General features: G+C 45.9%; 6 protein-coding genes across 8 annotated transcripts in view; 3 read left to right on the top strand and 3 right to left on the bottom strand.

Annotated features, from left to right (window-relative positions):
* The window catches only part of LOC106612152 (serine/threonine-protein phosphatase 2A 55 kDa regulatory subunit B beta isoform), a 22,676-nt gene extending 21,471 nt beyond the window's left edge, over positions 1-1,205 (top strand). Inside the window, exon 10 of the mRNA XM_014213078.3 lies at positions 1-1,205. This exon is cut by the window's left edge and continues 1,291 nt beyond it. The gene's annotated coding sequence lies outside the window, so the exon portion shown is untranslated.
* A 2,135-nt stretch (positions 1,206-3,340) lies between these two features.
* Positions 3,341-5,199, top strand: LOC106612165 (G-protein coupled receptor 151-like). The gene has a single exon (XM_014213102.3). The coding sequence runs from the start codon at positions 3,346-3,348 to the stop codon at positions 4,693-4,695; it is 1,350 nt and encodes a 449-aa protein (XP_014068577.1). The 5' UTR covers positions 3,341-3,345; the 3' UTR covers positions 4,696-5,199.
* Positions 5,200-25,099: 19,900 nt separating this feature from the next.
* Positions 25,100-95,152, bottom strand: LOC106612150 (disintegrin and metalloproteinase domain-containing protein 19-like). Of its 2 annotated transcripts, none has more exons than XM_045724169.2 (22): positions 94,510-95,152; positions 90,703-90,824; positions 85,040-85,113; positions 55,690-55,768; positions 55,410-55,486; positions 53,786-53,993; positions 53,437-53,502; positions 42,911-42,982; positions 36,266-36,432; positions 36,052-36,136; positions 35,694-35,833; positions 33,996-34,173; positions 32,706-32,795; positions 29,405-29,600; positions 28,993-29,101; positions 28,633-28,846; positions 28,155-28,232; positions 27,786-27,894; positions 27,454-27,592; positions 27,142-27,310; positions 26,462-26,985; positions 25,100-26,254 (listed from the first exon to the last, which is right to left on the bottom strand). In XM_045724169.2, the coding sequence occupies exons 1-22, from the start codon at positions 94,637-94,639 to the stop codon at positions 26,194-26,196; spliced, it is 3,087 nt and encodes a 1,028-aa protein (XP_045580125.2). In that variant the 5' UTR covers positions 94,640-95,152; the 3' UTR covers positions 25,100-26,193. The 2 variants fall into 2 exon arrangements, with proteins under 2 accessions (XP_045580125.2, XP_045580126.2); XM_045724170.2 differs by having other exon boundaries at positions 85,040-85,110.
* A 7,551-nt stretch (positions 95,153-102,703) lies between these two features.
* Positions 102,704-111,928, bottom strand: thg1l (tRNA-histidine guanylyltransferase 1-like). Its single transcript, NM_001140634.1, is given in 7 exon segments — positions 102,704-103,198; positions 103,675-103,782; positions 104,045-104,133; positions 104,264-104,433; positions 105,390-105,566; positions 110,743-110,943; positions 111,802-111,928. Coding segments are annotated over 6 exon segments (900 nt in total). The 5' UTR covers positions 110,937-110,943; positions 111,802-111,928; the 3' UTR covers positions 102,704-103,036.
* Positions 111,929-112,261: 333 nt separating this feature from the next.
* On the top strand, positions 112,262-118,823 carry LOC106612149 (U7 snRNA-associated Sm-like protein LSm11). Its single transcript, XM_082956072.1, is given in 6 exon segments — positions 112,262-112,627; positions 112,630-112,801; positions 113,050-113,070; positions 113,073-113,188; positions 113,389-113,456; positions 113,673-118,823. Coding segments are annotated over 6 exon segments (675 nt in total). The 5' UTR covers positions 112,262-112,339; the 3' UTR covers positions 113,683-118,823.
* A 2,163-nt stretch (positions 118,824-120,986) lies between these two features.
* Positions 120,987-135,000, bottom strand: part of clint1a (clathrin interactor 1a) — a 23,170-nt gene continuing 9,156 nt past the window's right edge. Inside the window, exons 4-12 of one of the 2 annotated variants that reach the window (XM_082956070.1) lie at positions 134,129-134,237; positions 133,402-133,572; positions 129,899-130,103; positions 128,587-128,806; positions 128,368-128,461; positions 125,455-125,502; positions 125,049-125,320; positions 124,365-124,560; positions 120,987-123,458 (exon numbers count right to left, since the gene is read on the bottom strand). In XM_082956070.1, coding sequence (XP_082812196.1) covers positions 123,133-123,458; positions 124,365-124,560; positions 125,049-125,320; positions 125,455-125,502; positions 128,368-128,461; positions 128,587-128,806; positions 129,899-130,103; positions 133,402-133,572; positions 134,129-134,237 — 1,641 coding nt within the window. In that variant the 3' untranslated portion in view covers positions 120,987-123,132. The remainder of the gene's footprint in view (positions 123,459-124,364; positions 124,561-125,048; positions 125,321-125,454; positions 125,503-128,367; positions 128,462-128,586; positions 128,807-129,898; positions 130,104-133,401; positions 133,573-134,128; positions 134,238-135,000) is intronic. The other variant, XM_082956071.1, reaches the window with a different exon arrangement.

The raw sequence follows: 135,000 nt of genomic DNA, 5'->3' as shown, positions 1-135,000 counted from the left end.
CAGTCTGGGAGTACGGATGTTTTGGCCTGTTTCTGACATGATAATAGCGTGAAGGATGTGATGAGGCCTCTTTGACATTCAGGTGTTTATTTTATGTGATGGTGTCTCTTTTTCTTGTCAATGATTCTGTTTTTGAAGCTGTGGTGCCTTTTTTTTGGTATGTGGGGTTGATGAGGGAGGAGGAGGAGGATGGGGAGGATGAAGAGGGAGGTGAAAACAATGCAAGTGTGAATGTATTTACTCAACAATATAAGGGGAAAAAGCTAAGCAAATTTAAGTTACCATTGAGAAGTATTTGAATTCATTGAGTTTACTTTATAATTTCATTTTAGCAACTGACTGCACATTTATAATTTATGGGATGTTCATGCATATCCCTGTTTTGACCACTCCGCAGTAGTCTCACCATGCAGTGTATTAATATAACCAGCTAAAAGACAAGGCACAACAGTCAAATCAAATCAAATCAAATGTATTTATATAGCCCTTCGTACATCAGCTGATATCTCAAAGTGCTGTACAGAAACCCAGCCTAAAACTCCAAACAGCAAGCAATGCAGTCCTATTATAGCTCAGTAAAAGACAGGGGGTTCTGTGTCTCATAACCAGCACCCAGAGTTTTCCCTAGTCAGGTCACACAGTGAGGAACACCTCTGGGCCCTACTCCGAATACATCCATAGAAGTTCTCCATGGCTGTGTTTCTCTTCTGTTCTTTGGGTTGAAGTTGACCCCACACATGCTGATCTTAGGTCAGTTTTGTATTTTCCCCTCTAAGGTAAGGTTAGAATTGGGGAAGGGAAAGCTGATCCTAGATATGTGCCTACAGACAACTTCTAGCTGCAGTGTCCAACCAGAGAGGATGGTATCATGACTTCCAGCTTAACAACCAGTGATGAGGGCTCAATGATATCAGTGACTTTTAGCTATGAATGCATTGCAAATTACACCCCATTCCCTTTATAGTGCACTACTTCTGACCAGGGCCCATAGGGCTCCGGTCAAAAGTAGTGCACTTTATAGGGTATAGGGTGTAATTTGGGAGGTACACTATGATTCCTTTACAAAGTAATGTCTTCTAAACAAATTCAGTTGTGTAACTTGGAAACCGTTTGTATTGCTCAGAATGTAATGAAATGCAATTCATTTACCATGCAGTCTTCACGCTTACTGGAATTATTTTGAATAAAAAAGTTTAAGCACGCGGTTTCTGTCCTTTTTGTAGTTCTAATAGATCTTTCGGGAAATGTTTAGGTGCATTTGTTATTGTGTTCTCTGTTCATCGAACTTTTCACAGTGGAAGTTAGTGAAGTGCCACTTTTATAGTCCTCGTTTGAAAAATCAAGAGCGCCCTCATCTGGAGAAAGGCATAAAAATGTCCTGCTGGTCTTCTTCATGTGATCTCCTATCCCATAATGTAAATAATAATCATAATGATTAACATACATTTAGACTAAGTTATCCTTTTGTTTTTGCATAAGGGCACATATAACTCATTTAGGGGACACAAATCTTTATTTTTAGGCTATTCCCAAAGTATAAATTATTATTCTGAGTTGACTAATTAAGGCATTTTGAAGCAATAATAACTTGTTGCTGGATATTAAATAAGCCATAGCCTTAGACAGAGTAAAGGCCTAGACATGGATATTTTTATATATATATTTTTTTCTTTAACCTTTATTTAACTAGGCAAGTCAGTTAACCACTTCTTTCATGTCGGTTACATGTCACTTCATTGAAGATTTTTCGATGTGTAGCTGTCTTCTGGACTGCTTTGAGTTCAGCGACAGACACACCTCAGAGAACTTGGCAGAGGAACTGTTGTGAGTGGCCAGAGAATGGCAAGTAGATGGAAAAGTGGTCTGTTGTGTTAGCGACAATGCAGCTAACATAACCAAATCCATTAACATTTTAAAATGGACCCATCATCCATGTCTTGCCCACACAATCAACCTGATTGTTAGGGATGCTCTGAAGTTGATGAAGCCCACTGTGGACAAAGTGAAAGCAGCTGTGGAATACTTCCACAGGAGCACAGTAGGTGCTGAAAAACTAAAGTCTACACAACGCCAGATGGGGATGCCTGAGCTGAGGCCTAAACAAGACTGCACTACAAGGTGGAATTCAACATTTTATATGTTGAAGAGGTTTCTTGAGTCAAAGGATGCCATCATCTCTACCCTGGCCATTGTCATTGCACCTGTTGATGCTCTGAGCCAAGAGGAATGGGAGGGGGTGGAGGAGGAGCAGAGTCCTGGAACCCTTTGAGCAGGTCACTGTGGAGATCAGTGGAGAGAGGTACAGTAAGCAGTTATTACTACATCATTATTTAATCCAGTATAATTACTGAGAGAAAAAACTGCATCAGTCCCTCGGAAGTGAGGCAGCTTGCATTTCTGAATGCAAATCTCTCATAAAAGCTAAATATGGCCAGCATTGCTGCGTGCTGCTGGTTATAACATGGCAATAAAGAAGAGAGAAAAGAAGGACCAGTTTAATGTTTTAAGTGGGATGCTGCAGTTTTGCACATTGTTATTTATTTTTCTTTGATATGGTGCAATATTCTATTATGATGTTCAGATTGTATTCGTTTTGAATGGTTAGATTTATAGGCACTTAATACTTTAAAAAGTTATACTTCAAATGCAAATGTTTAATAGCTTTCTATTTTATAACAAACCAATGCATTTTTAAATACATTGTGGTTAAGGTAAAGCATGATTTCATTTAATAATTTAATTAGAATTGTTTAACACCAATCATTGTCAAACTGTTTGTCTTGAAAAAATACAAAACATATTTTTTTTAAAGAGCCGTTTGGGAGCCAAAAGAGACGTCTCTTTTTGGTGAGCTGAGCCGAACGAGCCGGAATTCCCATCACTGAACATCGTACAGCGCAGCGCCTGTTGAGGATGGTTAGAACAAGGACAGCGCTGTAATTGGCCCCGGGAGTCTCGCGCAGTTTAGCTGGGGCTGTCAATCAAACTGTCGCCTATATAAGGGCGGATAAACCCGGCAGGAGACAGGCAGACAGGAGTGCAACTCTCTGGGAGCAGATTGATTATGATAAACAGATTAGGCTACAATCAGGAGTTGAGTTTTAGATTGAGATTGATCCATTCAACTGTTTGTTGACACATTTTTTAGAATATTTTTCTCTCAATACTTTTTTTTCCTAGTCAGTCTTCTCATTAGTTTATTCTTTCACCAGTTTACCTTTCCACCAGTCTAGACTTCTTGTGTTAAGTTGGCTTTCAATATACTTTTTAAATATTTCTTTACTCTATATAAAAAGATAAGTCTAAGTAGTTTTCTCTTTTCTCTCACCACCTGTTTCTTCTGAGATGGATAAACTGCCAGGGGTGAACATAACGGTTGCTAACAGCTCGACTGTGGACCGGCTACATCCTTCCTTCATCGAGCATGGTTCCTACCAGCACCTGTGTGTCCTCGTGCCTGTCATCCTCGGGGTGATCTGTGTCCTTGGGCTGGCCAGTACCCTCACAGCCATGGGCATCCTGATCTCAAACGCCCACCGTGGGAAACTATCCCTTATCAACGCTCTCATCCTCAACCTGATGTTTGCCGACAGCCTTGTACTGGCATTCGCCCTCCCATTCCGCGCTGCTGCCTTTTCCAAACCCAGTTGGACGCTTGGTTGGACGGTGTGCAAGACCTGTGATTGGTTCCTGCAGAGCTGCATGGCTGCGAAGAGTTTTACCGTAGCGGTGATGGCTAAGGCTTGTTACCGTTACGTCTCTAACCCGACTAAACAGGTCAGCATCAGTCTACGCTCCATCCTTTTGGTGATGTGGTTCCTCTGGCTGTCTGCCTGCTCCGCTCCCATCCCTACCTGGCTGTTCTCCTCACTGCAGAGAGAGACCCGGAGGCTGGTGTGTGTGCAGGTGGTTCCCCCTGAAGCGCAGGACTTCATGTCGGTCTACGTCAAGGCGTACCCCCTGGGTGTGTTCTGCGCCCCTTTGAGTTTTGCCCTGCTGTATTTCTGGCGGGTGTATGGGCAGTGCCAGCGGCGCTGTAGTAAGACCCAGAACCTCCGAACGCAGATCAGATCCAGGAAGCTCACTCTGATGCTATTCAGTCTGACGGTAGCCATGACAACGCTGTGGCTGCCGCAGTGGGTGGTCTGGGTGTGGGAGCGGCACGCCGCGGAGCGAGAGGCACAGGGACCGGGAGAGGGAGGACCCTTTGTCGTCTTCTCTCCCCCTCTCCTCCTCTCCCTCTCCGCCCTGCTCCTCACTTTCTTTCTCTCCCTGGTGAACCCCCTCATCGTCCTCTCTCTGTCAGAGGAGTTCAGAGAGGGTTACAGAGGTCTGTGGAGGCGCCTTACTCTTCGTAAACACACCCTGTCCAACCCCAAACCTGGCCCCCATGCACCCACTGCCCCCCAGTCCCCCTGCCCACGACCGGAGACCTCAGGCCAGCCGCAGGGAGGAGACGGAGGCCTAGGCTCCATCCCTTGCCAGGGGCCGAGAGTTGATCCCCAAACCCAGATGGAGCAGGGCGGAGTGGGAGAGGCGGAGGATGAGGCAGAGGGAGAGAGCCCCCGGGATGGGATCGTGCTGCTAGACGTGGAGCAGTTTTGGCATGAGAGAGAGACTGGCTCGATGACAGAGGAGAATGATCCCATACCCTGGGAGCACCAGGAGGGAGCACCAGCCGAGGGGAGGAAGTGAAGGAAGTGAGGAGAAGATATACACACAGACGAACAGGACTGGTTCTAAGAGGCTACTCAATACTCAGCTACATCTGTCCTTGTCTTTGTCTTTGTCTATCTTGTGTGGTTTTTGTGAACAAATTGTGTTACCCACCACAACCAGTGATTTTTAAGCAAAAGGTTGTTTGAGAGTATTTGGATACTGCCTCAACGATGCCTGATACACTATTTAGCATCGAGACCAGCCAGTAAGCCTCCCCTCTCTCTTCCTCTCAGTTAGCGCCACAGCGTTCAAACAACCTTCAAACAACACACACTGACAGACTATATCAGCAGCTGTAACGGACTGACATTTGACTAGGAGACGGAGACAGGAGACGATACAGGAGACAATACAGGAGACAATACAGGAGACGACACAGGAGACGATACAGGAGACAATACAGGAGACAATACAGGAGACGACACAGGAGACGATACAGGAGACAACACGGGAGACGACACGGGAGACGATACGGGAGACGACACGGGAGACGACACGGGAGACGACACGGGAGACGACACGGGAGACGACACGGGAGACGACACGGGAGACGACACGGGAGACGACACGGGAGACGACACGGGAGACGACACGGGAGACGACACGGGAGACGACACGGGAGACGACACGGGAGACGACACAGGAGACGACACAGGAGACGACACAGGAGACGACACAGGAGACGACACAGGAGACGACACAGGAGACGATACAGGAGACAATACAGGAGACAACACAGGAGACAATACAGGAGACAACACAGGAGACAACACAGGAGACAACAGGAGACAATACAGGAGACAACACAGGAGACAACACAGGAATCAACACAGGAGACAACACAGGAGACAACACAGGAGACAACACAGGAAACAACACAGGAGTCAATGGTTGGTATTCATTCAACTGTGTCTATGATATTGTTTGATGGGAATTACATTGGTTTGTCAACTGTTTGATTGGTTATTGTTATGGTGAATATACATAAAGTGTTATATTTCACTGTAGATGTGTGTGTGTATATATATATATATATATACACACACACACACACACACACAGAGTATATATATTGGAGGTGTTCTACTTATCCTTGAAGAAATGACCAACAGTAATGTATGTTGTAAATACCAACAAGAGTTACAAAATATAAACTGTACATAAGTTTCAAATGATTTGATACAACAACAAGGCAGAATAAATAGCCTTTAGAAATCAGTAAGAGCATTTCTGTATGCTATTGAACAGTATTTGATGTTACTGTTACATGTATCAGTGTTTGATTCTCCTATTTGAGGTGGTTTTGTAATGATATGTGCTTGTAAAAAAGGTTGTTTATAATAAAGTGATATATAATATTGATCCTGTGCTCTATTTGATTTCATCTTTATTACTATAATACCATAATAAATTCAATTTACATAGCAGACGCTTTTATCTAAAGTGGAAACAGTGAGCCCACATATTTTCATATGTGACCCTAGTGGGAATCAAACAAAACTCTGATGTTTCAAGGCATTTTCTTGCCTGCCCCCCGTCTAATTTCCTTAATTTTGTGGCTAGACTCAAATATTTTCTGTGGCACAACACTACTGGTCAACATGAGCTACCAAAATGATTATGAAGTGTGCCAGGCCTTGCAGTCCCAAGATAGAAGGAGGGGTGAGCTGCTTTCACTTTGTCCACAGTGGGCTTCATCACCTTCAGAGCATCTCTTACAATCAGGTTGATTGTGTGGGCAAGACATGGATGATGGGTCCATTTTAAAATGTTAATGGCTTTGGTTATGTTAGCTGCATCACTAGAGTCAAATAATTTCTGTGGCACACATCAGAGTCAAATACTTTCTATAGAACAAACTTCATGTCAGGATAGGCAACCGCAATTAATAATTAATGTATGTGTGTTACATTAAACATAGAGGGTGTAAAATGTAGGCAAATAATAAACATTTCAGAACAACTACTAGTCGAATAAGACATGGGAGAGATGATGAATTTTGGCATAGAGATTTATTTATAGACTAATACACTTGAAACAAATAGCCAAACCGAAAACTGCAGACATTACGAGTGCCACGATCAATCCGCCATAAAAAAAATGGAAGCTCACTCTAACGTGATCATTGACAGCTGCCTTGAAGGACACAAATAAAAAATGCTTTCAGCTACTAAGATCAGTGAAATGTAGGCTAAACTGACAACGGAGTGAAGAGCAGAAATCTCAACTAGCAAGCAAGCCACAGCAAAGAAGAATTGAGTGTGTGCGCGTTCACACACCGGCTCCAAGCATAAGTGACACAAGTGGTCATGCACGTATACGCATACACACACAAAACACACACACACACACACACACACACACACACACACACACATATATATATATATATATATATATATATATAATATATATAAGAATAGTAGAATACACCTGAGGGGTATACAAAGATTTAAGCTACATCTACTCAGTGTTTTCTAAAACTAGCCAGCTTCAGTTAGCTTCACATTCCACATCAGGCTTCATTCGTACGATTATTGCTTGTCCACCTACCGCAAACTCTAGCAGGTTGTAACCTGTCGCATCTGGCCAGTCCAACACCGAACATTTCGTTGAGACAATGCTGATACATCAAACCTGATTTCCTTGTGCCGAAATCAAAATGAAACAACAGTTATCATGCAAATTTAGCAGTCTGTGGTGTGAAATAGGCTTCTTGATGTGACGTATTTATAAAATGATGTATCGTTAATGCTGTCTTTGGTGTGCTTATCAATGCACAATCAGTTTTTCCACACTCCTATCGATACAATAATTGTATTGTCATCCAAACGTTTTACTGTGTGTGAAGTTTCAAATACATTCTGTCATTACTAAATGTGCTCTGTGACAGGTATTTTAACATGCCATTTTTTTTGGCACAAAAACAAACAAACATTTCATTTGTAAAATATTTCATCAGTCGTCTTCCTCAAATGAATGGGATGATAATTTCATTGGTCCTCAACTCGCGGCTCAGACACGTCTTTCAGGATAAACGTAGTTAGCCCTGAGTCAGCCTGCCCCGAAGCAGGTTAGTTCCGAAAGATTCGTTGGCACCTGACTTAAAGGTGAGTCACTTTCGTGGTACTGAGTTGAGCTCGTTATCACGTTATCCCGAGTTGAACTCAGAGTTGGTCAAATTTTCCGCAGCAACCTCCTCAAACAACGTACGTGGTATAGTGCTCAAGTGCAATTTCGAAATGTGGTTGTGCTGCCCAGCTATGTAATGGGGACCCAGCTACCCAGCTATGTAATGGGGACCCAGCTACCCAGCTATGTAATGGGGACCCAGCTATGTAATGGGGACATAGCTACCCTGCTATGTAATGGAGACCTAGCTACCTAGCTATGTAGTGGGTCCCAGCTATGTAGTGGTGACCCAGCATTGTAGTGGGGACCTAGCTATCCAGCTATGTAGTGGGGACCCAGCTACCCTGCTTGGTTGTGGGGACCTAGCTTCCCAGCTATGTAATGGAGACCGAGCTACCCAGCTATGTAATGGGGACCCAGCTATGTTGTGGGGACCTAGCTTCCCAGCTATGTTGTGGGGACCTAGCTACCCAGCTATGTAGTGGGGACCTAGCTACCCAGCTATGTAATTATGACACAGCTACCCAGCTATGTAATGGGGACCCAGCTATGTTGTGGGGACCTAGCTTCCCAGCTATGTAGTGGGGACCTAGCTACCCAGCTATGTAATTATGACACAGCTACCCACCTATGTAATGGGGACCCAGCTATGTTGTGGGGACCTAGCTTCCCAGCTATGTAGTGGGGACCTAGCTACCCAGCTATGTAATTATGACACAGCTACCCACCTATGTAATGGGGACCCAGCTATGTTGTGGGGACCTAGCTTCCCAGCTATGTAGTCCGGACCTAGCTACCCAGCTATGTAATTATGACACAGCTACCCAGCTATGTAATGGGGACCCAGCTACCCAGCTATGTAGTGGGGACCTAGCTACCCAGCTATGTAATTATGACACAGCTACCCAGCTATATAATGGGGACCCAGCTACCCAGCTATGTAGTGGGGACCCAGCTACCCAGCTATGTTGTGGGGACCTAGCTTCCCAGCTATGTTGTGGGGACCTAGCTTCCCAGCTATGTAGTGGGGACCTAGCTACCCAGCTATGTTGTGGGGACCCAGCTACCCAGCTATGTAGTGGGGACCCAGCTACCCAGCTATGTTGTGGGGACCCAGCTACCCAGCTATGTAGTGGGGGCCCAGCTACCCAGCTATGTAGTGGGGACCTAGCTTCCCAGCTATGTTGTGGGGACCTAGCTACCCAGCTATGTTGTGGGGACCCAGCTACCCAGCTATGTTGTGGGGACCTAGCTTCCCAGCTATGTTGTGGGGACCTAGCTTCCCAGCTATGTAGTGGGGACCTAGCTACCCAGCTATGTAGTGGGGACCTAGCTACCCAGCTATGTAGTGGGGACCTAGCTACCCAGCTATGTTGTGGGGACCCAGCTACCCAGCTATGTAGTGGGGACCCAGCTACCCAGCTATGTTGTGGGGACCTAGCTTCCCAGCTATGCTGTGGGGACCCAGCTATGTTGTGGGGACCTAGCTATGTTGTGGGGACCTAGCTTCCCAGCTATGTTGTGGGGACCCAGCTATGTTGTGGGGACCTAGCTATGTTGTGGGGACCTAGCTTCCCATCTATATAATGGGGACCCAGCTATGTTGTGGGGACCTAGCTTCCCAGCTATGTAGTGGGGACCTAGCTACCCAGCTATGTTGTGGGGACCCAGCTATGTAATGGGGACCTAGCTTCCCAGCTATGTAATGGAGACCCAGCTACCCAGCTATGTAGTGGGGACCTAGCTACCCAGCTTTGTAATGGGGACCTAGCTACCCAGCTATGTAGTGGGGACCTAGCTACCCAGCTATGTAATGGGGACCCAACTACCCAGCTATGAAATGGGGACCTAGCTACCCAGCTATGTAATGGGGACCCAGCTACCCAGCTATGTAATGGGGACCCAAATACCCAGCTATGTAATGGGGACCCAGCTACCCAGCTATGTAATGTGGACCCAACTACCCAGCTATGTAATGTGGACCCAGCTACCCAGCTATGTAATGGGGACCCAACTACCCAGCTATGTAATGGGGACCCAACTACCCAGCTATGTAATGGGGACCCAACTACCCAGCTATGAAATGGGGACCCAACTACCCAGCTATGAAATGGGGACCCAGCTACCCAGCTATGTAATGGGGACCCAGCTACCCAGCTATGAAATGGGGACCCAGCTACCCAGCTATGTAATGTGGACTTAGCTACCCAGCTATGTAATGTGGACCCAGCTACCCAGGAGGGAGAGGGTTAAGGGAATAGGAGAGAAGTAGGAAGAGGGGAGTAGAGGGAGGAGATGCGTTGAGAGGGAGGGTGGAGGCAGAGGAGTTGGTGGTCTCACTTCCAGCCTCCCCCCTCTCTATTCCTCCCTCCCTTTCCTCCTCCCTCACTCCCTTTCTCCCATCCTCACGGACGACATTTCTCTCTCATTAATCATTGATGGTGACCTTTCTCTACCAGAGGCACCAACCTCAATCACAGGAACACTTAACAAATCTAACCCTCCATTCCAACTAGCCCCTGGGCTAACACTAGGCTAACACACTTAACCCTTAATTCCACTAGCCCCTGGGCTATCGCTAGGCTAGGTCCAATACCATTCCTTTGGCCCCTGGGCTAATGCTAAGCTAACCCTCCATCCCACTAGGGCTCTGGGCTGGGTCCTGCATGGACCTGTACTCTATGATTGAAGCCCCTGAGAGAAGTATAGCACTAAACTAAAGTGTGATGTTGGCTCTGTCTTGTATAACATTAGAGGCAGTGACTAATGGCCATCCTTTAGTTAAAATAGCAAAAATCCAACAGTCATTTATGTTGACCTGGAGGTTGTCATCTGAAATGGCTGATTGATTGGCCTAGCACCTGGAATAGCAGACCATGAGATGGAGAGAGGTTTTCTAATATAGAGAAAGGCAGGGACAGCGACAGAAAGACGTAAGAGAGGGAGAGAGTTTTAGACAGAAGGAAAATAAAAATTTGCATTTACAGGAGAAACAAACCCAGACTTAATTTGCTTATTATACCACAGGGATCATGCTGGTAGAGGTGTCAGCAGGTGAGTTCATCACTGTGCCCCTCACCCTTATTCCATGCCTTCCCCTTCTCCCCCTCCCTCTCTATCTCCCCCACTGTGTGCGGGAAGTCGGGGGTGTCACTGGCGTGCGTTTCATCCCAGAGCCAATCATCTCTAATGGATGATGCGCCACAGGGTTCGCAGTGCAGCTCACAACATGCTAACGTTAATTAGCTCACAGTGCAGGAGGGGGGTAATTAAGATAAACAAACATCTCCCCCTGCTCCACTACCTCACCCTTAAGTCACCCATACCCCCCTTCACCTCAAACCTCCCTACCTCACCCTTACGTCACCCATACATCCCCCTTCACCTCAAACCTCCCTACCTCACCCTTACATCACCCATACATCCCCCTTCACCTCAAACCTCCCTACCTCACCCTTACGTCACCCATACATCCCCCTTCACCTCAAACCTCCCTACCTCACCCTTACGTCACCCATACCCCCCTTCACCTCAAATCTCCCTACCTCACCCTTACACCCACCCATACATCCCCCTTCACCTCAAATCTCCCTACCTCACCCTTACATCACCCATACATCCCCCTTCACCTCAAATCTCCCTACCTCACCCTTACATCACCCATACATCCCCCTTCACCTCAAACCTCCCTACCTCACCCTTACGTCACCCATACCCCCCTTCACCTCAAATCTCCCTACCTCACCCTTACGTCACCCATACATCCCCCTTCACCTCAAATCTCCCTACCTCACCCTTAGGTCACCCATACATCCCCCTTCACCTCAAATCTCCCTACCTCACCCTTACGTCACCCATACCCCCCTTCACCTCAAATCTCCCTACCTCACCCTTACATCACCCATACCCCCCTTCACCTCAAACCTCCCTACCTCACCCTTACGTCACCCATACCCCCTTCACCTCAAATCTCCCTACCTCACCCTTACATCACCCATACATCCCCCTTCACCTCAAATCTCCCTACCTCACCCTTACATCACCCATACATCCCCCTTCACCTCAAATCTCCCTACCTCACCCTTACGTCACCCATACCCCACTTCACCTCAAATCTCCCTACCTCACCCTTACATCACCCATACATCCCCCTTCACCTCAAATCTCCCTACCTCACCCTTACGTCACCCATACCCCCCCTTTCACTTCAAACCTCCCTACCTCACCCTTACGTCACCCAGTAGTAGTGACGGTCTTTGAGGATTATGGAGCTTGATACTATCTCCATAAACTTATGATCCTCAGCTGACATCTCACTTTTCTCTTCATACTCTCTCTCAGGGAAGTCATGGTTGTATTGATTTACAAGAAGAACCCCCAGATGGCCAATCATATCTCAATGGCCGACCTGGGGAGTCTTGCTAAGATTTCGGCAAGAGCACATTGCCATGATGGCAGACATCGAAGGAATGTTCCATCAAGTACGTGTCCATGAAGATGACTTAGACTTCCTGCGATTCCTATGGTGGCCGGATGGTGACACTAACAAAAGATTGGAGGAGTACAGAATGACAGTACATCTTTTCGGTGCTATATCCTCTCCAAGTTGAGCAAATTTTGCACTACGAAAGACTGCAGAAGACAACTGTGAGAGGTACGATGAAGAGGTAATTCAAACAGTGAAGTCCAACTTCTACGTTGATGACTGCCTCAAGTCAGTGGCCACAGAAGAACAAGCCATAGCTCTCACAAAAAACCTCAGGGATGTGTGCTCTCAGGGTGGGTTCAAATTGACCAAGTGGGTCGGCAACAGCCATGCTGTGCTGGCTTCTATCCCTGATGAACACAAAGCCAAGCAGATAAAAGAACTGGACCTGGACAGAGAAAAGCTGCCTGTTGAAAGAGCACTTGGAATCCGATGGAACATTGAAAGAGATGCGTTTACCTTTCGAGTCATTGTCAAGAACAGACCCCTTACAAGAAGAGGTATTCTCTCTACTGTCAGCTCTGTTTATGATCCATTAGGTTTCCTCGCCCCATTCGTATTAAAGGCAAAGCAAATTCTTCAAGTGCTCTGCAAGCTAAAGTGTGGAAGGACGAAGTCATCCCCGAAGAACACTCTATTTCATGGAAGAGATGGCTCTCAGAGCTAGACCAGCTTTCCAGATTCCAGATAGACAGGTGTATGATGCCTGAGAACTTTGGTCAAGTCAAGACCGCACAGCTGCATCACTTCGGTGACGCAAGTGAGCAAGGTTATGGCACGGCAAGCTACCTTAGGTTCACAAACGGTATGGGAAAGGTCCACATTGCATTCATACTGGGGAAATCAAGGGTCACTCCACTCAAGCAGATGACGATCCCCAGACTGGAACTTGTTGCAGCAACATTGGCAGTGAGAGTGGACAGGATGTTAAGGTTGGAGCTCCAGATTGAACTTGAGGAGTCAACTTTCTGGACAGACAGCCAGTCTGTGCTAAAATACATCCGCAACGATACCAAGAGATTCCATACCTTTGTGGCTAATAGGGTTGCTATGATCCGTGACCTATCGAAAGCAAAACAATGGAGGTATTTGAACTCCAAACACAACCCAGCCGATGATGCTTCAAGAGGATTACATGTTGAAATTTTCCTGAACTCAAAGAGATGGCGCAAAGGACCAGAATTCCTGGAGAAAACAGAAACACAATGGCCAAAAGTCCCCGAGGAGCTTGGCTCCATCCCTTCAGATGATCCAGAGGTGAGAAAAGACGTCATCGTAAACAGTACATGTGTGGAAGAAAAGAGTCCGACCAGCAAACTGATCGAGTACTATTCAACATGGAACAGCTTGAAGAAAGCAGTTGCCTGGATGCTGAAACTGAAGAGACTTCTTCTACAGTTAAGCCAGAAAAGGAAAGTTCTCACACAAACTGATCCAGGTTCAGATCAGAGTCTGACAAACTCACTGAAGGAACAAATTGACAAGTTCAAACTGACATTTGGAAAAGAAAGTCTGTCTGTGGATGACCTAGATGAAGCAGAAAATGCCATCATTCAATTTGAGCAACGACAGCACTTTAAACAAGAAATTGCACTAGTTGTGAAAGGAAAACAATGTGCCAAGAGAAATGGCTCAATCTGTAAGCTTGATCCAATTGTTGACAATGGCATTCTGAGAGTGGGAGGAAGGTTAAGCAAAGCTGCTATGCCTACGGAAGTAAAGAATCCTATGATCCTACCCAAAGACTCCTACATCTCCAGACTGATCTTACTCCACATCAATGAGCAGGTTGGCCACTCTGGGAGAGGTCACATGCTTTCTAGACTTCGCCAGCAATATTGGATACCCTGTGCCAACTCCTTAGCAAGGAAGATCCTTAAGAGCTGTGTCTTCTGCAGGCGGATGCAAGCTAGAGCTGGAGAACAGAAGATGGCCGACCTTCCACAAGATCGGGTGTCACCTGATTTTCCGCCTTTCACCCATGTGGGCATAGATTACTTCGGCCCCATAGAGGTGAAGCGAGGCCGCGTTCATGTGAAGCGGTATGGTGTGATCTTTACTTGCCTTGTGAGTCGAGCTGTCCATCTAGAAGTTGCTAGTTATCTGGATACTGATTCCTGCATCAATGCCCTGCGCAGGTTCATCTGTCGAAGGGGCCCAGTCACAAGTATCAGAACAGACAATGGCACCAACTTTGTTGGAACACACAGAGAGCTAGGAGAAGCTCTGAAAGAGCTGGATCACAACAAGATTCAAAATGAATTACTGAAGGAAGGAGTGACATGGTCATTCAATCCTCCCTCTGGAGCCCACCATGGGGGTATGGGAGAGGTTGATCCGACTAGTAAAAAAGATCCTCTATTCAGTCCTTAAAGAGCAAGTACTGGATGATGAGGCTTTGCAGACAGCCTTGTGTGAAGTTGAGGCAATCATGAACGACAGACCAATCACAACTGTAACAAATGACCCTAATGATCTAGAACCCCTGACTCCGAACCATCTGCTTCATCTGAAAGCAAAGCCAGTCCTGCCACCAGGACTATTCCAGAGAAGCGACCTATACTCACGAAGGAGATGGAAGCAAGTACAATATATTACTGACCTCTTCTGGAAGAGATGGATCAGGGAGTATCTTCCACTTATGCAGGAGCGGAACAAGTGGAACAAAACTAAGAGAAACTTCAGTCCTGGTGACCTTGTGGTCATCGTCGACGACACCGCCCCTAGGAACTCTTGGCTAATGGGGCGTGTGGTGGAGGCTTTGCCAGAGGCCAAAGGTCTTGTCCGGAGCGTCTTAGTTAAGACCAAGACCAATATCTTACAGAGACCTATCAATAAACTCTCTCTGCTCCTGGAGGCGGCGGAGTGAGACACACACACACAGTGCTCCATCTTTGAATCAAATGCACCTCTGATTCGTTGATGTTGTACTCTTACATTCTTTGATGTCGTAGTCATACATTTTTTGGACGTCATACTCTTGACATTTTTGGAAGTTGAACACCTGAACACTTCAACTCAGACTGAGATCTACGGACTATTTTCCTATATGGCACCTTGTATATTTGTATATAGCTATGAACTGTAATAGTGCTCTGGTATAGAATGTTTTGTGTATTGGCTCTACGTTTGAATATTAAGTAATTGTTGTCCATTCAGTGCAGTCAACAATTAGGGGCCGGTATGTTAGAGCCTATTTGGACATATTTGTATAAAAGACAGAACATTCAGAGCTCCATGTATATTTGTGTAAATATGAATGTATATGATGAAATATTAGGTACGTACCTTTATGATTTATATTTACCTGATTGAGATGTATTCGTTTGTTGTTAGTGTAACTTAGTTTTGTCCCCCCCTCTTGCCCATTCATTGTACTGCAGTAAGTGTGTTAGGATAAAAGCAGGAAGTTGGGCCTTTGGGGGGAGGAGTCCTTGCTAGACGCGGGAGCGGTATAGTTTTTTGACCATACAGACATACAGACATACAGACAGGTCATATTGTGTATTTTCCATATCAAGTAACCTATGTTTTAAGTTGATTGGATATACATTTTCCTGTTAGATATAAGAAGAATAAACATTTTTGTTGCACCATATCCCTGGATCACATTGAATGTTTGGCTTTTTGGAAACCTTGAGTGTGGACTGTATGCGTACCAAACAACCCCGCTTCAGGCTTGGGCAGTGGCTATGGTAAAGAGGAAAGGAAGCCACTACACCCCCCCTTTCACTTCAAACCTCCCTACCTCACCCTTACGTCACCCATACCCCCCTTCACCTCAAATCTCCCTACCTCACCCTTACATCACCCATACATCCCCCTTCACCTCAAGCCTCCCTACCTCACCCTTACGTCACCCATACCCCCCCTTTCACTTCAAACCTCCCTAACTCACCCTTACGTCACCCATACCCCCCTTCACCTCAAATCTCCCTACCTCACCCTTACATCACCCATACCCCCCCTTCACCTCAAATCTCCCTACCTCACCCTTACTTCACCCATACCCCCCCTTCACCTCAAATCTCCCTACCTCACCCTTACTTCACCCATACCCCCCCAAACCTGCCTCTCTGAAGACCTCTACAACCTCATAGAGAGTGTGTGTATATGTATGCATTTGTGTGTGTGTGTGTGTGTGTGTGTGTGTGTGGAGGGGGTTATGGGGGCCTTGATGTTTGTGGTCTTTTGATTGGAGTAAATCTGTCTTTCATCTCAGTGAAGATCCAAAGGACAGGAACCTTTCAGGCCCTCCGTGTGAACTTATAGGGGGGTCTCTTTTTAACTCTGCTTTATCCACCGATATGAAATCAATCATTAAAAGCAAATAAACATTTGCGAAAAACATTTGTTTTGTTTATCTCAAACCACTGAATTAGGCTGGGATTCATTCTGATCTCGGGTTGTCAACAATGCAGCTTTTAAAGACAATTTCTGATTGAGCCGACATCTGCAGTGACTACTGTGAATGCGATCTCCGCAAACACGGGAACATTGCCTTTAAAAGCCACATTGTTGAGAACCTGCGATCAAATGTAATCCCTTCAAGTATATAGCTCTTACAGGGAAGTTTTTGTAACGTTGCCCAGTTGCTAATTAAGACCGTGAAGCAACAAGACAATCACTAGATTTGAGGGGCGTCGGCTGCTTCTGACAGAGAGGATGGAAAAAAGAAGAAGAAGAGGGAAGAGTTTGGAAAGAGAGGAAGATGGAGGGTGGAACAGGGAGGAGGTGGGAGAGGGAGGATGAGCTGTCTGTATATTCGGCTGGTATATTCTAGTAGTCAACAACAACAGCAGCTGGTAGTCATGACATGTCTTCTGAACTGATCCAGTCATACAGACAGAGACATAGGCCTACTTAGGGCTAGAGTGGAGGCTGCTGAGGGGAGGATGGCTCATAATAATGGCTGGAACGGAGCGAATGGAATGGCATCAAACACATGGAAACCGTTTGATGTATTTAATACCATTCCACTTATACTGCTCCAGCCATTACAACGAGCCTGTCCTCCCCAATCAAGGTGCAACCAACCTCCTGTGCTAGATTCAATCCGTAGCGAGGAAGATGCTGCGTTATAGCGTGATTCAAATGTAAAGATAATTTTGATTGAGTCGATGTAAGCATACTGTATACATTTACACTAGGCTACCTACACAGGGCGGTAGGTAGCCTAGTGGTTAGAGCGTTGGACTAGTAACTGTAAAGGTTGAAAGATTGAATCCCCGAGCTGACAAGGTAAAAAACTTGTCGTTCTGCCCCTGAACAAGGCACTGTTCCTAGACCGTCATTGAAAATGCGTTTTTTTTCTTAACTAACCTGCCTAGTTAAATAAAGGTTAAAAAAACATAGGTTTACCGTGAATGCAGTCTCTGCAAGAGCGGGAACATTGACCTTAAATGTTTATCGCGCAATAGTGTGAATCTTCTGCTCTACGGATTGAATCTAGGCCTTCAAGCTACTACCACCACCAGAACAATATTTATTATATTTTGAATGTAATGCCAATTCATGCCAGTAGAGAGAAGTGATCTGATGACACTAAAGGCAGTTAGTTTATGTACGACAGTACTGCCATCTGTAAATCATTCTATGACAGTACTGCCATCTGTAGATCATTCTATGACAGTACTGCCATCTGTAGATCATTCTAGGATGGTACTGCCATCTGTAGATCATTCTAGGATGGTACTGCCATCTGTAGGTCATTCTAGGACGGTACTGCCATCTGTAGATCATTCTAGGATGGTACTGCCATCTGTAGATCATTCTAGGACAGTACTGCCATCTGTAGATCATTCTAGGACGGTACTGCCATCTGTAGATCATTCTAGGATGGTACTGCCATCTGTAGATCCTTCTAGGATGGTACTGCCATCTGTAGATCATTCTAGGACAGTACTGCCATCTGTAGATCATTCTAGGACAGTACTGCCATCTGTAGATCAAGCTTATTTCTCTCAAATGTTGTGCACAATTTTTTTTACATCCCTGTTAGTGAGCATTTCTCCTTTGCCAAGATAACCCATCCACCTGACAGGTGTGGCATATCGAGAAGCTGATTAAACAGAACGATCAATACACCGGCGCACCTTGTGCTGGGGACAATAAAAGGCTGCTCTAAAATGTGCCGTTTTGTCACACAACAATGCCACAGATGTCTAAAGTTTTGAGGGATCGTGCAATTAGCATGCTGACTGCAGGAATGTCCACCAGAGCTCTTGCCAGAGAAATGAATGTTAATTTCTCTACCCTAAGGCGCCTCCAACATCATTTTAGAGAATTTGTCAGTACGTCCAACCGGTCTCACAACCGCAGACCACGCCAGCCCAGGACCTCCACATCTGGCTTATTCACCTGTGGGATCATCTGAGACCAGCCAACCAGACAGCTGATGAAACTGTGGGTTTGCATAACCAAATAATTTCTTCACAAACTGTCAGAAACCGTCTCAGGGAAGGTCATCTGCGTTCTCGTCGTCCTCACCAGGGTCTTAACCTTAATGCAGTTCAGCGTCGTAAACGACTTCTGTGGGCAAATGCTCATATTCGATGGCCCCTGGCACGCTGGAAAGGTGTGCTCTTCACGGATGAATCCCGGTTTCAACTGTACCGGGCAGATGGCAGACAGTGTTATGGCGTCGTGTTGGCAAACGGTTTGCTGATTCAACGTTGTGAGCAGAGTGCCCCATGGTGGCAGTGGGGTTATGATATGGGCAGGCATAAGCTACGGACAACAAACACAATTTGCATTTTATCAATGGCACAGAGATACCATGACGAGATCCTGAGGCCCATTGTTGTGCCATTCATCCGCCACCACCTCATGTTTCAGCATGTTAATGCACGGCCCATGTCACAAGGATCTGTACACAATTCCTGGAAGTTGAAAATGTCCCAGTTCTTCCATGGCCTGCATATTGCCAGACATGTCACCCATTGAGCATGTTTGGAATGCTCTGGAACGATGTGTATGACAGCATGTTCCAGTTCCCGCCAATATCCTGCAACTTCGCACAGCCATTGGGACAACATTCCACAGGTCACAATCAACAGCCTGATCACTTCTATGCGACGGAGTTGTGTCGCGCTGTATGAGGCAAATGGTGGTCACACTAGATACTGACTGGTTTTCTGATCTATGCCCCTACTTTTTTTAAAGGTATCTATGACCAAGCGATACATATCTGTTTTTCCAGTCATGTGAAATTCATAAATTAGGGCCTAATTTATTTATTTAAATTGACTGATTTCCTTATATGAACTGTGACTCAGTAAAGTCTTAGAAATAGTTGCATGTTGCATTTCTATTTTCGTTCTGTGTAGTCTCTCATCAAGTGGAAAAGGCAACATGCAGAGATAGTGTAGATCGGAATTATTTTCTAAGCACTTTATTTAAAATCAAACTGAACGACGTAGTTCTGTTTCTAAACACTTTATTTAAAATCAAAATGAACGACGTAGTTCTGTTTTTAAACACTTTATTTAAAATCAAACTGAACGACGTAGTCCTGTTTTTAAACACTTTATTTAAAATCAAACTGAACGACGTAGTCCTGTTTTTAAACACTTTATTTAAAATCAAACTGAACGAAGTAGTTCTGTTTCTAAACACTATTTAAAATCTGTCACGATTCCCACCGACGGTGGCGCCTCCTCCTGCTCGGGTGGTGCTCGGCGGTCGTCGTCACCGGCCTATTAGCTACCACTGATTCCCTTTTTGGTTTTCCCTTTTTGGTTTTGTGCACCTGTGTTTAGTTTGGTTAATTAGCGGGGCTATTTATGTTAGCTGGTCCGCTTCCGTGTTGTGCGGGATTATTTCAATTGTGACGGTTCATGTTCGTGTCGGCGCTATTTTACGCCGTGTGTACTTTCTCCCCTGTGTTTGGGAATATTTTGTTTGATGAGTGAGTGTACATTAAATACGCCACTACCCTGTACTCGCTGCTTCCTGTGCCTCATTCCTTCACCACGACTGCCAATCCGTTACAGAAGCCCGCACCACGAAAAGGCATGGAATCAGCAGGAGCAGCGGCCACCCCTGTCCCCTCGATGGAGGAATGCGTCCTCCACCACACTACGGTCCTCCACCGCATAGGAAGCGCGATGGACCAGATGATGGAGAGGATGGACAGATGGGAGAGAAGTGGTCTCCTCTCTCCACCTCCGGCTCCTCCGATACAGCCACCTCCTCCTCCCACTACGTCTGGCTCAGGCGCGCTTCGTTTGGCGCTCCCGAGGGAGTATGATGGGGCGGCGGCTGGGTGCCAGGGATTTCTGCTCCAGCTCGAGCTGTACCTGGCCACCGTCAGACCTGCTCCCTCAGGAGAGGAGAGCGTGAGTGCCCTCGTTTCCTGCCTGACGGGCCGAGCTCTGGAGTGGGCTAATGCGGTCTGGAATGGCCCAGACTCGGCGAGGGACCATTATCCAGAGTTCACCCGCCGCTTTCGGGCCGTGTTCGACCACCCTCCGGAAGGAAGAGCGGCGGGTGAACGGCTGTTCCACCTCAGGCAGGAGACGAGGAGCGCTCAGGACTTCGCGTTGGAGTTCAGGACCTTGGCTGCTGGGGCGGGGTGGAACGACAGGGCCCTCATAGACCACTATAGATGCAGTCTCCGGGCGGACGTCCGCAGGGAGCTGGCCTGTCGAGATGCAGCTCTATCCCTGGACGAGCTCATCGACATGTCCATTCGTTTGGACAATCTGCTGGCTGCCCGCGGGCGTTCGGAGAGGGTCCTGCCCATTCCACCACCGTGCACCCCCGCCCCTACCCCTATGGAGGTGGGGGGGGCCGTGCCAAGGGGCACCGGAGGAGCTGGCTCCTCCTGCACCAGCTGTGGTTGGAGAGGACACACGGCCGACCGGTGCCGGAGGATCCAGTCTGGGAGTCGAGAGGGCAGGCAGAACACTTCTCGGTCACCCCAGGTGAGTCAGCACCAGATTCACCCAGAACCCCCTGTTGGTCACGTGTTCTTACCTGTTTTGTTTTCTAAATTTTTCCCCTCTTCCCAGCATAGGGCGCTAGTCGATTCAGGCGCAGCTGGGAACTTTATGGATCGTGGACTTGCCATTAAGCTGGGCATTCCGCGGGTGCCGTTAGATTCCACCTTCCCCGTGCACTCCCTAGATAGCCGACCATTAGGGTCAGGGCTAGTCAGGGAGTCTACGGTGCCACTGGACATGGTAACGCAGGGGAATCATAAGGAACGCATTAGTTTTTTCCTTATTGATTCGCCTGCGTTTCCGGTGGTGCTGGGGGTCCCTGGCTGGCTGGTCACAATCCCCGTATTTCGTGGAAACAGGGGGTTCTCCAGGGTGGTCAGAGGAGTGTTCAGGGAGGTGTCTAGGAGTTTCCATAGGTGCCACGTCGGTGGAGAGTCCAGACCATGTGTCCCCCGTGCGCATTCCCCCTGAGTACGCCGATTTGGCGATCGCCTTCTGTAAAAAGAGGGCGACTAAATTACCACCCCATCGACAGGGGGATTGTGCGATAGACCTCCAGGTTAACGCTGCGCTTCCCAAGAGTCACGTGTACCGCTTGTCACAGGAGGAGACAGCGGCTATGGAGACATATGTCACTGAATCCCTGGGACAGGGGTACATTCGGCCCTCCATCTCACCCGCCTCCTCGAGTTTCTTTTTTGTGAAGAAAAAGGAGGGAGGTCTGCATCCGTGCATTGATTACAGAGGTCTAAACGCTATCACGGTGGGGTTTAGTTACCCACTACCTCTCATCGCTACGGCGGTGGAATCATTTCACGGAGCAAAGTTCTTCACGAAACTGGGTCTCAGGAGCGCGTATAACCTGGTGCGTATCAAGAAGGGAGACGAGTGGAAAACCGCCTTTAGTACCACATCGGGCCATTATGAGTACCTCGTCATGCCGTATGGGTTGAAAAATGCTCCAGCCGTCTTTCAATCCTTTGTTGACGAGATTCTCAGGGACCTGCACGGGCAGGGCGTGATTGTCTATATCGATGACATTCTGATATATTCCGCCACCCGCTCCGCGCATGTGTCCCTGGTGCGCAAGGTGCTTGGTAGACTGCTGGAGCATCACCTATACGTTAAGGCTGAGAAATGTGTGTTTTCCAAACGAGCCGTTTCCTTTCTGGGTTATCGCATTTCCACCACGGGGGTGGTGATGGAGTGTGACCGCGTTAAGGCCGTGCGTAATTGGCCGACTCCAACCACGGTGAAGGAGGTGCAGCGGTTCTTAGGCTTTGCCAATTACTACCGGAGTTTTATCCGGGGTTTTGGCCAGGTAGCGGCTCCCATTACCTCACTGCTGAAGGGGGGGCCGGTGCGTTTGCAATGGTCGACGGAGGCGGAGGGAGCCTTCAAGAATTTGAAGACCCTGTTCACCGACGCACCCGTGTTGGCGCACCCGGACCCGTCTCTAGCATTCATAGTGGAGGTGGACGCATCCGAGGCTGGGGTGGGTGCCGTGCTATCACAGCGGCTCGGGTACGCCATCGAAACTCCGCCCCTGCGCTTTCTTTTCGAAGAAGCTCAGTTCGGCGGAGCGTAACTATGATGTGGGGGACAGGGAGTTGCTAGCGGTGGTAAAAGCTTTGAGGGTGTGGCGGCACTGGCTTGAGGGGGCTAAACACCCCTTTCTCATCTGGACCGACCACCGAAACCTGGAGTACATCCGGGCAGCGAGGAGACTGAATCCGCGTCAGGCAAGGTGGGCCATGTTCTTCGCCCGGTTTAGGTTCACTATCTCCTATAGACCGGGTTCCCTTAACACTAGGGCCGACGCACTGTCCCGTCTCTATGACACGGAGGACCGGCCCATCGATCCAACTCCCATCATTCCAGCGTCTAAGCTGGTGGCACCGGTGGTATGGGAGGTGGACGCGGACATCGAGCGGGCATTAGTGTTGGAACCTGCGCCTGCGCAGGTTCCCGTGGGTCGCATGTATGTGCCGCTCGGTGTTCGTGATCGTTTGATTCGATGGGCGCACACGCTACCTACGGTGGGTCATCCTGGTGTGGCGAGGACAGTGCGGAGTCTCAGGGGGAAGTACTGGTGGCCCACCTTGGCTAAGGACGTGAGGTCCTATGTCTCTTCCTGTTCGGTGTGCGCTCAGAGTAAGGCTCTTAGGCATCTACCGAGAAGGAAGTTACAGCCCCTCCCCGTTCCACAACGGCCATGGTCGCACCTGTCTATAGATTTCTTGACAGATCTTCCCCCCTCTCAGGGGAACACTGCGATTCTGGTGGTTGTGGATCGGTTCTCTAAGTCCTGCCGTCTCCTCCCATTGCCCGGTCTCCCTACGGCCCTGCAGACTGCGGAGGCCCTATTTACCCACGTCTTCCGGCACTACGGTGTGCCGGAGGACATTGTCTCTGATCGAGGTTCCCAGTTCACATCCAGGGTCTGGAGGGCGTTTATGGAGCGGCTGGGGGTCTCGGTCAGTTTGACCTCCGGTTTTCACCCCGAGAGCAATGGGCAAGCGGAGAGGGTGAACCAGGAGGTGGGCAGGTTTCTGAGGTCGTATTGCCAGGACCGGCCAGGGGAGTGGGCGAGGTACATTCCCTGGGCTGAGTTAGCCCAGAACTCACTTCGCCACTCCTCTACTAACATGTCACCCTTTCAGTGTGTTTTGGGTTACCAGCCGGTCCTGGCACCGGAGTCAGACCGAGGCTCCTGCGGTGGAGGACTGGGTACAGCACTCCAAGGAGACCTGGAGAGCCGTCCAGGACTCACTAAAGGAGGCCAGTGCGCGGCAGAAGAGGAGTGCTGACCGCCACCGCAGTGAGGCGCCCGTGTTCGCACCGGGAGACAGGGTCTGGCTCTCGACCCGGAACCTGCCCCTCCGCGTGCCCTGCCGGAAGCTGGGGCCGCAGTGTGTGGGGCCCTTTAATGTCCTGAGGAGGATAAACGAGGTGTGTTATCGGTTACAACTCCCTTCCTATTACCGTATTAACCCCTCGTTTCATGTGTCTCTCCTCAGGCCGGTGGTAGCTGGTCCCCTGCAGGAAGGTGAGGTGCTGGAGGTCCCTCCACCCCCTCTGGACATCGGGGGGTCCCCGGCGTACAGCGTACGGGCCATTCTGGACTCGAGATGCCGGGCGAGGGGCCTGCAGTACCTCGTGGACTGGGAGGGGTACGGCCCGGAGGAGAGGTGCTGGGTGCCGGCGGAGGACGTCTTGGACCCATCCATGTTGAAGGATTTCCATCGCCTCCGTCCGGATCGCCCTGCTCCTCGCCCCCCGGGTCGTCCTCGAGGCCGGTGTCGGCGCGCTGCGGGAGCCGCGCGTCAGGAGGGGGGTACTGTCACGATTCCCACCGACGGTGGCGCCTCCTCCTGCTCGGGTGGTGCTCGGCGGTCGTCGTCACCGGCCTATTAGCTACCACTGATTCCCTTTTTGGTTTTCCCTTTTTGGTTTTGTGCACCTGTGTTTAGTTTGGTTAATTAGCGGGGCTATTTATGTTAGCTGGTCCGCTTCCGTGTTGTGCGGGATTATTTCAATTGTGACGGTTCATGTTCGTGTCGGCGCTATTTTACGCCGTGTGTACTTTCTCCCCCGTGTTTAGGAATATTTTGTTTGATGAGTGAGTGTACATTAAATACGCCACTACCCTGTACTCGCTGCTTCCTGTGCCTCATTCCTTCACCACGACTGCCAATCCGTTACAAAATCAAACTGAATGACGTAATTCTCTTTCTAAACACTTTATTTAAAATCAAACTGAATGACGTAATTCTCTTTCTAAACACTTTATTTAAAATCAAACTGAACGACGTAATTCTCTTTCTAAACACTTTATTTAAAATCAAACTGAAGGCACACTGTTTGCATAGGTCTCATGGTGGATGGTGAATTTCAACAATCAAGGAAAACCAGATTATTTTATATAAATACATTTTATGGGCCTGACTATAATTGTGTTGACTCTGCTGTCCTGTGCATCACATTTCAAAATATAACATACTGTATGTAGTTACACAGGAACAAAAACCTTCCAGGTGTTCAAATATCCATGCATCCATTCAGTCAGAAGACCTGAATTTAAAACCCAACACAACAAGAACAGTACAATATACAGAAGAAAAAAAAACAGTCATAACAAAACAATGTCATTTTCAAATAGTTATTGCTACATTTGAGATGTCCCTCATTTTAGGCATACACATGTAGTAATAATAACATGCATGTTTGTGTCCTTATAATTCCAGTCTATCGTTTATTCACATACTAGAAGCATTAAGCATCATTCAATACATGGCGTTTTCTTAACATAAGATGTTCCCTTAAGACTCATGCTCTTGTAGAAACAATATACAGTACATCCACTTTAAACACTAATCTCTTTGCTCTGAAGCTTTGCAAATAAATAGACCTGAAACAGCATATCAACACATGATACTGTTAACCCATGGTACCATCTACAAGAACTAAATCAGTCGATAAAGTCCAGTCTTAAATATTGCAAATGTACAGGACGCCTGGTTTCAAGTGGTAAGGCAAGACATAGCCTGGCAGCTAGCCTAGTAGCCAGAGATGTTTGTTAATCAGGCAACTCCTTTGTCTTTGTTGTTGGAATGAAATAAAAATACTGAGATGGGCCAACAGAGGCTACCAGGCTAGCATTAGTATAATTCTATAGTAATGGCATCCCTGGACAGATCTGAAACGGAACCCTATTCCCTATATAGTGCACTACTTTTAGGGTGCCATTTTGGACTGAGTCCCTGTGTGTCCTGCCATGGCCCTCCTCTCTCCTTTCCCAGTGTCATTTTCTTCATAAAGGCTGACAGTGATGTTCCTCTTTGATCAACCTTGGGAAAAGACACAGCTCACAGAGAGAGAAGAGATTTCCAGTTAGATGTCTCAGTAATCTCACTGAGCTCCGTTGTCCAGTGTTGGTCCTCGTCTCCTCCCTGAGATGTTGTTTTGGGATCTAGAAAAGAAAGTGGAACGTCATGAAATTGAGTGAAAATAACAGATATTTTTGTAATTAACTTTTCTGTTGCTTTGGAATCTAGAACAGAACAGATGAGTCAAAACTAGTGCACTATATAGGAAAAAGGGTGCCATTTGGGACATAGCGTAGCAAACACTTTGTGATGTTCTTGAGGTTCTGCGCTGCAGTATATTCTGTTCTTACCTGCTGGGTTTCTTCTGTCCACTAGGTGGCACCAGATTGGACTTTCCTCTTTGTAACACGTCTGATGATATTTTGGGTTTGGTGAGCAGGCAGGGGGGTGGGGGTCTGTTGGGGGGGTCAGGTCTGTGTGTGTGAGGTGTTGAGTGGGGGTTGGGTGGCAGGATGGTTGGAGGAAGGGGAAGAAGGGGTCCTTTCTGCTGGGCTAGGTAGCTGGGGATGGGAGGTTTAGGCTTGGGCTGTGGCAGGGGCTGGAGAGAGGGTTGGGGCTTGGGCTGGAAGGAGGGTTGGGGCTTGGGCTGGAGGGAGGGTTGAGGCTGGGGCTGGGATTGAGCCTGGGGCTGGGGTTGAGGCTGGGGCTGGGATTGAGACTGGGGCTGGGACTGAGCCTGGGCTTGAGGCTGGGGCTGGGATACAGCCTGTCTCTGCTGGGCTGCGTAAGCAGGTATAGGAGGGGGTTTCACAGTCGGACGGAAGATAGCGTGCCTGGTCCTGGTGGAGGGGCTGGGGCGAGGACTGGACTGACTCTGTGGAGGACAAACACAAGCACTCACAGCATTACTGTCAAAACAGTTTTTTTATTATTATTTTGTTATATACCTGTCAAGAGTAAGCTTTTTAGCATTGACTTTACTGTACATACAATGTACTGTGGTGTAAGGTGAATGAACAGATCCCCTCACCAGTCTGTCTGAGCCCTGTCTCTTCAGTAGGAAGGCAGGGTTGGCATGGCCGTTGGCATAGCTGTTGTCAAGGTGACAGTTGGCAAGACTGTTCACAAGGTGACCGTTTTCAAGACTGTTGGCTTGTAGATGTTTGGCTTCAGCAGGGACTGGCCAACTGACTGGACAACTAAGGAGTCAAAACACAGTGTTTTTCATTCTAGAAGTTAAATCTGAGATGTTGATTACTGTGTTGCATATTTTCCTTTAATAAAATAAGATAAATTCAAACAGTTAAAGATGTAAAAACAACTGAAATACTGAGTTACACACATTGTCTTGGGTGGTGGGACCGAGGTCTTCAGAGGAAGGTTTTTATGTAGTTTATGGCTGTAGCAGCACCACAGTCCCACAGCAGCCAATAGGACAAAGAGAACCATGGGGACGAGCAACAGTACAGGAAGTAGACTGCCTAGAAACACAAACAACATCAACAACAAAGGTCAGATCAAACATTAACCTGGAAGATATGACTTGAAAACCAACAATCAAATATATGTGGTTTAACCTAGTAGTCTTTTGCAACACCACATCAGTTATTAGATTTAATCAGTTATTAGACTGACTGAATCATTATTTGAGTGACTGGTTGGTTGATAACATACTGTGGTTGATGACAGGTCCACTGTCGACACTCCCTCCTGTCCCCTCCTGGTCGCACAGGGGAGGGGCCCAGCCTGAGTCACAGTGGCAGTGGTGGTTGTTGTTACACAGCTAGAGAGAGAGAGAGAGAGAGAGAGAGAGAGAGAGAGAGAGAGAGAGAGAGAGAGAGAGAGAGAGACGGTTTCAACACTGACAACCTGTCAATATTCCTCCTACTCCATATTATGTGTTATAACAGCTTTATTAAACCCCTGAGTCCATGACCTCAGACCCAGCACCTTCCCTTATTCCACAGTAGCCCATACGCCTACCTACCCCTCCCCCATCACTCCCATGCCCTTCCCCTATCAGACACCCAGCCCCTCCCATACCCCATGGCCGTGGCACTTGGCATTGCACTCATCCGCTCTCAGGAAAGACGCGTTGCGGCACTCTCCACCAAAACAGATCTGTCACAGAGAGTGAGAGAGAAAGAGAAGAAGGGATGGAGAGAGAGGGTGAGAGAGAGAAAGGAGAAGGATGAGAGAGAAATGAGAGGGATGAGAGAGCGAGAGAGAGAGAGAGAGAATGAGCGAGAAAGAGAGAGAGAGAGCGAAAGGCGAGGGATAAGAGAGCAAGAGAGTGAGTGAGCGAGAAAGAGAGTCATTATCATAAGTAGATAGTCCAGTAAATGGCATCCTGCCACAACAGAGAGCTCATAGAGTACTAAAAGATACACAGCGCTCACGCACACACACACACACACACACACACACACACACACACACACACACACACACACACACACACACACACACACACACACACACACACTACCCCCACTCCTCCCTCCTCCTCTCCCCTTTTCACCGAGTCCTCTCCACACTTGGTCCCGGTCATGACCAGTCCTGGGTCCAGTGTGTCCCCCTGTTCCTCATCCCCCTGGACTGGTCGGTAAACGTGTGTCCCCCTACAGAGGACCTTCTTGATTCCCACCCGGACCGTGGTGTCGATGGGAACAGCGTTAGTATCCAGGGGCTTGGAGGCTGAACTCACACACTGGATCTTACCACACCTAGCATCCCTAAAGCAACAGAACGGTCACATGGATTCAGACATGTAGGGATTGTTTTGTAGGTGTGAAAGAAGTGTTAAATGGTAGTTCAAGGAAGAGACACTTCTATACTTGCAAAGGATCACACATTTGGTGTCGACTGTGTGACTCCTCACCTGTCCCTGCATCCTTTGTATTTCCCCAACAGGTCTTTGCCACAGTTCCCAAAGGTGTCTCCTGCCTCGTTCACCTTCTTAAAGCACAGGTCTAGAGCAGGACGGCCATCTAGAGAGGACAGAACACACACAGTGTTATATGACTTCCTGCAAGCACACAAATGTTCCTGTGGTCAGGTAAAGCCTGTCCTGTGAAGATCTCTGATAGTGAAAACAGAAATAACACACGAACAGAGCCCAGTCCAGTAACAAGCCCTTGGAGCCAATCTGAAGGACCCAGATAGGTGTGAGCAATATTGTCGAAGCCGCAGACCAACAATGGATTTCAATAGGGGAGAGCTACATTGAAAAGTGCTATAAAAGCAATCCATTACTTTATAACTCCGCCCCGGAATGATTGATAGGTACTAACCCCACCCCCAGAGTGATTGACACTGCTGCTCCAGGGTGAGACACATGCCGGTGTAGCAGTAGGCCTGCCCCCCGTCACAGGAAGTACCATCCACCAGGTATAAGTTAGCAGGACAAGTCTCCGCCTTCCCATCACAGTACTCAGGTAGGTCACATGACCCGGATGGAGTACGACACAACACACCTGGACTCTTCAACTAGAGAGAGAGAGACAGAGAGGGAGAGAGAGGAAGGAGACTATTAAACGATCCATGGCCGTGGTTGTAGGCTAACTGTATAGCTTAGCATTGAAGGCTAAGTTCTGTACTCAGAATATTGAACAATGTGCTTTTTCCGTAAAGTTATTTTGAAATCTGACAAAGTGGTTGCATAAAGGAGTAGATTATCTCGAATTCTTTAAATAATTGTTATACATTTTGTCAACGTTTATGAGTTCTTCTGTAAATTAATGTGCCCATTCACAGGAAGTTATGGGGAGAAAACATTTTCTGAACGTCACGCGCCAATGTAAAAATTGGGTTTTTGGATATAAATATGAACTTGATCAAACAAAAAATGCATGTATTGTCTAACATGATGTCCTAGGAGTGTCATCTGATGAAGATTGTCAAAGGTTAGTGCTTAATTTTAGCTGTATATCTGGTTTTGTGACGGCTATCCGTGCTTGGAAAATTGCTTTTTTTTTTGCTGAGGTGCTATCCTAAAATAATCTAATGTTTTGCTTTCACCGTAAAGCCTTTTTGAAATCGGACAATGTGATTGGATTAACCTGTTAGGGCTAGGGGGCAGTATTGACACGGCTGGATAAAAAACGTACCCGATTTAATCTGGTTACTACTCCTGCCCAGTAACTAGAATATGCATATAATTGTTTGCTTTGGATAGAAAACACCCTAAAGTTTCTAAAACTGTTTGAATGGTGTCTGTGAGTATAACAGAACTCAAATGGCAGGTCAAAACCTGAGAAGATTCTGTACAGGAAGTACCCTGTCTGACCATTTCTTGAACTTCTTTCCCATCTCTATCAATTACAAAGGATCTCTGCTATAACGTGACACTTCCTACGGCTCACATGGTCTCTCAGAAGGCGGCAAAAAGCTGAATCGTGGCTTTGCAGGCTCTGGCTGAAACAAAGTAGCGCGTTTGGGTAGTGGCTGGTTACAGTACTGTGAGACTCAGGTTCGTGCCCGCGTCGACCGAAAGCTTTCTTTTCCTTTGTCTGTTTACCTAAAAGGATATTCCCGGTCGGAATATTATCGCTTTTTTACGAGAAAAATGGCATAAAAATTGATTTTAAACAGCGGTTGACATGCTTCGAAGTACGGTAATGGAATATTTCGATTTTTTTTGTCACGAATTGCGCCATGCTCGTAACCCTGATTTACAATTTCGGATAGTTTCTGGAACGCACGAACAAAACGCCGCTATTCGGATATAACGATGGATTATTTGGGACCAAACCAACATTTGTTATTGAAGTAGCAGTCCTGGGAGTGCATTCTGACGAAGACAACAAAAGGTAATCAAACTTTTGTAATAGTAAATCTGATTTTGGTCAGGGATAAACTTGGTCGGTGTCTGAATAGCTAGCCCGTGATGGCTGGGCTATGTACTTACAATATTGCAAAATGTGCTTTCACCAAAAAGCTATTTTAAAATCGGACATATCGAGTGCATAGAGGAGTTCTGTATCTATAATTCTTAAAATAATTGTTATGCTTTTTGTGAACGTTTATCGTGAGTAATTTAGTAAATTGTTAGTAAATTCCCCGGAAGTTTGCGGGGGTATGCTAGTTCTGAACGTCACATGCCAATGTAAAAAGCAGTTTTTTGATATAAATATGAACTTGATTGAACAAAACATGCATGTATTGTATAACATAATGTCCTAGGCTTGTCATCTGATGAAGATCATCAAAGGTTAGTGCTGCATTTAGCTGTCTTCTGGGTTTTTGTGACATTATATGCTAGCTTGAAAAATGGGTGTCTGATTATTTGGGTGTCTGATTATTCTGGCTGGGTACTCTGCTGACATAATCTAATGTTTTGCTTTCGTTGTAAAGCCTTTTTGAAATCGGACAGTGTGGTTAGATTAACGAGAGTCTTGTCTTTAAATAGCTGTAAAATAGTCATATGTTTGAGAAAGTGAAGTAATAGCATTTCTAAGGTATTTGAAAATCGCGCCACTGGATTAGACTGGCTGTTGCGTAGGTGGGACGAATTCGTCCCGCCTAGCCCAGAGAGGTTAACGAGTAGAGTATCTTTAAAATGCCGTATAATACTTGAATTTTAATTTAGAGATTATAATTTTTTTAATTTCGCGCCGTGCTAGCTCACTGGTTGTTGTCCAACCAATCCCGTTAACGGGATTTTATCTCGAAGGGGTCCTCAAGAGGTTTTAAACGATCCAACACACCTGGACTCTTCAACTAGAGAGAGAGCGAGAGAGGGGAGGGGGGATAGCGAGAGAGAGAGAGAGAGAGAGAGAGAAGGGGACTATTAAACGATCCAACACACCTGGACTCTTCAACTAAAGAGAGAGAGAGAGAGAGAGAGGAAGGGAGGGGGGGGAGGAGGAAGGATAGAGCGAGAGAGAGAGAGAGAGAGAGAGAAGGGGACTATTAAACGATCCAACACACCTCGACTCTTCAACTAAAGAGAGAGAGAGAGAGAGGAAGGATAGAGAGAGAGAGAGAGAGAGAGAGAGAGAGAGAGAGTGGAAGGGAGGGGGAAGGAGGAAGGATAGAGAGAGAGAGGGAAGGAGAGAGAGAGAGGAAGGAGGAAGGATAGAGAGAGAGAGAGGGAGGGAGGAAGGAAGGATAGAGAGAGAGAGAGAGAGAGAGAGAGAGAGGGAGGAAGGAAGGATAGAGAGAGAGCGAGAGAGAGGGAGAGAGAGAGAGGAAGGAGACTATTAAACGATCCAACACACATGGACTCTTCAACTAGAGAGAGAGAGAGAGGAAGGGAGGGGGGGAAGGAGGAAGGATAGAGCGAGAGAGAGAGAAGGAGGAAGGATAGCGAGAGAGAGAGAGAGAAGGGGACGATTAAACGATCCAACACACCTGGACTCTTCAACTAGAGAGAGAGAGAGGGAGGAAGGGAGGGAGGGAGGGAGGGAAGGAGGAAGGATAGAGAGAGAGAGAGAGAGAGAGAGGGAGGAAGAGACAGAGAGAGAGAGAGAGAGAGAGAGGGTGGGTGGGGGATAGAGAGAGAGCGAGAGAGAGAGAGAGATAGAGAGAAAGATAGAAAGAGAGAGAAAGGACAACCAGAAAGAGAGAGAGAAAGAGGACAGTGTACAGTACCTTACAGTTGTGACAGCAGACTCCGTGGGCACATTCTGCTCCAGCCTTCAGAGTACAGTTGTTGGCATTACAGCAGGGACTGGAACACTCCTGCAGAGAGAGGATGAATAATCAGTATACACACACACACACACACACACACACACACACACACACACACACACACACACACCAGCGGAGACTCTTCAGAGAAGGAAGGGGAGGACCCTCCTCCTCAGTGAATTTCATTTTTTTTTAAATTGTAAAACATTGAAAAAGTTATCATTTTTAGATAAAACTGTACTAAATATATTCATGTCACCAAATAATTGATTAAAACACACTGTTTTGCTTCATTTTTTTCACTTTCAGTTTCACTTATTTAGCTAGCAAATGCAGCTGGCTAGTTTAGTTACTCAAACACCTGGCTCAAACAGAGGGATGCTATGCTAGCTAGCTGGCTATGACTATCCAACACAACACTGGAACTCTTCCAATTCAAGGTAAGATTTTGGTTTTATTAATGTATTGCCACTGTGGCCCACGGGTGTAACTGCTTACTGACTGTACACTGTAACGTTACTGCATGATTGTAGCCGGTTTACTAATGCATTAGTTATATTAGCTATGTTGACTAGGAAGTTACTTTAGCTAATATGGTGACAACGATGTAGGCTGTGTGTAGCGGTTATGACATGGTTTGGCTTGGAAAGGTTTTTCGCCTGGTCACATACAGCTGATGTGTTGTTCATTGAAGTCCACAAACAAAGGGAAACGGTGAGAGGAGGAGAGTGCATAGAGGCAAGAAGGAATACAACGTGGCTGCTATGAAAGTGAACTGTGTTTATGCGTGATCACGGGTGTATTGATTCCGCCGATTCTGTTGAAAAACCTTTCTTAAACGGAAGCTAGAGATAAAAATACCTGAATTTGTCAAATAGAAACTCTCGTTTGCAACTGTTGGACTAATGATTACACCGTAGATAAGCTACATGCAGTTAAGAGTGTGCAAGGCGGTATTGAATGTGTCACTGTCTGTCATCTCTCATTGTCTTTCTCTCGACCTAAGTGCACCTACGTTGTAAACTTTCATTCATAGGCTAGGTTTTAGCAACCTCATGGTGGGTATAGGGAAAATGTGAATATCATGTAGTAGTCTAAACCTATTGATGTTATATTGAACTGGGTGAATGGAATATGAATGACAGTCATCCAACATGCTGTAATAGAAGTAAGGCCATGTCAATGGTGGCACTGACCATCACTGACACACACACACACCCCACACACACGCACACTTCCCCCCCTCACCTTCTCGTCTCCACAGTCACACTCCTCTCCGTCCTCCAGGTACCCGTTCCCACAGCGCTGTCCACCGTACATGGCTCTGGTGTTGGGGAGGTTGAACAGACACTTTCCCCCTCCGGAGCTCAGGTACCTGCTCAGCTCCCGCTGGTTACAGCCGTTAAACACACGCGGGAACGGGTGGCTGCGACACACACACCAGGGGTCTATTCAGTAAGGTGCAACGCGTTGCAGATAGAAATGCAATCAATAGACTTTACATTATTCCTTCTACTCTACGTGTCAGAGAAGAAAGTCTGTTCTAAGTAATATATTTCTATTCAGACTATTAATATTCCACTACATTTTGCTCAGCTGAACGTGTCCCAGGAATGTCTTTTACAAAGCAGGATCAATCATTGTATCATTATTTAACCTTTATTTATACAGGTTTATTCTCATTAAGATAACATCTCTTTAATAAGAGAGACCTGGGCATCTCCGGCGCGGCCCACGCTTGGATTGCGTCCTACCTGACAGGTCGCTCCTACCAGGTGGCGTGGCGAGAATCTGTCTCCGCACCACGTGCTCTCACCACTGGTGTCCCCCAGGGCACTGTTCTAGGCCCTCTCCTATTCTCGCTATACACCAAGTCACTTGGCTCTGTCATATCCTCACATGGTCTCTCATATCATTGCTATGCTGATGACACACAATTAATCTTCTCCTTTCCCCCTTCTGACAACCAGGTGGCGAATCGCATCTCTGCATGTCTGGCAGACATATCAGTGTGGATGACGGATCACCACCTCAAGCTGAACCTCGGCAAGACGGAGCTGCTCTTCCTCCCGGGGAAGGACTGCCCGTTCCATGATCTCGCCATCACGGTTGACAACTCCCTTGTGTCCTCCTCCTAGAGTGCTAAGAGCCTCGGCGTGACCCTGGACAACACCCTGTCGTTCTCCACTAACATCAAGGCGGTGACCCGATCCTGTAGGTTCATGCTCTACAACATTCGCAGAGTACGACCCTGCCTCACACAGGAAGCGGCGCAGGTCCTAATCCAGGCACTTGTCATCTCCCGTCTGGATTACTGCAACTCGTTGTTGGCTGGGCTCCCTGCTTGTGCCATTAAACCCCTACAACTCATCCAGAACGCCGCAGCCCGTCTGGTGTTCAACCTTCCCAAGTTCTCTCACGTCACCCTGCTCCTCCGCTCTCTCCACTGGCTTCCAGTCGAAGCTCGCATCCGCTACAAGACCATGGTGCTTGCCTATGGAGCTGTGAGGGGAACGGCACCTCTGTACCTTCAGGCTCTGATCAGGCCCTACACCCAAACAAGGGCACTGCGTTCATCCACCTCTGGCCTGCTCGCCTCCCTACCTCTGAGGAAGCACAGTTCCCGCTCAGCCCAGTCAAAACTGTTCGCTGCTCTGGCACCCCAATGGTGGAACAAGCTCACTCACGACGCCAGGACAGCGGAGTCAATCACCACCTTCCGGAGACACCTGAAACCCCACCTCTTTAAGGAATACCTGGGATAGGATAAAGTAATCCTTCTAACCCCCCCTTAAAAGATTTAGATGCACTATTGTAAAGTGGTTGTTCCACTGGATATTATAAGGTGAATGCACCAATTTGTAAGTCGCTCTGGATAAGAGCGTCTGCTAAATGACTTAAATGTAAAAATGTAAATGTAAATCTATTCAACATAGATTCTCTCACCCAGTGGCAGCAGCCATGATGCAGCCTCCATCATCAGCCTGGGCCTGGCAGCACCCAGGGCTGTCATGGCTCATGCCAAAGTTATGCCCCATCTCGTGAGCCATGGTTGCTGCCACGCCCACAGCACTGTCAGAGTGGTCCTGCAGGGGGGTAGAGGTCAGGGAGTAAAGGTCAATGGTTAGGGGTAGATTCCCATATTGAAAGTCAAAGGGACATACATCTCATGTTAGCTTGGTTCTAGATCTATGTGTGCTATTACAAATACATCACAACTTTATTACAACTTTAGAGAAATCTTTAGTGGGCTGCTATTGGCTATGGTCAAATCTCAAACGACAGAGTTCTGTTGTAGTCTTACCGAGTTGATTCCCCCTGACTGGTACTCTGAGCACATGGCTCTGAGAGGGGCCAGCCCAATGGTGGTGCCCTGAAATGCCACGCCCCTGGGGAAACAAAAAACACAGCAGTGTAGTTCAACTGAATGGTCTTAATTGAAGGAAAGAAAGATGGATTGAGGATGGATGGATTAAAGAGATCTAGAGTACAGTAAGGAGTGTGTGTGTCACACTAACGTGATGAGTTGAGCGTTGTCGTTTGGTAGTGTGTGTAGCTGTTTGCGTCTCCAGGCCAGGAACGCTCCCAAGGTACTGTAGGGGTTACCAGACACACTGATCCTGTCCTGATCAGACCACACCTCCAGACCGATCACTGCCACACGAATACTTAGAGACTTGTAGTACTGCACAAACACACACACACACAAACACACACACACAGATTATTTGACAAACATGTTTTATTTTATTTCAACTTTAATTAACCAGGTAGGCAAGTTGAGAACAAGTTCTCATTTACCAAGATAAAGCAAAGCAGTGCGACAAAAACAACAACACAGAGTTACACATGAACAAACGCACAGTCAATAACACAATAGAAAAATCTACAGTGGGGGAAAAAAGTATTTGATCCCTTGCTGATTTTGTACGTTTGCCCACTGACAAAGAAAGGATCCGTCTATAATTTTAATGGTAGGTTTATTTGAACAGTGAGAGACAGAATAACAACAAAAATATCCAGAAAAACGCATGTGAAAAATTGTATTAATTGATTTGCATTTTAATGAGGGAAATAAGTATTTGACCCCCTCTCAATCAGAAAGATTTCTGGCTCCCAGGTGTCTTTTATACAGGTAACGAGCTGAGATTAGGAGCACACTCTTAAAGGGAGTGCTCCTAACCGCAGCTTGTTACCTGTAAAAGAGACACCTGTCCACAGAAGCAATCAATCAATCAGATTCCAAACTCTCCACCATGGCCAAGACCAAAGAGCTCTCCAAGGATGTCAGGGACAAGATTGTAGACCTACACAAGGCTGGATTGGGCTACAAGACCATCGCCAAGCAGCTTGGTGAGAAGGTGACAACATTTGGTGTGATTATTCGCAAATGGAAGAAACACAAAAGAACTGTCAATATCACTCGGCCTGGGGCTCCATGCAAGATCTCACCTCGTGGAGTTGCAATGATCATAAGAACGGTGAGGAATCAGCCCAGAACTACACGGGAGGATCTTGTCAATGATCTCATGGCAGCTGGGACCATAGTCACCAAGAAAACAATTGGTAACACACTACGCCGTGAAGGACTGAAATCCTGCAGCACCCGCAAGGTCCGCCTGCTCAATAATACATATACATGCCCGTCTGAAGTTTGCCAATGAACATCTGAATGACTCAGAGGACAACTGGTGAAAGTGTTGTGGTCAGATGAGACCAAAATGGAGCTCTTTGGCATCAACTCAACTCGCCGTGTTTGGAGGAGGAGGAATGCTGCCTATGACCCCAAGAACACCATCTCCACCGTCAAACATGGAGGTGGAAACATTATTCTTTGGGGGTGTTTTTCTGCTAAGGGGACAGGACAACTTCACCGCATCAAAGGGACGATGGACGGGGCCATGTACCGTCAAATCTTGGGTGAGAACCTCCTTCCCTCAGCCAGGGCATTGAAAATGGGTCGTGGATGGGTATTCCAGCATGACAATGACCCAAAACACACGGCCAAGGCAACAAAGGAGTGACTCAAGAAGAAGCACATTAAGGTCCTGGAGTGGCCTAGCCAGTCTCCAGACCTTAATCCCATAGAAAATCTGTGGAGGGAGTTGAAGGTTCGAGTTGCCAAACGTCAGCCTCGAAACCTTAATGACTTGGAGAAGATCTGCAAAGAGGAGTGGGACAAAATCCCTCCTGAGATGTGTGCAAACCTGGTGGCCAACTACAAGAAACGTCTGACCTCTGTGATTGCCAACAAGGGTTTTGCCACCAAGTACTAAGTCATGTTTTGCAGAGGGGTCAAATACTTATTTCCCTCATTAAAATGCTAATCATTTTATAAAATTTTTGACATGCGTTTTTCTGGATTTTTTTTATTGTTATTCTGTCTCTCACTGTTCAAATAAACCTACCATTAAAATTACAGACTGATCATGTCACGTCCTGACCAGTAAAGGGGTCTATTTGTTATTGTAGTTTGGTCAGGACGTGGCAGAGGGTATTTGTTTTCATGGTTTTGTGTATGTGTTTAGATAGAGGGATATTTTGTGTAGAGTGTTTCTGGGGTTTATTGGTGTAGTGTCGATGTAGAGGGGGTAGTTGATTTAGGTGCTTCGGGGTGTGGTTCGGGGTGTGGTCCCGTGTGGCTCAGTTGGTAGAGCATGGTGTTTGCAACACCAGGGGTGTGGGTTTGATTCCCACGGGGGACCAGTATGGAAAAGAATATATGAAATGTATGCATTCACTACTGTAAGTCACTCTGGATAAGAGCGTCTGCTAAAAATGACTAATATGTGTATTGTAGAGGGGTATTTGATTTATGTGTTGGGTATGTTCTTGTGTTTGTATTTCTAAGGGGCTGTTCTAGTTTTGTATTTCTGTGTTGGCCTGGTATGACTCTCAATCAGGAACAACTGTACATCGTTGTTGCTGATTGAGAGTCATACTTAGGGAGCCTGTTTTCACCTGTCACTATGTGGGAGGTTATTTCCGTGTTTAGCTTTATGCCTTACAGGACTGTTTATCGTCGTCGTTGTGTTTTTGTATACGTTTTGGTTTCCCTTCTTTGTCCTAATAAAAGAAGATGAGTGTACATATACCCGCTGCGTTTTGGTCCTCCACACACGACATCCGTGACAGATCATTTCTTTGTAAGTGGGCAGGGGATCAGTAGGGGATCAAATACTTTTTTACAATTTAGCATTAACACTGGAGTGATAGATGTACAGATGATGATGTGCAAGTAGAGATACTGGGGTGCAAAAGAGCAAAAAAATAACAATATAGGGATGAGGTAGTTGGGTGGGCTATTTACAGATGGGCTGTGTACAGGTGCAGTGATCGGTAAGCTACTCTGACAGCTGGTGCTTAAAGTTAGTGAGGGAGATATAAGTCTCCAGCTTCAGTGATTTTTGCAATTCGTTCCAGCCATTGGCAGCAGAGAACTGGAAGAAAAGGCAGTCAAAGGAGGTGTTGGCTTTGGGGTGACCAGTGAAATATACCTGCGGTAGTGCGTGCTACGGGTGGGTGTTGCTATGGTGACCAGTGAGCTGAGATAAGGCAGAGCTTTACCTAGCAAAGACTTAAAGATGACCTGGAGCCAGTGGGTTTGGCAACGAATTTGTAGCGAGAGCCAGCCACAGTGGTGGGTAGTATATGGGGCTTTGGTGACAAAATGGATGGCACTGTGATAGACTGCATCCAATTTGCTGAGTAGAGTGTTGGAGGCTATTTTGTAAATGACATCGCCGAAGTCAAGGATCGATAGGATAGTCAGTTTTACCAGGGTATGTTTGGCAGCATGAGTGAAGGAGGCTTTGTTGCGAAAAAGGAAGCCGATTCTAGATTTCATTTTGGATTGGAGATGCTTAATGTGAGTCTGGAAGGAGAATTTACAGTCTAACCAGACACCTAGGTATTTGTAGTTGTCCACATATTCTAAGTCAGAACCATCCAGAGTAGTGATGCTAGATGCGGGCAGCGATCGGTTAAAGAGCATGCATTTAGTTTTACTAGCATTTAAGAGCAGTTGGAGGCCACAGAAGAAGTGTTATATGGCATTGAAGCTCGTTTGGAGGTTTGTTAACACAGTGTCCAAAAAAGGTCCAGATGTATACAGAATGGTGTCGTCTGCGTAGAGGTGGATCAGAGAATCACCAGCAGCAAGAGTGACATCATTGATATATACAGAGAAAAGAGTCGTCCCGAGAATTGAACCCTGTGGCACCCCCATAGAGACTGCCAGAGGTCCGGACAACAGGCCCTCCGATTTGACACACTGAACTCTATCTGAGAGGTAGTTGGTGAACCAGGTGAGGCAGTCATTTGAGAAACCAAGGCTATTGAGTTTGCCAATAAGAATGTGGTGATTGACAGAGTTGAAAGCCTTGGCCGGGTCGATGAAGACGGCTGCACAGTACTGTCTTTTATCGATGGCGGTTATGATATCATTTAGGACCTTGAGCGTAGCTGAGGTGCACCCATGACCAGCTCTGAAACCAGATTGCATAGTGGAGAAGGTACGGTGGGATTCGAAATGGTCGGTGATCTGTTTGTTAACTTGTCTTTCGAAGACTTTAGAAAGGCAGGGCAGGATGGACATAGGTCTGTAACAGTTTGGGTCTAGAGTGTCACCCCCTTTGAAGAGGGGGATGACCGCGGCAGCTTTCCAATCTTTAGGGATCTCAGACAATACGAAAGAGAGGTTGAACAGGCTAGTAATAGGGGTTGCAACAATTGCGGCAGATAATTTTTGAAAGAGAGGGTCCAGATTGTCTAGCCCAGCTGATTTGTAGGGGTCCAGATTTTGCAGCTCTTTCAGAACATCAGCTGTCTGGATTTGGGTGAAGGGAAGGGGGGGGGGGGGGGGCTTGGGCAAGTTGCTGCGGGGAGCATAGCTGTTGGCCGGGGTAGGGGTGGCCAGGTGGAAAGCATGGCCAGCTGTAGAAAAATGCTTATTGAAATTCTCGATTATCATAGATTTATCGGTGGTGACAGTGTTTCCTAGCCTCAGTGCAGTGGGCAGCTGGGAGCAGGTGCTGTTACTCTCCATGGACTTTACAGTGTCCCAAAACGTTTTGGAATTATTGCTACAGGATGCAAATTTCTGTTTGAAAAAGCTAGTCCTTGCTTTCCTAACTGACTGTGTATATTGGTTCCTGACTTCCCTGAAAAGTTGCATATCGCGGGGGCTATTCGATGCTAGTGCAGTACGCCACAGGATGTTTTTCTGCTGGTCGAGGGCAGTCAAGTCTGGAGTGAACCAAGGGCTATATCTGTTTTTAGTTCTACATTTTTGAATGGGGCATGCTTATTTAAGATGGTGAGGAAAGCACTTTTAAAGAACAACCAGGCATCCTCTACTGATGGGATGAGGTCAATATCCTTCCAGGATACCCGGGCCAGGTCGATTAGAAAGGCCTGCTCGCTGAAGTGTTTTAGGGGGCGTTTGACAGTGATGAGAGGTGGTCGTTTGACCCCGGACCCATTACGGATGCAGACACTGAGGCACTGATTGCTGAGATCCTGGTTGAAGACAGCAGAGGTGTATTTGGAGGGCAGGTTGGTTAGGATGATATCTATGAGGGTGCCCATGTTTACGGATTTAAGGTTGTACTTGGTAGGTTCCTTGATAATTTGTGTGAGATTGAGGGCATCTAGCTTAGATTGTAGGACGGCTGGGGTGTTTAGCATATCCCAGTTTAGGTCACCTAACAGTACGAACTCTGAAGATAGACGGGGGGGCAATCAATTCACATATGGTGTCCAGGGCACAACTGGGGGCTGAGGGGGGTCTATAACAAGCGGCAACAGTGAGAGACTTGTTTCTGGAAAGGTGTGTGTGTGTGTGTGTGTGTGTGTGTGTGTGTGTGTGTGTGTGTGTGTGTGTGTGTGTGTGTGTGTGTGTGTGTGTGTGTGTGTGTGTGTGTGTGTCGGAGGCTGAGCAGTTGCCGTGCCAGGCAGTGATGGGTACGAGACCCAGCACCTATGATCCAAATGAGAGCCAAACGGAGCTGAGACCCGGTACCTTTGGTTATTTGAATTATCTAATGAAAAATTGTTGTCCACATTTAATTTTCCACAGCCAACCACATGAGTAAACAATGACAAAATCAGACAACTCCATAGTAGAATAGTTGACCTATTAAATTGTTCAACCTGTCGCATTCTATGAGAGAAAAGAATATTCCTCTTGAGGTCCATTCAAATTGCAAGAGAAAGGAAGAGATATGAATGCTCAGTCATTGTACAACATTCTTAATGCAAGGAGAGAGATATGCATGCTCAGTCATTGTACAACATTCTTAATGCAAGGAGAGAGATATGCATGCTCAGTCATTGTACAACATTCTTAATGCTAGGAGAGAGATATGCATGCTCAGTCATTGTACAACATTCTTAATGCAGTCCAGAGGAAAATACATATTTTAAATCATTTTTGATGGCCACTGTTAAAAGAGGAGGATAACTGAGCTTTTTGGAGTTACCAGGCTGTACTTAATTCTCAAATCCAAGAAATGAGCAGGTCTAAACTGCACCATTTTAGAACCAGAGTGTTCAGCAGTGGTATTGGTTTATGTGAGTTAGCACTGGCCAATGGCGTTGAATGCATAGGGAAGACTGGAGCTAAATGTAACACGGGTCAGGTGTAACTAGGCCTACATTATATTCACAGTACAGGATCCTTGGTTGGCTGAGTGCCAGTGGAACAGTTTTTTTTTTTTGGGGGGGGGGGGGAGACAATCAAGTCATCAATATGTTTCTAACTAGCAACATTAGAGCCTTATGTTTACACTTTAAAGTGTGTGATATAACCTGCCTGATCATATGGACCTATACGTTATTGGGCTCATTTCTGGAGGGGGAAATTATATTTTCATTCAGTTTGCAGTAGAATGTTTTTATGAAAAGTCACCAGAACTGGCCTTCTCACAGTCCTTCTCCCCCACCATATTGTAGGCCCCTCCACCACCTGTAGTATGCTGTGATATGTGCCTTTTGTCAGTATTATATTGTTTAGGTTAGTGTCTTATCCCCCCCCCCCCCCCCCCCCCCGCACTAAATGCATAGTTAAATAAAGGTTAAATAAACAAAAAATACAAAACTAGGGACCCACAATCTCCCAAATCCCAAATTAACCACAATGTTCATTTGTGTGGTTTTCTCACCTTGTCTACGTAGTTAGCTGCCTCCAGCAGTTTTGTCTTCGTCCTATTTAAGTCCCCGCCGTGCTTCTGAAACTACACAGACACACACAGTTACTGCCATGCTTGAAGAATTTCACCCGGAAGAGTAAGGACAGCAGGATGACCTCAACCAATCAGACACGTCAGACAGCAATAAAGGATATTAGAACAGACCCTGTTAGGTCTCATTAGAACAGACCCTGTTAGGTCTCATTAGAACAGACCCTGTTAGGTCTCATTAGAACAGACCCTGTTAGGTCTCATTAGAACAGACCCTGTTAGGTCTCATTAGAACAGACCCTGTTAGGTCTCATTAGAACAGACCCTGTTAGGTCTCATTAGAACAGACCCTGTTAGGTCTCATTAGAACAGACCCTGTTAGGTCTCATTAGAACAGACCCTGTTAGGTCTCATTAGAACAGACCCTGTTAGGTCTCATTAGAACAGACCCTGTTAGGTCTCATTAGAACAGACCCTGTTAGGTCTCATTAGAACAGACCCTGTTAGGTCTCATTAGAACAGACCCTGTTAGGTCTCATTAGAACAGACCCTGTTAGGTCTCATTAGAACAGACCCTGTTAGGTCTCATTAAAACAGACCCTGTTAGGTCTCATTAGAACAGACCCTGTTAGGTCTCATTAGAACAGACCCTGTTAGGTCTCATTAGAACAGACCCTGTTAGGTCTCATTAGAACAGACCCTGTTAGGTCTCATTAGAACAGACCCTGTTAGGTCTCATTAGAACAGACCCTGTTAGGTCTCATTAGAACAGACCCTGTTAGGTCTCATTAAAAACAGACCCTGTTAGGTCTCATTAGAACAGACCCTGTTAGGTCTCATTAGAACAGACCCTGTTAGGTCTCATTAGAACAGACCCAGTTAGGTCTCATTAGAACAGACCCAGTTAGGTCTCATTAAAAACAGACCCTGTTAGGTCTCATTAGAACAGACCCTGTTAGGTCTCATTAGAACAGACCCTGTTAGGTCTCATTAGAACAGACCCTGTTAGGTCTCATTAGAACAGACCCTGTTAGGTCTCATTAGAACAGACCCAGTTAGGTCTCATTAAAAACAGACCCTGTTAGGTCTCATTAGAACAGACCCTGTTAGGTCTCATTAGAACAGACCCTGTTAGGTCTCATTAGAACAGACCCTGTTAGGTCTCATTAAAACAGACCCTGTTAGGTCTCATTAGAACAGACCCTGTTAGGTCTCATTAGAACAGACCCTGTTAGGTCTCATTAGAACAGACCCTGTTAGGTCTCATTAGAACAGACCCAGTTAGGTCTCATTAAAAACAGACCCTGTTAGGTCTCATTAGAACAGACCCTGTTAGGTCTCATTAGAACAGACCCTGTTAGGTCTCATTAGAACAGACCCTGTTAGGTCTCATTAAAACAGACCCTGTTAGGTCTCATTAGAACAGACCCTGTTAGGTCTCATTAGAACAGACCCTGTTAGGTCTCATTAGAACAGACCCTGTTAGGTCTCATTAGAACAGACCCTGTTAGGTCTCATTAGAACAGACCCTGTTAGGTCTCATTAGAACAGACCCTGTTAGGTCTCATTAGAACAGACCCTGTTAGGTCTCATTAGAACAGACCCAGTTAGGTCTCATTAAAAACAGACCCTGTTAGGTCTCATTAGAACAGACCCTGTTAGGTCTCATTAGAACAGACCCTGTTAGGTCTCATTAGAACAGACCCTGTTAGGTCTCATTAGAACAGACCCTGTTAGGTCTCATTAGAACAGACCCTGTTAGGTCTCATTAGAACAGACCCTGTTAGGTCTCATTAAAACAGACCCTGTTAGGTCTCATTAGAACAGACCCTGTTAGGTCTCATTAGAACAGACCCTGTTAGGTCTCATTAAAACAGACCCTGTTAGGTCTCATTAGAACAGACCCTGTTAGGTCTCATTAGAACAGACCCTGTTAGGTCTCATTAGAACAGACCCAGTTAGGTCTCATTAAAAACAGACCCTGTTAGGTCTCATTAGAACAGACCCTGTTAGGTCTCATTAGAACAGACCCTGTTAGGTCTCATTAGAACAGACCCTGTTAGGTCTCATTAGAACAGACCATGTTAGGTCTCATTAGAACAGACCCTGTTAGGTCTCATTAGAACAGACCCTGTTAGGTCTCATTAGAACAGACCCTGTTAGGTCTCATTAGAACAGACCCTGTTAGGTCTCATTAGAACAGACCCAGTTAGGTCTCATTAGAACAGACCCTGTTAGGTCTCATTAGAACAGACCCTGTTAGGTCTCATTAGAACGGACCCTGTTAGGTCTCATTAAAAACAGACCCTGTTAGGTCTCATTAGAACAGACCCTGTTAGGTCTCATTAAAAACAGACCCTGTTAGATCTCATTAGAACAGACCCTGTTAGGTCTCATTAGAACAGACCCTGTTAGGTCTCATTAAAAACAGACCCTGTTAGGTCTCATTAGAACAGACCCTGTTAGGTCTCATTAAAAACAGACCCTGTTAGGTCTCATTAGAACAGACCCTGTTAGGTCTCATTAGAACAGACCCTGTTAGGTCTCATTAGAACAGACCCTGTTAGGTCTCATTAGAACAGACCCTGTTAGGTCTCATTAGAACAGACCCTGTTAGGTCTCATTAGAACAGACCCTGTTAGGTCTCATTAGAACAGACCCTGTTAGGTCTCATTAGAACAGACCCTGTTAGGTCTCATTAGAACAGACCCTGTTAGATCTCATTAGAACAGACCCTGTTAGGTCTCATTAGAACAGACCCTGTTAGGTCTCATTAGAACAGACCCTGTTAGGTCTCATTAAAACAGACCCTGTTAGGTCTCATTAGAACAGACCCTGTTAGGTCTCATTAGAACAGACCCTGTTAGGTCTCATTAGAACAGACCCTGTTAGGTCTCATTAGAACAGACCCTGTTAGGTCTCATTAGAACAGACCCTGTTAGATCTCATTAGAACAGACCCTGTTAGGTCTCATTAGAACAGACCCTGTTAGGTCTCATTAAAAACAGACCCTGTTAGGTCTCATTAAAAACAGACCCTGTTAGGTCTCATTAGAACAGACCCTGTTAGGTCTCATTAGAACAGACCCTGTTAGGTCTCATTAGAACAGACCCTGTTAGGTCTCATTAGAACAGACCCTGTTAGGTCTCATTAAAACAGACCCTGTTAGGTCTCATTAGAACAGACCCTGTTAGGTCTCATTAGAACAGACCCTGTTAGGTCTCATTAGAACAGACCCTGTTAGGTCTCATTAGAACAGACCCTGTTAGGTCTCATTAGAACAGACCCTGTTAGGTCTCATTAGAACAGACCCTGTTAGGTCTCATTAGAACAGACCCTGTTAGGTCTCATTAGAACAGACCCTGTTAGGTCTCATTAGAACAGACCCTGTTAGGTCTCATTAGAACAGACCCTGTTAGGTCTCATTAGAACAGACCCTGTTAGGTCTCATTAGAACAGACCCTGTTAGGTCTCATTAGAACAGACCCTGTTAGATCTCATTAGAACAGACCCTGTTAGGTCTCATTAGAACAGACCCTGTTAGGTCTCATTAGAACAGACCCTGTTAGGTCTCATTAGAACAGACCCTGTTAGGTCTCATTAGAACAGACCCTGTTAGGTCTCATTAGAACAGACCCTGTTAGGTCTCATTAGAACAGACCCTGTTAGGTCTCATTAGAACAGACCCTGTTAGGTCTCATTAAAAACAGACCCTGTTAGGTCTCATTAGAACAGACCCTGTTAGGTCTCATTAGAACAGACCCTGTTAGGTCTCATTAGAACAGACCCTGTTAGGTCTCATTAGAACAGACCCTGTTAGGTCTCATTAGAACAGACCCTGTTAGGTCTCATTAAAAACAGACCCTGTTAGGTCTCATTAGAACAGACCCTGTTAGGTCTCATTAGAACAGACCCTGTTAGGTCTCATTAGAACAGACCCTGTTAGGTCTCATTAGAACAGACCCTGTTAGGTCTCATTAGAACAGACCCTGTTAGGTCTCATTAGAACAGACCCTGTTAGGTCTCATTAGAACAGACCCTGTTAGGTCTCATTAGAACAGACCCTGTTAGGTCTCATTAGAACAGACCCAGTTAGGTCTCATTAAAACAGACCCTGTTAGGTCTCATTAGAACAGACCCTGTTAGGTCTCATTAAAACAGACCCTGTTAGGTCTCATTAGAACAGACCCTGTTAGGTCTCATTAGAACAGACCCTGTTAGGTCTCATTAGAACAGACCCTGTTAGGTCTCATTAGAACAGACCCTGTTAGGTCTCATTAGAACAGACCCTGTTAGGTCTCATTAGAACAGACCCTGTTAGGTCTCATTAGAACAGACCCTGTTAGGTCTCATTAGAACAGACCCTGTTAGGTCTCATTAGAACAGACCCTGTTAGGTCTCATTAGAACAGACCCAGTTAGGTCTCATTAAAAACAGACCCTGTTAGGTCTCATTAGAACAGACCCTGTTAGGTCTCATTAGAACAGACCCTGTTAGGTCTCATTAGAACAGACCCTGTTAGGTCTCATTAGAACAGACCATGTTAGGTCTCATTAGAACAGACCCTGTTAGGTCTCATTAGAACAGACCCTGTTAGGTCTCATTAGAACAGACCCTGTTAGGTCTCATTAGAACAGACCCTGTTAGGTCTCATTAGAACAGACCCAGTTAGGTCTCATTAGAACAGACCCTGTTAGGTCTCATTAGAACAGACCCTGTTAGGTCTCATTAGAACGGACCCTGTTAGGTCTCATTAAAAACAGACCCTGTTAGGTCTCATTAGAACAGACCCTGTTAGGTCTCATTAAAAACAGACCCTGTTAGATCTCATTAGAACAGACCCTGTTAGGTCTCATTAGAACAGACCCTGTTAGGTCTCATTAAAAACAGACCCTGTTAGGTCTCATTAGAACAGACCCTGTTAGGTCTCATTAAAAACAGACCCTGTTAGGTCTCATTAGAACAGACCCTGTTAGGTCTCATTAGAACAGACCCTGTTAGGTCTCATTAGAACAGACCCTGTTAGGTCTCATTAGAACAGACCCTGTTAGGTCTCATTAGAACAGACCCTGTTAGGTCTCATTAGAACAGACCCTGTTAGGTCTCATTAGAACAGACCCTGTTAGGTCTCATTAGAACAGACCCTGTTAGGTCTCATTAGAACAGACCCTGTTAGATCTCATTAGAACAGACCCTGTTAGGTCTCATTAGAACAGACCCTGTTAGGTCTCATTAGAACAGACCCTGTTAGGTCTCATTAAAACAGACCCTGTTAGGTCTCATTAGAACAGACCCTGTTAGGTCTCATTAGAACAGACCCTGTTAGGTCTCATTAGAACAGACCCTGTTAGGTCTCATTAGAACAGACCCTGTTAGGTCTCATTAGAACAGACCCTGTTAGATCTCATTAGAACAGACCCTGTTAGGTCTCATTAGAACAGACCCTGTTAGGTCTCATTAAAAACAGACCCTGTTAGGTCTCATTAAAAACAGACCCTGTTAGGTCTCATTAGAACAGACCCTGTTAGGTCTCATTAGAACAGACCCTGTTAGGTCTCATTAGAACAGACCCTGTTAGGTCTCATTAGAACAGACCCTGTTAGGTCTCATTAGAACGGACCCTGTTAGGTCTCATTAAAAACAGACCCTGTTAGGTCTCATTAGAACAGACCCTGTTAGGTCTCATTAAAAACAGACCCTGTTAGATCTCATTAGAACAGACCCTGTTAGGTCTCATTAGAACAGACCCTGTTAGGTCTCATTAAAAACAGACCCTGTTAGGTCTCATTAGAACAGACCCTGTTAGGTCTCATTAAAAACAGACCCTGTTAGGTCTCATTAGAACAGACCCTGTTAGGTCTCATTAGAACAGACCCTGTTAGGTCTCATTAGAACAGACCCTGTTAGGTCTCATTAGAACAGACCCTGTTAGGTCTCATTAGAACAGACCCTGTTAGGTCTCATTAGAACAGACCCTGTTAGGTCTCATTAGAACAGACCCTGTTAGGTCTCATTAGAACAGACCCTGTTAGGTCTCATTAGAACAGACCCTGTTAGATCTCATTAGAACAGACCCTGTTAGGTCTCATTAGAACAGACCCTGTTAGGTCTCATTAGAACAGACCCTGTTAGGTCTCATTAAAACAGACCCTGTTAGGTCTCATTAGAACAGACCCTGTTAGGTCTCATTAGAACAGACCCTGTTAGGTCTCATTAGAACAGACCCTGTTAGGTCTCATTAGAACAGACCCTGTTAGGTCTCATTAGAACAGACCCTGTTAGATCTCATTAGAACAGACCCTGTTAGGTCTCATTAGAACAGACCCTGTTAGGTCTCATTAAAAACAGACCCTGTTAGGTCTCATTAAAAACAGACCCTGTTAGGTCTCATTAGAACAGACCCTGTTAGGTCTCATTAGAACAGACCCTGTTAGGTCTCATTAGAACAGACCCTGTTAGGTCTCATTAGAACAGACCCTGTTAGGTCTCATTAAAACAGACCCTGTTAGGTCTCATTAGAACAGACCCTGTTAGGTCTCATTAGAACAGACCCTGTTAGGTCTCATTAGAACAGACCCTGTTAGGTCTCATTAGAACAGACCCTGTTAGGTCTCATTAGAACAGACCCTGTTAGGTCTCATTAGAACAGACCCTGTTAGGTCTCATTAGAACAGACCCTGTTAGGTCTCATTAGAACAGACCCTGTTAGGTCTCATTAGAACAGACCCTGTTAGGTCTCATTAGAACAGACCCTGTTAGGTCTCATTAGAACAGACCCTGTTAGGTCTCATTAGAACAGACCCTGTTAGGTCTCATTAGAACAGACCCTGTTAGATCTCATTAGAACAGACCCTGTTAGGTCTCATTAGAACAGACCCTGTTAGGTCTCATTAGAACAGACCCTGTTAGGTCTCATTAGAACAGACCCTGTTAGGTCTCATTAGAACAGACCCTGTTAGGTCTCATTAGAACAGACCCTGTTAGGTCTCATTAGAACAGACCCTGTTAGGTCTCATTAGAACAGACCCTGTTAGGTCTCATTAAAAACAGACCCTGTTAGGTCTCATTAGAACAGACCCTGTTAGGTCTCATTAGAACAGACCCTGTTAGGTCTCATTAGAACAGACCCTGTTAGGTCTCATTAGAACAGACCCTGTTAGGTCTCATTAGAACAGACCCTGTTAGGTCTCATTAAAAACAGACCCTGTTAGGTCTCATTAGAACAGACCCTGTTAGGTCTCATTAGAACAGACCCTGTTAGGTCTCATTAGAACAGACCCTGTTAGGTCTCATTAGAACAGACCCTGTTAGGTCTCATTAGAACAGACCCTGTTAGGTCTCATTAGAACAGACCCTGTTAGGTCTCATTAGAACAGACCCTGTTAGGTCTCATTAGAACAGACCCTGTTAGGTCTCATTAGAACAGACCCAGTTAGGTCTCATTAAAACAGACCCTGTTAGGTCTCATTAGAACAGACCCTGTTAGGTCTCATTAAAACAGACCCTGTTAGGTCTCATTAGAACAGACCCTGTTAGGTCTCATTAGAACAGACCCTGTTAGGTCTCATTAGAACAGACCCTGTTAGGTCTCATTAGAACAGACCCTGTTAGGTCTCATTAGAACAGACCCTGTTAGGTCTCATTAGAACAGACCCTGTTAGGTCTCATTAGAACAGACCCTGTTAGGTCTCATTAGAACAGACCCTGTTAGGTCTCATTAGAACAGACCCTGTTAGGTCTCATTAGAACAGACCCAGTTAGGTCTCATTAAAAACAGACCCTGTTAGGTCTCATTAGAACAGACCCTGTTAGGTCTCATTAGAACAGACCCTGTTAGGTCTCATTAGAACAGACCCTGTTAGGTCTCATTAGAACAGACCATGTTAGGTCTCATTAGAACAGACCCTGTTAGGTCTCATTAGAACAGACCCTGTTAGGTCTCATTAGAACAGACCCTGTTAGGTCTCATTAGAACAGACCCTGTTAGGTCTCATTAGAACAGACCCAGTTAGGTCTCATTAGAACAGACCCTGTTAGGTCTCATTAGAACAGACCCTGTTAGGTCTCATTAGAACGGACCCTGTTAGGTCTCATTAAAAACAGACCCTGTTAGGTCTCATTAGAACAGACCCTGTTAGGTCTCATTAAAAACAGACCCTGTTAGATCTCATTAGAACAGACCCTGTTAGGTCTCATTAGAACAGACCCTGTTAGGTCTCATTAAAAACAGACCCTGTTAGGTCTCATTAGAACAGACCCTGTTAGGTCTCATTAAAAACAGACCCTGTTAGGTCTCATTAGAACAGACCCTGTTAGGTCTCATTAGAACAGACCCTGTTAGGTCTCATTAGAACAGACCCTGTTAGGTCTCATTAGAACAGACCCTGTTAGGTCTCATTAGAACAGACCCTGTTAGGTCTCATTAGAACAGACCCTGTTAGGTCTCATTAGAACAGACCCTGTTAGGTCTCATTAGAACAGACCCTGTTAGATCTCATTAGAACAGACCCTGTTAGGTCTCATTAGAACAGACCCTGTTAGGTCTCATTAGAACAGACCCTGTTAGGTCTCATTAAAACAGACCCTGTTAGGTCTCATTAGAACAGACCCTGTTAGGTCTCATTAGAACAGACCCTGTTAGGTCTCATTAGAACAGACCCTGTTAGGTCTCATTAGAACAGACCCTGTTAGGTCTCATTAGAACAGACCCTGTTAGATCTCATTAGAACAGACCCTGTTAGGTCTCATTAGAACAGACCCTATTAGGTCTCATTAAAAACAGACCCTGTTAGGTCTCATTAAAAACAGACCCTGTTAGGTCTCATTAGAACAGACCCTGTTAGGTCTCATTAGAACAGACCCTGTTAGGTCTCATTAGAACAGACCCTGTTAGGTCTCATTAGAACAGACCCTGTTAGGTCTCATTAAAACAGACCCTGTTAGGTCTCATTAGAACAGACCCTGTTAGGTCTCATTAGAACAGACCCTGTTAGGTCTCATTAGAACAGACCCTGTTAGGTCTCATTAGAACAGACCCTGTTAGGTCTCATTAGAACAGACCCTGTTAGGTCTCATTAGAACAGACCCTGTTAGGTCTCATTAGAACAGACCCTGTTAGGTCTCATTAGAACAGACCCTGTTAGGTCTCATTAGAACAGACCCTGTTAGGTCTCATTAGAACAGACCCTGTTAGGTCTCATTAGAACAGACCCTGTTAGGTCTCATTAGAACAGACCCTGTTAGATCTCATTAGAACAGACCCTGTTAGGTCTCATTAGAACAGACCCTGTTAGGTCTCATTAGAACAGACCCTGTTAGGTCTCATTAGAACAGACCCTGTTAGGTCTCATTAGAACAGACCCTGTTAGGTCTCATTAGAACAGACCCTGTTAGGTCTCATTAGAACAGACCCTGTTAGGTCTCATTAGAACAGACCCTGTTAGGTCTCATTAAAAACAGACCCTGTTAGGTCTCATTAGAACAGACCCTGTTAGGTCTCATTAGAACAGACCCTGTTAGGTCTCATTAGAACAGACCCTGTTAGGTCTCATTAGAACAGACCCTGTTAGGTCTCATTAGAACAGACCCTGTTAGGTCTCATTAAAAACAGACCCTGTTAGGTCTCATTAGAACAGACCCTGTTAGGTCTCATTAGAACAGACCCTGTTAGGTCTCATTAGAACAGACCCTGTTAGGTCTCATTAGAACAGACCCTGTTAGGTCTCATTAGAACAGACCCTGTTAGGTCTCATTAGAACAGACCCTGTTAGGTCTCATTAGAACAGACCCTGTTAGGTCTCATTAGAACAGACCCTGTTAGGTCTCATTAGAACAGACCCAGTTAGGTCTCATTAAAACAGACCCTGTTAGGTCTCATTAGAACAGACCCTGTTAGGTCTCATTAAAACAGACCCTGTTAGGTCTCATTAGAACAGACCCTGTTAGGTCTCATTAGAACAGACCCTGTTAGGTCTCATTAGAACAGACCCTGTTAGGTCTCATTAGAACAGACCCTGTTAGGTCTCATTAGAACAGACCCTGTTAGGTCTCATTAGAACAGACCCTGTTAGGTCTCATTAGAACAGACCCTGTTAGGTCTCATTAGAACAGACCCAGTTAGGTCTCATTAGAACAGACCCTGTTAGGTCTCATTAGAACAGACCCTGTTAGGTCTCATTAGAACAGACCATGTTAGGTCTCATTAAAACAGACCCTGTTAGGTCTCATTAGAACAGACCCTGTTAGATCTCATTAGAACAGACCCTGTTAGGTCTCATTAGAACAGACCCTGTTAGATCTCATTAGGGGGAGTGGGGAGGATGTGGTTGAAGTATGACGATAGAGAGATGAAGGGATGGGGGAGATGTAACAGAGTGATGGATGCTCTCTAGTTCAGTATGAGGCACAGGTCAGAAGAGGAGATGGAGGTCATGCATCCTTTTACCTTCTCAACTGACTAACTGGAATAAATGGCCATGTAAAATGGACTAAGGTGTCTGGCCTCTTACCTCAGCATGGTCAGCTACCAGCAGCAGCTCTACATACTTCATACTCTGGCCCACGTCTCTACGCTCCTGGAGAAAATCAGGACATATTAGAGAACTTTACAGCCAACTTTTACAGTGCATTATTACTTGTTATAAGTATGAGCGCGCACCACACACATATACCCCCCCCCCCCCTTCCATAATGGTTTATTATCAACTCATCGTATGTTTTGCATCTATTTTTCATCAGTCTTAAAATGCCTGACATTTCTTGGATATTTCACTGATTCAAAGCAGCCCTCTATTCACTGGAGAAGATAGTGGTTGTTTTCATATCAGATACCAGTCTAACCATTCCTGCTCCACTCACCCTTCCACCCCGCGCCTTCATCATTCCCTGGATGAGGTCATCCAGACCTTCCCCCTGGCCCTGGTTGCTATGGCGATGCCCGCAAGTTCCGTTAGGCAGACGGAGGTTCTTGGCTCGGAACACAGCGTGAGGAGGCTGTGTATCCATGGTGGCGGTGGGCAGGGGTTCTATCAGGTAGCTGACGCTGGTGTTCACCGTAATCAGTCCCCTAGGGAAACAGAGATCTGAATCACAACAGTTCCAGGCTAGAAAACAAAGGAAAACTATTATAGCTGGGGAAAACGTAGTGGTTCTTCAGTCTCTGGTTTAAGAGAGAATCCATCAAATAATTATTGAGAGAAGTTAGATATGGCAGAATGTAAAACTAGAAACCGCTGGGATTTACATGTCAGGTCTGAGACAACTAAATCCTGGCTGAACTGTATGTTGAACTGTGTATATAAATCCTGATACCGGATGGGTATCAGGTGTAGAGAGAAAGAGAGAGACAGATAGAGAAAGAAGGAGGAGGGAGAGAGAGAGAGAGAGTTAGAAAGAGAGAGAGAGAAGGAAGAGTAGAAAAATAGAGATTAAATTGGATCAGGGAGACACCCAGCACATATCAGGTTCTGACTCAGTGGGGATTGGATCAGGGAGACACCCAGCAAATAGCACCCTTCTCCAGATGCTTCTACAGCCCTGTGTGTGTGTGTGTGTGTGTGTGTGTGTGTGTGTGTGTGTGTGTGTGTGTGTGTGTGTGTGTGTGTGTGTGTGTGTGTGTGTGTGTGTGTGTGTGTGTGTGTGTGTGTGTGTGTGTGTGTGTGTGTGTGAGCACTCCTCCTCCTGCAGATGTTCTGTCAATGTATGTGTCTGTTATTCTCCTACAACCGTCGCCTCTGTGAACCCAGAAAGGAAACAACAGCACGGCTGGATCCCTGGAGCTTCAGTGACTTAACATGGAACCCAAATGACCTAGAAACACACTGGCCTGCATATCTCAACAGTCAGTGCATGGCCAATAAATAAACCATCTTTTGACCTGCTCTCCTATTGTGCTGGTTTGAGAATGACCGTGTGACAAATATATGTCTGAATTGTCATTAAAATAAAATGTATAAATATTTAGGAGGCATGTCTTTGTCACAACGTCGACTGAAGGTGGCGCCTCTCCTCGTTCGGGCGGCGCTCGGCGGTCGTCGTCGCCGGCCTACTAGCTGCCACCGATCCTCTTTTCATATTCTTTTGGTGAGGTCTGGTTTATGTGTGCACCTGTATTGTGTTAGATCGTTAGTGGGGGGGTATTTAGTCTGTCTGTTTAGGTTTGGGGATTGTGCGGGATTGTTTTTGTCTGGTTAGGTTAGGTTGGGGTTTAGGCATTCCCTCTGCATTTTGTGTGTTAAGGCATACGAGTTTTTCTGGGCTGCGACCCTACTCTGTTTTTGGGCTCTTACTGTTATTGTATTTTCGCCCTGCCTTACATGTTGTTGGCAGTTTTGGACTGTTGCCTATTAAAATGTGTGTTCATGGACCTTAGTCTCCTGCGCCTGACTTCACCCCTCCAGCTGCTTTGAGTTCCTGACAGTCTTATTCAATGGCATTAGTGATCACCACTTCCACCAGAAATGTTACCTGTGGTAACTCTTACCTGAGACCTGAGCAGGTGCTGAGTGCTGCACTGGACCCCTCCACACCACGGACGTCACCATGGTAGAAACAGTGGCCCTGCAACATGAGAGGAGAGTTAAACAAACTCACATCATGTATTTTTCTTTTTGCGATGATGTCACCTAAGATTTAAGAGCTTGGTCAGCCTGTCTCTGATTCAGCCGACTCTTTTGCCATTTGACATCCACAAATCAGAAATAGGCTGGTTACATGATTACCCCCCTATTGTGAGATGCTTTAGAACACCCCATTGAACTCACAGTGCTGGGTGGATTGGAGGTCTGGCGGGAACCACTGGGACTGTACCATATCTCCTGATATCCGGGGGCCAATAACTGCCTGGAGAGAGAGAGAACATTACCCCACTGAAAACAGTGCTGGTGAATAGAATACACTGTCACCATCAAACAAAGGGGAGCGGGGTGCTTCTGTCAGAGAGAACAGAGAGAGGGAAAGGGAAAGAGAACATGACAGGAGTGTGATAGAGTGAGTGAGAGAGGAAGAGAGAGAATGAAAGTGAGCGATGAAAAGTGAGAAAAGAAGAGAGAGAGAAATACTGTGTTCCTCTCCAGGGGCACACAGCTCATGAAACATTAATTGTGACATTCTGAGTTACAAAGGTAAAGAGAGTACCTCAAAGCATTACAGAGAGATACAGATACAGAGAGATACACAGAGAGATACAGATACAGAGAGATACAGAGAGGTACAGAGAGAGATACAGATACAGAGAGACACAGATACAGAGAGATACAGATATAGAGAGATACAAAATATGATGTAAATACAACCCATATTTATGCTTATTTATTTTCCCTTTTGTACTTTAACCATTTGTACATCATTACAACACTGTATATATACATACATAATATGACATTTGTATTGTCTTTATTCTTTTGGAACTTGTAATGTTTACTGTTAATTTTTATTGTTTATTTCACTTTTGTATATTATCTACCTCACTTGCTTTTGCCAATAAAGCCCCTTGAATTGAATTGAATTGATACACAGAGAAATACAGATACAGAGAGATACAGAGAGATACACAAAGAGATACACAGAGAGATACAGATACAGGGATGCACAGAGAGATACAGATACAGAGAGATACACAGAGAGATACACAGAGAGATAGAGATACAGAGAGATATAGAGAGACAGAGAGATACACAGAGAGATATAGAGACACAGAGAGATACACAGAGAGATAGAGATACAGAGAGATACACAGAGAGATGCACAGAGAGATACAGATACAGAGAGATACAGATACAAAGAGATACAGAGAGATAGACAGAGAGATACACATAGAGAGAGATATAGAGAGATACACAGATAGATAGAGATACAGAGAGATATAGAGAGACAGAGAGATACACATAGAGATACAGAGAGATATAGAGAGATACACAGAGAGACACACAGAGAGATATAGATACAGAGAGATACATAGAGCGATACAGATACAGAGCGATACAGAGAGATACACAGAGAGATAGAGATACAGAGAGATACATAGCGTGATACAGATACAGAGCGATACAGAGAGATACACAGAGAGATAGAGATATAGAGAGACAGAGAGATACACAGAGAGATGCACAGGGAGATACACAGAGAGATACACATAGAGATAGAGATATAGAGAGCCAGAGATACACATAGAGATAGAGATACAGAGATATAGAGAGACAGAGAGATACACAGAGAGACAGATGTAAAAAGAGACAGAAAGATACACAGAGAGATAGAGATACAGAGAAATACATAGAGAGATACAGAAACAGAGCGATACAGAGAGATACACAGAGAGATACACAGAGAGACAGATATAAAGAGAGATAAAAAGAGATACACAGATACACAGAGAGACAGAGATAAAGCCCTTTGAATTTAATTTCATTGATAGAGATACACAGAGAGAAAGATATAGGGAGAGATACAGAGAGACAGATATATAGAGAGATACACAGAGAGAGACAGAGATTGATATACACAGAGAGACAGAGATAAAGAGCAACCCAGACTCAACCCTATTAAAGAAACAATCCTATCTACAACATATACAATCCCAAACCTTTCTGTCTGGTCAGAAAAGCTATTTTTCCCTCCCAGACATTTGGATAATAACTATGTCTACATCAATAGAGTGACTGTTTGTTTGTCCAACGACACTATGACAGGGCTTTCAGTCAACTCTTACTTCTGGACTTTTCTAACGCCCTTACTGAATGGGTTCATGCTGAATTTGGAGTGTCACCCTGGGTAAACTCATAGTTAGGATGTGAGAGCCTGGTCAAACACACACAGATGCTCTATAGACAGACCAACAAACATTCAGGGGTCTTGTGCAGATGTTTATTTTGTTGCTCTGATTGGTTCCAAGTCTGTCTCAATCCACTCTTCCTGTTTTCATTCAAATACTAAACCACACTACCAGCTGTTATAGGTCTCTCTCTTTCTCTAGCACTCACTCTCTCTCTCTCTCTCTCTCAGATCCATCAAACTAAGGAATGCAGTTGGACCATGCTGAACACACACACACACACACACACACACACACACACACACACACACACACACACACACACACACACACACACACACACACACACACACACACACACACACACACACACACACACACACACACACACACACACACACTTGGGATAGATCTTTCTTCATCACTGGGTTTGGCTGAGGGCTCACACGAATAGCTAGAACAAACTCAAGATTATCTATACCTCCACCCATCTCTCTATCATCCATCTCTTCTATACCTCCACCCATCTCTCTATCATCCATCTCTTCTATACCTCCACCCCTGACCTATTCACTGGACGTGCTACCTGTCCCAGACCTGCTGTTTTCAACTCTCTAGAGACAGCAGGAGCGGTAGAGATACTCTCAAAGATCGGCTATGAAAAAGCCAACTGACACTTACTCTTGTGTTACTGACTTGTTGCACCCTCGACAACTACTATGATTATTATTATTTGACCATGCTGGTCATTTATGAACATTTGAACATCTAGTCCATGTTCTGTTATAATCTCCACCCGGCACAGCCAGAAGAGGACTGGCCACCCCTCATAGCCTGGTTCCTCTCTAGGTTTCTTCCTAGGTTTTGGCCTTTCTAGGGAGTTTTTCCTAGCCACCGTGCTTCTACACCTGCATTGCTTGCTGTTTGGGGTTTTAGGCTGGGTTTCTGTACAGCACTTTGAGATATCAGCTGATGTAAGAAGGGCAATATAAATAAATTTGATTTGATTTGATTTGATCTCTCTATCATCCATCTCTTCTATACCTCCACCCATCTCTCTATCATCCATCTCTTCTATATCTCCACCCATCTCTCTATCATCCATCTTTTCTATACCTCCACCCATCTCTCTTTCATCCATCGTTTCTATACCTCCACCCATCTCTCCATCCATCCATCTTTTCTATACCTCCACCCATCTCTCTATCATCCATCCATCTTTTCTATACCTCCACCCATCTCTCTATCCATCCATCTCTTCTATACCTCCACCCATCTCTCTATCATCTATCTCTTCTATATCTCCATCCATCCATCTCTTCTATACCTCCACCCATCTCTCTATCATCCATCTTTTCTATACCTCCACCCATCTCCCCTTCCATCCATCTTTTCTATACCTCCACCCATCTCTCCATCCATCCATCTTTTCTATACCTCCACCCATCTCTCTATCCATCCATCTCTTCTATACCTCCATCCATCTCTATCATCTATCTCTATATCTCCATCCATCCATCTCTTCTATACCTCCATCCATCTCTCTATCCATCCATCTCTTCTATACCTCCATCCATCCATCTCTTCTATCCCTCTATCTTGGTCAGATGGTAGTTTCTCCTGAGGGCTAGTTTCAGTTTCAAACACAGAGCCATCAGCAACAATCAACTGTCATCATTATCTAGCATCAAATCTATATAATCAAATCTATATAATCAAATCTATATCATCAAATCTATATAATCAAATCAATATAATCAAATCTATATAATCAAGTCTATATCATCAAATCTATATAATCAATTCAATACTCATCTTTAAAACCAAAACGATTTAGGGCAAAAGAGTTCATCTTAAGAAAGGAAATAGAGGAACTAACAGTACAGATAGATAGCAATAAAAACTCTAACGTAGAGGAACTAACAGTACAGATAGATAGCAATAAAAACTCTAACATAGAGGCACAGAATAAGTTAGAGGAAAACTAAAAGAAATGGAAAACTACAAGACTTATTTAAGAAAGATCAAGATGAATATATTATAAAAATAAAGCAAACTGGATGGAATATGGGTAAAAATGCACAAAATATATTTTTTTTTATCTTCAACATAGAAATTCTAACAAAAAGAATGTATAGAAATGTGTTATCCATGATTTACCAAAGTATATTTTGAAAGAGGATGTCACGACTTCCGCCGAAGTCCGTCCCTCTCCTTGTTCGGGCGATGTTCGGCGGTCGACGTCACCGACCTTCTAGCCATCAATGATCCATTTTTCATTTTCCATTGGTTTTGTCTTGTCTTCCTTCACACCTGGTTCCAATCCCATCAATTACATGTTGTGTATTTAACCCTCTGTTTCCCCTCATGTCCTTGTCGGAGATTGTTTATTGTAAGTGTTTGTGTACGTCTGTACTGGTGTGTGTCGGGTTATGTGTACCCATTGATTTTTATATTTATGTTTTCCGGTGGGTTTTTTGTATTAAACTGCGCCGTTGGAAACACAGTTATTTCTCTCCTGCGTCTGACTTCTCTGCCGCCAGTTAAACACCCTTACAGAATCTCCGACTGTACTATGGAGTCAGCAGGAAACGTTACCCCGGCCATAGGAGTGGAGGAGCGCGTCCAGGAGCATGCAGCAATACTACACCATCTTGGCACCACCATGGATCACGTTGTCCAGACAATGGACCACTGGGAGAGACAGGGAGTTTTTCCAGCGCCTCCACCAGCACAACCGGGGTCTCCCCTGAGCGCCCCTTTCCCGCTTGAACCCAGTGGGATTCGTCTCTCCTTGCCCCAGGAGTACGACGGGAGGGCTGCGAACTGCCAGGGGTTCCTGTTACAATTAAACCTCTACCTAGCCACCGTCAACCCAAATCCATCGGGTCGTGAGAGGTTGTCCACCCTCGTCTCGTGCCTCACTGGGAAAGCCCTGGAGTGGGCCAACGCCGTGTGGAGAGAGGGAGATGCGGTGTTGGACCAGTTTGAGGAGTTCACCCGCCGTTTTCGGGCAGTCTTCGACCACCCGCCCAAGGGTAGAGCGGTGGGTGAACACCTCTACCATCTGAGGCAGGAGATGAGGAGCGTCCAGGAGTTCACCCTGGAGTTTAGGACCCTGGCTGCCGGCGCGGGATGGAACAACAGGGCCCTGATTGACCATTACCACTGCAGTCTGCGCGAGGATGTCCGTCGGGAGCTGGTCTGCAGAGACACCACCCTCCCGTTCAACCAGCTGGTGGACCTGTCCATCTGGCTGGACAACCTGCTGGCTACTCACGGCTGTCCAGATCAGGGTCTGGTGGTTCCATCCCCCCGCACCCCCTCTCCGATACCCATGGAGCTGGGAGGGGCGGTATGCAGGGAGACCGGAGGGGGTTCCCGCTCGTGCACCATCTGTGGCCGCAGAGGTCACACTGCCGGTTGGTGCCGGGTTGGTTCCTCTGGGAATCGAGGCAGCAGGCAGGGCGCTCTGGCGTCACCCCAGGTGAGCCGGCACCATTCTCACCCAGAGCCCTCTGTTGCACATATGTTTGTGTCTGTCACTTTTCCTGAGTTTTTCCTGCATTCCCAGCATAAGGCGCTCGTAGATTCAGGTGTGGCTGGGAATTTCATTTATAGAGCGTTAGCTCATAGTTTAGGGACCCCCCATTGTTCCCATGGTTGTGCCCTTCCCCGTTCACGCCTTAGATAGTCGACCATTAGGGTCAGGGTTGATTAGGGAGGTCACCGAGCCTTTGGGCATGGTGACGCAGGGGGGTCATATGGAGAGAATTAGTCTCTTCCTCATTGACTCTCCTGCGTTTCCCGTGGTGCTGGGCCTACCCTGGTTAGCTTGTCATAACCCCACTGTTTCTTGGCCACAGAGGGCTCTCACGGGGTGGTCGCAAGAGTGCTCAGGTAGGTGTTTAGGGGTTTCCGTTGGTGCTACAACGGTGGAGAGTCCAGACCAGGTCTCCACCGTGCGCATTCCCCCTCAATATGCCGATTTGGCTCTCGCCTTCTCCAAAAAGAAGGCGACTCAATTACCACCTCATCGACGGGGCGATTGTGCGATAGACCTCCTGGTAGACGCTGCACTTCCCAGGAGTCACGTGTATCCCCTCTCACAGGCAGAGACGGAGGCTAGGGAAACATATGTCTCCGAATCCCTGCGTCAGGGGTACATTCGGTCCTCCACTTCACCCGCCTCCTTGAGTTTATGTTTTGTGAAGAAGAAGGAGGGGGGTCTGTGTCCGACTATCGGGGTCTGAATCAGATCACTGTGAGGTATAGTTACCTGCTACCTCTCATAGCCACAGCGATAGAGTCAATGCACGGGGCGCGCTTCTTCACTAAACTAGATCTCAGGAGCGCTTACAACCTGGTGCGTATCCGAGAGGGAGACGAGTGGAAGACGGCTTTCAGTACCACCTCTGGGCACTATGAGTACCTCGTCATGCCGTACGGGTTGATGAATGCGCCATCAGTCTTCCAAGCCTTTGTAGATGAGATTTTCAGGGACCTGCATGGGCAGGGTGTAGTGGTGTATATTGTTGACATTTTGATATACTACGCTACACGCACTGAGCATGTGTCCCTGGTGCGCAGAGTGCTTGGTCGCCTGCTGGAGCATGACCTGTATGTCAAGGCTGAGAGATGCCTGTTCTTCCAACAGTCTGTCTACTTCCTAAGGTATCGCATTTCCACTTCAGGGGTGGAGATGGAGAGTGACCGCATTGCAACCGTGCGTAATTGGTGGACTCCCGCCACGGTAAAGGAGGTGCAGCGGTTCTTAGGGTTTGCCAACTACTACCGGAGGTTTATCCAGGGTTTTGGTCAGGTGGCGGCTCCCATTACCTCACTGCTGAAGGGGGGCCGAGTGCGCTTGCAGTGGTCAGCTGAGGCGGACAGGGCTTTTAGTCACCTGAGGGCTCTGTTTACCTCGGCTCCCATGTTGGCCCATCCAGATCCCTCTTTGGCGTTCATAGTGGAGGTGGACGCGTCCGAGGCTGGGATAGGAGCGGTGATCTCTCAACGCTAGGGTACGCCACCGAAGCTCCGCCCCTGTGCCTTCTTCTCGAAGAAGCTCAGCCCGGCGGAGCGAAACTATGATGTGGGGGACCGGGAGCTGTTGGCTGTCGTCAAGGCCTTGAAGGTGTGGAGACATTGGCTTGAGGGGGCTAAACACCCTTTTCTCATCTGGACTGACCACCGCAATCTGGAGTGTATCCGGGCGGCGAGGAGACTGAACCCTCGCCAGGCAAGGTGGGCCATGTTTTTCACCCGTTTTTGTATTTACCCTCTCATACAGACCAGGCTCTCAGAACGTTAAGGCAGATGCATTGTCCCGGCTGTATGACACAGAGGAGCATGGATCCCACTCCCATACTCCCGGCCTCTTGCCTGGTGGCACCGGTGGTGTGGGAGCTGGACGCGGACATTGAGCAGGCCTTGCGTACAGAGCCCGCTCCCCTTCAGTGTCCGGTTGGGCGTCTGTACATACCATCTGCTGTCCGCGATCGGCTAATCTATTGGGCCCATACGTCATCTTCCTCTAGTCATCCGGGTATCGGTCGGATGGTGCGCTGTCTTAGTGGAAAGTACTGGTGGCCCACTTTAGCTAAGGACGTGAGGGTTTATGTTCCCTCCTGCTTGGTGTGCGCCCAGTGCAAGGCTCCTAGACACCTGCCCAGAGCTAAGTTACAACCCTTACCTGTTCCACAACGGCCATGGTCGCACCTGTCGGTGGATTTCCTGACTGATCTTCCTCGTTCACAGGGTAACACCATAATCCTGGTTGTTGTGGATAATTTGTCTAAGTCCTGTCGTCTCCTCCCTTTGCCCGGTCTCCCTACGGCCCTACAGACTGCGGAGGCTCTATTTACACACGTCTTCCGGCGTTACGGGGTGCCTGAGGATATAGTGTCTGATCGGGGTCCCCAGTTCACGTCGAGGGTCTGGAGGGCGTTCATGGAACGTCTGGGGGTCTCGGTCAGCCTTACCTCAGGTTTTCACCCTGAGAGTAACGGGCAGATGGAGAGAGTTAACCAGGATGTGGGTATGTTTCTGAGGTCTTATTGCCAGGACCGGCCGGGGGAGTGGGCAGCGTTCGTGCCCTGGGTAGAGATGGCCCAGAACTCGCGCCGCCACTCCTCCTCTAACCTTTCTCCCTTCCAGTGCGTATTGGGGTATCAGCCGGTTCTGGCTCCTTGGCATCAGAGTCAGACCAAGGCTCCTGCGGTGGACGACTGGTTCCGGCGCGCGGAGGAGACATGGGACGCCGTCCATGTCCATCTTCAGCGCGCCGTACTGCGCCAGAAAGTTGGCGCAGACTGTCACCGCAGTGAGGCCCCGGTGTTCGCACCGGGGGAATGGGTCTGGCTCTTGACCCGAAACCTGCCCCTCCGCCTGCCCTGTTGGAAGCTGGGTCCGCGGTTTGTGGGGCCATTTAAAGTCCTGAGGAGAGTAAACGAGGTATGATACAGGTTACAGCTTTCCCCCGATTACCACATTAACCCCTTGTTCCATGTGTCTCTCCTCAGGCCGGTGGTGGCTGGCCCGCTCCAGGAGTCTGAGGTGCGGGAGGTTCCTCCGCCCCCTCTGGACATCGAGGGGGCCCCGGTGTACTCCGTTCATTCCATACTGGATTCGAGACGTCGGGCGAGGGGCCTTCAGTACCTCGTGGACTGGGAGGGGTATGGTCCAGAGGAGAGATGCTTGGTTCCAGTGGAGGACGTGTTGGATCCTTCTATGCTGTGAGATTTCCACCGTCTCCATCCAGATCGCCCTGCGCCTCGCCCTCAGGGTCGTCCCCGAGGTCGGTGCTGACGCGCAGCTGGAGCCACGCGTCAGGGGTGGGGTACTGTCACGACTTCCGCCGAAGTCCGTCCCTCTCCTTGTTCGGGCGGTGTTCGGCGGTCGATGTTACCGACCTTCTAGCCATCACTGGTCCATTTATCATTTTCCATTGGTTTTGTCTTGTCTTCCTTCACGCCTGGTTCCAATCCCATCAATTACATGTTGTGTATTTAACCCTCTGTTTCCCCTCATGTCCTTGTCGGAGATTGTTTATTGTAAGTGTTTGTGTACGTCTGTACTGGTGTGCGTCGGGTTATGTTACCCATTGATTTTTATATTTATGTTTTCCGGTGTTTTTTTTTTTGTGATAAACTGCGCCGTTGGAAACACAGTTATTTCTCTCCTGCAGCTGACTTCTCTGCCGCCAGTTAAATACACCTTACAGAGGAAGCAATGTACTTTCATTTCAGTCTCCTCCATTTCCACTAACTGAAGTTAATTGAAAGGATTTGTTTTCTATTAATAATGTAAAATTAACAGCCGTACAGAAAGACTCATGTGAAGACCTAATTACAGAGGAGGAACTTCTAGATTCAATTAAAGCCTTCAAGTCTGGGAAAACTCCAGGGCTGGATGGCATACCAGTTGAGGTATATCAAATATTTTTCAATGTACTCAAAGGTCCATTATTAACATGTTTTAACCACTCTTAAAAATGGTAGACTATGAAATACTCAGCAAGAAGGTCTGATTTCACTATTACTGAAACAGGACCCAGGTGGTAAATATTAAGATCCAGTCCACCTAAAAAACTGGTGACCGCTTACTCTTCAGTGTTGTAATGCCAAAATCCTAGAAAAATGCATAGCGCATAGAATTAAAAATGTATTGTCGGATATTATTCATTCAAATCAGACAGGTTTTTTTTTTTACATGGATGATAGATTGGAGATAATATAAGACAAGTACTGGAAACAATAGAACACTATGAAATATCTGGGATACCAGGCCTGGTATTCATAGCTGACTTTAAAAAGGCCTTTGATAAAGTACAACTGGAAAAGAGAATCTCTTATACAATGGGTTAAAGCTACGTATAGTAACCCCAGGTGTAAAATAGTCAATAATGGCTACTTTTCGGGAAATATTAAATTGTCAATAGGAGTAAAACAAGGCTTTCCACTATCGCCATATCTATTTTATTATGGCCATTGAAATGTTAACTATTAAAATTGTATCCAAAAATAACATCAAGGGGCTACAAATTCAGGTCTTATAAACAAAGGTGTCATTGTACACTGACGATTCATGTTTTCTTTTAAATTATTTTTGGTTCCCTGCACAGCCTCATAGAGGATCTAGATACTTTTTCTAACCTCTCTAGATTAAAACTTAATTATGATAAGTGCCCCATATTACGTATTGGATCACTGAAAAATGCAACTTTTCATTACCGTGTAGTTAACCAATAAAATTGTCCGACGGGGAAGTGGACAGACTCAGTATTCATATCACAAACGATTCAATGAATTTCAATAGAAAGTTAGCCAAATTAGATAAGATTTTGCTACCATGGAAAGGACAACACTTGTCTATTTGTGGAAATATCACCCTGATTAATTATTTAGTCATATCCCAGTTTACTTATTTACTTATCCTCTATGGGATCGGTGTCCCTAAACCGGGACGGTTGTTGCTAACTTGCACTAATGTGACTAGAATGACGTTGTAAACAACAGCCAACTTTCCAGGACAATGACATGTCTTATATGGGCAGAAAGCTTAAATTCTTGTTAGTCTAACTGCAGTGTCCAATTTACAGTAGCTATTACAGTGAAAAAATACCATGCTATTGTTTGAGGAGAGTGCACAACAACAAAACACTTTTATCACGGCAACTGGTTTGATACATTCACCTCTGAAGGTAAATAATGTACTTACATTCAGTAATCTTGCTCTGATTTGTCATCCTGAGGGTTCCAGAGACAAAATGTAGCATAGTTTTGTTTGATAAAATACATTTTTATATTCAAATGTAGGAACTGGGTTCTACCGTTTGAACCCCTGCTCTCTCTGTATATTCCACTTTATTTAGAACGGCAAGCCAGACAAAATTAAATGGGCCTATTTATATAATTATCACATCCTGACCATAGAAAGCTTTTATTTTCTATGGTAGAGTAGGTCAGGGCGTGACAGGGCGTTTTGTCTAGTTTATTTATTTCTATGTTGGTTCTAGTTTCTTTTTTCTATGTTGGGTTTTTTGTATGATTCCCAATTAGAGGCAGCTGGTCATCGTTGTCTCTAATTGGGAATCATATTTAAGTTGTTGTTTTTCCGACTAGGTTTTGTGGGAGATTATTTTGAGGTAGTGTGTGTGTCACCTCTTCGTCACAGTTTGTTATTTTGTTTAGTAGTTTATTTGTATGTCTTGCATAGTTTCACAGTTATAATAAAATGTGGAACGATACACACGCTGCGCCTTGGTCTCCTTCGTACGACAACCGTGACAGAATCTCCCACCACCAAAGGACCAAGCAGCGAGACCAGGAGTGGGGGACATACTGGACTTGGGAGGAGATATTGGATGGAAAGGGATCCTGGACTTGGGAGGAAATCCAGGCAGGACAGGATCGCCTTCCATGGCGGGAGACACAAGCGGTGAAGGAAGGACAGCAACGACGACAAGGTTCACGGCCACGACACAAGCCCAAGAAGCAACCTCAAAATATTTTTTGGGAGGAGAGTGAACGGAGGGGAGATTTAGAGACGTTTGAGGAATTGTTGGATCAATTTGAGGAGAGTGAAGAGAGAGAGAGCTGTTGGTTTGGTGTAGTATGCACGGCATTCGTCCTGAGGAGCGTGTTAGTCGTCCAATGCCACCTGTGTCAGCTCCCCGTACTCGTCCTGAGAAGTGTGTTAATGTTCCGGTACCATTAAGGCCGGCTATACACACCAAGTCTCCAGTGCGCCTTCACAGAAATGGCAATTTTCCCTTAATTCGGATTGGGACTGGATGGTCTTCAGAGATAGATGGGAGGGGTTGAAGGTAGCAGAAGGCTGGGACTGGATGGGCTTCAGAGATAGATGGGAGGGGTTGAAGGTAGCAGAAGGCTGGGACTGGATGGTCTTCAGAGATAGATGGGAGGGGTTGAAGGTAGCAGAAGGCTGGGACTGGATGGTCTTCAGAGAGAGATGGGAGGGGTTGAGGAGAGCTGAAGGCTGGGACAGGATGGTCTTCAGAGATAGATGGGAGGGGTTGAGGGGAGCTGAAGGCTGGGACTAAAAACAAACAAAAGATAACTAATGTAAAATATACTGTCCGTGAAATGTATGTAGTATGTATGAACTGGAAGTGGAAGCCTAAGTATTGTTGTCCATTAGTTTACTCCAATTAGGGGAGGGGTGGTAGGGTTAGGGGTAAATAATAAAGAAGGAAAATATATTTAAATATATATACAGTCAAACGTTTGGACACACCTACTCATTCTAGGGTTTTTCCTTATTTTTCCTTTTTTCTACATTGAAGAATAATAGTGAAGACATCAAAACTATGAAATAACACATATGGAATCATGTAAATTAAAATGTAAATGATATCCCATTCACCATTCAATTTCTTAGAGGGGGAGTGTACTAAAAGAGAAAACAGAAGGAGTGGGGAGGAGGATGAGTGAGCATTTGTTGTCTCTCTCCTTTGGAATTCTGGGACAGAGAAGCTCATTGATCCAATCATCCTAGAGAGAGGGGGGAGACAAGACCTGTCCCATCCCCAACAGACAACCACTCCCTCCCTCCCTCCCTCCAGCACAGGCCACACACAGCCCCCAGCAGCACAACATTAATACTCGTTAGGGTTCACTGTATCCGGATGACATCCCCCGCACTGGGCAAAGGTAGAGTGTGCTGCTATGACATTTATTTAGAGTCTGCAACCTTTCTCGCTATCTCCCCCGTTTCTCTCTTGTAATCTTTTCCCTCCTCCTGCGCCTCCTCCTCCTCTTCCTCCTCCTTCTCCTCCTCTCACCTCTGCTTTGAGAGCCGTCTCTCTCTCCTCTCTCTCTTTTTCTCTCATTCTCTCTTTCTCGTTTGCCTCTAACTTCTCTCTCTATCTCTCCTCTCTCTCTTCTCTCTCTCTCTTTCTCTGTGTGATACTAATCCCAGTTAGCTATCATCGTGCTGAGCAGTACTGAGTTGACAGTCCTTATGGGAGGTTACTGCCTGACACAGTGATGGTCCTAGAGGAGGTTACAGCCTGACACAGTGATGGTCCTAGAGGAGGTTACAGCCTGACACAGTGATGGTCCTAGAAGAGGTTACAGCCTGACACAGTGATGGCCCGAGAGGAGGTTACAGCCTGACACAGTGATGGTCCTAGAGGAGGTTACAGCCTGACACAGTGATGGTCCTAGAGGAGGTTACAGCCTGACACAGTGATGGTCCTAGGGGAGGTTACAGCCTGACACAGTGATGGTCGTAGAGGAGGTTACAGCCTGACACAGTGATGGTCCTAGAGGAGGTTACAGCCTGACACAGTGATGGTCCTAGAGGAGGTTACAGCCTGACACAGTGATGGTCCTAGGGGAGGTTACAGCCTGACACAGTGATGGCCCTAGGGGAGGTTACAGCCTGACACAGTGATGGTCGTAGAGGAGGTTACAGCCTGACACTGTGATGGCCCTAGAGGAGGTTACAGCCTGACACAGTGATGGTCCTAGAGGAGGATACAGCCTGACACAGTGATGGTCCTAGAGGAGGTTACAGCCTGACACAGTGATGGTCCTACGGGAGGTTACAACCTGACACAGTGATGGAGTGATGGTCCAAGGGGAGGTTACTGCCTGACACAGTGATGGTCCTAGGGGAGGTTACAGCCTGACACAGTGATGGTCCTAGAGGAGGTTACAGCCTGACACAGTGATGGTCCTAGGGTAGGTTACAGCCTGACACAGTGATGGTCCTAGGGGAGGTTACTGCCTGACACAGTGATGGTCCTAGAGGAGGTTACAGCCTGACACAGTGATGGTCCTAGAGGAGGTTACAGCCTGACACAGTGATGGTCCTACGGGAGGTTACAACCTGACACAGTGATGGCCAGGGAGGTCGCCGACAGTGGGCAGGGAGGTTACAGCCTGACACAGTGATGGTCCTAGGGAGGTTACAGCCTGACACAGTGATGGTCCTAGAGGAGGTTACAGCCTGACACAGTGATGGTCCTAGAGGAGGTTACAGCCTGACACAGTGATGGTCCTAGAGGAGGTTACAGCCTGACACAGTGATGGTCCTGAGGAGGCCAGGGTGTACAGCCTGACACAGTGATGGTCCTAGGGGAGGTTACAGCCTGACACAGTGATGGCCCTAGGGGAGGTTACAGCCTGACACAGTGATGGTTGTAGAGGAGGTTACAGCCTGACACTGTGATGGCCCTAGAGGAGGTTACAGCCTGACACAGTGATGGTCCTAGAGGAGGTTACAGCCTGACACTGTGATGGCCCTAGAGGAGGTTACAGCCTGACACAGTGATGGTCCTAGAGGAGGTTACAGCCTGACACAGTGATGGTCCTAGAGGAGGTTACAGCCTGACACAGTGATGGTCCTACGGGAGGTTACAACCTGACACAGTGATGGAGTGATGGTCCAAGGGGAGGTTACTGCCTGACACAGTGATGGTCCTAGGGGAGGTTACAGCCTGACACAGTGATGGTCCTAGAGGAGGTTACAGCCTGACACAGTGATGGTCCTAGGGTAGGTTACAGCCTGACACAGTGATGGTCCTAGGGGAGGTTACTGCCTGACACAGTGATGGTCCTAGAGGAGGTTACAGCCTGACACAGTGATGGTCCTAGAGGAGGTTACAGCCTGACACAGTGATGGTCCTACGGGAGGTTACAACCTGACACAGTGATGGAGTGATGGTCCAAGGGGAGGTTACTGCCTGACACAGTGATGGTCCTAGGGGAGGTTACAGCCTGACACAGTGATGGTCCTAGGGGAGGTTATAGCCTGACACAGTGATGGTCCTAGAGGAGGTTACAGCCTGACACAGTGATGGTCCTAGAGGAGGTTACAGCCTGACACAGTGATGGTCCTAGAGGAGGTTACAGCCTGACACAGTGATGGTCCTAGGGGAGGTTACAGCCTGACACAGTGATGGTCGTAGTGGAGGTTACAACCTGACACAGTGATGGAGTGATGGTCCAAGGGGAGATTACTGCCTGACACAGTGATGGTCCTAGGGGAGGTTACAGCCTGACACAGTGATGGTCCTAGAGGAGGTTACAGCCTGACACAGTGATGGTCCTAGGGTAGGTTACAGCCTGACACAGTGATGGTCCTAGGGGAGGTTACTGCCTGACACAGTGATGGTCCTAGAGGAGGTTACAGCCTGACACAGTGATGGTCCTAGGGGAGGTTACAGCCTGACATAGTGATGGTCCTAGAGGAGGTTACAGCCTGACACAGTGATGGTCCTAGAGGAGGTTACAGCCTGACACAGTGATGGTCCTAGAGGAGGTTACAGCCTGACACAGTGATGGTTCTAGGGGAGGTTACAGCCTGACACAGTGATGGTCCTAGAGGAGGTAACAGCCTGACACAGTGATGGTCCTAGGGGAGGTTACAGCCTGACACAGTGATGGCCCTAGGGGAGGTTACAGCCTGACACAGTGATGGTTGTAGAGGAGGTTACAGCCTGACACTGTGATGGCCCTAGAGGAGGTTACAGCCTGACACAGTGATGGTCCTAGAGGAGGTTACAGCCTGACACAGTGATGGTCCTAGAGGAGGTTACAGCCTGACACAGTGATGGTCCTACGGGAGGTTACAACCTGACACAGTGATGGAGTGATGGTCCAAGGGGAGGTTACTGCCTGACACAGTGATGGTCCTAGGGGAGGTTACAGCCTGACACAGTGATGGTCCTAGGGGAGGTTATAGCCTGACACAGTGATGGTCCTAGAGGAGGTTACAGCCTGACACAGTGATGGTTCTAGGGGAGGTTACAGCCTGACACAGTGATGGTCCTAGGGGAGGTTACAGCCTGACACAGTGATGGTCCTAGAGGAGGTTACAGCCTGACACAGTGATGGTTCTAGGGGAGGTTACAGCCTGACACAGTGATGGTCCTAGGGGAGGTTACAGCCTGACATAGTGATGGTCCTAGAGGAGGTTATAGCCTGACACAGTGATGGTCCTAGAGGAGGTTACAGCCTGACACAGTGATGGTCCTAGAGGAGGTTACAGCCTGACACAGTGATGGTTCTAGGGGAGGTTACAGCCTGACACAGTGATGGTCCTAGAGGAGGTTACAGCCTGACACAGTGATGGTCCTAAGGGAGGTTACAGCCTGACACAGTGATGGTCCTAGAGGAGGTTACAGCCTGACACAGTGATGGTCCTACGGGAGGTTACAACCTGACACAGTGATGGAGTGATGGTCCAAGGGGAGGTTACTGCCTGACACAGTGATGGTCCTAGGGGAGGTTACAGCCTGACACAGTGATGGTCCTAGAGGAGGTTACAGCCTGACACAGTGATGGTCCTAGGGTAGGTTACAGCCTGACACAGTGATGGTCCTAGGGGAGGTTACTGCCTGACACAGTGATGGTCCTAGAGGAGGTTACAGCCTGACACAGTGATGGTCCTAGGGGAGGTTACAGCCTGATATAGTGATGGTCCTAGAGGAGGTTACAGCCTGACACAGTGATGGTCCTAGAGGAGGTTACAGCCTGACACAGTGATGGTCCTAGAGGAGGTTACAGCCTGACACAGTGATGGTTCTAGGGGAGGTTACAGCCTGACACAGTGATGGTCCTAGAGGAGGTAACAGCCTGACACAGTGATGGTCCTAGGGGAGGTTACAGCCTGACACAGTGATGGCCCTAGGGGAGGTTACAGCCTGACACAGTGATGGTTGTAGAGGAGGTTACAGCCTGACACTGTGATGGCCCTAGAGGAGGTTACAGCCTGACACAGTGATGGTCCTAGAGGAGGTTACAGCCTGACACAGTGATGGTCCTAGAGGAGGTTACAGCCTGACACAGTGATGGTCCTACGGGAGGTTACAACCTGACACAGTGATGGAGTGATGGTCCAAGGGGAGGTTACTGCCTGACACAGTGATGGTCCTAGGGGAGGTTACAGCCTGACACAGTGATGGTCCTAGAGGAGGTTACAGCCTGACACAGTGATGGTCCTAGGGTAGGTTACAGCCTGACACAGTGATGGTCCTAGGGGAGGTTACTGCCTGACACAGTGATGGTCCTAGAGGAGGTTACAGCCTGACACAGTGATGGTCCTAGAGGAGGTTACAGCCTGACACAGTGATGGTCCTACGGGAGGTTACAACCTGACACAGTGATGGAGTGATGGTCCAAGGGGAGGTTACTGCCTGACACAGTGATGGTCCTAGGGGAGGTTACAGCCTGACACAGTGATGGTCCTAGGGGAGGTTATAGCCTGACACAGTGATGGTCCTAGAGGAGGTTACAGCCTGACACAGTGATGGTTCTAGGGGAGGTTACAGCCTGACACAGTGATGGTCCTAGGGGAGGTTACAGCCTGACACAGTGATGGTCCTAGAGGAGGTTACAGCCTGACACAGTGATGGTTCTAGGGGAGGTTACAGCCTGACACAGTGATGGTCCTAGGGGAGGTTACAGCCTGACATAGTGATGGTCCTAGAGGAGGTTATAGCCTGACACAGTGATGGTCCTAGAGGAGGTTACAGCCTGACACAGTGATGGTCCTAGAGGAGGTTACAGCCTGACACAGTGATGGTTCTAGGGGAGGTTACAGCCTGACACAGTGATGGTCCTAGAGGAGGTTACAGCCTGACACAGTGATGGTCCTAAGGGAGGTTACAGCCTGACACAGTGATGGTCCTAGAGGAGGTTACAGCCTGACACAGTGATGGTTCTAGGGGAGGTTACAGCCTGACACAGTGATGGTCCTAGAGGAGGTTACAGCCTGACACAGTGATTGCCCGAGAGGAGGTTACAGCCTGACACAGTGATGGTCCTAGAGGAGGTTACAGCCTGACACAGTGATGGTCCTAGAGGAGGTTACAGCCTGACACAGTGATGGTCCTAGGGGAGGTTACAGCCTGACACAGTGATGGTCATAGTGGAGGTTACAGCTTGACACAGTGATGGTCCTAGAGGAGGTTACAGCCTGACACAGTGATGGTCCTAGAGGAGGTTACAGCCTGACACAGTGATGGTCCTAGAGGAGGTTACAGCCTGACACAGTGATGGTCCTACGGGAGGTTACAACCTGACACAGTGATGGAGTGATGGTCCAAGGGGAGGTTACTGCCTGACACAGTGATGGTCCTAGGGGAGGTTACAGCCTGACACAGTGATGGTCCTAGGGGAGGTTATAGCCTGACACAGTGATGGTCCTAGAGGAGGGTACAGCCTGACACAGTGATGGTTCTAGTGGAGGTTACAGCCTGACACAGTGATGGTCCTAGGGGAGGTTACAGCCTGACACAGTGATGGTCCTAGAGGAGGTTACAGCCTGACACAGTGATGGTTCTAGGGGAGGTTACAGCCTGACACAGTGATGGTCCTAGGGGAGGTTACAGCCTGACATAGTGATGGTCCTAGAGGAGGTTACAGCCTGACACAGTGATGGTCCTAGAGGAGGTTACAGCCTGACACAGTGATGGTCCTAGAGGAGGTTACAGCCTGACACAGTGATGGTTCTAGGGGAGGTTACAGCCTGACACAGTGATGGTCCTAGAGGAGGTTACAGCCTGACACAGTGATGGCCCTAGGGGAGGTTACAGCCTGACACAGTGATGGTCGTAGAGGAGGTTACAGCCTGACACTGTGATGGCCCTAGAGGAGGTTACAGCCTGACACAGTGATGGTCCTAGAGGAGGTTACAGCCTGACACAGTGATGGTCCTAGAGGAGGTTACAGCCTGACACAGTGATGGTCCTATGGGAGGTTACAACCTGACACAGTGATGGAGTGATGGTCCAAGGGGAGGTTACTGCCTGACACAGTGATGGTCCTAGGGGAGGTTACAGCCTGACACAGTGATGGTCCTAGAGGAGGTTACAGCCTGACACAGTGATGGTCCTAGGGTAGGTTACAGCCTGACACAGTGATGGTCCTAGGGGAGGTTACTGCCTGACACAGTGATGGTCCTAGAGGAGGTTACAGCCTGACACAGTGATGGTCCTAGAGGAGGTTACAGCCTGACACAGTGATGGTCCTACGGGAGGTTACAACCTGACACAGTGATGGAGTGATGGTCCAAGGGGAGGTTACTGCCTGACACAGTGATGGTCCTAGGGGAGGTTACAGCCTGACACAGTGATGGTCCTAGGGGAGGTTATAGCCTGACACAGTGATGGTCCTAGAGGAGGTTACAGCCTGACACAGTGATGGTTCTAGGGGAGGTTACAGCCTGACACAGTGATGGTCCTAGGGGAGGTTACAGCCTGACACAGTGATGGTCCTAGAGGAGGTTACAGCCTGACACAGTGATGGTTCTAGGGGAGGTTACAGCCTGACACAGTGATGGTCCTAGGGGAGGTTACAGCCTGACACAGTGATGGTCCTAGAGGAGGTTACAGCCTGACACAGTGATGGTCCTAGAGGAGGTTACAGCCTGACACAGTGATGGTCCTAAGGGAGGTTACAGCCTGACACAGTGATGGTCCTAAGGGAGGTTACAGCCTGACACAGTGATGGTCCTAGAGGAGGTTACAGCCTGACACAGTGATGGTTCTAGGGGAGGTTACAGCCTGACACAGTGATGGTCCTAGGGGAGATTACAGCCTGACACAGTGATGGTCCTAAGGGAGGTTACAGCCTGACACAGTGATGGTCCCAGGGGAGGTTACAGCCTGAAACAGTGTTGGGTCTGACTCCAGTTACACTACTGGTGACACTACAGTTACACACACAGACACAACATGGAATTAAGATGGAACAGGAAACAGTTCTCTCTCTTTTTTGCAGAACATTTAGTAGGTTTAAAATGTATTTCTGACAAGTCATAAATAGCTCTCTGAGGTATGCAATGACTAACATGACAAGAGGAACTGACGATGCACTACCCAATTTCGAAATTGCAGCTTGTGCATTTTACTATTACAACTTTCAAGAGTAAGTTGAAAGCCAGACTGAGTTCCTTTTTTGTTGTTGTTGAGTGTATGCACAATGGGTTCTGGGTTCTGGGTTGTGGAGTACAGGCTCCAGACAGATGCTGTGATTGAGAACCAGCTAGTCTGAGAGCCGGGGTAAGACAAAAGACTTGGTTCAGTCACAACCGAAAGACAGAGAGAGATAGAGAGGGGAGGGGGAGAGAAAGAGAAGGAGGAAGAGCGAGAGAGGAGGGGCAAGAAAGAGAGAGAGACTGAGATAGAGAAAGAGGGAGGATTAGGAAAGATGGATAGATGTGGATAGAGGGAGGGGGATTAGGAAAGATGGATAGATGTGGATAGAGAGAGAGGGGGAGAAGGAAAGATGGATAGATGTGGATAGAGAGAGAGGGGGAGAAGGAAAGATGGATAGATGTGGATAGAGAGAGAGGGGGAGAAGGGGAGGGTCAGTGGGTCACATTCTGTCCTGTATCAGATGACATCATCAGGGTCTCTCTCTGTGTGTGTGTGTGTGTGTGTGTGTGTGTGTGTGTGTGTGTGTGTGTGTGTGTGTGTGTGTGTGGTGTGTGTGGTGTGTGTGTGTGTGTGTGTGTGTGTGTGTGTGTGTGTGTGTGTGTGTGTGTGTGTGTGTGTGTGTCTGACTGTGTCAGCCGGGGGTCAAGCTAAAGTCACACAAGCACATAGATCTGTAGCAGTGAAAGACTAAACATCAACTGAAAGAAAGACAAGCAAACGTACCAAAGTCACAGAGAGAAGAGATGTTTCTAATATATATCAAACGTACCAGTCACAGAGAGAAAAGATGTCTCTGTTATGTATCAAACGTACCAGTCACAGAGAGAAAATATGTTTCTGTTATATATCAAACGTATTGGTGCTAACCGTGCGTTATAGGATGCTAGCATGCTAGTTAGCTAGTTAGCTACAGCGTCATAGGACACGGTGCACTAGGTGGGTTTTCACGGAAGAATACTGTACCAAGTTAGCTAGCGGGAATAAACTAATTTTGAGCCTATTCCTGGAAACATTCCTGGAAACATTGAACCACTGTAGTTTACATCAATTTTAATTTCTAGTGATAGCTAGAAAAGTTATATTTTAGTGTTTTAGTGTTTCAGTGAATTGTTAGTGAGGGAGGCTCTGCTCTCTCGCTTCCCCAGTTGTTTAGTTAATTTTTCATGCCAATCTCCTTTGCATTAGCGTAGCCTCTCCTGTAGCCTATCAACTATGTGTCGGTCTATCCCGGTTCTCTCCTCTCTGCACAGGCCATACAAACGCTTCACATCGCGTGGCCGCTGCCACTCTAACCTGGTGGTCCCAGCGCGCACGACCCACGTGGAGTTCCAGGTCTCCGGCAGCCTCTGGAACTGCCGGTCTGCGGCCAACAAGGCAGAGTTCATATCAGCCTATGCTACCCTCCAGTCCCTCGACTTCTTGGCGCTGACGGAAACATGGATTACCACAGAAAACACTGCTACTCCTACTGCTCTCTCCTCGTCTGACCACGTGTTCTCGCACACCCCGAGAGCATCTGGCCAGCGGGGTGGTGGCACTGGAATCCTCATCTCTCCCAAGTGGACATTCTCTCTTTCTCCCCTGACCCATCTGTCTATCGCCTCCTTTGAATTTCATGCTGTCACAATCACTAGCCCATTCAAGCTTAACATCCTTACCATTTATCGCCCTCCAGGTTCCCTTGGAGAGTTCATCAATGAGCTTGACGCCTTGATAAGTTCCTTTCCTGAGGATGGCTCACCCCTCACAGTTCTGGGTGACTTTAACCTCCCTACGTCTACCTTTGACTCATTTCTCTCTGCCTCCTTCTTTCCACTCCTCTCCTCTTTTGACCTCACCCTCTCACCGTCCCCCCCTACTCACAAGGCAGGCAATACGCTTGACCTCATCTTCACTAGATGCTGTTCTTCTACTAATCTCACTGCAACTCCCCTCCAAGTCTCCGACCACTACCTTGTATCCTTTTCCCTCTCGCTCTCCTCCAACACTACTCACTCTGCCCCTACTCAGATGGTATTGCGCCATCGCAACCGTCGCTCTCTCTCTCCTGCTACTCTCTCCTCTTCCATCCTATCATCTCTTCCCTCTGCTCAATTCTTCAACCTATCCCCTGATTCTGCCTCCTCAACCCTCCTCTCCTCCCTTTCTGCGTCCTTTGACTCTCTATGTCCCCTATCCTCCCGACCGGCTCGGTCCTCCCCTCCTGCTCCGTGTCTTGACGACTCATTGCGAGCTCACAGAACAGGGCTCCGGGCAGCCGAGCGGAAATTGAGGAAAACTAGCCTCCCTGCGGACCTGGCATCTTTTCACTCCCTCCTCTCTACATTTTCCTCCTCTGTTTCTGCTGCTAAAGCCACTTTCTACCACTCTAACTTCCAAGCATCTGCCTCTAACCCTAGGAAGCTCTTTGCCACCTTTTCCTCCCTCCTGAATCCTCCTCCCCCTCCCCCTCCTCCTCCCTCTCTGCGGATGACTTCGTCAACCATTTTGAAAAGAAGGTCGACGACATCCGATCCTCGTTTGTTAAGTCAAACGACACCGCTGGTCCTGCTCACACTGCCCTACCCTATGCTTTGACTTCTTTCTCCCCTCTCTCTCCAGATGAAATCTTGCGTCTTGTGACGGCCGGCCGCCCAACAACCTGCCCGCTTGACCCTATCCCCTCCTCTCTTCTCCAGACCATTTCCGGAGACCTTCTCCCTTACCTCACCTCGCTCATCAACTCATCCTTGACCGCTGGCTACGTCCCTTCCGTTTTCAAGAGAGCGAGAGTTGCACCCCTTCTCAAAAAACCTACACTCGATCCCTCTGATGTCAACAACTACAGACCAGTATCCCTTCTTTCTTTTCTCTCCAAAACTCTTGAACGTGCCGTCCTTGGCCAGCTCTCCTGCTATCTCTCTCAGAATGACCTTCTCGATCTAAATCAGTCAGGTTTCAAGGCTGGTCATTCAACTGAGACTGCTCTTCTCTGTGTCACGGAGGCTCTCCGCACTGCTAAAGCTAACTCTCTCTCCTCTGCTCTCATCCTTCTAGACCTATCTGCTGCCTTTGATACTGTGAACTATCAGATCCTCCTCTCCACCCTCTCCGAGTTGGGTATCTCCGGCGCGGCTCACTCTTGGATTGCGTCCTACCTGACAGGTCGCTCCTACCAGGTGGCGTGGCGAGAATCCGTCTCCGCACCACGTGCTCTCACCACTGGTGTCCCCCAGGGCTCAGTTCTAGGCCCTCTCCTATTCTCGCTATACACCAAGTCACTTGGCTCTGTCATATCCTCACATGGTCTCTCCTATCATTGCTACGCAGACGACACACAATTAATCTTCTCCTTTCCCCCTTCTGATAACCAGGTGGCGAATCGCATCTCTGCATGTCTGGCAGACATATCAGTGTGGATGACGGATCACCACCTCAAGCTGAACCTCGGCAAGACGGAGCTGCTCTTCCTCCCGGGGAAGGACTGCCCTTTCCATGATCTCGCCATCACGGTGGACAACTCCATTGTGTCCTCCTCCCAGAGTGCTAAGAGCCTCGGCATGACCCTGGACAACACCCTGTCGTTCTTTGCTAACATCAAGGCGGTGACCCGATCCTGTAGGTTCATGCTATACAACATTCACAGAGTACGACCCTGCCTTACACAGGAAGCAGCACAGGTCCTAATCCAGGCACTTGTCATCTCCCGTCTGGATTACTGCAACTCCTTGTTGGCGGGGCTCCCTGCCTGTGCCACTACACCCCTACAACTCATCCAGATTGCCACAGACCTTCTGGTGTTCAACCTTCCGAAGTTCTCTCACGTCACCCCGCTTCTCCGCACACTCCACTGGCTTCCAGTTGAAGCTCGCATCTGCTACAAGACCATGGTGCTTGCCTACCAAGCTGTGAGGGGAACGGCACCTCCGTACCTTCAGGCTCTGATCAGGCCCTACACCCAAACAAGGGCACTGCGTTCATCCACCTCTGGCCTGCTGGCCCCCCTACCTCTGCGGAAGCACAGTTCCCACTCAGCCCAGTCAAAACTGTTCGCTGCTCTGGCACCCCAATGGTGGAACAAGCTCCCTCACGACGCCAGGACAGCGGAGTCAATCACCACCTTCCGTAGACACCTGAAACCCCACCTCTTTAAGGAATACCTGGGATAGGATATAGTAATCCTTCTAACCCCCGCCCCCCCCCCCCAAAAAAAAGATATAGATGTACTATTGTAAAGTGGTTGTTCCACTGGGTATCTTAAGGTGAATGCACCAATTTGTAAGTCGCTCTGGATAAGAGCGTCTGCTAAATGACGTAAATGTAAATGTACCAAAGTCACAGAGAGAAGAGATGTCTCTGGTATATATCAAACGTACCAGTCACAGAGAGAAGACCTATCTCTGTCTAGTGTCTGTCTGTCTGGTGTTGTGTCTATCTGGTCTGGTGTCTGTATGGTGTGTGTCTGGTATGGTGTCTATCTGGTGTCTGTCTGGTCTGGTGTCTGTTTGGTGTGGTGTCTATCTGGTGTCTGTCTGGTGTCTATCTGGTCTGGTGTCTGTCTGGTCTGGTGTCTGTTTGGTGTGGTGTCTATCTGGTGTCTGTCTGGTGTCTATCTGGTCTGGTGTCTGTTTGGTGTGGTGTCTATCTGGTGTCTGTCTGGTGTCTATCTGGTCTGGTGTCTGTCTGGTCTGGTGTCTGTTTGGTGTGGTGTCTATCTGGTGTCTGTCTGGTGTCTATCTGGTCTGGTGTCTGTCTGGTCTGGTGTCTGTTAGTCTGGTGTCTGTCTGTCTGGTGTCTGTCTCTGTGTGTGGTCATCATTCTCTACATCCTGACTCTACAGTGGGGGACTTGTGTTGACCTGAAGCTTAAACTACTCTACTGGGAAAAGGATGAGAGGAGAGGCGAGGAGAGGGGTGGAGAGGGGAGGAGAGGGAGGAGTGGAGATGAGAGGGGAGGAGAGGGAGGAGAGGAGATGAGAGGGGAGGATGGAGGAGTGGGGTGGAGAGGATAGGAGTGGAAAGGAGTGGACAGAGAAGAGTGGTGGACAGAGGACAGGTGTGAACAGAGAAAATGGGTGGACAGAGGAAAGGAGAGGGCTGGACAGAGGAGAGGGCTGGACAGAGGAGAGGGCTGGACAGAGGAAATGGGTGGACAGACGAAAGGAAAGGGCTGGACAGAGGAGAGGGGTGGACAGAGGAGAGGGGTGGACAGAGGAAATGGGTGGACAGATGAAAAGAGAGTGCTGGACAGAGGAGAGGGGTGGACATATGAGAGGGGTGGACAGAGAAAATGGGTGGACAGAGGAAAGGAGAGGGCTGGACAGAGGAGAGGGGTGGACATAGGAGGGGGGGTGGACAGAGGAGAGGGGTGGACAGAGGAGAGGAGAGGGGTGGACAGAGGAGAGGGGTGGACATAGGAGGGGGATGGACAGAGGAGAGGGGTGGACATAGGAGGGGGGTGGACAGAGGAAAGGAGAGGGGTGGACAGAGGAGAGGGGTGGACAGAGGAGAGGAGAGGGGTGGACAGAGGAGTTCTATAGTCAAGGCAGAGGGTTAATGTACTTTAAGAATGGAGTAGGGAGGGAGACGAGGTGCAGGGGGAAACAGGACAATAAACAGATTTGAACACCACATAACTTCCCCCCGCGTCCGACCAAATGTCTCCTCTCATTCCTTAACTCCCCGTCGTTCCTTAACTCCCCCTATCGTTCCTTAACTCCCCGTCGTTCCTTAACTCCCCCTATCGTTCCTTAACTCCCCGTTGTTCCTTAACTCCCCCTCTCGTTCCTTAACTCCCCCTGTCTTTCCTGACCTCTACCCTTTTCCTTCCATGTCTCTCTTTCTCCGTCTCCATCTTTCCATTTTTCTCTCTCTGCTTCTCTCTCTGTCTCTCTCTGAGTCAGCAGCACAGCCCCGCCTGACTCTTAACCAAATCACCGTCTCTGGCCCCACCACAGCCTTTCATTAGACTAAAAGCCCTGCGACACTCACACACACACACACACACACACACACCACACACACACACACACACACACACACACACACACACACACACACACACACACACACACACACACACACACACACACACACGCTCACACTCACACACGCAAATTCACAGCAGGTTTATGATTAAGTGATTCAAAGACAAGAGCAAATGAGACAGACTGAAATAGAGGAGAGAGGGAAGGAGCGAGAGAAGGAGCGAGAGAAGGAGAGAGGGGGGAGACATAAGGTGATAGAGAGGGGAAGAGAGAGAGAATGAGAGCAGGAGGGGAAGAGAGAGAGAGAAGGACAGCCGGACAACAGGAAAGGAGATGAAAGGAAAGAATGATCAAGGTAGAAAGAAGGAGATAAAACTTAATCTCCTTTATTCCCTCAACCTGATGATAAACATCCATTGACTGGAGGCTGGTGAGGTCTAGGACTGAGGCAGGGGATAAGGCTGGTGAGGTCTAGGACTGAGGTAGGGGTTAAGGCTGGTGAGGTCTAGGACTGAGGCAGGGGATAAGGCTGGTGAGGTCTAGGACTGAGGCAGGGGATAAGGCTGGTGAGGTCTAGGACTGAGGCAGGGGATAAGGCTGGTGAGGTCTAGGACTGAGGCAGGGGATAAGGCAGGTGAGGTCTAGGACTGAGGCAAGGGATAAGGCTGGTGAGGTCTAGCACTGAGGCAGGGGATAAGGCCGGTGAGGTCTAGGACTGAGGCAGGGGATAAGACTGGTGAGGTCTAGGACTGAGGCAGGGGATAAGGCTGGTGAGGTCTAGGACTGGGGCAGGGGATAAGGCTGGTGAGGTCTAGGACTGAGGCAGGGGATAAGGCTGGTGAGGTCTAGGACTGGGGCAGGGGAAAAGGCTGGTGAGGTCTAGGACTGAGGCAGGGGATAAGGCTGGTGAGGTCTAGGACTGAGGCAGGGGATAAGGCCGGTGAGGTCTAGGTTAGAGGACTGGTGTAGAGGACTGTAGGAGAGGAGAGTTCAGGGACAAGGAAAGAGAGCTGAGGCAAGGAGGACTGGTGTACAGGACTGGGGTAGAGGGCTGGTGTAGAGGACTGTAGGAGAGGAAAGTTCAAGGACAAGGAAAGAGAGAGCTGAGGAAAAGGGGACTGGTGTACAGGACTGGGTAGTGGACTGGGGTAAATGACTCGGGTAGATAACTGGAATAAAAAGGACTAGGGTAGAGGACTGGTGTAAAGGACTGGGTTAAAGAGGACTTGGGTAAAGAGGACTGGGTTAAAGAGGACTGGGGTAAAGAGGACTGTGGTAAGGAGGACTGGGGTAAAGAGGACTGGGGTAAGGAGGACTGGGTTAAAGAGGACTGGGGTAAACCGTACTGGGGTAAAGGACTGGGGTAAAGAGGACTGGGTTAAAGGACTGGGGTAGAAGACTGGGTTAAAAAGGACTGGGGTAAAGAGATCTTTGGGTAGAAGACTGCTGTAGAGGACTGGGGTAGAGGGGTAGAGGACTGGAGTAAAGGACTGGGGTAAAGAGATCTTTTTTAGAGGACTGGGGTAAAGAGGACTGGGGTAGAGGACGGGTGTATAAAGGACTGGGGTAAAGAGATCTTTGGGTAGAGGACTGCTGTAGAGGGCTGGGGTAGAGGGGTAGAGGACTGGGGTAGGTGCTGAGGCAGGGGTACAAGGATGTCGAGCAGTCAGATTACTAAAGGTTCCTCTGAGGATGTTGAGCAGTCAGATTACTAAAGGTTCCTCTGAGGATGCTGAGCAGTCAGATTACTAAAGCACAACCTCAGTAAAATAGTACCTCTCTTATCTCATTTCAAAGAATGTATGCTAATGACATAGACACACAAACACACACACCCTGATGTTAATCACTCCCCCAGCAGTAATGTGACCACCTGCTGGGGATTTCTCCCTGAGGGGAGGGTCAGCCAGACACAGCGGAGTCACCCTCTTTCTCTCTCTCTCTGTGTGTGTGTGTGTGTGTGTGTGTGTGTGTGTGTGTGTGTGTGTGTGTGTGTGTGTGTGTGTGTGTGTGTGTGTGTCACCGGTCACCACCATAACTTTATCCTACTCCCCACCCCTCATTTTTAACTGATATTGTCCACTGTCAAAACGGGTTGTCTTTCCATTATGTTTGTTAATAGAAATACATTCCATACCATTCCATGTGTGACATTCCTATCCTAAAGGTGGAAGTCTGCTGCTCCCTGGAAGTTAATGTAACCCCTCGCCCTGTATTGTGGCCATAGGGACTCAGAGTCATTGTGTTGTTAGCCAGATGATCTGAGAGACTGTGACGCGGGGTCAATGTGTCGTTAGACATTACAGCATCAATGTTGACAGAAAAACATCCTTCTTCTAAGTCATTTTCTTTTCCTCTAATCACCAGTATTCATCTGTCCATCACTACTTTCAACAGATGGAGGAGATAGTCACTTCCTGTTTCCCCTCGGGTGACGTCCCTCTATCTTTCTCTACTCCAACCCCGTCTCCCTCCCTCCATCCCTATGTAAAACATATGTTCACTTTGACATCTGTCTAACTAAACTCAAACATATGGGATAGCCTGAAGGATGAGATCTGAGACTCTCTCTGTGTGTGTGCGTGCGTGTGTGTGTGTGGTATAGTACAGTATGTTATGGTATAGTACAGTATGTTATGGTATAGTACAGCATGTTATGGTATAGTACAGCATGTTATGGTATAGTACAGTATGTTATGGTATAGTACAGTATGTTATGCTATAGTACAGTATTTTATGGTATAGTACAGTATTTTATGGTATAGAACAGTATGTTATGGAATAGTACAGTATGTTATGGTATAGTACAGTATGTTATGGTATAGTACAGTATGTTATGGTATAGTACAGTATTTTATGGTATAGTACAGTATGTCATGGTATAATACAGTATGTTATGGTATAGTACAGTATGTTATGGTATAGTACAGTATGTTATGGTATAGTACAGTATGTTATGGTATAGTACAGTATGTTATGGTATAGTACAGTATGTTATGGTACAGTACAGTATTTTATGGTATAGTACAGTATGTCATGGTATAATACAGTATGTTATGGTATAGTACAGTATTTTATGGTATAGTACAGTATGTTATGGTATAGTACAGTATGTTATGGTATAGTACAGTATTTTATGGTATAGTACAGTATGTTATGGAATAATACAGTATGTTATGGTATAGTACAGTATTTTATGGTATAGTACAGTATGTTATGGTATAGTACAGTATGTTATGGTATAGTACAGCATGTTATGGTATAGTACAGTATTTTATGGTATAGTACAGTATGTTATGGAATAGTACAGTATGTTATGGAATAATACAGTACGGTATGGTATAGTACAGTATGTTATGGAATAATACAGTAAGGTATGGTATAGTACAGTATTTTATGGTATTGTGCAGTATGTTATGGAATAATACAGTAAGGTATGGTATGGTACAGTAAGGTTCTTACTTATTCCTGTGCAGACGGAGTGTCATCTCCTCTCCCTCAGCTGTGATGAGGACCTCTGCCTCAGACGGGTGCTGCTGGGTGGAAAAGCAGAGAAATAGAATAATATCTCTCTAGCATCATATATATATATCTAACATTATATCTCTCTAACATTATATCTAACATTATATCTCTCTAACATTATATCTCTCTAGCGTTACATCTCTCTAACATTATATCTAACATTATATCTCTCTAACATTATATCTCTCTAACATTATATCTCTCTAACATTATATCTAACATTATATATATCTGACATTATATCACTCTAACATTATATATATCTAACATTATATCTCTCTAACATTATATCTCTCTAACATTATATCTCTCTAGCATTATATCTCTCTAACATTATTTCTCTCTAGCATTATATCTAACATTATATCTCTCTAAAATTATATCTCTCTAGCGTTATATCTAACATTAAATCTCTCTAACATTAAATCTCTCTAACATTATATCTCTCTAACATTATATCTATCTAGCATTATGTCTCTCTAGCATTATATCTAACATTATATCTCCCTAGCATTATATCTCTCTAGCATTATATCTCTCTAACATTATATCTATCTAGCATTATATCTCTCTAGCATTACATCTCTAACATTATATCTATCTAGCATTATATCTCTCTAGCATTATATCTAACATTATATCTATCTAGCATTATATCTCTCTAGCATTATATCTAACATTATACCTATCTAACATTATATCTCTCTAACATTATATCTATCTAGCATTATATCTTACTAGCATTATATCTAACATTATATCTCTCTAGCATTATATCTAACATTATATATATCTAACATTATATCTCTCTAACATTATATCTCTCTAGCATTATATCTAACATTATATCTCTCTAACATTATATCTCTCTAGCATTATATCTCTCTAACATTATATCTAAATTGATATCTCTATAACATTATATCTCTCTAACATTATATCTCTCAAACATTATATCTCTCTAGCATTACATCTCTCTCTAACATTATATCTCTCTCTAACATTATCTCTCTCTCTAAAATGATATCTCTCTAACATTATATCTCTCTAACATTATATCTAGCATTATAACTCTCTAACATTATATATCTTTAACATTATATCTAAAATGATATCTCTATAACCTTATATCTCTCTAACATTATATCTCTCTAACATTATATCTAGCATTATATCTCTCTAACATTATATCTCTCTAGCATTATATCTCTCTCTAACATTATATCTCTCTCTGAAATGATATATCTTTAACATTATATCTCTCTAACATGATATCTAGCATTATAACTCTCTGACATTATATCTCTCTAACATTATATCTAGCATTATATCTCTCTAACATTATATATATCTAACATTATATATCTCTAACATTATATCTCTCTAGCATTATATCTCTCTGACATTATTTCTCTCTAGCATTATATCTAACATTATATCTCTCTAAAAGTATATCTCTCTAGCATTATATCTAACATTAAATCTCTCTAACATTAAATCTCTCTAACATTATATCTATCTAGCATTATGTCTCTCTAGCATTATATCTAACATTATATCTCTCTAGCATTATATCTCTCTAGCATTATATCTCTCTAACATTATATCTATCTAGCATTATATCTCTAACATTATATCTATCTAGCATTATATCTCTCTAGCATTATATCTAACATTATACCTATCTAATATTATATCTCTCTAACATTATATCTATCTAGCATTATATCTCACTAGCATTATATCTAACATTATATCTCTCTAGCATTATATCTAACATTATATATATCTAACATTATATCTCTCTAACATTATATCTCTCTAGCATTATATCTAACATTATATCTCTCTAACATTATATCTATCTAGCATTATGTCTCTCTAGCATTACATCTAAAATTATATCTCTCTAGCATTATATCTCTCTAGCATTATATCTCTCTAACATTATATCTATCTAGCATTATATCTCTCTAGCATTATATCTCTAACATTATATCTATCTAGCATTATATCTCTCTAGCATTATATCTAACATTATATCTATCTAGCATTATATCTCTCTAGCATTATATCTCTCCAGCATTATATCTCTAACATTATATCTATCTAGCATTATATCTCTCTAGCATTATATCTAACATTATATCTATCTAGCATTATATCTCTCTAGCATTATATCTAACATTATACCTATCTAACATTATATCTCTCTAACATTATATCTATCTAGCATTATATCTCACTAGCATTATATCTAACATTATATCTCTCTAGCATTATATCTAACATTATATATATCTAACATTATATATATCTAACATTATATCTCTCTAACATTATATCTCTCTAGCATTATATCTAACATTATATCTCTCTAACATTATATCTCTCTAGCATTATATCTCTCTAACATTATATCTAAATTGATATCTCTATAACATTATATCTCTCTAACATTATATCTCTCAAACATTATATCTCTCTAGCATTATATCTCTCTCTAACATTATCTCTCTCTCTAAAATAATATCTCTCTAACATTATATCTCTCTAACATTATATCTAACATTATGTCTCTCTAACATTATATCTAACATTATATCTCTAACATTATATCTAACATTACATCTCTCTAACATTATATCTAACATTATATCTCTATAACATTATATCTCTATAACATTATATCTCTCTGACATTATATCTAACATATCTCTCTAACATTATATTTAACATTATATCTCTCTAACATTATATCTCTCTAACATTATATCTCTTCACCATTATATCTAACATTATATCTCTCTAGCATTATATCTCTCAAACATTATATCTAACATTATATCTAACATTATATCTCTCTAACATTATATCTCTCTAGCATTATATCTAACATTATATCTCTCTAGCATTATATCTAACATTATATCTAACATTATATCTCTCTAGCATTATGTCTAACATTATATCTCTCTAGCATTATATCTCGCTAACATTATATCTAACATTATATCTCTCTAGCATTATCTCTCTAGCATTATATCTCTCTCTAACATTATATCTCTCTAACATTATATCTAACATTATATCTAACATTATATATCTCTCTAACATTATATCTCTCTAGCATTATATCTCTCTAACATATCTCTCTCTAACATTATATCTCTTCAACAGTATATCTAACATTATATCTCTCTAGCATTATCTCTCTAGCATTATATTTCTCTAACATTATATCTCTCTAATATTATATCTCTCTAGCATTGTTTCTCTAGCATTATATCTCTCTAACATTATATCTATCTAACATTATATCTAACATTATATCTCTCTAACATTTTATATCTCTAGCATCATATCTAACATTATATCTCTCTAACATTATATATCTCCAGCATTATATCTAACATTATATCTCTCTAACATTATATCTTTCTAACATATCTAACATTATGTCTCTCTAACATGATATCTCACCAGAATTATATCCCTCTAACATTATATCTCTCCAGCATTATATCTCTCTATGTCACGTCCTGACCATAGTAAGATGTTATTTTCTATGGTAGAGTAGGTCAGGGCGTGACAGGGGGTGTTTTGTGTTTTTCTATGTTTTGTATATCTATGTTTAGGTTCTAGTTTTTCTATTTCTATGTTGGTTTTTGGGGGGATGATCTCCAATTAGAGGCAGCTGGTCCTCGTTGTCTCTAATTGGAGATCATACTTAAGTAGGGTTTTTTTCCACCTGTGTTTGTGGGTAGTTGTCTTCTGTTTAGTTTTCTGTACCTGACAGAACTGTGCCCTTTCATTTTCTCTTTGTTATTTTTTTCTTTAGTGTTCTGAGTTTAAATAAATATTCATAATGAGCAATCAACACGCTGTGCTTTGGTCCCCTCTCTACGACTCTAGCATTATACAGTGCATTCGGAAAGAATTCAGACTTTTTTTCTCCACATTTTACGTTACAGCCTTATTCTAAAATGGATTAAATAAAATGTTCCACCTCATAAATCTACACACAATACCCCACAATGACAAAGCAAAAACAGGTTTTAAACATTTTTGGCAAATGTATTAAAAATAAAAAACGGAAATATTACATTTACATAAGCATTCAGACCCTTTACTCAGTACTTTGTTGAAGCGCCTTTGGCAACGATTACAGCCTCGAGTCTTCTTGGGTATGATGCTACAAGTTTGGCACAACTGTATTTGGGGAGTTTCTCCCATTCTTCTCTGCAGATCCTCTCAAGCTCTGTCAGGTTAGATGGGGAGCGTCGCTGCACAGCTATTTTCAGTTCTCTCCAGAGATGTTCGATCGGGTTCAAGTCCGGGCTTTGGCTGGGCCACTCAAGGACATTCAGAGACTTGTCCCGAAGCCACTCCTGCTTTGTCTTGGTTGTGTGCTTAGTGTCGTTCGCCCCAGTCTGAGATCCTGAGTGCTCTGGAGCAGGTTTTCATCAAGGATCTCTCTGTACTTTGCTCTTTTCCTCAATCCTGACTAGTCTCCCAGTCCCTGCTGCTGAAAAACAACCCACACCATGATGCTGCCACCACCATGCTTCACTGTAGAGATGGCGCCAGTTTTCCTCCAGACGTGAGGCTTGGAATTCAGGCCAAAGAGTTCAATCTTGGTTTCATCCGACCAGAGAATCTTGTTTCTCATGGTGTGAGAGTCCTTTAGGTGCATTTTGGCAAACTCCAAGTGGGCTGTCATGTGCCTTTTACTGAGGAGTGGCTTCCGTCTGGCCCCTCTAACATAAAGGCCTGATTGGTGAAGTGCTGCAAGATGGTTGTCCTTCTGGAAGGTTATCCCATCTCATCAGAAGAACTCTGGAGCTCTGTCAGATAGACCATCGGGTTCTTGGTCACCTCCCTGACCAAGGCCCTTCTGCCCTGATTGCTCAGTTTGGCCAGGTAGCCAGCTCTAGGAAGAGTCTTGGTGGTTCCAAACTTCTTCCATTTAAGAATGATGGAAGCCATTGTGTTCTTGGGGACCTTCAATGTTGCAGAAATTTGTTGAAACCCTTCCCCAGATCGGTGCCTCTACACAATCCTGTCTCAGAGCTCTACAGACAATTCCTTAGACCTCACGGTTTGGTTTTTGCAGTGACATGCACTGTCAACTGTGGGACCTTATATAGAACGGTTGATGCCTTTCCAAATCATGTCCAATCAATTGAATTTACCACTGGTGGACTCCAATCAAGTTGAAGAAACATCTCAAGGATGATCAATGGAAACAGGATACACTTGTTCCAGTCTCATAGCAATACTTATGTAAATAAGGTATTTGTTCTTTTTTTTTGTTGCAAAATTTTATAAAAACCTGTTTTGATTTTCATTATGGGGTATTGTGTGTAGATTAAGAAGGATTTTTTAAAATCCACTTTAGAATAAGGCTGTAATGTAACAAAATGTGGAAAAAGTCAAGGGGTCTGAATACTTTTCGAATGTACTCTATATCTCTCTAACATTATATCTAACATGATACCTCTCTAATATGTAACATGTGAAATGTGTTGTGCTATTTTAGAGGACAACCATGTCTCTCTGAGTTAGTAGGTAATGTCAGTGATAAGATAGGATCTCACCTTCTCTCCATGGATGGACCTCCTGTGTCTTGCAGGCTGCAACCAGTGTGGATAGGTAATCTCATAGCTCTCTCTGTGTTCTATTCTGTGGCTGTTCTCCTGAGGGCTCGGTCTCTGCTCCTCTACACAAAGGATTTACAAGCATGTCAACCAAGGGGACAGTAGAAGGTAACAGTTTATTGACAGATTCGTTGGTTGATTGATTTCTCAATTAAACCAGTGCACTTCATTTTCTTAGACAGGTTTGAATATGATGTCTCCTGATAAAATATAATAAAACAAGCTTGTGTAGTCATTGTAAAATCAACTCAAATAAATGTCTGTCACATGCTTCGTAAAACAGCAGGTATAGACCAACAGTGAAATGCTTACTTACCGGCCCTTCCCAACAATGCAGAGAGAAAGACAATAGAGAAATAATAGAAAAATAAAACATAATAATGAATACACAATGAGTAATGGTAACTTGGCTATATGGGTACCAGTACCAAGTCGTTGTGCAGGGGTACGTGGTAACTGAGGTAGATATGAACATATAACTAGGAATTGAGTGACAGATAATTAACAGTAACAGCAGCGTATGTGATGAGTCAAAAAAGTTGGTGCAAAAAGGGTCAATGCAGATAGTCCGGGTAGCTATTTGGTTAAAGATGCAATATGCAGAAATCTTTCCGCCATTTCCTGATTGCTAAAATTCTAATAGTTCGCCTAACTTCAGTTTATGTGACAAAACAAGCAATAGTATAGACAAGTGCAGATAATCATTTACCATCTAAACCACTGTGAAATATATTTTCAATAACCAAATATATTGTATTTTCAGCTGTTTGAAACTAATGTACAAAACCGGAAGTAAAATAGATCAACCGCTTCTTAGACTTGCTTTCAATGGTGGAACAAGCTCCCTCACGACGCCAGGACAGCGGAGTCAATCACCACCTTCCGTAGACACCTGAAACCCCACCTCTTTAAGGAATACCTGGGATAGGATAAAGTAATCCTTCTAACACCCCCCCCCCACAAAAAAAAGATATAGATGTACTATTGTAAAGTGGTTGTTCCACTGGATATCATAAGGTGAATGCACCAATTTGTAAGTCGCTCTGGATAAGAGCGTCTGCTAAATGACGTAAATGTAAATGTAAATGCAAATGACAGTTCTATAACTAACATTTCTATGTAAATTTGGTCAGATCACCCAAAAAGTTACATAATGCAGTTTTAACTAATTAACTAACTATTTAGCAGTCTTGTAGCTTGGGTCTAGAAGCTGTTCCGGGTCCTGTTGGTTCCAGACTTGGTGCATTGGTACCGCTTGCCATGCAGTAGCAGAGAGAACAGTCTATGACTTGGGTGGCTGGAGTCTTTGACCATTTGTAGGGCCTTCCTCTGACACCGCCTACTACAGAGGTTCTGGATGGTGGGGAGCTTGGCCCCACTGATGTTTGCACTACCCTCTGTAGCTTAGTGATGAGCTTGGAGGGCACTTTGGTGTTGAATGCTGAGCTGTAGTCAATGAACAGCATTCTCACATAGGAGCTCCTTTTGTCCAGGTGGGAAAGGGCAGTGTGGAGTGCAATAGAGATTGTGTCATCTGTAGATCTTTTGGGGCGGTATGTGAATTGGAGTGGGTCCAGGGTGTCTGGGATGATGGTGTTGATGTGAGCCATGAACAAACTTTCAAAGCATTTCATGGCTACAGATGTGAGTGCTCGTCATTTAGACAGGTTACCTTGGCACAGGGAATATGGTGGTCTGCTTGAAAGATGTAGATATTACAGACTGGGTCAGGTAGAGGTTTAAAATGTCAGTGAACACACTTGCCAGCTGGTCAGCGCATGCAATGAGTATGCATCCTGGTAATCTGTTTGAATGTTAACCTGTTTAAAGGTCTTACCCACATCTGCTATGTAGAGAATGATCACACAGTCATCCAGAACAGCTAGGGCTCTCATGCAAGGTTCAGTGTTGCTTGCCTTGAAGTAAGCACAGAAGCCATTTAGCTCATCTGGTAGGCTCGCATCACTGGACAGCTCGCGGCTGGATTTCCTTTTGTAATCCATGATCATTTGCAAGCCCTGCCACATCTAATGAGCATCAGAGCCGGTGTAGTAGGATTCTATCTTAGTCCTGTATTGGCGCTTGCCTGTTTGATGGTTTGTCGGAGGGCATAGCGGGACTTCTTATAAGCGTCCATAATAGTGTCACGCTCTTTGAAAGCACCTTTAGCTCAATACGGATGTTGCCTGTAATCCATGGCTTCTGGTTGGGATATGTACGTACGGTCATTGTGGGTACAATGTCGTTGATTAACTTATTAATGAAGCTGGTGACTGATGCGGTAAACTCCTCAATGCCACATATTCCAGTCTGCGCTAGCGAAACAGTCATGTAGCTTATTATTCGCTTCATTAGGACCACTTCCATATTTGGGTGTGTCTATGGTACATCCTGTTAAAATTTTTACTTGTAAGCAGAAATCAGGAGGGTAGAATTATGGTCAGATTTGCCTAATGGAGGGCGATGGGCGAGCTTTGTATGTGTTTTCTGTGTGTGGAGTAAAGGTGATCTAGAGTTATTTCATCTCTAGTTGCATTTGTGACATGCTGGTAGATTTCAGTATTCCTGCATTAAAATCACAGGCCACTAGGTGTACCGCCTCTGGATGACCATTTTCTTGTTTGATTATAGCCCTATAGAATACCACAGTATGAGTCATAATACCCATAGAACCTAGCAACCAAACAAGGAAATGGTTCCAATCATTTTTCACTGTTCATTTTTAGAAACACTTAAAATAAGGGCTGTGTTTTGTGTAGGCTTACCCTGGCGTGAGGTTTTGATAACCGTGTAAATCTCCCTAGGACAAGGTGACTTTTATCAATATATTTGCTGGTATTTACAATACAAAAATGAAACGCTAATTAGCTGCTAATGTGGCTTTCACAAAGAATTACAAATTCCATGATGATCTGGACGAGACTGCCGAATTGAGGCAAAAATCTCTGGATTAGCTATCTAATGTTATCTAAATTTAGTAATGAAAAAATTGACAACATTTCTTTAAATGGACAATTCTGTGAACTGCCTTGTGCAAGTTTTAAATTGACACAATACCTGTTAGCAAAGGTGTCAGCTAGAGATGACATGCAGGAGCTTGCATGGATTTGTAGTCTTGCATGATGTCTACTTTGATGCTAATTAGCATTTTCTAATCTGAGAGAAAATAGATTTGAATATATTGATATTGATTTATATGGTTATCAAAACACGAAACACAGACCTTATTTTAAGGGTTTCTAAAATTCCTTATGGGAAAAATGAATGGTGGAAAAACGATTGGAACTGTTTCCCTGTTTGACCGCTAGGCTTTATGGGTATTATGACACCTCTACTGTGGGGCTCTATACAGCTGGTGTAGTCTTGGTTTGTGGTGGTAAATAGAAAGCTATGAAAAATATAGATGAAAACTTGCTTGGTACATATTATGGTCTTCAGTTTATCATGAGGTAGCCAACAGGAAGTTCTTTAGATTACTGAATTTAAAACTGACCTCAGTACATTCTTAAAAAATAATTTAGGCTGCAATTTATAGAAAACTTGCTTATGTTATGAATGAATAAGAAAATGGATTCTTTCAAACATTCACAATAGCCGATGAAAGACTAAATAAACCTAGCTATGGACTGAATGAACCAACATTATGCACAGTTCAAAATAAATGATCTGGAAATATTTATCAGCCATCCAGAAAATGTCCATGCATTAACTTACTGATTAGCTATTGTAATGAATGCACAGACTTACCGGCACCATCTACGTGACCAGATACAACAGACCCAACACAGCAGATAACGACTGTCAAATACAGACACAGACTCAGAAGGGAATTTGCAGAACACCAATTAAAGCGGGTTAACCGTTCTCGTGGACTCATGCTAAAATAAAGGGTTAGAATTGAAACACTACAATATAATCGCAAAAAAAAAAAAAAAAAATGAATAGGCAAAAGATAAATAATAGCTGTCTGTCGACATATCCTATGAAGCAGATAAATGTGTAGGCAACAATAGCACTGTATCGCTGTGTCTGCTTCGGATGCTTCCACAGAAGGAGAGCGCCTCTCTGTTTCCAGTTCTTCCTTTCATTTTCAGCCCCTCCCCTTTACCCTACAACTGGGCACCCGGACAATCGATTTCTGTGATTTTGAAAACGTTTGAAGACTAGAGATTGTTTTATCAGAGCCCTAACACTTACGCGTATAAAATAATACATTCTATTCTATTTTTGTAAAAAAATCCTACAGTATGTAATATGATAGGTGAATGTGAATTTCGGAAATACAGAATGTCTCATGGCAATAGTCTACAGTAAAACATATCTACTAAAGATGAATTATGTTATACAGCTCAGGCTCTGTACTAAAGACATAATATTTCCTATATAGTGCACGGCAGTGTTGTGTTCGAGACCACAGAAAGCGAGACCGATTCAAGACACGGACCGGAGGGAATCTAGTCCAAGACCGAGACCGGAGTGGGGGATGAGAGGTCCGAGAACAAGTCAAGACCGAGACCAGAAAAATGCGAGGGTAATTCAAGACCATGACTGTACTTTTATCAAATCGTCACCATAATAAGAGTTCAAAATGTCCAATATTTCTGTGTTCATATTTCAGGACAACATATGGATTTTTAGGCATTCAGAATGGTGAAAGAAATACATGCTGAGGGCAAATAGAGCCACTCTACACATTATTACTAACCCAAACACAGTGGGGAACAATGAGGAGCTAGGAACACAAGCATTTCACTACACCCACAATAACATCTGCTAAATATGAGTATGTGACCAATACAATTTGATTTGATTTGAGAGCCTTCTATGCTTTCAGAAAAAATGCAAAGGATTTATAGCAAAATAATAATAATGATATTATTATTTTCAATGATGTTCTGATTTAATCTCTTCAATTTTTGTTAGAGAGGATAAGTTTAACGCTGAATATATATTTTTTGATAAATCTAGCTAGCTAAATCAGCCATTGGCTAGGCCATCAGAAGCTTGATAGAAGGCATCTGCCATTCAACTGTATTAGGGTAACATTTTGGAGTGATAGTGGAATCAACCAATCACATTGACTTGTAATGACCAACAGGTCGAAGGCCAACAGGTCACTGTGCAATAGTGAGCAGTAGTTTCCCCATGATCTAAGCTAACTTTTGTTGTAGGCTAGTTTGCAGCTGCTGCAGCAGGTGTTATCGAAGAGGATGTTATGGCTAATTTGTTAGCTTCTCCCTTTTCAAGAATAACTTTCACCAATAAGTTAAAATAACTGATGTGTGTGAAACATTGTTGCATTTAAACTTTAGATCACCCATTACTTTGTGTGCTAAACATGAAACGTTTTTTTTTTGCAATGGGAGGTAATAGTTGTAAATTGCGATTGGAAAATGCTTAGCCTAATGATTGTGTTTTGTATTCTTATGATTGGGACCTACTGGCTTATAATGTCAGAGTGAATGGACTGCTGTCTTTCCATCCATATGCAGTGGTGTAGTGATGCCTGGAGAAGTAGGTCCTGTGTGATGGAAAGGCCCTGTGTGAAAATCCTATGTTTTCATATAGATTTTCAGATTTTCCCTCTAAAAAAAAATCAATAAATTAAAAGACAAAAATGTGATGTTAAAAGTCCACAATCATTCTTAAACCTCATCAGGAGACCATTTTTTAGGTCTGGAAAAAAAAGACGTTTTTGGAGGGTGTAGTTGCCCTTTAATTCAAATCAAATCAAATGTATTTATATAGCCCTTCGTACATCAGCTGATATCTCAAAGTGCTATACAGAAACCCAGCCTAAAACCCCAAACAGCAAGCAATGCATGTGAAAGAAGCACGGTGGCTATGAAAAACTCCCTAGGAAAAACTCCCTAGAAAGGCCAAAAACCTAGGAAGAAACCTAGAGAGGAACCAGGCTATGAGGGGTGGCCAGTCCTCTTCTGGCTGTGCAGGGTGGATATTATAACAGAACATGGTCAAGATGTTAAAATGTTCATAAATGACCAGCATGGTCAAATAATAATAATCATAGTAGTTGTCGAGGGTGCAACAAGCACGTCCGGTGAACAGGTCAGGGTTCCATAGCCGCAGGCAGAACAGTTGAAACTGGAGCAGCAGCACGGCCAGGTGGACTGGGGACAGCAAGGACTCATCATACCAGGTAGTCCTGAGGCATGGTCCTAGGGCTCAGGTCCTCCGAGAGAAAGACAGAAAGAGAGAAAGAGAGAATTAGAGAGAGCATATTTAAATTCACACAGGACACCGGATAAGACAAGAGAAATACTCCAGATGTAACAGACTGACCCTAGCCCCCCAACACATAAACTACTGCAGCATAAATACTGGAGGCTGAGACAGGAGGGATCAGAAGACACTGTGGCCCCATCCGATGATACCCCCGGACAGGGCCAAACAGGCAGGATATAACCCCACCCACTTTGCCAAAGCACAGCCCCCACACCACTAGAGGGATGTCTCCAACCACCAACTTACCTTCCTAAGACAAGGCCGAGTATAGCCCACAACGATCTCCGCCATGGCACAACCCAAAGGGGGGCGCCAACCCAGACAGGAAGACCACGTCAGTGACTCAACCCACTCAAGTGACGCACCCCTCCCATGGACGGCATGGGAGAACACCAGTAAGCCAGTGACTCAGCCCCTGTAAAAGGGTTAGAGGCAGAGAATCCCAGTGGAAAGAGGGGAACCGGCAAGGCAGAGACAGCAAGGGCGGTTCGTTGCTCCAGCCTTTCCGTTCACCTTCACACTCCTGGGCCAGACTATACTTAATCATAGGACCTACTGAAGAGATGTGTCTTCAGTAAAGACTTAAAGGTTGAGACTGAGTCTGCGTCTCTCACATGGGAATGGAAGACTATTCCATAAAAATGGAGCTCTATAGGAGAAAGCCCTGCCTCCAGCTGTTTGCTTAGAAATTCTAGGAACAATTAGGAGGCCCGCGTCTTGTGACCGTAGCATACTTGTAGGTATGTACGGCAGGACCAAATCGGAAAGATAAGTAGGAGCAAGCCCATGTAATGCTTTGTAGGTTAGCAGTAAAACCTTGAAATCAGCCCTTGCCTTAACAGGAAGCCAGTGTAGGGAGGCTAGCACTGGAGTAATATGATCAAATTGTTTGGTTCTAGTCAGGATTCTAGCAGCCGTATTTAGCACTAACTGAAGTTTGTTTAGTGCTTTATCCGGGTAGCCGGAAAGTAGAGCATTGCAGTAGTCCAGCCTAGAAGTAACAAAAGCATGGATTAATTTTTCTGCGTCATTAAGCGAAACAAAATTCCCTCCCCATAGATACAAATCAGCATAAAATCATTCTGTCAGGTAGGCTAACATTGCAGTCAACATTTCATTGGGAAGGTTTTTTGGGGAGGCCTTTAGAAATATTGATGCAAAAAGCGCTTGATGACTGGATTACACATTGCAAATAACCTACTAACCAAGACTAAGGACCACTGTAGAAACTATGAGAATAGAAATGTTCAGAACTTTTGTGAAACATCACAGCACAGTTGAAAATATTTGGCAAATAGAAATCAAACTGGATGGTGTTCAAAGATAGATGGGAGAGGTTGAGTGATGCTGAAGGATGGGACTATAAACAAACAAAATATAATTATTATAAAATATACTGTGTCCGTAAAAGGCTTATGGTATGTATAAAGTATAAGCCTAAATGTTGTTGTCCATTAGTTTAATCCAATTAGGGGAGGGGTGGTAGGGTTAGGGGTAAATAATAAACAAAAATTTGTTTAAAATAATAAATATATTATCTATAGAGTACCAGTCAAAAGTTTGGACACACCTACTCATTGAAGGGGTTTTCTTTATTTTGACTATTTTCTACATTCTGGAATAATAGTGAAGATATCAAAACTATGAAATAACACATATGGAATCATATAGTAACCAAAGAAATGTTAAACAAATCAGAATGTATTTTATATTTGAGATTCTTCAAAGTAGCCACCCTTTGCCTTGATGACAGCTTTGCACACTCTTTGCATTCTCTCAACCAGCTTCATAAGGAAGGCTTTTCCAACAGTCTTTAAGGAGTTCCCACATATGCTGAGCACTCGATGGCTGCTTTTCCTTCACTCTGCAGTATAAGTCACCCCAAACCATCTCAACTGGGTTGAGGTCAGGTGATTGTGGAGGCCAGGTCATCTGATGCAACACTCCATCACTCTCCTTCTTTGTCAAATAGCCCTTACACAGCCTGAAGGTGTGTTGGGTCATTGTCCTGTTAAAAAACAAATTATAGTCCCAGTAAGCGCAAACCAGATGGGATGGCGTATCACTGCAGAATGCTGTGTTAAGTGTGGTTAAGTGTGCCTTGATGGTTAAGTGTGCCTTGAATTCTAAATAAATCACAGACAGTGTCACCAGCAAAGCACCCCCACACCATCACACCTCCTCCTCCATACTTCATGGTGGGAACCACACATGCGGAGATCATCCGTTCACCTACTCTGCATCTCACAAAGACACGGAGGTTGGAACCAAAAATCTCAAACTTGGACTCATCAGACCAAAGGACAGATTTCCACCGGTCTCATGTCCATTGGTCATGTTTCTTGGCCCAAGCAAGTCTCTTCTTGTTATTGGTGTCCTTTAATAGTAGTTTCTTAGCAGCAATTCAACCATGAAGGCCTGATTCACACAGTCTCCTCTGAACAGTTGATGTTGATGTGTCTGTTACTTGAACTCTGTGAAGCATTTATTTGGGCTGCAATCTGAGGTGCAGTTAACTCTAATGAACTTATCCTCTGCAGCAGAGGTAACTCTGGGTTTTCCTTTCCTGTGGCGGTTCTCATGAGAGCTAGTTTCATCATAGCACTTGATGGTTTTGAAGAAACTTTCAATCTTTTAAAGTCTTAAAGTAATGATGGACTGTCATTTCTCTTTGCTTATTTGAGCTGTTCTTGACATAATATGGACTTGGTCTTTTACCAAATAGGGCTATCTTCTGAATACCACCCTTACCTTGTCACAACACAAATTATATGCTCAAACCCATTTAGAAGGAAAGAAAGTCCACAAATGAACTTTTAACAAGGCACACCTGTTAATTGAAATGCATTCCACATACAAATCATTAAAATCCAGACGGAAATTATTACACAAGAAACAACATAATATCACACAGTCAAACTCTCAGTCATTTAGTAAGTTCACCATTCTGCCATTCTCACTGTTAAACATCGCACAGTGTTCAACACAACGGCTCTTTATGTCAATCATTTGATCTGATCAGTCAACGGTAATTTTTTTTCTTAAGTAATCTAGTATCATTTCATATCTACAACCTCATGAAGCTGGTCGAGAGAATGCCAAGAGTGTGCAAAGCTGTCGTCAAGGCAAATATACTATATAATATATTCTGATTTGTTTAACACTTCTTTGGTTACTACATGATTCCATATGTGTTATTTCATAGTGTTGATGTCTTCACTATTATTCTACAACGTACCATTTTTGACTGGTACTGTAAAAATATACAAAATATATATATGGGGGATTTGAAATGATGTAGAAAATCACATTGATGGATGCCCCAATCTATCTGCAATTTTAAAGCTGATCCACCCCCTAAAAGAAAAGACTAAGGACCAAACGTTTTCACCACCTGGTGTGCATACCCATTGTTGCCTTAGTTAGCATTTACTGGTAGATACACTACATGACCAAAAGTATGTGGACACCTGCTCGTTGAACATCTCTTTCCAAAATCACGGGCATTAATATGGAGTTGGTCCCCCCCTTTGCTGCTAAAACAGCCTCCACTCTTCTTGGAAGGCTTTCCACTAGATGTTGGGACATTGCTGCGGGGACTTGCTTCCATTCAGCCACAAGAGCATTAGTGAAGTCAGGCACTAATGTTGGGCGATTAGTCCTGGCTCGCAGTCGGTGTTCCAACATCCCAAAGGTGTTTGATGTGATTGAGGTCAGGGCTCTGTGCAGGCCGGTCAAGTTCTTCCACACCGATCTCGACAAACCATTTCTGTATGGACCTCAACGAGTGCACAGGGGCATTGTCATGCCGAAACAGGAAAGGGCCTTCCCCAAACTGTTGCCACAAAGCTGGAAGCACAGAATCGTCTAGAATGTCATTGTATGCTGTACCGTTAAGATTTCCCTTCACTGGAACTGAGGGGCCTAGCCTGAACCATGAAAAACAGCCCCAGACCATTATTCCTCTTCCACCATACTTTACAGTTGGCACTATGCATTGGGGCAGGTAGCGTTCTCCAGGCATCCGCCAAACCCAGATCCAGAAGGTGAAACATGATTCATCACTCCAGAGAACACGTTTCCACTGCTCCAGAGTCCAATGGTGGCAAGCTTTACACCACTCCAGCCGACGCTTGGATTTGCACATGGTGATTTTAGGCTTGTGTGCGGCTGCTTGGCCATGGAAACCATTTCCTTAATCTCCCGACTAACAGTTATTGTGCTGACATTGCTTCCAGAGGCAGTTTGGAACTCGGTAGTGAGTGTTGCAACCGAGGACAGACGATTTATATGCGCTATGCGCTTCTGCACTCTGCAGTCCAGTTCGGTGAGCTGGTGTTGGCTTACCTTTTTACAGCTAAGTCATTGTTGCTCCTAGAAGTTTCCACTTCACAATAACACCACTTACAGTTGACCGAGGCAGCTCTAGCAGGGCAGAAATTTGACAAACTGACTTGTTGGAAAGGTGGCATCCTATGACAGTGCCAAGTTGAAAGTCACTGAGCTCTTCAGTAAGGCCATTCTACTGACAATATTTGTCTATGGAGATTGCATGGCTGTGTGCTCGATTTTATACACCTGTCAGGTGTGGCTGAATTAGCCAAATCCACTAATTTGAAGGGATGCATGCCTACATACTTTTGTATATATAGTGTATCATAAGTTGAAACGTCTTTCCTACCTACCAAAGACTACCGGCTACCGATGTCAAAAAGTGGATATAGGACGGTATACCTGCATATAGCCTCCACTACACCACTGGCACTTTCTTTTTTTACAAAAAGTGCACTTTCATACATGAGTGCGCTGGTACTATGGTTGCTGGCCTTTTAGCATCCCGAGCTTGAAGGACTATGTTCAATAGGTTCGCCACAATGTCTATAATAGATATAAAGACTTAGAATTTCACCCTATCTCCCCTTTACTAATAGTGAGCGTGCAACTTTCCACCAATTTCCCTCACTCTTCCCTACCTGCGAGTCAAGGAAATTCATTTGAGGATATTTTTCAGTGAAAGTAAAAGACAGTAATGTTACCAGTAAAGTCGGAATCCCAGGTTTCAATAGGTCATAGGGTATCAATATTTCAAAAAGGAGTGTATATATTTGGCCTGGCGAAGTGCTTTTATGGCAGACTGAATGGAAGCGGATAATTATGAGTTTTTTTACTCCACTGGTCTGGGGAAGAAATTATGAGTCCTCAATATCCGACACATTCATGTGGTCTCGAGACCGAGTACAACACTGGTGCACTGCCTTTCACCAGGGCCATATGGCTGTGGGCACCCAGGGTGATAGTTATTGCCAGCGCAGGTGGTTTCTGGGCAGAGCGGCAGGTAGTGTACAGTACAGCATGCCATGACCATGCTGGGGTTGGCACCATTTCTGGGCAGGGATTGTAGTGGAGGGCAATCTGGTTTATGTAGGCCTACTGTACCAGTGTTGTGTATGATGATACCAAACCTGAGAAAGTAGGTTCCATCTCGTTCTTGCTCTGTCCCACCAAAAGCAATAACATGGTTGGCCCAACTAGTATACATTCATCAGCCAATGTAAACCAGGGTGTGTGTATATATATATCTATCTATCTATCTATCTATCGATCGATCGATAGATAGATAGATAGATAGATAGATAGATAGATAGATAGATAGAGAAGCAGACAGATGCTTCTCAGGAAAAACAATCAACAGCACACATTCTCTTGGTTTAATGGTTCCAGACATAAAATGAGCGGCTGTATTTAATCACAGTAAAATATTTGTATACAGTACATGAGCAAAGAGAATGATGGTATGGAGTTATGAAAGACCTCTTGTTTTACTGCCACCGTCGAGTTTGTTCCAATCGAGAGTTTGTGATTAGCAGTATCTGTCCATGCAGAGCTGTCAACCCTCTCCATCCCACAGCAGGAGCATTTGGGAGTACGACAAACTCCCCATAGACTCTGTCCATGTTCAACGTTATCCATGAAGGGCCGGTGTCTGCTGGTTTCTACTCCTCTAGGAAAAGTTCTGTTCCCCGTCAGCTCAGCAGTTGTCGTCTTCTAGAATGTTGGGGTGTTCCTCCCAGAACTGGGAACCTATGACGTCACAGTGGTGGGCACCGACACGCCTCCTGGTGCGTGTCACTAGCACCTCCTCCCCCGCCTCGTTGGGGAGCTTCACGCTCTTGGTTACGGTTTCTTCCAGCTGGGACAGAGGGATAAAGGAAGGGGGTTAAGAATTTGAGAGTGAGAGAAGCGAAGGATAGGACAAATGTAAGCACCTACCTAATTATTATTATGTATTATGATGGTTAACCCTATTTCACACGTAATATACAGGTGTGAATTGTATAACCCTAACCCTTCATATCCCACTCCCACAGACACCCTTGGAGTGAGCCATTATTGAAGGTGACCCTGGAGCAATTAGGGTTAAGTGCCATCGCTCAAGGGCACGTCGACAGATTTTCACCTAGTCATCTTGGTGATTGGAACCAGCAACATTTCAGTTACTGGCCCAACACTCTTAACCGCTAGGCTACCTAATGCCCTCACACACACAAGCCTGTATTTTTTATGAATGTATCTGAAATGGCATCCAATTGTCTATATAGTGCACTACCTCAGACAAGAGGCTCTATATAGGGAATAGGGTGCATTAAGGACAACCTGAGTTCTCACCTTCTCCCAGATGAGGGTGGTTCCTTTCCTGTGGACCAGAGGCTCCTTGTTGTAATTGATATCAAACTCAGAAAACATGATCTCATTCTTATCCGCTGCCAACGTTCCCTGGGAGAGAGAGAGACATCACAGAGATTTCATTATGTATCTAAAGATCTTTGTAAATGGAATGGTCAACTGTGAGGTAGTTTTCAGTGAAAGTAAACAACATGAAGTAGTCATCCATTCTAAAACTATTATCATAATAATTATAGTTATGACTAACAAGCAGATGCCCCTTAGCAAATGACACACCTGAAAAACAACAGATATTTGAAGACTGACACCTCCACACCTGTAATTATGCTAATCTCACTGGAGTAACTCCCACCTTTAGTCTGTCCTCTGCCTGTGTAGTGGTGAGTCCGCCTTTCTGCACCAACGTCCAAAACACTGTGTTATACAGGTTGTTGACGTGACCTGGCGAACACACACACCATTACGAAAGAGAACCAGAAATGTGGAAGAAAATCTACTGTATTCAAAGCATACACACACACAGGATAATGTATTGGGGGATAGGAGTGTGTGTGTGTGTATATATATTTACAGTCAGCCTGCCTCCAGCTGAGGTAGTCCCGGAGGTTGCGGTTGGTAGGATACAAAACCACCCGCCCGTCAAACCCCGGGGGGTAAAGGAGGGGCTGGTCTCCGAAGTAGTCCCTCCAGTAGAACACGTAGGAAGAGGAGAACTGGGACGCTACATGGGTCATCAGCTTACTGGAGGGGGGGAGGAGGGGGGGTGGAAGGGGAGAGGGAAGAGAGAGGGAGGAGAAAAGTGAGGGGGTCACTCAAATGCAATAAACATTTCTTGTGTGTGGCTGTGTGGTTGGTGAGTGTCTGTGTGGTTGGTGAGTGTCTGTGGTTGGGGAGTGTCTGTGCGGTTGGGGAGTGTCTGTGCGGTTGGGGAGTGTCTGTGCGGTTGGGGAGTGTCTGTGCGGTTGGGGAGTGTCTGTGCGGTTGGGGAGTGTCTGTGCGGTTGGGGAGTGTCTGTGCGGTTGGGGAGTGTCTGTGCGGTTGGGGAGTGTCTGTGCGGTTGGGGAGTGTCTGTGCGGTTGGGGAGTGTCTGTGCGTCTCTGTACGTGTGTCTGTACGTGTGTCTCTGTACGTGTGTCTCTGTACGTGTGTGTCTCTGTACGTGTGCGTCTCTGTACGTGTGCGTCTCTGTACGTGTGTGTCTCTGTACGTGTGCCTCTCTGTACGTGTGTCTCTCTGTACGTGTGTCTCTCTGTACGCGTGTCTCTCTGTACGCGTGTCTCTCTGTACGCGTGTCTCTCTGTACGCGTGTCTCTCTGTACGCGTGTCTCTCTGTACGCGTGTCTCTCTGTACGCGTGTCTCTGTACGCGTGTCTCTGTACGCGTGTCTCTGTACGCGTGCGTCTGTACGTGTGCGTGTCTGTACGTGTGCGTCTCTGTACGTGTGCGTGTCTGTACGTGTGCGTCTCTGTACGTGTGCGTCTCTGTACGTGTGCGTCTCTCTGTACGTGTGCGTCTCTCTGTACGTGTGCGTCTCTCTGTACGTGTGCGTCTCTCTGTACGTGTGCGTCTCTGTACGTGTGTGTCTCTGTACGTGTGTGTCTCTGTACGTGTGTGTCTCTGTACGTGTGTGTCTCTGTACGTGTGTGTCTCTGTACGTGTGTCTCTGTACGTGTGTCTCTGTACGTGTGTGTTATTACCTGGCTCTCCTCTTGAACCAGTTGGAGGTCCTCTTGAAGACGAAGCTGAACTCGTCACTCTGTCCATACGAGATGATGATGTCATCCAGATCCTCCATGACAGACCTGGCGCTGCACGTCATCAGACCCAGAGCTCTGTCGTCGTTGGGCTTCATGAAGTTGTGCTGCTCTGCAAACCTACAGCAACACAGGGTCAGTCAGTGTCTCCTGACCCCTCCTGTCTCAGCCTCCAGTATTTATGCTGCAGTAGTTTATGTGTCGGGGGGCTAGGGTCAGTCTGTCACATCTGGAGTATTTCTCGTCTTTTCCGGTGTCCTGTGTGAATTTAAATATGCTCTCTCTAATTCTCTCTTTCTTTCTCTCTGAGGACCTGAGCCCTAGGACCATGCCTCAGGACTACCTGGCTTGATGACTCCTTGCTGTCCCCAGTTCACCTGGCCGTGCTGCTGCTCCAGTTCCAACTGTTCTGCCTGCAGCTATGGAACCCTGACCTGTTCACCGGACGTGCTACCTGTCCCAGACCTGCTGTTTTCAACTCTCTAGAGACAGCAGGAGCGGTAGAGATAGTCTCAAAGATCGGCTATGAAAAAGCCAACTGACACTTACTCTTGTGTTACTGACTTGTTGCACCCTCGACAACTACTATGATTATTATCATTTGACCATGCTGGTCATTTATGAACATTTGAACATCTAGGCGATGTGCTGTTATAATCTCCACCCGGCACAGCCAGAAGAGGACTGGCCACCCCTCATAGCCTGGTTCCTCTCTAGGTTTCTTCCTAGGTTTTGGCCTTTCTAGGGAGTTTTTCCTAGCCACCGTGCTTCTACACCTGCATTGCTTGCTGTTTGGGGTTTTAGGCTGGGTTTCTGTACAGCACTTTGTGATATCAGCTGATGTAAGAAGGGCTATATAAATACATTTGATTTAATTTTGGGTCAGTCAGTCAGTGGGTCAGTCAGTGGGTCAGTCAGTCAGTGGGTCAGTCAGTCAGTCAGTGGGTCAGTCAGTCAGTGAGTCAGTCAGTCAGTGGGTCAGTCAGTCAGTGAGTCAGTCAGTGGGTCAGTCAGTCAGTGGGTCAGTCAGTCAGTGGGTCAGTCAGTCAGTCAGTGGGTCAGTCAGTGGGTGGGTGGGTCAGTCAGTCAGTGGGTCAGTCAGTGGGTGGGTGGGTCAGTCAGTGGGTCAGTGATTGGGTGGGTGGGTCAGTCAGTGGGTGGGTGGGTCAGTCAGTCAGTCAGTCAGTCAGTGGGTGGGTCAGTCAGTCAGTCAGTCAGTCAGTGTGTGGGTGGGTCAGTCAGTCAGTCAGTCAGTCAGTGTGTGGGTGGGTCAGTCAGTCAGTGGGTCGAGCTACAGATACTTCCCCCAGTCCACTTCAAGGGTGCGTATCAATAATAAAATACATTGTTCCCGTCCTGCTTGGTCACTAAGCAATTGACTGTGAAATGCGACAGGATGGTAACGATTTTCTCCACATATTTAATCTGCACAGATCATTCAGTGCAGAAGAGAGGAGAGGATGCCACTGCAGATACACCGCCAGCTACTCTCTGGAGTTACAGATACACCCCCCAGCTACTCTCTGGAGTTACAGATACACCCCCCCAGCTACTCTGTGGAGTTACAGATACACCCCCCCAGCTACTCTCTGGAGTTACAGATACACCCCCCCAGCTACTCTCTGGAGTTACAGATACACCCCCCCAGCTACTCTCTGGAGTTACAGATACACCCCCCAGCTACTCTGTGGAGTTACAGATACACCCCCCAGCTACACTCTGGAGTTACAGATACACCCCCAGCTACTCTCTGGAGTTACAGATACACCCCCCCAGCTACTCTCTGGAGTTACAGATACACCCCCCCAGCTACTCTCTGGAGTTACAGATACACCCCCCCAGCTACTCTCTGGAGTTACAGATACACCCCCCCAGCTACTCTCTGGAGTTACAGATACACCCCCCCAGCTACTCTCTGGAGTTACAGATACACCCCCCCAGCTACTCTCTGGAGTTACAGATACACCCCCCCCCAGCTACTCTCTGGAGTTACAGATACACCCCCCCAGCTACTCTGTGGAGTTACAGATACACCCCCCCAGCTACTCTCTGGAGTTACAGATACACCCCCCCCAGCTACTCTCTGGAGTTACAGATACACCCCCCCCCCAGCTACTCTCTGGAGTTACAGATACACCCCCCCCAGCTACTCTCTGGAGTTACAGATACACCCCCCCAGCTACTCTCTGGAGTTACAGATACACCCCCCCAGCTACTCTCTGGAGTTACAGATACACCCCCCCCCCAGCTACTCTCTGGAGTTACAGATACACCCCCCCCCCCAGCTACTCTCTGGAGTTACAGATACACCCCCCCCCCAGCTACTCTCTGGAGTTACAGATACAACCCCCCAGCTACTCTCTGGAGTGACAGATACAACCCCCCAGCTACTCTGTGGAGTTACAGATACAACCCCCCCAGCTACTCTCTGGAGTTACAGATACACCCCCCCCAGCTACTCTCTGGAGTTACAGATACACCCCCCCCCAGCTACTCTCTGGAGTTACAGATACACCCCCCCCAGCTACTCTCTGGAGTGACAGATACAACCCCCCAGCTACTCTCTGGAGTTACAGATACAACCCCCCCAGCTACTCTCTGGAGTTACAGATACAACCCCCCAGCTACTCTCTGGAGTTACAGATACAACCCCCCCAGCTACTCTCTGGAGTTACAGATACACCCCCCCAGCTACTCTGTGGAGTTACAGATACACCCCCCCAGCTACTCTCTGGAGTTACAGATACACCCCCCCAGCTACTCTGTGGAGTTACAGATACACCCCCCCAGCTACTCTCTGGAGTTACAGATACACCCCCCCAGCTACTCTCTGGAGTTACAGATACACCCCCCCAGCTACTCTCTGGAGTTACAGATACACCCCCCCCAGCTACTCTCTGGAGTTACAGATACACCCCCCCAGCTACTCTCTGGAGTTACAGATACACCCCCCCCCAGCTACTCTGTGGAGTTACAGATACACCCCCCCAGCTACTCTCTGGAGTTACAGATACACCCCCCCAGCTACTCTCTGGAGTTACAGATACACCCCCCCCCAGCTACTCTGTGGAGTTACAGATACACCCCCCCAGCTACTCTCTGGAGTTACAGATACACCCCCCCAGCTACTCTCTGGAGTTACAGATACAACCCCCCCAGCTACTCTCTGGAGTTACAGATACACCCCCCCAGCTACTCTCTGGAGTTACAGATACACCCCCCCAGCTACTCTCTGGAGTTACAGATACACCCCCCAGCTACTCTGTGGAGTTACAGATACACCCCCCCAGCTACTCTCTGGAGTGACAGATACACCCCCCCAGCTACTCTGTGGAGTTACAGATACACCCCCCCAGCTACTCTCTGGAGTTACAGATACACCCCCAGCTACTCTCTGGAGTAGAGGTCGACCGATTAATCGGAATGGCCGATTAATTAGGGCCGATTTCAAGTTTTCATAACAATCGGTAATCGGTATTTTTGGACACTAATTTGCAGATTTTTTTTAATTTTAATCTTATTTAACTAGGCAAGTCAGTTAAGAACACATTCTTATTTTCAATGACGGCCTAGGAACGGTGGGTTAACTGCCTTGTTCAGGGGCAGAACGACAGATTTTTACCTTGTCAGCTCGGGGATTTGTTTTTGCAACCTTCCGGTTACTAGTCCAATGCTCTAACCACCTGCCTTACATTGCACTCCACGAGGAGCCTGCGTGGCAGGCTGACTACCTGTTACGCGAGGGCGGCAAGAAGCCAAGGTAAGTTGCTAGCTAGCCTTAAACTTATCTTATAAAAAACAATAAATCTTAACAATCACTAGTTAACTACACATGGTTGATGATATTACTAGTTTATCTAGCGTGTCCTGCGTTGCATATAATCGATGCGGTGCCTGTTCATTTCTCATTGAATCACAGCCTACTTCGACAAACAGGTGATGATTTAACAAGCGCATTTGCGAAAAAAGCACTGTCGTTGCACCAATGTACCTAACCATAAACATCAATGGCTTTCTTTAAAATCAATACACAAGTATATATTTTTAAACCTGCATATTTAGTTAATATTACCTGCTAACATGAATTTCTTATAACTTGGGAAATTGTGTCACTTCTCTTGCGTTCCGTGCAAGCAGTCAGGGTATATGCAGCAGTTTGGGCCGCCTGGCTCATTGCGAACTGTGTGAAGTCCATTTATTCCTAACAAAGGCCGTAATTAATTTGCCAGAATTGTACATAATTATGACATAACATTGAAGGTTGTACAATGTAACAGCAATATTTAGACTTAGGGATGCCATCCGTTAGATAAAATACGGAACGGTTCCATATTTCACTGAAAGAATAAATGTTTTGTTTTCTAAATGATAGTTTCCGGATTCAACCATTTTAATGACCAAAGGCTCGTATTTCTGTGTGTTATTATGTGATAATCAAGTCTATGATTTGATAGAGCAGTCTTGACTGAGCAATGGTAGGCACCAGCAGGCTCGTAAGCATTCATTCAAACAGCACTTTCGTGCGTTTGCCAGCAGCTCTTCGCAATGCTTCAAGCATTGTGCTGTTTATGATTTCAAGCCTATCAACTCCCGAGATTAGGCTGGTGTAACCGATGTAAAAAGGCTAGCTAGTTAGCGGGGTGCGCGCTAATAGCGTTTCAAACGTCACTCGCTCTGAGACTTGGAGTAGTTGTTCCCCTTGCTGTGCATGGGCAACGCTGCTTCGAGGGTGGCTGTTGCCGATGTGTTCCTGGTTTGAGCCCAGGTAGGAGCGAGGAGAGGAACGGAAGCTATACTGTTACACTGGCAATACTAAAGTGCCTATAAGAACATCCAATAGTCAAAGGTATATGAAATACAAATCGTATAGAGAAAAATAGTCCTATAATTCCTATAATAACTACAACCTAAAACTTCTTACCTGGGAATATTGAAGACTCATGTTAAAAGGAACCACCAGCTTTCATATGTTCTCATGTTCTGAGCAAGGAACTTAAATGTTAGCTTTTTTACATGGCACATATTGCACTTTTACTTTCTTCTCCAACACTTTGTTTTTGCATTATTTAAACCAAATTGAATATGTTTCATTATTTATTTGAGGCTAAATTGATTTTATTGATGTATTACATTAAGTTAAAATAAGTGTTCATTCAGTATTGTTGTAATTGTCATTATTACAAATAAATAAAAAATAAAAAACGGCCGATTAATCGGTATCGGCTTTTGCGGTCCTCCAATCGGTACCGGCGTTGAAAAATCATAATCGGTCGACCTCTACTCTGGAGCTACTTACTTGTGGAAGTTCCTTCCATCCAACCGCACCACGATGTAACAGTTTTTCAGACAAGTGTCGTCTGTCTCGAAGTTACGGACATACTCAAACTTGCTCTTGGCCATTCTGGAGCTGCTGGTGAAAACACTGGCTACAGGCCGGAGGATGCACGTCTTGATGCCTCCTGGTAATCTACACGGCACTGGACCAAACATGAGGGTTCTGTGAGAAAGGACAGACCAGATCAAATCAAAGTAGGTTCTGTTGGAAAAGAAGAAGCAGCAGCACAAGGTTGGCTGTGGTCTTCATGTCTGAAATTCTGCTCTCTTTTAGACTCTGAGCATTTCTTATTATTCTGTACGAAAATTCAAGACACTCCATTTACTACGATGTTAAATTTAGTTTGGTATGTATTAATCTGTCCATCATCCATTTCATATGTTACAAATTACAATTTGTATAACATTTCACAAATTGCAATTAATACAATATGCTACGAATTTGTAAAATATACAATATGTTAGAAATTACAATTTGTTGTGGCTAACATTAGCTAGGAGGCTAACGCTAACTATAGCCAGGCTAGGGGTTAAGGTTAAAGGGTTAAGGTTAGGGGAAGGGTGGGCGAACATGCTAAGTAGTTAAAATTAGTAAGTAGTTGCAAAGTAAATATATAACACCTTTATTTAACTAGGCAAGTGAGTTAAGAACAAATTCTTATTTACAATGACGGCCTATCCCACCAAACTAGGCGACGCAACGCCAATTGTGCGCCGCCCATGGGACTGCCAATCACGGCCGGTTCTGAAACAGCCTGGAATCGAACCAGGGTCTGTAATGATGCCTCTAACACTGAGACGCAGTGCCTTTGATCGCTGCGCCACAATTAGCTAAAATGATCCATTCGAGATTCGAACATTCATTTTTTAGGTTGCTACCTATCCACCCTGACCAACCAACCTCATTCCGTTTTTGCATTAAGTAGTCTTCTGTTTTATTTAACCTGTCATACTAATTTGACCATCCCTGATGTTACGTTTAGTCTATAAAACCAGGCTGACAGGCTAGCTAGCTACTTACAAATTATTGGCATCATCTTCGGTTCATGATGAATACTTCCTTAAAACAATGCTATAACTTAGTTTACTTTAGTTTAAACTATGTAAGTGACGCTATTGTCGAGGCAAGGCTTTACGTTTTTATTTTAATTTTACTGTGAGAATGTATCTGGAAAAGAACAGAACACATGTTGTTTTCGCCAGTGGGTGCAACCCAGTCCGTCCACCAAATAAGTCCTACTAGAACAGATACTGCGTATTTCAGTTCCGGGACAGTATCTCATCTACGATGAGAAAAATAAAAAATAAATAAAAAAAACAACAACTAACGAACATAAATTGTTTTTGTTGTAGTTGTTGATTGTCTTTTAGCTGGGTTCCTGGACATAATTTCATAAAAAAAAAAATAATAATAATAATAAAGATTACAGACGACTAATATGCAAATCTGCTTCATAGTACTACAACGCCCTCTCCCGGTGAAAATTGAGAAATGCAGCGGAAGAAGACTAAGTTTCCCATGATTCTTAGCGTCGTGCACGTCTCCAGTTGTTTCAAACATGGAGGAGAGGGAAAGAAGAGATAAACGCCAAAAATGTAAAGAATCAGAAAAGAAAGAAAGAAAGAAAGAGAGAGGATCAACAAGTGCATGTGCTTCAGATGCAACCGAACATACGGCAGAAGAAGAAGATGATATCGTGGCAAAGTTGGACGTCACCTCCGATAAATGTGATCCACTCCTGGCGCTCCATTCCCCTACAGTTCCTCTCCCATACACCAACGTGAAGTGCTTCAACAACATAGCCGAGTATGAGAACTTTCTGAAAGGGGGATGGGGCCGTGCCAAGCGGAGAAAAACGTGGAGAGAAAACTGAGGAAATCCAGGAAAGGTGTAGCGGATCCAGAGAGGATAGAGAAACTGAAGAGGATGATGGTGAACAACCCGGCAGAGGGAGAGGAGGGTACCAGCGGCACTGCCCGGCGTTGTAGAATGCACAAGAATGCCCTGACAAGGATGCAACGTATGGCGTGAATTATTTATAGCTTTTGTAGGCCTGCTTTGAATCATTTCGTTTTTGATGGTGGTGGTGTCAGATCAAAACATTACCTCTTTCATTCATACTTTACTTATATGATCGTTGTCTCATATTGCCACATATATAAAAGCTAATTAAAACTCTATATTGATATGTGGGGCATTATTGATGTGTCAAACTTGTGCTTGACAGCCAGGGGAATTCTATTTCATGTCTACTTCTTGTTTATACAGTCCATACAGGAAGCCCTCTGGGGAGCTGTACTGCTGCGTGGAGGAGAGGATACGGGTGAAAGTTCACATCAGAACCTTTAAGGGGCTCCGTGGTGTGTGTTCTGGCTTCATAGTGGCCTTCGAGAAGTTCTGGAACTTGGTGAGAGCTCACCCCCTTCCCTCGCCCTTACCCTTCCTTCCCTTACCCTTACCCTTCCTTCCCTCACCCTTACCCATGCCCTCCACAGCCTCTTGACAGGTGGCTTGCAGACTAGACTGTAGTCTGATGTAAGACGTTGCGCACATCACTGTCCTCACTATCACCCCTCTCCTCTCTCTCTCCCTGCCCGGCGATGGTAGATGAGACCTACAGGGAACCCCTGCTGGGTGAAGCTCTCTACCACGAGAAGGCCCTCACTGTCACACGGGTAGGTCTGGCTGCCAACTAAGGGCTCTGATCCTCTAGTCTAGTGGTGCATTCTAGAGAGTAGGGTGTTGTTTTGGATGCAGGCTGAGACATATCCAGATCATGTGCCACTCACTAAAAAAGGTACAGCCATTTTCATTCTCTGCAATCAGAAAACCAACTCATTAGCTATCGCAAAGACTCTTTTAACCCCTTTGTCCCCCCTCTCCTTCTGTAGCTCAAGCTGAAACTCCAGGAGAGTGCGGCTCTGAGAGAATGTGAGAAGAAGCAGATAGACAAGAGAAAAGCTGAACCTCCCCAGGGTATGGAGGGACCCATACCCTCCAAACTCAAATCAGAGACAGCAGATGAGGGGACCCCAATAGAGGGGACCCTAGGGCAGTGGATCCCCAACTTGCGAGGACCACAGTGGGGCCCCCAGTGGGTGATGACCCAGGGGCCACAGGTCATCCCAAGATGGCGTAGAAGTCAGACGTTTGTCTTTGTCTTATCCCGTGTCTTATCCTGTGTAAATAGCAGTTTTTTTCTCGTATATATCTTATTCTCACTTTCTATCTACAAACTAAATATACTTTCCTGCAACCTGCCTCACCCAATGTGGTACAGATCTGCTATTTTATTCCTTATAACTGGAACCTCCATTAGGAGCTGGTCAGCTAACTAGCTACTAGTCTTTGTTAGCCATGGCTAGTGGTCTTCACCTTTAGCTCGGTCACCAGCCAGCCTTAGCTTGGACAATACCTGCCAGTCTGCACAGCGCGATATCAACCCAGAGCATATCGGACTGCTTATCTCTACCACATCACCGGATTCCTGCCTCTCTGGATCATTACACCGGATCATCGCGAGTGGCTACTGTTAGCTAACGCCTCTGTCCCGAAGCAAGCACCAGTTAGCCTTAGCTAGCCTCGAGCCAGGCCCATATACCAGCTAATTCTTGCCTAGCGTAGTAGTGACTACCGAACGGCACCCTGACTCACCTATTGCTGCTCTTTTGACCCTATGATCCCTCGGCTACACAGCTGATGCCCCCTGGACTGTTTCAATAACACGGTACCTCATTTTGTTTACCTGTTGGCACCAGCCTCGAATTCAGGTCCTGTATGTACCTAACTGACCCGCTCTGCCCATTCATCGCTATTTACCCATTGTTGTCTTATCTCTCCTGATCAACACCTGTGATTGCTTTATGCCTCTCTCTAATGTCAATATGCCTTGTCTACTGCTGTCTTGGCTAGTTCTTATTGTTTTATTTCACTGTAGAGCCGTCAGTCCGGCTCAACATGCCTTAGATAGCTCTTTTGTCCCACCCCACATACATGCAGAGACCTCACCTGGCTTAACTGGTGCCTCCAGAGACACAACCTCTCTCATTGTCATTCAACGCCTAGGTTTACCTCCACTGTACTCACATCCTACCATACCCTTGTCTGTACATTATGCCCTGAATCTATTCTATGCCCAGAAATCTGCTCCTTTTATTCTGTTCCCAACGCACTAGACAACCAGTTCTTATAGCCTTTAGCTGTAGCCTTAGCCTACTTCTCTGTTCCTCTCGTGATGTAGAGATAGAACTGCCAAAGGGGGTAGAGTTAGTCTACGGAGTTCTGTCATGCTATTCAGGTCTGTGCCAAAACAGTTCAAACTTGTACTTTTAAAAATCCACCTTTCCAGAAACAGACTCTCACTGTTGCCGCTTGTTATAGACCCCCCCTCAGCCCCCAGCTGTGCCCTGGACACCATATGTGAACTAATTGCCCCCCATTTATCTTCAGAGCTCGTACTGTTAGGTGACCTAAACTGGGATATGCTTAACACCTCGGCCGTCCCACAATCTAAGCTAGATGCCCTCAATCTCACACATATTATCAAGGAACCTACCAAGTACAACCCTAAATCCATAAACACGGGCACCCTCATAGATATCATCCTAACCAACCTGCCCTCCAAATACACCTCTGCTGTCTTCAACCAGGATCTCAGCAATCACTGCCTCATTGCCTGCGTCCGTAATGGGTCTGCGGTCAAACGACTACCCCTCATCACTGTCAAACGCTCCCTAAAACACTTCAGCGAGCAGGCCTTTCTAATCAACCTGGCCCGGGTATCCTGGAAGGATACTGACTTCATTCCGTCAGTGGAGGATGCCTGGTTATTCTTTAGAAGTGCTTTCCTCACCATCTTAAATAAGCATGCCCCATTCAAACATGTACAACTAAGAACAGATATAGCCCTTGGTTCACTCCAGACTTGACTGCCCTTGACCCGCACAAAAACATCCTTTGGCGTACTGCATTAGCATCAAATAGCCCCCGCGATATGCAACTTTTCAGGGAAGTTAGGAACCAATATACACAGGCAGTTAGGAAAGTAAAGGCTAGCCTTTTCAAACAGACATTTACATCCTGTAGCAATAATTCCAAAACATTTTGGGACACTATAGTCCATGGAGAATAAGAACACCTCCTCCCAGCTGTCCACTGCACTGAGGCTAGGAAACACTGTCACCACCGATAAATCTATGATAATCGAGAATTTCAATAAGCATTTTTCTACAGCTGGCCATGCTTTCCACCTGGCTACCCCTACCCCGGCCAACAGCTATGCACCCCACAGCAACTTGCCCAAGCCCCCCCCACGCTTCTCCTTCACCCAAATCCAGACAGCTGATGTTCTGAAAGAGCTGCAAAATCTGGACCCCTACAAATCAGCTGGGCTAGACAATCTGGACCCTCTCTTTCTAAAATTATCCTCCGCAATCGTTGCAACCCCTATTATTAGCCTGTTCAACCTCTCTTTCGTATCGTCTGAGATCCCTAAAGATTGGAAAGCTGCCGCGATCATCCCCCTCTTCAAAGGGGGAGACACTCTAGACCCAAACTGTTACAGACCTATATCCATCCTGCCCTGCCTTTCGAAAGCCAAGTTAACAAACAGATCACCGACCATTTCGAATCCCACCGTACCTTCTCCGCTATGCAATCTGGTTTCCGAGCTGGTCATGGGTGCACCTCAGCCACGCTCAAGGTCCTAAACGATATCATAACCGCCATCGATAAAAGACAGTACTGTGCAGCCGTCTTCATCGACCTGGCCAAGGCTTTCAACTCTGTCAATCACCGCATTCTTATCGGCAGACTCAACAGCCTTGGTTTTTCAAATGATTGCCTCGCCTGGCTCACCAACTACTTCTCAGATAGAGTTCAGTGTGTCAAATCGGAGGGCCTGTTGTCCGGACCTCTGGCAGTTTCTATGGGGGTGCCACAGGGTTCAATTCTTAGGCCGACTCTTTTCTCTGTATATATCAATGATGTCACTCTTGCTGCTGGTGATTCTCTGATCCATCTTATTCTGTATACTTCTGGCCTTTCTTTGGACACTGTGTTAACAAACCTCCAGACGAGCTTCAATGCCATACTGCACTCCTTCCGTGGCCTCCAACTGCTCTTAAATACAAGTAAAACTAAATGCATGCTCTTCAACCGATCGCTGCCCGCACCCGCCCGTCTAGCATCACTACTGTGGCCGGTTCTAACTTAGAATATGTGCACAACTATAAATACCTAGGTTGCTGGTTATACTGTAAACTCTCCTTCCAGACTCACATTAAGCATCTCCAATCCAATGTTAAATCTAGAATCGGCTTCCTATTTCGCAACAAAGCCTCCTTCACTTATGCTGCTAAACATACACTCGTAAAACTGACTATCCTACCGATCCTTGACTTCGGCGATGTCATTTACAAAATAGCCTCCAACACTCTACTCAGCAAATTGGATGCAGTCTATCACAGTGCAATCCGTTTTGTCACCAAAGCCCCATATACTACCCACCACTGCAACCTGTATGCTCTCGTTGGCTGGCCCTCGCTTCATATTCGTCGCCAAACCCACTGGCTCCAAGTCATCTATAAGTCTTTGCTAGGTAAATCCCCGCCTTATCTCAGCTCACTGGTCACCATAGCAACACCCACCCTTAGCACGTGCTCCAGCAAGTATATTTCACTGGTCGTCCCCAAAGCCATCTCCTCCTTTGGCCGCCTTTCCTTCCAGTTCTCTGCTGCGAATGACTGGAACGAATTGCAAAAATCACTGAAGCTGGAGACTTATATCTCCCTCACTAACTTTGAGCATCAGCTGTCAGAGCAGCTTACCAATCATTGCACCTGTACACAGCCATCTCTAAATAGCCCACCCAACTACCTCATCCCCATATTGTTTTTTGTTGTTGTTGTTGCTCCTGTTATGACGTTGCCCTCTCTCTGGGTACAGAGAACACAGTTGAACCCCCTCCCTCTGCTCCAGGCCTTTTCTATGCACCTTGCCCTGACATCTATACTTCTGACACAGCTGTGGTGAGAGGGGTCGTAAAATTCTAAAGGAGAATGTCCTGCCGAATGGCCCAGTTGAGACAGAGAGGGGTTTCATAGAGAGACAAAGGAAATTCTTCCAACTCACAGAATTGGGGAACCGAACGACATTTATGTTCTGGAGAAGGTATAAAAGATCGGTGAAGAATCCAGCTACGAACTGGTCCGCTTGGTACAATTTTGTGATACTCATTGGAGACAATAGTGCCATATTACCATACTAAGGTTTATATAATAGCCTCAGCTATGGGACTTGCATCTAAATGGTCGTATACAATGATTTAATAAGATTAAAGCTATTTGGAATATGTTGAGAGGCTATGTACTGATGTTAATGTGATAGAATTGTATTTCTGTTCAAAGCTTAACTCAGTCATCGGCACGCCCCCAGGGACACAGACAAGACCTGGCGTCATGAGACAGCCTTTTTCTGTCATTCCAAATAAAACCCCCACCCAGGGTTACTTTCTTGAGACCAGGCCTCCACTCCATTACGAGTTGGCCAATAGGTTTGACCATACATTCCTCTACTGAATTTTAACCATTCCACGTGGCTAAACTATCGATACAGAATAAGAACAATCTTTGATATTAAGTACTAGTCTGCAGCTAGAATTCGGTATCATTGAATGCGAAGAGCGACGAAACATCCATTCTATAAGGACATTAATTCATGTCGCTTTGAAAGATCCATTCTAACCGAGAGAGAGAGAGGGAATTCTCCAACAAGGATCACGACGACACACTGAGCGTAAATATATATTGATTGCAATTGTTTCCGAATGAGTGAGCGTTCATGTGCAAGGGATTAGCATATCAATTGTTAATATTAATGAACTCTGTGTGCCTCCTCAGCTGCCCTTTATGACCCTTTGTTTAACAAGCCGCCATGCCTGTTTAGCCCACTAGGGCATTTTACTCTACCAATTTGTGACGATAATTACTGTTTGTATGCCTTCTGTGAATTACATTGTTTAGTAAATAAATGATTTTAAGACAGTTGATGTATGGATGACTTAGTAAAGACTGGGTTCGTGCAGATACAACAATTTACGACGTTTGGAATGAGACTGGACGCGAGGTAAAATACACCATTTAAACCAGAAGATAATCGGTCAGATACTATAATATAATATAGGAAAGTTATATTAGGAAAATTATAACTATGTATTATGAATATTTTCCTTGGTGCCCTGATCTCCTAGTTAATTACAGTTAAACGATTAATCCGTTTAATCGCATAATAATAATAACAGGGAGTTATTTTGATAAACATGTCTTCAGTTAATGGTGCCCAAAGACACGACACTCCTTTGCATCCCAGTGTCTCTACTTGCACATCTTCTGCACATCTATCACTCCAGTGTTAATTCTAAATTGTAATTATTTCACCACTATGGCCTATTTATTGCCTTAGCTCTCTAATCTTACTACATTTGCACACACTGTATATAGATTTTTCTATTGTGTTATTGACTGTACCCTTGTTATTCCCATGTGTAACTCTGTGTTGTTTGTGTCACACTGCTTTTATATTGGCCAGGTCGCAGTTGTAAATGAGAACTTGTTCTCAACTGGCCTACCTGGTTAAATAAAGGTGAAATAAAAAAAATAAGACCCAGGGGTCAAATGTTAAAGGTCAGGAATCAGGGACTGAGGGGCCCCAGAGAAGACGGTCCCAGAAGAAAGAAGTGTCCCAGCCCTATGGGAGAGTTCACACGCACCACATCAACAAGCTCTTCATACGGGGAGAGAACGTGCTTCTAGTCAACCTACAACCACTCTGAACCTGTTGTGTATTTTATCCAGTGGAGGTGGCAACCTAGCATGGAACTGGAAGCCAGCCTGCTCTCTTGCCAACTCCTTATGGAGTTTCCATGCCATACATGAGCAGAAGCAGACAGACTGGCACCCGGGCTTGTGGCAAATCTCCAGGAAAGTTACTTGACCTCAAGGTGCAACAAGCTGAAGCTTTACCAAGACTGACCCATCAACACCTACTACAGTATCTACACTGGTTTAGACCAACTAGCAGTGAACCATGAAGTCTCACTGCTACTGTATATCATATTGATATGTATTCTCTGCTTTATGCATACAATAATCAATAAAATATAAATGATCAAGCTGTCTTCCCTTGTCTGTCTTTTCTCATCTGGTCTTTGCCTCTGGGTCATATGAAACACAGTATTGATATGCAGGCATGGGGTGCACCACTGTAAATAACCACCAGAGGGCAGTGTAGACTCATTCTAAGACATCTTGAGTCACTTGAAGTGAAAAACAAGTCTAAAAGGATTCATATAACTAAAGATACATTTAATTGTACATTATCCTGATATAGTGAGGATCAAAATGATACTAACCCAATGAATGTCGTTACATTTTGCTTATAAATATGCAGAGTATAATCTCAAAACAACTGCATCAATGCAGAAAACACATGTCATCCATGCTATGCCCGACCTGCCAACTCCAGGTAACATGGAGGCATGTTGCCTCTAAAAAGAGGAAAGCCTACTGTTTGTCCCATTATATTGCTTTTCTGTCAGCTAGAGCACAAATGGCAGTGTGGTCTGATCTCAGAGGACCTCATATGTGTTATGAATAATGGAGATGGGGAAGGTTCAGATTGCAGATGGCACAACTCTTATTTGTCTAGACATTTCAGATTGTTTTCTTTAATGCCCACATTAGCCATAAACAGCATGATTTAACTGCATGTCATTGCTGTTGTGTAGTTTTTGCTTTCTGTCTCTAAACTACAGAGGCTACCGAAGGACAATAAACCGTCATAATTTCCATATCTTGGAGCCGTGCAGGATCTGTTAAATTGATCAAACGTTGTCTGAGACAAGCCATTGTCCTACAGTACTTGAGTTTAAAATTACTCTCTGCTCTTATACCTCAATCTGATCTATTCAAGCCCACTGGCTGTGTGTGTCTGTAGGGCTGCACTGTGTGTGTCTGTAGGGCTGCACTGTGTGTGTCTGTAGGGCTGCACTGTGTGTGTCTGTAGGGCTGCACTGTGTGTGTCTGTAGGGCTGCACTGTGTGTGTCTGTAGGGCTGCACTGTGTGTGTGTCGGTCTCAGCAGGTTCCAAGGCCATCTAAAATAGTCACTAAATTAGTATTAAGTGAAATAAACACTTCATTAGAAAACTGTAATCAACTGTTTTAATGCCGTAGATAAAGGATCATGGGACAGTCAAATCAAACGAAAACATTTTCTCAAGGCTCTTTTCGTTGGTGATGCGTCACTTTTTCTTAATTTGCATAAACTAGTGTTTTTATTTTATGTAACAATACCACATTACAGAAGATCTCAGAACAATTGTAATAAGTAGAAAAAAATTAAACCAGCGAAAGAATAAAACACAACCCCCTAAGGACATCATCTCTTAGAAAAAACAAACAAGAGTTGCTACATTTTGGTCGTTTCCAGCAGGTAATGCCTCAGCTCAGACAAAAGGCTACTGTGTGTTTATCTGTGCAGGGTTGGGGTCAATTCCATTTGTCGATTTAGAACGTAAACTATATTCAACATTTTCTTTATGAAAAGCATTGAAGAAAACTGGAATTTCAGTGTACTTCCAGAATTGAAATGGAATTGACCCTAACTCCTGGAAGAGGACATAGCTCTGAAACAGAGGAGTCTAGTTTACATGTGAGGTACTCGCTGAACTTGTAAAAATGGTCATGACTTCCACATGTACCCATTTCCTATATAGTGCACTACTTTTGACCCGAGTCCTATGGGCTCTGGTCAGAAGTAGTGCACTATAAAGTGTATAGGGTGCCATATGAGTTGTACCCCCCCAAAAAAACAAGAGAAATCCTCTCCTAGACCTGCACTGTCTGAGAAACCTCTCCTTCAGAGATCCACTCCGGGGTGAATTTTCCCCCAAGTACAGAGCTAGGATCAGCTTCCCCACCCCCAATCCCAACCTAAACCATTAGTGGAGGGAAACTCAAAACTGACCCAAGATCAGCATCTAGGGACATCTTCCCCCCTATTCCACGAGGGTCCCAGGGGACAGAGGGAGTAGTAAGAACCACGCATACATACTGTGCTGTAGACTCCTAACAGTAACTGTCATGAACACTATAGTTGTATCGTCTCTCCGTCTGTCTCCTGTAAATTATAATGAAGGAAAAAGGCCTCCATCTTACAGGCACCATGTGCAGTACTTAAAGAACACAGCCCACCAGGTTGTTCCTACATCTACTGATCATCTTATTTGGATGCAAGAAAAAAAACAAAACAATTATAGTTCTTTAAAAAATATATACCCATAAGAAAGGCCACAAAGGAGATCTGTGTTTTATCATTACCACAGCTTCTTCAATTAACAGCTTTCAATCATTTCTCATTCATTCACTTATTAAATCCATCCATCAATAAACGATTGATTGATTTGTTAAATGTAATATTGAACAGAAACTCCACATTTGGAGTGTGGAACGCTGTTATATAAAGTAGGTATTAAAGACCGGCTCCATGGCAATGTAGCATGCCATAGCAACGTCTTGATTGACATCTGGTTCCGTCCAATTGACACCCACCTCTTCACGGCATCATATCATAATCAAGTACCCAATAACTTATTTGTCTGTCGCACCAGTAATATTTACATTTGTAGGGAAGGAACAGATCCAGATAACCTGACATTCTAAAGAGATGGATGGGGAGTTATTGGGTTGGGATTATCATATAAAACTATTTTTCTACTCTGGACAATTAATTGGTTAAGTAAAGCAAAACCCCCACTGACGTTCTCTTGAAGTTTCATCTGGACAATTCCATGGTAACAGAATGATGCTTTAAAATGCAATTCAAACAAAAAACTATTATTGAGAAGTTAAACAAACCATACAAGTGTAAAAGCCGTCCTTGTGCATAGAATTGTATGGGTTATTTAACTTTGCGATCATTGGTTTTTGTTTGGAATACATTTAAAGTGAAAATTCTCTGCATCATTCTGGCACTGTGTTTTTCGCTCTCTCCCTTAGTTGTCCTCTCCGAATCAAACCTGAACAGCACACAACCATACTGTATTGAATACACTCTAAAAAGGTAGTTGATTGCAAGTTCCAACTGATTAAAAGATACATACAATCATGTATATTCATGTCTCTATATATCACTTAAAGGAAAGAAACAGGAAATGGAGGGGTGGCAGTCAGTATTTGATATTTGACAACATTCAAGTACTCTTTGTTTGCAGCTCTTTACAATCCTTCATGGACAGTCGGTTGGATGGAGAGAAAAACAAACACCCCTCTCCTTCACTTCACCTCCTCTTCCCTCACTTCCTAAAGTTGCCGAAATCCGCGAAGGCGTCCACTCCTTGCTTGGGCTGCTGCTGTACCATGCCAGAACCCATAGACATGGCTGGCATCCTCATCCCCATGGTCATGTTAGCCTGGGGCATAGCACCCATGTTCATGCCCATTCCCATCATGCCCTGGGTGGGAGCCATGCCCATCCCCATCATGCCCTGGGTGGGGGCCATGCCCATCCCAGCACCGGGGTACATCATGGGAGTTGTAGGGGTTCTGATGGGGGAGGGGGCGAGGCCCATGCCGGCGAATCCCTGGGAGAGCATTTTGACAGGTGGGAGGGGCTGGACTCCTAGAAGACAGAAACAGGAAGAAGTGGAGTCAGAAGACAGCATGACCTCACACACACACAGGTTCACACACACTCCACACTGACCAAGTAGCCCCAAGCATCCTTCTATTCCACACTGACCAAGTAGCCCCAAGCATCCTTCTATTCCACACTGACCAAGTAGCCCCAAGCATCCTTCTATTCCACACTGACCAAGTAGCCCCAAGCATCCTTCTATTCCACACTGACCAAGTAGCCCCAAGCATCCTTCTATTCCACACTGACCAAGTAGCCCCAAGCATCCTTCTATTCCACACTGACCAAGTAGCCCCAAGCATCCTTCTATTCCACACTGACCAAGTAGCCCCAAGCATCCTTCTATTCCACACTGACCAAGTAGCCCCAAGCATCCTTCTATTCCACAGTGACCAAGTAGCCCCAAGCATCCTTCTATTCCACACTGACCAAGTAGCCCCAAGAATCCTTCTATTCCACAGTGACCAAGTAGCCCCAAGCATCCTTCTATTCCACAGTGACCAAGTAGCCCCAAGCATCCTTCTATTCCACACTGACCAAGTAGCCCCAAGAATCCTTCTATTCCACACTGACCAAGTAGCCCCAAGCATCCTTCTATTCCACACTGACCAAGTAGCCCCAAGCATCCTTCTATTCCACACTGAATAAGTAGTCCCAGGCATCCTTCTATTCCATTCTGACTGAACCTAAAGCCTTTTGAATTGTCTTGTGACCATCCTGAGTAAAAGGAAGAAAGTCCCACATGCTGGGGATCTTGGATTCTCCACAAACAGTTGAATGGATCTCAAACCAACGTTTTGGTCAACAGACATTCAGCAGTGTTTTGAACCCCCTCCAAATAAACACAGCACTATTTCTATCCCAGTCTATAGTACAACCCTGTAGGCTCACCTTGGAGTGTTTTCAGGGTGGGCTGGGCAGGTTTGGGGGGCTGCACACCAGGTGCCAGGAAGTCCAGACTGATGTTAACTGAGGAGTCAGACCAGGTGGAGGGGATCGCTGACCCCACGCAATTCTGTGTACCCAGCATGACTTGCTGCTGCTGCTGCTGCTGGGGCTGCAACGGACCGCCCATCACCTGGAAGGGCTGAGGGGGGAGAGAGAGAGGGAGAATTTGGTAGCAAGTTCCAATAGATAGTAATGTTAAGGTACCTATAATGGTGACATATGAAGGTTGAACTACAGTCTCTATAGTAATCTACATAAAAACACATCCCATCTAACCAGAATGTACAGGTTGGGAAGGGGCAGGTTTGAGTCATCTGCAAAACTAAGCTTGTCTTTTTTAAAGTAGGTCAGGTTTTTAAACATGCAAATATCTATGTAAACACAACCTCATATTAGATTGAATGGTTTTCTGACTCAAACTGGTTCCTTCTCATTGTGTGCATTTTTGTCCCTAGGCAAGGAGGAGCATGTGCAGACTCTCTGCCGTTGCTCTCTCGTGTCTGTCCCTCTAAACCACAGCAGTTACTGTCACTCCTCTCATTAACAGTCAATCAGGCACAATATGGACAACTTACAATGTGAATTCATTTACTGTTTGTGTGTACCATGTCTGTCCTATATTCTTACCAGTGATGTGGACTGTGGCATGGTACTGGTCATGTTCTGTGTGCTGGTCATATTGAAGGTGAGGCTCTGAGAGGCAGAGAGAGACTGAGTCTGGACCGGACCCATCAGATCAAACAGGTCAGCTGAGGCTGGAGCCGGGGCAGAGCTGGCAGACAGAGCCCCAAACAGGTCAGTGTTGCTAGGGGCCAGAGGCTGGGCTAAAGGGGTGGGGACAGGGGCCTGGCCGTCAGGGAAAGCATTCCAGTCCCCAAAATCACTGTTCCCACTAGAAGCTGGAGAGGAGGAGAAAAGAGAGGAATAAGGTTATAGTGGACTTAAATCTCCCACACACGTTAGCAGGCTCCACGTGGCCAGACCTCCCCCCCACCCCCATCTCTCGGAATATTCTAGTGCTTTATAAACTCACCGACAGAGGCAGCAGGAGAAGTAAAGTCAGCAAATCCTCCTATCAGGTCTGGAATGAGACATACTATTTGATTTGTATTGGTCACATATTTAACAGATGTTATTGCAGGTGTAGCTACAAGCTTGTGTTTCTAGCTCCAACAGTGCAGTAATATCTAACAATTCACAACAACAAACAAATCCAAAAGTATAATATAATTAAGAAATATATAAATAGTAGGATGAGCAATGTCGGAGTGGCATTGACAAGAATACAGTATATAGATATTAAATGAGTAAAACAGTATGTAAACATTTAAAGTAACCATAAAACACTTAATGATTGAGATGTGAGTTTCCAGAGACCAGCCCAGGCCCAGAGAACAGATGTGACACTGAAGGGAAAAGGAACCCCCCAAGATGCCCCGTAACTACACTACCTTCCTTCCCCCCCCCCCAAGATGTCCCGTAACTACACTACCTTCCTTCCCCCTCCCCCAAGATGTCCCGTAACTACACTACCTTCCTTCCCCCTCCCCCCCCCCCCCAACATGTCCCGTAACTACACTACCTTCCCCCCCAAGATGTCCCGTAACTACACTACCTCCCCCCCCCAAGATGTCCCGTAACTACACTACCTTCCCCCCCAAGATGTCCCGTAACTACACTACCTTCCCCCCCAAGATGTCCCGTAACTACACTACCTTCCCCCCCAAGATGTCCCGTAACTACACTACCTTCCCCCCCAAGATGTCCCGTAACTACACTACCTTCCCCCCCAAGATGTCCCGTAACTACACTACCTCCCCCCCCCAAGATGTCCCGTAACTACACTACCTTCCTCCCCCCCAAGATGTCCCGTAACTACACTACCTTCCTCCCCCCCAAGATGTCCCGTAACTACACTACCTTCCTCCCCCCCCAAGATGTCCCGTAACTACACTACCTTCCTCCCCCCCCCAAGATGTCCCGTAACTACACTACCTTCCCCCCCCCCAAGATGTCCCGTAACTACACTACCTTCCCCCCCCCCAAGATGTCCCGTAACTACACTACCTTCCCCCCCAAGATGTCACGTAACTACACTACCTCCCCCCCCAAGATGTCCCGTAACTACACTACCTTCCCCCCCAAGATGTCCCGTAACTACACTACCTTCCTCCCCCCCAAGATGTCCCGTAACTACACTACCTTCCTCCCCCCCAAGATGTCCCGTAACTACACTACCTTCCTCCCCCCCAAGATGTCCCGTAACTACACTACCTTCCTCGCCCCCAAGATGTCCCGTAACTACACTACCTTCCTCCCCCCCAAGATGTCCCGTAACTACACTACCTTCCTCCCCCCCAAGATGTCCCGTAACTACACTACCTTCCTCCCCCCCAAGATGTCCCGTAACTACACTACCTTCCTCCCCCCCCAAGATGTCCCGTAACTACACTACCTTCCTCCCCCCCAAGATGTCCCGTAACTACACTACCTTCCTCCCCCCCCAAGATGTCCCGTAACTACACTACCTTCCCCCCCAAGATGTCCCGTAACTACACTACCTTCCCCCCCAAGATGTCCCGTAACTACACTACCTTCCTCCCCCAAGATGTCCCGTAACTACACTACCTTCCTCCCCCCCAAGATGTCCCGTAACTACACTACCTTCCTCCCCCCCAAGATGTCCCGTAACTACACTACCTTCCTCCCCCCCAAGATGTCCCGTAACTACACTACCTTCCTCCCCCCCCCAAGATGTCCCGTAACTACACTACCTTCCTCCCCCCCCAAGATGTCCCGTAACTACACTACCTTCCCCCCCCCCCAAGATGTCCCGTAACTACACTACCTTCCTCCCCCCCCAAGATGTCCCGTAACTACACTACCTTCCTCCCCCCCCAAGATGTCCCGTAACTACACTACCTTCCTCCCCCCCCAAGATGTCCCGTAACTACACTACCTTCCCCCCCCCCCCCAAGATGTCCCGTAACTACACTACCTTCCTCCCCCCCCAAGATGTCCCGTAACTACACTACCTTCCCCCCCCCCCCAAGATGTCCCGTAACTACACTACCTTCCCCCCCCCCAAGATGTCCCGTAACTACACTACCTTCCTCCCCCCCCAAGATGTCCCGTAACTACACTACCTTCCTCCCCCCCCAAGATGTCCCGTAACTACACTACCTTCCTCCCCCCCCAAGATGTCCCGTAACTACACTACCTTCCCCCCCCCCCCAAGATGTCCCGTAACTACACTACCTTCCCCCCCCCCCAAGATGTCCCGTAACTACACTACCTTCCTCCCCCCCCCAAGATGTCCCGTAACTACACTACCTTCCTCCCCCCCCAAGATGTCCCGTAACTACACTACCTTCCCCCCCCCCCCAAGATGTCCCGTAACTACACTACCTTCCTCCCCCCCCAAGATGTCCCGTAACTACACTACCTTCCTCCCCCCCCAAGATGTCCCGTAACTACACTACCTTCCCCCCCCCCCCAAGATGTCCCGTAACTACACTACCTTCCTCCCCCCCCAAGATGTCCCGTAACTACACTACCTTCCTCCCCCCCCAAGATGTCCCGTAACTACACTACCTTCCTCCCCCCCCAAGATGTCCCGTAACTACACTACCTCCCCCCCCCCCAAGATGTCCCGTAACTACACTACCTTCCCCCCCCCCCCCAAGATGTCCCGTAACTACACAACCTTCCCCCCCCCCCCCCAAGATGTCCCGTAACTACACAACCTTCCCCCCCCCCCCCAAGATGTCCCGTAACTACACTACCTCCCCCCCCCCCCAAGATGTCCCGTAACTACACAACCTTCCCCCCCCCCCCCCCCAAGATGTCCCGTAACTACACTACCTTCCCCCCAACCCTCCGTGATGTCCCATAACTACACTACCTCCCCCCAACTCTCCATGAGGTCTTCTCAGTGTGTAGTTACCGGTGGCTGCTGCAGGCTGGCTGGGTCCTGTATCTACCATGAATAGGTCAGCCAGACCACTACTGGAGGGCTGGGGTGCTGCTGCGGACGGAGTCTGGAACAGAGAGGAGAGGAGAGATGTGAGTAGAGAGACAGGGAGCGAGACAGCACTGTCCACTGTTAACACCAGATAGCAGCAATAAGCTAAAGGGGACCAGCTTGGACTGAATGTGCACACACCTGTTTGGTGGAGGTATCGGGGCTTTTGTCTCCTGTGTAGTGGGCCGCGGCTCCCAGGGACACAGTTTTGGACGGAACCCCGCCTCGCTTCCTGGTTGCTGTGGTTTCTGTTGCCTGAACGATCTGGACACTCTTGGTCGTCACGGTTTCCTCCTCGTCTTTGAACACCGACCTTCCAGACTGGCCGTTCCGTGACGGGCGACCTCGCTCCTCCTCGTCACTACGGCGACCAGAAAGGACGCAAACAGGGTGAAAAAGACGACAATTCAATTCAAATAGTGTGACTAAAGTATGACAGAACATCAGGATGTTGACATACTGTAATATGATATGAGGACAGCAGGTAGTTCTGACATAGTGTAATATGATATGAGGAGGACAGCTCTAACATAGTGTAATATGATATGAGGAGGACAGCTCTAACATACTGTAATATGATATGAGGACAGCACGTAGTTTAACGTACTGTATTATGATATGAAGAGGACAGCGGGTAGCTCTAACAGTGTAATATGATATGAGGACAGCAGGTAGCTCTAACATACTGTAATATGATATGAGGAGGACAGCAGGTAGCTCTAACGTACTGTAATATGATATGAGGACAGCGGGTAGCTCTAACATACTGTAATATGATATGAAGAGGACAGCAGGTAGCTCTAACATACTGTATTATGATATGAAGAGGACAGCGGGTAGCTCTAACATACTGTAATATGATATGAAGAGGACAGCGGCTAGCTCTAACATACTGTAATATGATATGAAGAGGACAGCGGCTAGCTCTAACATACTGTAATATGATATGAAGAGGACAGAGGGTAGCTCTAACATACTGTAATATGATATGAAGAGGACAGCGGCTAGCTCTAACGTACTGTAATATGATATGAAGAGGACAGCGGCTAGCTCTAACATACTGTAATATGATATGAAGAGGACAGCGGCTAGCTCTAACATACTGTAATATGATATGAAGAGGACAGCGGCTAGCTCTAACATACTGTATTATGATATGAAGAGGACAGAGGGTAGCTCTAACATACTGTAATATGATATGAAGAGGACAGCGGCTAGCTCTAACATACTGTAATATGATATGAAGAGGACAGCGGCTAGCTCTAACATACTGTAATATGATATGAAGAGGACAGCGGGTAGCTCTAATTTATCCCTGTACCTCAGTATTCCCCCCCCCCCCCCCCCCTCTCCATTTGAGTCATTAATTTCCTTCCTCTTTCAATCTCACCCAGTGGAACTCTTCTCTCTCCTAACCTGAATCATCTGTCTGGTGTGTCGTCTCTTTCCTAACCTGAATCGGTCTGGTGAATCATCTCTGCTCTGCTTCCTGAACTTGTTGATTGTGTCATCGATGGTGCTGCCGATCTTATCACTGATCTCCCCCAGTTTCTCACTGAAGGGGAACTGGCCTTGGTCTCTCTTCCAGTCCTCATCCCACTTCCCTCTGCTGCTTCCCTCATTACCGCCAGAGCTGCTGGAGTCATACCGATCACCTGCTGGGGGAGGGGGTAATAGACAAAGAGAAAGAGCGAGAGAATAGTGACTTTGTGTTAGAGGCCAATAAGATCAGAAGACACTCCAATGTATAGAGTGCATTCGGAAAGTATTCAGACCCCTTGACGTTTTCCACATTTTGTTACAGCTGAAATTGATTACTTAAATGTATTTTTTAATCATTCAAATCAATCTACACAATCTACCCACTCAGCTGTTTCTACAACTTGATTGGAGTCCACCTGTGCTAATTTCAACTGGTTGGACATGATTTGGAAAGGAACACACCCATCTATATAAAAAGGTACAGTGTATGTCTGAGCAAAAACCAAGCCATGAAGTCGAAGGAATTGTCCGTAGAGCTCCGATACAGGATTGTGTCGAGGCACAGATCTGGGGAAGGGTACCAAAACATTTCTGCAGCATTGAAGGTCCCCCAAGAACACAGTGACCTCCATTTTTAAATGGAAGTTCCTAGAGCTGGCCACCTGGCCAAACTGAGCAAAGGGGGGAGAAGGGCCTTGGTCAGGGAGGTGACCAAGAACCCGATGGTCACTCTGACAGAGCTCCAGAGGTCCTCTGTGGAGATGGGAGAACCTTCCAGAAGGACAACCATCTCTGCAGCACTCCACCAATCAAACCGTTATGGTAGTGTGGCCAGACGGAAGCCACTCCTCAGTAAAAGGCACGACAGCCCGCTTGGAGTTTGCCAAAAGGCACCTAAAGGACTCAGACCATGAGAAACAAGGTTCTCTGGTCTGATGAAACCAATATTGAACTCTTTGGCCTGAATGCCAAGTGTCATGTGTGGAGGAAACCTGGCACCATCCCTATGGTGAAGCATGGTGGTGGCAGCATCATGCTGTGGGGATGTTTTTCAGCGACAGGGACTGGGAGACTAGTCAGGATCGAGGGAAAGATGAACGGAGCAAAGTACAGAGAGATCCTTGATGAAAACCTACTCCAGAGCGCTCAGAACCTCAGACTGGGGTGAAGGTTCATCTTCCAACAGGACAACAACCCTAAGCACATAGCCAAGACAACGCAGGAGTGGCTTCGGGGCCAGTCTCTGAATGTCCTTGAGGGGCCCAGCCAGAGCCCAGACTTGAACCCAATCCAACATCTCTGGAGAGACCTGAAAATAGCTGTGCAGCGACGTTCCCCATCCAACCTGACAGAGCTTGAGAGGATCTGCAGAGAAGAATGGGAGAAACTCCCCAAATACAGGTGTGCCAAGCTTGTAGCGTCATACCCAAGAAGACTCGAGGCTGTCCAATGTGCTTCAACAAAGTACTGAGTAAAGGGTCTGAATACTTAAGTAAATGTGATATTTCCAGTTGTTTTTTGGGGGCAAAAATGTATAAAAACTTGTTTTTGCTATTGTCATTATGGGGTATTGTGTGTAGATTGATGAGAAAAAAAATCGATTTAATCAATTTTAGAATAAGGCTGTAACATAACAAAATGTTGAATAAGTCAAGGGGTCTAAATACTTTCCGAATGCCCTGTATATGTGTGAGTGAGTGTTTGACTTACTGTATCTGCTGAACCCCCCCCCCCCCCCCGAATACTGTATCTGCTGAACCCTCCCCCCAATACTGTCAGAGGACTTACTGTATCTGCTGAACCCCCCCCCCCCCCAATACTGTATCTGCTGAACCCCCCCCCAATACTGTCAGAGGACTTACTGTATCTGCTGAACCCCCCCCCCCCCCCCCCCAATACTGTCAGAGGACTTACTGTATCTGCTGAACCCTCCCCCCCCCCCCCCCCAATACTGTCAGAGGACTTACTGTATCTGCTGAACCCTCCCCCCCCCAATACTGTCAGAGGACTTACTGTATCTGCTGAACCCCCCTCCCCCCAATACTGTCAGAGGACTTACTGTATCTGCTGAACCCCCCTCCCCCCCAATACTGTCAGAGGACTTACTGTATCTGCTGAACCCCCCTCCCCCCCAATACTGTCAGAGGACTTACTGTATCTGCTGAACCCCCCTCCCCCCAATACTGTCAGAGGACTTACTGTATCTGCTGAACCCCCCTCCCCCAATACTGTCAGAGGACTTACTGTATCTGCTGAACCCCCCCCCCAATACTGTCAGAGGACTTACTGTATCTGCTGAACCCCCCCCCCAATACTGTCAGAGGACTTACTGTATCTGCTGAACCCCCCCCCCCAATACTGTCAGAGGACTTACTGTATCTGCTGAACCCCCCCCCAATACTGTCAGAGGACTTACTGTATCTGCTGAAACCCTCCCCCAATACTGTCAGAGGACTTACTGTATCTGCTGAACCCCCCCCCAATACTGTCAGAGGACTTACTGTATCTGCTGAACCCTCCCCCAATACTGTCAGAGGACTTACTGTATCTGCTGAACCCCCCCCCCAATACTGTCAGAGGACTTACTGTATCTGCTGAACCCTCCCCCAATACTGTCAGAGGACTTACTGTATCTGCTGAACCCTCCCCCAATACTGTCAGAGGACTTACTGTATCTGCTGAACCCTCCCCCAATACTGTCAGAGGACTTACTGTATCTGCTGAACCCTCCCCCAATACTGTCAGAGGACTTACTGTATCTGCTGAACCCTCCCCCAATACTGTCAGAGGACTTACTGTATCTGCTGAACCCTCCCCCAATACTGTCAGAGGACTTACTGTATCTGCTGAACCCTCCCCCAATACTGTCAGAGGACTTACTGTATCTGCTGAACCCTCCCCCAATACTGTCAGAGGACTTACTGTATCTGCTGAACCCTCCCCCAATACTGTCAGAGGACTTACTGTATCTGCTGAACCCTCCCCCAATACTGTCAGAGGACTTACTGTATCTGCTGAACCCTCCCCCCAATACTGTCAGAGGACTTACTGTATCTGCTGAACCCTCCCCCCAATACTGTCAGAGGACTTACTGTATCTGCTGAACCCTCCCCCCAATACTGTCAGAGGACTTACTGTATCTGCTGAACCCTCCCCCCAATACTGTCAGAGGACTTACTGTATCTGCTGAACCCTCCCCCCAATACTGTCAGAGGACTTACTGTATCTGCTGAACCCTCCCCCCAATACTGTCAGAGGACTTACTGTATCTGCTGAACCCTCCCCCAATACTGTCAGAGGACTTACTGTATCTGCTGAACCCCCCCCCAATACTGTCAGAGGACTTACTGTATCTGCTGAACCCTCCCCCAATACTGTCAGAGGACTTACTGTATCTGCTGAACCCTCCCCCAATACTGTCAGAGGACTTACTGTATCTGCTGAACCCCCCCCCAATACTGTCAGAGGACTTACTGTATCTGCTGAACCCCCCCCCAATACTGTCAGAGGACACTCCGATGTATTTGTCTTTGTTCTTCTTTGCCTTCTTCCTCTCCTCTCTCAGTCTATCATCATCCTGGATCAGATCCACCATCTCCTTCACCTTCTGACGTACGTTCACTCCCTGGTCCTTACCGTTCTCATCTACACAGAGGGAGAGGTAGAGAAACAAGAGAGAGAGAGAGGGGTAGAGAAACAAGAGAGTAGCTGAAGGTTATTGGCAAGCTGTTAGTGTTCCATTCCCCTATAAACATATATGCCTTCTCAATGTGTAGGAAGCTGATCAGTGTAATCAGAATGTCAGGTGGGACATCTTTTGAGAAGACAAAATGCAGAAGAAGTGTCCACAGTACTGTGTGAATAAAAAAGACCTTGTAAAACAGCTTGTCAGTCTGGGTTCACAAGGCTATATGGTGGTAAGGGGAGTGATTTACCTTCCGTCTGCTGGAGCTGGTTGTGGTTTAAGCAGTGCTTAGTGCACCATCTCTTCCTGAATGATACAACACCGACTGAACACTGGCCCTTTTGTCTGGTTCTAAACTAACATTTCATTACAAACTCGCACACTGGTGTACAGAGGTGTACTGAGGACAGACAACAAACCTTAACATTTAACACAGATTCTACACTACAGTCAAGAGAGAGACAGCCATAGAGTCAGGATTCTGTTTCTATAGTGTCAGGCAGAGAGATTACTTGCCTACGAAGTGGTAGCTCTCTAGAGATCGTAGGTCGTAGATGTGTTCTCTGGCGCTGGTGACAACTCTCTCTGAACCGTTCCTAATGAGGTGGGACAACAGCAGCAGAGACTGGGGGAGAAGAGATGGAAACCTATTGTTAGAACTGCTTATGATGGCCCCTCGGTTATTTTTATGACAGGTCATAGTCTCAACCGTTTCTGATGATCTGGGGCAACAACAGAGACTGGGAGAGCAGACCTCAGCCCTCGAGGTCTGGAGTTGAATAACCATGGCTTATGTCTTGGTTGTAAAAAGAAAGGAAGTCACACTATGCTGCCAACCTAACCAAGGTTTACCCATTACAATGTTGGGAGCATACACTGAGTCCAAAACATTAGGAACACCTGCTCTTTTCATGAAAGACTGACCAGGTGAAAACTATGATCCCTTATTGATGTCACTTGTTAAATCCACTTCAATGTGTGTAGATGAAGGGGAGGAGACAGGTTAAAGAAGGATTGTTAAGCCTTGAGACATGGATTGTGTATGTGTGCCATTCAGAGGGTGAATGGGCAAGACAAAAGATTGAAGTGCCTTTGAAGGGAATGGTAGTAGGTGCCGGGTGCACCGCTTTGAGTGTGTCAATAACTGCCACGCTGCTACATTCAGTTTCCTGTATGTATCTAGAATGGTCCACCACCCAAAGGACATCCAGCCAACTTGACAACTGTGGGTAGCATTGGAGTCAACAATGTAGAGTCCATGCATCGACAAATTGAGGCTGTTCTGAGGGCAAAAGGGGGCGGTGAAAAGCAATATTAGGAAGGTGTTCCTAATGTTTTGTCCACTCAGTGTATATACAGGGAGTGACTTACTTTCTGTCTTTATCTAT

Source organism: Salmo salar, chromosome 09 (genome assembly GCF_965601325.2).
Source record: "Salmo salar chromosome 09, fSalSal1, whole genome shotgun sequence".
Taxonomy (NCBI): Eukaryota; Metazoa; Chordata; class Actinopteri; order Salmoniformes; family Salmonidae; genus Salmo; species Salmo salar.
This window is presented reverse-complemented; position numbering and strand designations above follow the sequence as displayed.

Coding starts and splice junctions, on each gene's coding strand:
- LOC106612165 (XM_014213102.3), top strand. CDS start 3,346: ATGGATAAACTGCCAGGGGTGAACATAACGGTTGCTAACAGCTCGACT.
- LOC106612150 (XM_045724169.2), bottom strand. CDS start 94,639: ATGAGTCCACGAGAACGGTTAACCCGCTTTAATTGGTGTTCTGCAAAT. Junction 55,487..55,689: donor CCTCCAATCCACCCAGCACT/GTGAGTTCAATG, acceptor CTCATGTTGCAG/GGCCACTGTTTCTACCATGG. Junction 27,311..27,453: donor GTCCCACCACCCAAGACAAT/GTGTGTAACTCA, acceptor TTGACTCCTTAG/TTGTCCAGTCAGTTGGCCAG.